This window comes from Argopecten irradians, chromosome 13 (assembly GCF_041381155.1).
Source record: "Argopecten irradians isolate NY chromosome 13, Ai_NY, whole genome shotgun sequence".
Classification (NCBI taxonomy): domain Eukaryota; kingdom Metazoa; phylum Mollusca; class Bivalvia; order Pectinida; family Pectinidae; genus Argopecten; species Argopecten irradians.
In genome coordinates, this window is record NC_091146.1 from 24,941,154 (window position 1) to 25,085,332 (window position 144,179).

Genomic DNA, 144,179 nt, shown 5'->3' on the forward strand with positions numbered 1-144,179 from the left:
TAATACTTTTGTATGTTCTGTCGTCGGTGGAGCACTTTTTAACGGATTTAAATCCAAAATATCGCATCAAATGATTGAATCAAAATTTCAGGTCGCAGCTAACTGTCGCAAATAAAGCGTTCGCTCTACTTCAAGTTCAAGTAAATTTTAATCATTTGTTTTAAGGTAAAAATGATAAATAGCTGATGACTTAAAATTACTATCCTCTAAAATATTTTCATTTTTTTATGTGTTATACTGCATTTTGCAAATTGACAAAGATCAATACAGATTATTCTATACGAAATCAATGAGCCCGTATTAATATTAATAAAAATTAATTGAGGGTTTACATCAATATCACCCACATGATTGGTGCGCATCATTCATTACGTTTTGGCGGTTGTAATGCTGCACGAGATACTCCACACTATACTTTATCACTGGAACACCTTTCTCAGACTTGAAGATCCTCATTCCCGGGTAAGAAACGCCAACCTCACTATCACATATCCATTTATCAACATTTTCATGACTTGAAGTCATATATGTGTTCTTATACCCAATATCAGTATGACTATGACGACTTTTCTCCCCTAAAACTGCATCCTCATTGAGGCGAACTTTCAGTCTTGATCTTTCATTAAAAATGGCGGTTTTCTCACTTACAACTCTACTGATGGGATTTGGCAGTTTAGATCCATATTCCAAATTTACAGTTCTCTCCTCCTTTTCAGGAGATGTTCCTATTAAACATACCTCGTGCGGCTGTTGAGTACACTGACTAGAGATGTCAGTCTGACTTATTCCAGGTGAGGACCGAAGGTCACCTACATCTTCGGCAGATGTTTTAAGATATTGTCTCATGTCTGCTGGATAACTGAAGTTTGTTATCTGATGAACTATTGAAGAAGTTGACAGGAAAGGTGTTTCTTCAAAAACAGTTTGGGTTTCAGAACGTGTTCGGAAATGTTCCTTTAGACTAGAAGAAGGTCTTATTTTTTTCATTAACATCCGATTCGATTGATTGTTTTTGTATGTGTTCTTAGGTGGCAGTTTCGGTGATGTGACCTAGCAAACCTCTTACCACAGACATCACATCGATACGGCTTCTCCCTGTATGTGTCCTAAGGTGTCTATCTCTGCCATGTGACCGAGCAAATCTTTCACCACAAATATCACATTTATACGGCTTCTCTCCTGTATGTGTCCGTCTATCTCTGCCATGTGACCGAGCAAATCTTTCACCACAAACATCACATTTATACGGCTTCTCTCCTGTAACTAAGGTGTCTATCTCTGCCATGTGACCGAGCAAATCTTTCACCACAAAACATCACATTTATACGGCTTCTCTCCTGTATGTGTCCTTAAGTGTGTCTTTAAGTTTTGCGCTTGCCTGAACGTTTTTTCACATACATTACATTTGTAAGGCTTTTCTCCTGTATGTATTCTGCCGTGTGTCTCCAAGTGATAAGAACTACTAAACCCCTTACCACAAATATCACATCTGTAAGGCTTCTCTCCTGTGTGTATCTTGTAGTGTGTATGTAAGGTATTCTTCTCAATAAACCCCTTACCACACACATCACATTTATGCGACTTTGTCGCGTTATGTGTGTTTAAGTGCCTTCGTAGGTCCCCAGAACGGATACATCTCTTACCACATATTTCACATGTGTACGGTTTCTCATCTGTGTGTGTTATGAGGTGGAATTTAAGTGATTGGGTCTTATTAAATCTCTTACCACAGACATCACATTTGTAAGGTTTTTCTTCTGTATGCGTCGTCATGTGTAAATTAAGGCTCGTTTTAACACTAAACCCCTTACCACAATATCACACTTATAAGGTTTCTCTCCTGTATGTTTCCTCTGGTGTCTCTGTAGGTACTGAGTCTGAGCAAAATCTTCACCACAAATATCACATTTATAAGGTTTCTCTCCTGTATGTGTTCTGTGATGTTTATTTAGGTTGCCTATTTCAACAAACCCCTTACCACATACATCACATTTATATGGTTTCTCTCCTGTATGTATCCTGAGATGCTTGTTAAGGTTACCAGTTTGAATAAACCCTTTACCACAGACATCACATTTGTACGGCTTCCCGTCTTTATGTGTCCTGAGATGTATCTTTCGATCGATTGCCTTACTAAACTCCTTACCACATATATGACATCTGTAATGTTTATCTCCGGTGTTTACCGATTCCTGTCCATTCTTTTTATCGTTCTCTTCCATTATGAAATAAATCACAATTCACCAATTGTACCGCTCTGGTCATGGATTACTCTTTTTTGGGTGTCAACATTTTCTGTTCTTTGGAATTCCTTTGGCTTTACAGTAAGCGATACTCAGAGTTCATTTCTCATATCTGGAAAAATGTAATTTGATGAAATCGCACAATTTCCACTAATGACAAGGAGACACAACAATGATATACCGCAGCCTCCCCAAACATCTATCAACGTACTTGTACGTATATTTACATTTCCGTTTTTCACCTTCTCCTATATAACCTTACTAACCGGGCAATCGTTTACACTTGCGTAAACGCAAAGGGGCTGCTGCGCAAGAACACAAAACCGAAACTTCCGCCCTTATGTGAATGCCCATCCAGTAAGGCCAAAATATATGCCATGAATAAGGTTCGATATCAACATCAGTTTGAATGCAATGGAAAAATATGTGTTAATAAAAAAAAAAAGAAAAAAAGAAAACATATGGAATAAATGGATTAAAAACACTAAAGTTATTGTGGAACTAATATTTTATTTACTCCCGGAACTTGACACAATTTCCCGCCAAATTGGAGCCAGCTGTTTCGCGATTCCATCAATTACTCAGCTGTTCCATCAATCGTATAACGTTGAAAAAACAAAGATTTTATTTCACCGGAACACTAAATTCAAATGAAATGGTCGGTCGAAATGTAAATATAAGGAATGTTTTTATTTTTTTTTGTTGTTTACTGGTGTGTAAACTGCATTTTTTGTACAGATATTTCAACATGACGCGCTGACGCGCGTCATTTAAAATATCTGTACAAAAAATTCAGTTTACACACCAGTAAACAACAAAAATAAAAATCATTCCTTAAATATACGTAATATTACGCAATGCGTATTACATATATAATGTTGTAAGACCGTCATTAAAATGACGATTCAGTCTAAAATACATGTACATTAAAATTTACACATACTGTATATCGGAAATAAACTAAGATCTTACGAAAGTTATTTTAGTTTGGTTAACTGTGATCTGTGCTGAGAAATGTCGGTATAGTAAAATTGTCCACATAGTGGTCGACGTCCTTGTATGCCAGAGAACTCCGGACCCTTGACAACGGTGTTTAGCGATCTTTTTCTAGAACTCTGACTTAGTGTGTTTAGGTGCGTGTTCTTGTCTAAAAAAGAGTTTGATCAACTCCACGGTGGTTATATATCGTATTTGTTTAGTTTAAATGACATTGACTCGGGTGTGGGTACAGCGTATATGTTGTACCTACATGTACTTAATCGTATTGCAATACTATTTTAAAATTTCAGTGGTATCAATTGAAATACTTCAAAATGTCGCGGAAATTCTTCAATATGTTTTGCTATATATTTTATAAGGATGTAGAAAAATTACATTGATGCCATAGTTTGCTTCGTGGTTTTTGTTATAGAATTAGCCTGACTGAATTGTCCCTTTAAGGCGGAGGGTACATATCTCACAGGTAAAAATTAACAATTCAAACATATCATGACAATTAGGATGAAGTACAATCTGTATCTATCAGATCAGAGTTAACGTTACTTTTCCTCGTGTGATGTTTGGCAGTACTGCTGACACTTTGAATTGATGTAGAATAACTCTACATAATCAGGAGCGGAAGTCAACATATCATTGATTTAGATACATGTATTTATATATTTTTTTTATTTTTGTTTTAAGCATCAATCATTGAAAGGTTGTTGAAATCTACCGTCCTCGATGACTAATAATTGGTCACCAGAAGTTCGATCGGTAGTATACAGTATATCGACGCGGTGTTTTTTTTTTAATTTCTTATTTTTTATATTAGAAAAAAAAAACCTAGTCAGGAAGATATAAATATTGTTAGAACTGAGCGTTTTTGTTAGAATATGTAACTCTGGGGATGTGGAAGTTGAATACCAGTTTTTTTCAGAGATATTCGCTCAAAACGAATTAAATTATAATATTTGAAAAATTAATCTTTTTAAAAAACAAGCAAATTCGTGGAAATAATACCCCATTTGTCAATTAAAGGCCAATAACTCCGCCAACAAGAGTCCAATGAAATGCGAATCACTTGTCTAATGCCATGAAACGTTTAGAATTTGAACATTCATTTTAATGAATTTCTTTATCCCCACGGTGAGTTCTTCAGGGTGGCGTCCAATGACCATCGTTTTTTTTTTTTTTTTGAATTACCGTGTACACATTGATATCGTATACTTATCAAAGACACTACATTTCTAATATAGAAATTAAGGACCATTCATTTGGTGTTATATTATGTACCATGCACAATGTTAGAATTAAAACAAATATAATGAACGTAGGCTACGCCCTGGGTCATTATCTACATGTAATTCATCAAGGGTGATATTACATTATTAACACATCAACAAAGGTCCATAAATACACCAACACAGTCCCACAATATAATTGATAAATATCGGTACCCGTTTATACTATAAACATGCGATATACAATATATATTGGGATAAAAATATATTCATGATTAGTTTTATGGAGCATAGGAATTTTACGAGGCACTCACCTAAAACCTCCAGTCCAGGCAGCTTGAAACTTACTCACCAGCATACTAAGGTGGTTAAGTGGACAGAATAGAGAACAATGCTTTATCAAACATTTTAGACTGGTATCTCGACTGGCGATCAGGCGGTACATGTATACAAATCACCTGGTCATGGTCAGTCCAGTAAACAAGTGACCACACGGGTTTGACACCGTGAATAAACATTAATTGGCGGCTTACACCTGTCCATCCTCACTCAAAGCTTGACATGGTAATATCTCCTTTGTCATGGTTTGTTTGGATTTGCTTTGGTCACAACCCTTTCAGATAACACTTAATCCCCCGGCATGATTTTAGCCATTCTGGTCTGGTCCCCGGCTGGACACCAGATCTAGACATGGCCGGGCGACACTTTATGTACATTTTATTGTACGAAGTTGTTTTGATACTAGTACATGTAATCAGGTTACGTCAGAGATATGAAGACTGAAGAGTTAGTATTATTTTGACAAAATTATATATGATATCCATGTGATCAAGCTCATGTTAAGATATTGTCTCTAGTTTGAAAGGTTCATGGAAAACACATTTGATTGAAAATTAAATTGAATAAAGGAATTGGGTTGTTACGGCATTGATGCTTCTATCTAAACTATTTTTTTTTATTTCAATACGTTTTTCTCCTGAATTTGAAAATGTATAATTTTTAACTCTGATACTAAAAATCAAAGCTGTTAATTTACTATCTAAACTACTTTTAATTCTTCCCGTTGTCTGTAATCAGCTAGTCTAAGAGTAAAACATATCTATGACATAACATATGTATACGTACTTGTAATGGCATAGATTTATAATAGATAGTTTAGACACATGTAACATCTATATCACGCGTATACAAATGTAATCGACGGGCACGTGATGGCATGCTCCTTCTACAATGTAGGTAATTGACAGACAGAGAATGACGCCATGTTCCTCCTACAATGTATGAAATTGACAGACACGTGATGACATGTTCCTCCTACAATGTATGTAATTGACAGACACGTGATGACATGGTCCCTCTACAATGTATGTAATTGACAGACACGTGATGACATGGTCCCTCTACAATGTATGTAATTGACAGACACGTGATGACATGGTCCCTCTACAATGTATGTAATTGACAGACACGTGATGACATGGTCCCTCTACAATGTATGTAATTGACAGACAGGGGATGACATGTTCCTCCTACAATGTATGTAATTGACAGACAGGGATGACATGTTCCTCCTACAATGTATGTAATTGACAGACAGGGGACGACGCCATGTTCCTCCTACAAGGTATGTAATTAACAGGCACGTGATGACATGGTCCCTCTACGATGTGTGTAATTGACAGACACGTGATGAAATGCTCCTCCTACAATGTATGTTATTGACAAGCACGTGCACGTGATGACATGGTCCCTCTACAATGTATGTGATGTCTAGATCTATCGCTATTGGCTTACACATCACATTGCAGTTGTCCGCTAAACCTGTCTATATTATTATAATTAGCGGACTAGCACTACAGTACATATTAGCGGACTAGCAATATAATATCAGCGGAATAACACTATTTGTACAGTAGTACGCTAATCCCGTCTTTATTATTAGCAGACTAGCACTACAGGTGCGACTTATGTTCAATATAATTCCATGAATCTTAACCTCTCTATATTGACGGCATCACTGTCGATATTCAGTACATCATTATATAGGCTTTTTCTAGTCTATCTGAAATCACTGCAATATATGTGAATTATTTTTTTAACTTACAAATGTACATGCAAACTCATGATACATATATTACTTTGTGTTACATTACACGTATATTGTAAATTATCCAACGATTGTTACTAAATTTACGAGTGATATGATCTCAAACACTCCGTATACGTTCGTATTATACATACCGATGTAACCCGAAATACTCTGGCCCTGACACCAGACTCAGACATTATGACTGATAGATGTATGGTGTAAACCAGACATCTATATGTCATAATATATATTACATGCAGTCTGGTGTCAGGGTCAGAGTATCTCGGGCTAATACAGATATATATATATGTATATTATGAAAAAAGATATAACAAAATAATTTCAATATGATATTGATAACTTCCCGAGATTACCCATCGGTTTATTTAATACTGTATTATTTTTTAATTGTTCTCTCTCTCTTTTTGAATTCACTATACGCGCTTTCACTGTATATCTACTGAAAGTATATACGTAAATGATCGAATCCCAGTTAAAACGGCCCCTCTGTAAAAATGGCTCCAATCAGAACGGCCCCACTGCAATAACGGCCCGAGTCAAAACGGCCCCGTTCCAAAACGAGGGAATTTATGTTTATTTCAACTATATATTCAGTGTTCATTTTGTTTATTTTTTTACTTTTGAAGAGTTTATATATATTCTTGTACATACAATAACGATAGGAATATACGGCACTAATTATTCTGCAACCCTTTTAACACTAAAATCATATGGTTTTATGTTCATTACTCTAATGATTTTATGAGTTCAATAAAATTGTTTGATTTCTTTGATAATTTTTCTGCAAATGCGTAATAATACATGGGCTTTTCATTTTGTGCATTACATGAGTAGCCTGATCTGATCTGCTTATCTGATTAAAATACACATCACCAATATTATAAGCTGATTAGTTATAAACAGTTTCAGGTATAAGTATAGCTAGTGTGCATCGTCTACAATGCATCTAGGTTGTATGCACATGTAGTACTGTGCATTTTGGAATAACATATTATGTATGTGCTTTTATATTGGGCTTGGCTTTTTTTGTAGTCTTCAAAAGAATTATTTTCCGTGCCTGTGATTGGTTCAGAAATTGTTACTCTGAGCTGCATTCAGTTTACTATGAGATACATCTAGTATAAGGGTGTAGAGATCGTATATGATTGGAAACCTTGGAGTATCAAGGATGGACCACCGATGAGTGCCACTTACCTTGGTTTTTTCAACAAATGAATAATTTATCATATCTTGAAAAGACCAAGGTACATTGTGTAAGTTACAGTGACGCCTCCCAGTGGTAATGTTTCTGTAAGTAGTCTGAATCGGAGATGAATTGGCCCGATACCAAACAATGTCAGCGAAAGTTTTGATATAGCAGTGTGCTCTGGCCAAACATTTGTCGAACATGGCCGATGATAAGCCAGACTGGAAGAAGACGATTTCCCATTTCCGAGGTTAAAATTGATGGATGGATGGTACAAAAAACAACAACAACATCATAGCCAAGTCAAAAAGGGAGCTGCATTAATTTCGCTGAAACGAACATACATGAAGCAGAAGACATGTTTTATGTGTCCAAATCTTGGTGACTCAGTCTCAGTTCCGATGACGGTGTTTCTTGTGATTTGGAGTTTTCGAATTTTCTTGGATTATGTTTAATACATAATTCATTTATAGATGATGAACTATACTAGTGTAATTACATCTCAAGTATTATGTGTTTCTATTAAAATGAACAATTGTTGACTAAGTAAAAAGTTTTAAGTGTTGGTTAACTTACTGTATGAAACGGAAGTAAGGTTTTGGGCGTGTCTACATGCGACATGATAAAGTTTGCTTATACAAAGAAATTTTATATAGAGTACATGGATTTTATAATGTTGTAAAAATATATATTTTTTTTAAATTGGATTTTGCTGGACTCCTGTCCTTGTGATGTTTTGTTTTGTTATTAGATATTTTATTTTGTCACTTCAGTTTTTGTTAATTTCTGTAGATACACGATGGCATGATTGTAACCTGAGTGACAAACATGGTCAAAATAAAGATGACAATCATACAACAACTATTATTGTGAACATTAGTGTACATAGCTTGTGTCATTTTCATTCAAAGATGCTCCATCGCTGACGAATGGCATGTTTTCTCTATCAAAAACAGGAGCAGATGAATAAGTATTTTCCTGAAGTGACAAAAGTTACCTACTTTACATTGAAAAGTTTGAACTTCTTATTTTGATTTAGGAAAACAATATTAAAAACGATTAATTGCATCCCTGAAAAAATCCATGGCACTGTGCCCTATTTGTTAATAAGTAATGATTGTGCATGCACCAAAAGCAAAATATTTGTCATTAGCTCACATGGTCCGAAGAACCGAGGTGAGCTTATTTATGGGATACCATTGTCCGTCGTCCGTCGTCCGTCCGTCCGTCCGTCCGTCCGTCCGTCCGTCCGTCAACAATCGATTTCTTCTCCATAACCGCTGGTCGGATTTCAACAAAATTTGACTGATGCATCCTTATGGGCTACTAACTGAAAATTGTACAAATGGTGGGGCTGACCCCAAAGGGGCCTGAAAGGCGGGGTCAAAGGGGGTCAATTTGGCTATTTCTTTATAAATTACTTCTTCTCTGCAACTAAGCATGGGATAGCACCCATAATGTAATGGTAGCATCCTTATAGGGTGGGGATTCAAAATTGTACAAATGATAGGGCTGACATCCCAGGGGCCCGAGGGCCGGGGTCAAAAGTAGTCAATTTGACTATTTCCATATAAACGACTTCTTGTCGGAAACTGAACAGGATTACGCTCATAATGCAATGGTAGCATTCTTACAGAGTGGGGATTCAAAATTATACAAATGATGAGGCTAACGCCCCTCCCCTGGGGGCCTGATAGTCTGGGTCAAAAGGGGTCAATTTGGCTATTTCCATATAAACGACTTCTTGTCGGAAACTGAACAGGATTACGCTCATAATGCAATGGTAGCATTCTTACAGAGTGGGGATTCAAAATTATACAAATGATGGGGCTAACGTCCCTCCCCTGGGGGCCTGAGAGTCTGGGTCAAAAGCGGTCAATTTGGCTATTTCCATATAAACGACTTCTTCTCTGCAACTAAGCATGGGGGAGCACTCATAATGCAATGGTAGCATCCTTATAGGGTGGGGATTCAAAATTGTACCAATGATGGGACTGACCCCTCATGGGACTGAGAGCAGGGTCAAAAGGGATCAATTTGGCTGTTACCATATAAATGACTTCTTCTCTGCAACTAACCTGGAAGAGATCTCATGATGCAATGGTAGTATCCTTATAGAGTGGGGATTTGAAATTTTACAAATGATAGGGCTGACCCAGGGGCCTTATAAACGCGGGGCAAAAATGCCAATTAAGCTTCGATTTTCATATAAATGACTTCCTCTCTGAACCTATGTATTGGCATTATATGATTGTGATTCAAAATTAAACAGTTTTTGAAGTCAATTTCGCTATTTTTTTCTAATTGTGAGAGTCTTTGTGATAATTAAAAAAAAAAAAAAAAAAAAAAAAAAAAAAAAAAAAAAAAAAAAAAGGTGAGTGATACAGGCCCTTTGGGCCTCTTGTATGTATATGTATTTTTGTGTGATTTAGACACATACACGATTAAACTTAATGTATAGTTCAATTGACGGATATTGGTTATGCTCTGTCGGCGGTGGCTTATCTTTAAATAGTTTAGATTCATCAATAACAATTATAACAGGAGAGGAGAAAAATGTGGACCGAGTTCGGACCCAGACTAAGCTACATTGTATCACATCACTGATGATCGACCCTCAATTCGGCTACACAGTTATGAAGTGAGATCACATTCAGTATTGTGCCAGAAGCCACATAATCATTTTTTCCTAATATTTCATTCATTTTGATAGATATAATAAAGTTTTTTTGGTAAATTTCTCGGTGAATTTTTGTTCAATATTATGTGAAAGAAGAAGAATATTGGCATATTCCTTCTATAATATTTGTATAAGTTTATGTAGCTTTTATGTAGCTTCTATGTAGATGTATATTGTTACAATTGTGTCAATTTTAATTTTAAGAAAATCTTGTAAATAACAGAACAGTTAGCCAATGCCGCATGGTTTAGATCGCCAATGATGCATTTCGCAGATAGCCAATGATGTATGGAGTAGATCGCCAATGACACATGGCTTAAATCGGCAATGACGCATGGCGCAGATAGCATATGATGCATGGGACATAAAGTCAATGATGCATAGCGCATATAGCCGATGATTCATGACACAGATCGCCAATGATGCATGAGGCAGATATCCTATGATGCACGGCGCAGATAGCCAGTGATTCATGACACTGATTGCCAATGATGCATTGTGCAGATCGCCAATGATGCATAGCACATATAGCCAATGATGCATGGCAGTTCGCCAATGATGCATGGCGCATATAGCCAATGATTTATGATGCAGATTGCCAATAATGCATATCGCTGATAGTCTATGAACTATTCCACGTAATGCTTCCAAAACATTAATGTCTCGAACATGGTATATGCAAGATGCTGCGCCACAGGCTGGCGACGTAATAACTGCTGAAAAATTAAATTCAAAACGGAAGGGAACAGATAATGTTAAATCTTAATTATACTATCCAATATAACAACCTATCGCATTCACAAGTATTGTCACCAACTGGAATCTACCAATGTACAGATTAAAACGTTATTACAAAAACAATAATGAATATGAAATAACAGACTCAAAAATCCAACCTGTCTCAAAGTTTTGTCCTACCAGCAGAAGAAAAATCCTAACAAACATTATCAACCACCCAAACTTTCCAAGATACCCTCCTTATAAAATGCCAGAGAATCATAATAATCATTCAGTTGTGTTAAAATGGGAGAACAACATGTGTATCAACAGTTACCTTAACAACGCCAGATATTATAGATATAGAAACATTAAGACAATAATAAAAATAATCTATAGCAGAAAAGTGCTCGCAAACACATATTAACATGACCAATGTTTAGAGGTGTTTGCCAAAGAAAATAAACCATAAAGGGTTGAACATGAGCAGGAAGCCACAGAATTTTATTGAAGATTAACGTATAACAATATATACCATGCCGGTCTAATAATATATCATTCCTGTAGTCATTTAGGAACTTCACCAGACAGAAAAGCCATTGATCCATCTGTGGCCCCTATGTATTGACATTATGAAATAAAATGTTCAAACGCAGATTACATTACAGATCTTAATAATTTATTCCCGGTAGATAATACATCCATACAAAATAGTACACATGACCAATGTATGTCAAATACATATTCTTTGTATATGACAGCCAGTGCCTAATTTAATTAAAGTAAAATAGTAAAGTTTACAGTATAAATTAAACTTTTTTAACTTCAAACCACCTTTTAGTCTAGACTGCTGAATTTTTTCTTGACATTATACAACAGAAATGTCTTCTTCACGTCATTATACAACTAGGATATCTTTGTCATGATATTATACAGCTAGAATTCCTTTGTCATGACATTTTACAACTAAAATCTGTTTTTAATGACATCATACCACTAGAATACTTTGGTCGTCGCACTATACCTCTAGACACGTAACTATTTGTCATGACATTATACCTTTAGACATTTGTCTATTTATCATGACATTGTACATCTAGACTCATATATGTTTGTCATGACATTATACCTTTAGACTCATATCTATATGATATGACAGTATACATCTAGACTATTGTCTCTTTGTCATGACATTGTACATCTATGACTATTGTGTTTTCTTTGTCATGACATTATACCTTTAGACTCATATCTATATGATATGACAATATACATCTAGAATATTGTCTCTTTGTCATGACATTGTACAACTAGACTATTGTTTCTTTGTCATGACATTATACATTTAGACTCATATCTATATGATATGACAGTATACATCTAAACTATTGTCTCTTTGTCATGACATTATACATCTAGACTATTGTTTCTTTGTCATGACATTATACGTTTAGACTCATATCTATATGATATGACAGTATACATCTAGAATATTGTCTCTTTGTCATGATATTATACATCTAGACTCATATATGTCTGTCATGCCATTATTCTTCTAGACTCTTTGACTCTTTGTCATTACATGATACCTCAAGACTAATCTATATGACAAGACATTATACAACTTAACTTTTGTCTCGTTGTCGTGGTATTTTCTCCCATACTTCACAGGGATATCTCGTGGTTGCTAGGGAAAAGAAATCTCTATCTTACACAGGGGGGTGTAAGACAGCTCTCACGCGCTAGACAATAACGTGACGTCATCAATACATGCGGCGTAACTGCGGCGCGCATTGTAGATGACGTCATCAATTTTGACGCATAACGACGTTTCTGCGAAATGGCGCGATGAAAAAAGCTGGAAATCAAGTAGAATTTCATCATTTTTTTCTACTACGTATGAGAGAAAAAGAATCAAACATGGGTCTGTGAAGTGGACAGGGATATCTCAACCCTCGTGAAAGATTTTGGTCGTCAACCCTCGGCAAGCCTCGGGTTGACCGGCCATAATCTTTAACTCGGTTGGGGATATCCCTGTCCACTTCACAGACCCATGTAAGATTCTATTAATCTCTAGATTCTTGTCTATTTTTGTCTTTACATATGATGTAAACACATTGGCCGCGCATCTCACAGTGATGCGAAAGTAGATCCAATTAATATTCATTATCTCGTATGAACGAGGTCATAACTAATTAGCAAGTTCCTTATATAGATATAGTGTATATATACCGGACTACCAGTAGACAATATTATACCTCTAAATTCGTATCTCTTTGTCATGACATTATATCACTAGACTTGTAATTATTTGTCATGACATTGTTACACTAGACCCATATCATGTACGTCCCGAGACTGGGTTCACTGGACTCTTGCGGAAGCGCACCACATTTGAGTGTATGATTAGCTTAGAGTTTCCAAACTTTCACAGTAGCTCAAGTTCGAGCCAACCTGTTTATATTGGGTTAAAACTCGTAATCTCAGGGAAGAAGGTCCTGGTAGTTGTGTGTTTTGATCGATTTTGTGAATGTATTATAACAAGTTTAATATTTATTTTTACTTTTTGGGACGTGCTTTTGCGAACTTGATTTGAATTAGTTTAGTTCAGAATATTTTTCCGTCTATTCTATTTTGTGTATTACTTGCACTTCTCCACATTGCCAGCAATTTATTGCATATACTCGCTCCTCGCTAGCGTACACGTGTCTGGAGAGACCTCTGAACAGCCACTGCTTGCATACATTTTACTATAAACCACAATGCATTAATACTGCTTTAAACACACGAAGAATAGGGAGTGATTTGTAAACAAAAAGAAACTCACTGGCCGATACACAAAGTCGCGTGTCTGATTGTAATAACTCATGCTCTGTAATCTGTAACACATTAAACTGACTACATGGTAGCACACGTTTATACATATCTATCGTTTCTAGAGTTTTGTTGTATTGTCCTTGCCCAATTAAAGGGACGGTGGGGTATTATAACAAGCACTCGTGCCCATTTTAGTGCTCTCTACTGATACCAATGAGCGATGGTATCTTGGTATCAATTCAAATTGTGGAACATACTTTTCATGTACATTTTAGTTCAACTATGTAGTTTTAGAAAATTAGGGATATGTATTGATATCTCGCGTTGATAGTAATATTAAACAGTTAAATTACTAATCTCAAAAGTAAAGTATTTGATCAATTTGGTACTTAAGAATCGGTTGTATTCACACTTTAATGGTTAGGCGACCACAATTTTAATTTATGTCGTTTAAAGGATTTGTCTTCGACTTCTGTCTTTAAATGACGTCCATTTTTTCTTTGTAAATCGAATTAACATTTTTTGTTTAATCCTTCCTTCTCACACTGGGTAAATAACTTTCATAGTGAATCAGTGTATTTTTGTTCTTAAATCAGACACAAGATTGCACAATACTTGCGGTTTACTTACTTTCAAATCCACATACAAACCATCCGCGTACTCTGCAACATCTAAACCTGAACTGTCTGACCAAAACTTCCCCCTAACTATCTATACAATAATTTGCATTGATTTTGATAACCTACGTTAATTAGCCGACAACATCTCAGAGACCTAATCTCACCACGGATGTCGTTTAAACTGACCTCGTTTGACCTGCACGCTCTGCTTACTGTTGACAGACCTATACCAGCACTGATAGAGAGCTTGACTACCCGGGGATAATGTGAGATTATAAGACTATTTCATATGAAGATATGAAGGATAGGGATATTCTACCCGAGGGTCACAAAATGTAGTAAAACCCGGGGCTTGCCGAGGGTAGAATATCCCTTTCCTTCATATCTGCTTATGAAACATGATTTTTCTTTCATTCCTCGACGTTTCATTGTAATTTTACAACTAGGCCTTTAATATCCCGCCATTTTGAAATGAATTCGGAGAAATCCACGGCTGAAAGACAATGTTAAAATTACGTGATATTTTAAACAAAATTTCCGTTGTTTGCATCTTTTATAGTAACACCAGTCAAGTTTGTGAAAAAAATGTTAAAATTTTACCGAGGAAATAAATATTTTGTTAACGCCGTGACGTCACGAGGCTTTATTGCATGGGTAGCCATGCAATACAGCCTCAGGCGGCATGAGTGTATTGCCCTTGACCAGCCAGTATTACACCCGTAAGTATGAAATAAAAAAAAAACCAATAAGTCTTAATACTAATTATTCGTTCATACGTACGGGTGTAATACTGGCTGGTCAAGGGCAATACACTCATGCCGCCTGAGGCTGTATTGCATGGCTACCCATCAAATAAAGCCTCGTGACGTCACGGCATCAGCAAAATTTCTATTTCCTCGGTAAAATATCATTTTTTTTCCACAAACTTAACTGGTTTTACAATAAAACATGCAAACAGCGGATTTTTTGTTGAAAATATCACGTTAATTTTTAATCTATGAAAAAATCGACTTTCGGTCGTGGATTTCTTCGAATTTATTTCAAAATGGCGGGATGTTATAGTTATAAAATTGCAATAAAACGTCGAGGTATGAAGGAAAAATGCTCTTTCATAAGTGGATATAAAGGATAGGGATATTCTTCCCTCGGGATCACAAAATGTTGCAAAACCCTCGGCAAGCCTCGGGTTTTACTACATTTTGTGACCCTCGCGTAGAATATCCCTATCCTTCATATCCACATATGAAAGAGTCTTATAATATTCAATCCTATACACTGTCACTCCCCTCACTATGTACTCTTGCAATATCAGGACGTCTTTGATGTAGCATCGTTTTAGTTATATATCTATGCATTTGCAACAGTAAATAATAAAATGATGATTACATTCTAAGCATTTAGAGTAGAGTTAGCTTGACACGTTTAAAACAATAGGCCATATGTAATACAATCACACGCCTCTGATTTAACTTCAGTATCATTTTTTAGTCGTATGCTTTAAAAACGTTCAGTTCCGTAATGGTCGCTGACCTGAGGTACCTAAAGAGTAGTTCATGCTACTATACACATCTGTAACCGGGATTTGTCTACTCTACCACTAACGGTATCGTTAGGTCGAGACTCGTTATGTTGTTCCTTGCTCAATCCAGGACGGGCATATATAAATTTAAACAGCAGTATTATTGGTAATAATTATCATTAAATAATGTAAACAACCACAGTCAGTCAGATACATAATAATGACAACTTAGCTTGTTTTGTGCACGATCAACTTAAAGAAATTCGAGTTAAATTACTCATAAGGTCAAATAAATATATTTCAGAATAACACACTTACATGTGTTTTTATTCAATCTCTAAGTTTGGTACGACTTTTTATGCCCAATTATTTATAATGGAAAGCAAAATGCATCATCATTTCTTTTCGATCAATTTTCTAAATAGTATATCATCGGCTGTTAGACCTGGCTGTCCATCGATATTCGTTCCCATTTATGGGCGACATAACCTTCTTTTGGTTTGTTACCACGCATATATAATTGACTTTCTCCACAATTAGATACTTCCAAATGAAACGAATCTATTGATTTCTTTACGACATTTTTATCATAAATTAATCTGGAAAAAAAAATCATAAAAGACTAAAACAATGGAAATAATATCACTGTTACTGTTTATTCATTTTCACAATTTAAGAAAGCATTTACATTTACATATTCATCTCCACTGATTTAAATTGTAAGTTTATGTTAATCAAACAAATTAACATAAATTATGTAATTACATTCAATTAATGTAATGTAAACATATGGAAGTCAAATACTAATTAACAGTTATTATAAAGTACATTCTACTCCAATAATACTTAAACTGTGAAGTCCAGATATCTTGATCAGATTATGATCGTGTAAATAATCTCGAGAACACACGATATTCGAGTCATTAGCGGTTCACAGTCGGAAATATGATTATAACGTTCACAATTGTCTATAAAACTGTTTAGATTAGTTTTGAAAATCCATTGTAGAGTACATTATAAATACCAAGGAACGAGGAATAGACGGTATTCGACGAATAGGGGTTGTAGTCGCCAAGGTCTTGTTAATATAGACTATATACATGTACCAAACTTAACATAACTTTAACATGTCTATCTATTGTCCAAAATACCCCGTTTGACATTATAACCACAATATACCATACAGCTTATACAATATACTGGTATGAATTTGGATTCTTACCTCAATAAGTAAAAATGCTGTAGATTGCATATTCGACATGTTCACGGAGCTATGTTTGAAATAATCTTAGTAATCAGAGGACCTTTAATTTTCAAAAGTCTTGCAAAGTATGTTTGCGTTCAATAATCAAAATGCAATAAACAACTTATTTTATATAATTCGTTAAAACGATTTGATTGTCCCATTAATTTTTATTGCTTCATTATGTAATTTGCAAATTAATGTACTGTCAATATTGATAAAATGTACAGAATCATTTATTGTCAATATTGACTATATGTACAAAATCATGTACTGTCAATATTGCCAATATTTACAAATTCATGCACTGTTAATATTGATGATATGTACAAATTCATGTCCAGTCCATATTGAAAATATGTACAAATTTATGTACTATATATATTGGTAGTATGTGCAAATTCGTGTACTGTCAATATTGACATTATGTACAAATTCATGTACTATCAATATTGCCAATATGTAAAAAATCATGTACTGTCAAAATTGGTAAAATGTACAAATTCATATACTGTCAATATTGATAATATGTACAAATTCTTTGGAATGTGAATATTGACTATATGTACACAATCATGTACTGTCAATATTGCCAATATGTAAAAAAATCGTGTAGTGTCAATCTGGCAATATGTACAAAGTAATGAACTGTCAATATGATCTATATGTACAATATCATGAAATGTCAATATTGGTAATATATATAAAATCTAAACTGTCAATATTAATAATATATACAAAATCATGTACTGTTAATATTGATAATATGGACAAATTATTGTACTGTCAGTATTGATAAATTGTACAAATTCATGTACTATCAATATTGATTATGTGTACGTCCATATTGATCATAGTTACAATTAGTACATAACGTGACTTTCCTCGCGTTTTCATTGGCTCAGCCCTCGGTCACTATTTAGCCATAGTCTCGGGACTATGGTTTCCCGCCGGACTATGGTTTCCCGCCGGACTATGGTTTCCCGCCGGATTATGGTTTCCCGCCGGACTATGGTTTGGCGCGCTTTTTGTTACGAACGTCATATTGACAAACATGACGTCACTGTCGCTTTTTTCAATTCGTTATGTACTTAAAACATAATTGCCTTCTTCTGAGGGCACTATGGCCTCACAGTGTTGTCTTGTAATGACATAGTATCCTCGCTTCCGGCTCGGGTACTATGCCATCCCTTGACAACACTATGAGACCATAGTGCCCTAAAAAGAAGGCAATAATATATTAATGTATGTACTATAGATATCGATAATATGTACAAAAGCATATATTGTCAATATGTTCACATTTCATGTACTGTTAATATTGGTAATAATGTACAAATTGATGTACTGTCAATATTGCCAATATGTACAACTTCTTGCACTGTCAATATTGATAATATGTACAAACTCATGTACTGTTAATATTGTCAATATTTCAAACTCAACTTGGACCTTGGTTATATACTGTCAATATTGGTAATATGTACAAATTCATATTACTGTTAACATTGATAATATGTACAAAAATATCTACTGTCAATATTGATAATATGTACAAAATCAAAATTGTGCCGTTTTACACTGCCACCTAGTATGATCAGCATAACTTTCATTTCAATTAAATATAACAATGAATAATGAATATAAGAAAACAAATATAAGAACGCCATGAAGTGAATAATGGTATTGTCATTAGAACACATGCATTTGTTAAACATTTGACAGCATATTTATTTAACGTTTTATAAGTTTAACATTAATATTTATCTTCACTTGATTTGTAAAATATTTTTTAACAAAAATGTAGATTTCAAAATAGGTGTAGACTTTCAAATAAGTATAAATTTATTCAATATAATATTTTATGAAGAGTTCAGGAACTTTTAATTTTTGCGATCATTGGCATAATCCGATTAAAATACATCTCAATGTTTCCTAAGGATCTTTTAATATCGATCCCAGGGCCTATTAGGGGTCGGCGTGGTCTGGAAACCTTACAAGTGGCTAATCATACTGAGACGAAATGTCGTTTTTAATTGATGTAAGTAGGTGTTTAAAATGCATTTGTATAAAGCTCATTACAACGTTACCCTTGATGGGATATTTTCAGAGTGATAATATAGATATGTATTTAATTAGATTGTCATTGGATAAAGCTTCGAGATGAGTTTCAAAAATATCAAAGGAACTAAACACATAAATAACTTATTTTTACTACCTAAATAAATCAACTTACATCTTAACGTGAAAATGGAATGCTAAACCCAGTGGAAATAACCATTTATTCGAATTTTTTACGTCATGTCGTCACAGTTAATTCCAGTTTATGAACAGTGGTCTTGGTAAAGAATAGGTTTCATTAGAGACATGTGTGACAAAACTGTACGTGGGCAAAGTCACTGAATATCAGACAACTTTATGTGATCAATGAGAAAAAGAACATTAAAATTGATGTTCCTGAAATATACTATTAATGTGATTGTGTAGTGTCTAGTCAGTTTCTGCAACACATATTCCCATGATGCTACTTTTAAATCACAAGAGTAGTACGTATAAAAACTAGGACAAATATTGTAGACATGAGAGACAAATGATACAAAATATTTTTCATCATATCTTGGGGACGAAAAACTGTCGTGGCTGTGGTAAAGATACAACACAGTTTATACCGATTGTTACGACTATGACTGGTGATATAAGATAGTGAAAAATCAGTGAAAGAAATATGAGAAAAATGTGTAATAATGTTACATAATTACAGTTTTTTACAAAAAAAAACCCCATCAATATATGCTATAAACAAACATTTTTCAAAGCGATCTTTTTTTAAAAAGAATTGTAAAATTTAAAAAAGAATATTTGAAAAGTGACATATAATATTCATAAAAAGACAAAAAAAACTACATTACATATCTGTTCATATTACATATGTGTTCCTATCTGTTTAGTAATCTGAATGTAATCTAATGAAATACTGTTGTATCATCAACATAACAAAAATAGTAAAGTTTTACTTGAAAACACTCACATAATAGTTTTCTCATATTCAATAATAGATGCATTATTTACAAATAAGATTGGTAAAGGCAAAACAATGATGATTTCAAATGGGATAAAAAACAGCAATAATAATACTGACATTCATATAATCATCGAAAGTGTGGAAAGCAAAAATATGGTTTTTTTAAAGTTGCATGTCGTATTCAACACTTTGATACACTTTCTTTTAAAATGAATAAAAATGGGAAAACTTTAATGTTATATATTTATTTCATATATATCGGTATATTGTCTTGAAATACAATAAATATATAGTTTTGTTTGGAATATGTATTTCATGCCGTGGTATCAATGATATTAATGCTTCTAAAGCTATTTACACTCCAATAAAAATACATATTTAAAATATTAAAAAAATATTCCGGAAACATATATTTATATAAGAACATCATCATGATAAACACGTGTTGCATATTGAAACAAAATCGTCTATACACATCATCTCCATGGTTGTGTTTATGCCATTATATACATAATTTCTATCACACAAATGGATCTGACGTAAGACGAAAAACGTGATCTTACCTCGTCAAATTTCAACACGTGACCTAACAAAAAGGGATTTTACTGGATAATACTAACCCTCATTCTTCTTCTTCTGCCGTTTTAATTTGCATTGATATTTTTATCCACTCTGTTAATTTAATAGTTCGTCTCACATAATCTCATATATGGTTACATTGCAAGCAATATATAAAATACATCTGTAAATAAAACAAAATCCAATCAAATTGCATGGTTACTTTAAATTAATGTACCAAAAGTTTTAAGTGCTGCCATAAAGATAGGTATGATAGTAACATATTAGCGCAATCTTTAGTTCACACAACCACTTTACTTTATCTCACTATGTACATGTAATGAAAAATGACATATCGGACATATTTTAGCGCTTTACTTGAATTAGCGCAATGACATGTTCGAACACCGCTAAAATGAGTACATGTTCAGTATCCACATCATCTTCCAAAAACACACAGAGTCATATACGTTATTGGATCCATCATTCTTCAACACAAACATAGTTATAAATTCCTTCAATACAATAATAACATACTTATTGATACCATAAATACCACACTTTTCTTTACCTAAACAATATTAATTACAAAAAATGGAGATGAAAAAATATACAGCTTGGATTAGAGACACTAACAAAAAAAAGACAAAAAAATACCTCATTTGTTTAACAATCATAAAGCTCATATAGGCAAAGTTATCAAACAAAAAATGACTGAATAGAATCAAGGGTAAAGTGAAAAATGGCACAGTTACTTACCTACCAAATTAAAAGAACAATTCAGGGAGGCTAATTATGTTACGTAATCACGAAGCAAAATATGACATAAAACTGTTCATCATTCTCCTATGAAAAGGAAACTTTTGCAATTTTCAAATTGCATGGCTTAACAATTTTAACGATTGCTTTCCAGACATGATTATGCATAAAATAATTATGGTAAACACTGAACTCACTCTGATATAGACGCCTATATTTATATGGAATTGTCTCTTTAAATCATTATAAATGATGAAGATACGTTTTATAACTTTTACAGTTACTGTACTGTACTGTACATATAGCAATAAAAGTCTCTGTGACTATCACAGTCATCTGTTAAAGTCCGCCATTTCATCGGTAGTGTAAACTATGGTTCGCTAGGTCAAGGAATTCACATCACGGTTTAAATGTTTTTCTTCACAATAGGCACATCAACAGCTTGTAAACAATATATCTGGTAATTAAACTCCAGAAACTCTCCGAATGTATAGCTGAAGTAACCATCTCAAATAACAACACAAGTGGTCGACGTTTTTTTTTCTCGGGCCTGATGTTGTCATTTGGTCGGCTGTAAAGTGACATTAAATTTTATTTATTATGGCTAAAGCATTGATATTTCTAGTATTATTTGAATAGCGATTATATTTAAAACGTATCTACTTAAAGGCACACAAGGTTAATACATAGAATAGAAAAAAAAACAATTCTAGGGACTGAGGGTATGAGTTATTTAAAACATCAAAAAAGATAACGGTCATCCTAAAAGTGCAAAGGTAGAAAGGCGGGTTGCAGTGCTTATTTATATATTTTTTACATATAAGCATATCCTGAATATTCCAAGTTAATGTAATGTGACCCGTTCGTTGACCATTATAAAGTAAAATACACGGAATAGGCACATAATTCTATAGTAAACCGCTGGTATTTGGAAGGCGTATTCTTTGTCAGTGCTTTGGACAGCTAAGGTATCAGACAAATGCACGTAATATTACTCATTTTTACACTAAGTAGTAAACGCATATTAAAACTGCAAATAACGCAGAAGATTACTTTAGTAAATTAGCGCTTATTAACGATTCACCACTTCTACTGACTTTGTCATAGTAAGTCTGCTCACCTGTTAATTCTTTGTTATTATGTTTTGCGCCTACATCCTGTTCGTCTTCTTTATCGTTGCTATCTCCTTTGTACATTTCTCCATTTTGGTCATCGTCACTGTCAGAATGGCCTGATGTTGAAAATGTTTGTTTAATAAAATGAGTACCTATGCTTTATATTACATTCTACAATTTCAAACTTTTGACAGAGATATTCATTGAAAGGAAATTAATCATACTGCCATTTCTAATCAATACTGCCATTTCATTAAGTCAGTAATTTGTTCGTTTTTTTCTTTCCATTGTTGTAAGCTACTAACAAAAAAGAACAAGTGTTAGGGGTGTCGTTGATGTAATAGCTCCATCGCTGGGGCAGTAGGTCATACAAACAGATGGATTATGCTGTGAGATACCAAGCGCCTCTAATTTATATATATTATTATGATCAATTTTCAAATAACAAATCTGCTAATTATAATGTTTCGTCAGTTATAAGTGGCAAAATTCAAGGCAAACACAACACACATATAACTCTTTTTAAATACACCGCCATGTTTGTTTTACCGGAAACCGTATGACTAAATGAAACAATCAACCGGTAAAAAGTTTTGAAATTAAAAAAGTCAACAAACTCAGAATAATCATTTTGAAACACAAGTATCATTAGGAAATTTTATCCAAAACATTTTTTTTTTCAAACTTGAGTTTAAAAAAATCGAAAAAAATGTGAAATCATCTTTTGTAGTAAAAATGTGTGCAAGTAAGTTAGGTTATACCAAATACGGTGAAGTAGGCTAATGAAAATCATCATAGCGGCCAAGTGAACTGTGTCGGAGATGCGAGTCGAAATGTGCTTACAAACATACTTTAGACATAAAGGTGGGTAAAAATAATAATCAGTTTATTTTAGAAAATGTTGGATTATTGCTGAATTTTAATTGCAAACTTACATGACACACGTGGATTGTATTATTTTCACCACTGGGTGTTTTGCAACACTACGGTCAATGGGACGGAATCGTAGCTCTGACGACGACCATCTGTCAGAAATCCTCGACCGTCCGTTGTTTAGAGATAGCTTATTGCAGCAGGTGTTACATAAATATCACTATCCGGATTTTAATGTAGCGGAATACATATCTCGACTCATGAGACACGGATTACAGGGAAACCCACGGCTTATGTATAATTTTACTGAATAACGCAGTTACAACTTTACAAATCAAAGATTCATTTCTTCTTAATCATGTTGGGAGATATGTGGATACGTGTGAATTTATTTACTGTAGAAAAGACTGTTGTTACAGACTGATATAGATTTGTATGATAATACCGATTAAAAAAATGTGGCAGTGTTTATGTTGTTGCTATTTTTGCCCTGAATTGAACTCTCGTGATAAAGATTGATTTTTCGTATCGTTGCCATTGCCCACGGAGCTGTCCCAACCAATCACAGCCGAGATTACATAATTCAATTGTTTATTTCTGTATCGGCTCGCTCACCTATCACGTTAGTTTAGTGAGCCGCGACATCAGTTGATAGGTCTTGTCGGATAAAAAACATGTTGTATTTGTCAGTAATATATGTGTACCCCCCCATATAGTCTGTATCGTAAAACAATATCCTATTTCTGTATGTTTTCTGACTAGTAATTCTTTTGAATGTATATAGTAAAAATCTATGTCATTTTAAAACCAATAATTATCGTTTTTCATTCTCATTGCATATTTATATGATACGGTTTCACCGCTCCATATATTAAATAGAAAGGTAGGGTCTGTATAATTTGAAGCAATATTATCAGATTTTGTAAATGCATTACTTCACTTTAAATTGGATTTCGGTTCGCCTTTGAATTTAACTTGATCAGGTACCAGAGTAATTGGTCATACTTAAGTTTTTTCATGTTTTTTATTATTGTATAAGTCGTTTATTAGAGATTCGCTACCCCTGCTCACTTTGTCATTGCTATACCACTCACCATTGCTACTTCTTCATGATCATGTAGGACGCCTGCATGATCTACATCATGTTCGTCTTCCAAATCATCTATTTCTTCGTCGCTGTCTCCTTCGTTTTACATATCCATATGTGTCGTCGTTACCGTCGGGATGCCCATATGTGAAAAAAATGAGCAAAAGACCCTATGATTCCTGCCACAGCCACAAAAATCAAAACATATAATGGAGTGTCCTGTTACATCTTCATATTTCATTTTTATGCGATAACCGGCAGTTATTAAAAGCCAGAATCTAAGTTGTATAATAAAGAGGTCTGGGCTAGCGAAGCAATAAAACGCTTTTGACAGAAGATTGGAAGGATATTATAACTATTATCATTTAATCCCGTAATGTGTTTATAATTAAATAGATATTCAAAAGCATGAACAACGATTATTATTTCTGTATGTTTTATGACTAGTATGTTTTTTAAATGTATATTTGAAATGTCATTTTATTTATAAAACCATTTATCGCTTTTCATTCTTATTTCTCATTTTTATAATAGGATATCTCCTCTCCACAAAAAAATAACAGAAGTCAGGGTCTGTATGATTTAAAGCAATTATCTCACATACTGGATAGGTAGGGATATCATTACTTCAGTTTAAAACGAATTCCGGTCGCCTGTGATTTGTGTTTACCTTCATCAGTTATCAGATTTATTAGCTTACACCAAGATTGTTTTTCTACTTTGGTCCTATTGTAATGTTATCATATCGTTCATTATCGCTTCGCTACCCTGATAACTTTGTTATTGTTATTCTTCTCACCTTTGAGGTATTTATGTCATATGTTGGACGACATTCTGTTCGTCTTCTACATCGTCGATTTCCTGGTCGATGTCACTTTCGCTCACATCTCCATCTGTTTCATCGTCACTGTCGGAATAGTCTGAAATGAGGTCATATTTCTTTGAGCAATATAAAACAGAAATTGTCTGACTATAGACTTTAGATATAGTGAATTAGATTTCTAAAAAAAATATGTAATCTAAACATCAATATCCCTAATAAAATAGAAACTAACCTAATTTCGTCTAAATCTTTGTTTAGACAAACAGCCATATTTTGAAATCCATTTGTATATTGATAGATATTGTGACAAAAATGATGCAGATTATAAAGGGGAAAACTGAGCTTTCCGGCTTCATCCCTGTTCATAACTTTCCAAGTGAGAAGTACTTAATATAGCAGTGACACATGTTCACATGCCATATGGATTTGAAATATATCTATGTTGGTCAAGGAAGCTAAGTGTTTCTCTTATTCTCTTATTTATATATTTTAATTTCCCGCGAACACCCCAACGGAGGGAAACGACCCGGTAACGAAATGGAAAACGTTGCAATATACAAAATGTAAATACCAAAAATGAATGTGCTCGTCTAAACTATACTCGTCACCAGGTAAATATGGACGTTTCGGTTATGTTGATACGGACTACATTTAGTAAAATTTTCACTCACCATGTTTGCTCAGTAATGCTTCAATTACATCGCTAACATTCATTTGACATCCCTTCATTGCTTGTAGAATAACGTAGATGGCAGGAGTCGGCTTAGTCTGTCTTATTAATGGAGCCCATTTTTAACATGGCCTCAACCTTTTCACGAGTTTTACCAGGAGGAAAAGCGTCATCAAAGTCATCAATTTTGTTCTGGTGAACAACCGAGTTCCAGGAAAAGATTGAGAAGTACATTTTTTAATGCCGACATGTTTTGCAATGATTGGAACATCTTTTACAGATGTAGGTGTCTGTAGCGTATGTCGTCTGAAATAAAATTTATTTAGCAGATAATTGATATAATGATTATGATCCAATTGAAAAAATATATATAATTCAACGTAGAGAATATTGTTTTTCTTTTAAAAAAGTCTACCCAAGGAGAACGTATTAATCAAAATTAAAAAAATAATAATAAAATAATTCCCAACAATTTATTGTGTGCTATGGGGCTATCATTATTTTAGGATGAACGGACAATAATATACAACAGATTGATTTCATATGCATTTGCTAGTCTATATATAATTGTTGATTTCTTATTGTAAGACAGACACACACCTTTGAAGTCATTGCTTCTATGGCTATCCAATAGTGATGGCAATTTTGAAGAGTCCATGCCAGTTTTAGACATCGCACAAGCGACACTAGAGAAACAAATAGTTTGTTGGACGTTTTGAAGACAAATCAGGACCTTTGTAATGCGGGCTCTGAAGGCATGGTGACGGTTTTCCTCCATCAATTGTTCGAGTAGTTCCACCGGGCAGTCCCAGTTCAACAAAGAACATATGGTATGATTTACCGATGTATGACGATAGTCGCCCGATTTCTCTCATTGTCAACTTTCTATCACGAATACCCAGGTTGGTGATGGTCACTTCTAAATACGTACATAGAAAGTAGTAATAAATCATCTCGTTTATCTACGAATGACGTTAAAGTAAATATGAAATTAAAACAATGACAAAAGCAGTGTACTTACCATTGCATTTCTTCGCGACTTTCACCATCTTCAAATAAAATAACATAGTGGTTTAAAAAATACTGACGTAAAATATATCATATTTATATTAATAAATTTGATATTGAAAATATAATAAACACCTTCCTGTCTCACTATTTGTTTTTCAAACATTATATTGATAAAAATAAACAAGGTAAGTCTATGCAAGTTACCTCTGATTCTGATTGTGCGAACCAGACACTCAGCTCATCAGGAGTTATCCATGATGATCCATTTGATCCAAAACACTGGAATCTTTCTGTCTGCCGTAGATCATCTACCTTCACCATCTTGTCATTCACATCGAATCGGTAGTCGTTGTGGAGGTAGTATGTGTACCTAAGGTGACTTTGATGATTCAGTTCCAGAATGCGACCCATCAGAAACTCCAGAACTGGCAGTAGTTTAACACCCAGCTCCTTTTGGCGTTGAACGATCTGTATCTCTCTTAAACATCGTCTTATTATTTTAATTGACATTGTTCCTACAGTTCAGGATCATATTCCATAGAAAATTTACTTCTAGACAAGCAAATCCACGCTGGATAAACTTCAAACCGTCATGTCCAGGCTCATTGAGACGTTGAAATCTGTGTAGGCATGAAGCGACCATCTTGTCCCATACTGCCTGTGGGATGAATGGTTTGTTGAACACGAGACAAAGCGTTACTGTGGTGACGATGTTGGGGTCATTTAGTACCCAGCCAATTAGCTCCGGATCGGCAGTTGGAAGCATGCTGGGAACGATGTAGTAATTCACCTTGTCATTGTGATCAATCGGAATTGGTAGCGCTGACAGATTCAGAGTCTCCATGACGATAAGGAGTTCTTCCATATTTTCGCGAAACGTGTCCTCACTCCAAAGTTGGTTGAGGAAATGCTTTTGGCAGAATTTCCGGTTTTTTTTCATATTCATCCCACTCAAGCTTCATTTTTTTCGACAAAGCTTTTTTTTTGAATTTCTGATCAGTTATTATTTGCTTAAACGCGTTGATGATCCACTGGGGCTGGATAACTATGAAGGGAAGCTTCGTATAGAGATTGAAACACAAGAACCTCCCTGCATATTTAAGATACCTGGAAAAACATATATAAATTAGTAATTTAACGTCGTAATAGGAAGGATAAGTATATTAGTAAATGCTTTTTTTTCTAGTTTCGGGGCAAAATACGACAAACGGAAAAAACGTGTAACTGAAGTGTCATGAACAAATATGAAATTCACAACATAATGATTTGCAAGATATCAACATTCATAAAATGGCCTAAATCGTGCAGTTACAGTGTAGTAATAACATGGGGATGACGCTAAAAATATGCGGTGTGTACTGTGTATGTCCTTTTACAGTTTCGTAAGTAAGTGTTTTATACCTTTAGTAATTAAATGTGATTACTAATGTCCATATTTGTATTCAGTAAACTCTGAAAATCTAGGTATAGAACACAAATCAAGATTTATATATCAATTTGTTTTCAAGATATTATAATTTAAACATTTCCATGTTGGCCATTTTGAAAAAAGAAGTTGGCATAGAGCTTTTATCAATTACTAATGTTTATATTTGCATTCAGCGTTACCCTGATAATATAGGTATAGAACAAAAATCTGGATTTATACATCATTTAGTTTTCAAGATTATTTAGGCTTTAGATATTTTCATATAGTAATGGTGTACCAAATTTCATACTTGTATCGCAAATTGCACGATTCGGCCGAAAATGGGGCTAAAGCCTCCGGACTATGACAAACGACTTGTATATGTATTTTGATAATCATTACCAAAGGTACTTTGCATACTCAATTACAAACACTTCAAACAGTGAATATGATATACCGGGTATGCAAAGGTTTGGGATCTTTCATTTTACCGTTATTTGTTACGTCATTTATGCACGACGTCCATATGTGTATAACCCTGCAAAATGCAATACTCGATATTCAGCTGGTACAGATGCTTACATAAAGTCATGCATTGAATTGTACGAATATATCTACATATTTACACCTGGTTCTGGGTTACCTAAAAAATTCATCATAGTGCACTCGCTTCATTGAATTTTCATAAAGCCGATTTGTGTTTTTCTTTAATGCATTTCAATACATTCTTTGTTGGTCTCGTTTTTAATAAGATACAGTATAAATATAATATATATATATTACAACCCATACACTATGTGAAACGTATTATGATGCATATATAATTGATATGTTAAAACGATACCTTAGGAAATCTCTAATCTCCTCTTCCTTTAGTGGAACCGCCTGCTTGCAGTTGACATCAAGTCAAATTTTTCATACTTCAGAAGAATGTTTCCTGCATACTGGAAAGGAAAGATTTCATTCTTTCAGTCCTGATGAGTTCGTGCTCCATCGCTATCCATCGGGAGGGAACTGCTTTTTTCCACTGAGACTGTAAAGGAGCTATCTCAATGATCTTCTGCCACAATGCTTCGTAAACATCTTTGTTGGCTGTGGAGTCATTGAGATTTGCTATAGCGAACATTTCCTGAACATGATCTTCCATGATCTTACGCAGTTGCTTATTGTTTTGTAGTCTTTTCAATACCTTGATAAACTTCTGGTCCTGTGTTTTCTTCTGAATACCCCAATAAAATATACATAAACATTAAATAGACAAGTTTCAAATAACTTCATCATCAACAATAAGTGTTCATTATACATTATATCAAATAGCCACAGCCACTAAACGTCTATTGACTATGGGAGGATAATGATTAGATAAATAGAACTTTTGTTACAATTTCTTCTACACCACCTTACTGAATTTTAAGCCATTTAAATTCGAATAAGGTTATTCTGCTACTCTGATCCACCACATTGGTCGATTGTTTTAAAGTCGAACCATTTGAAGATTTTGAATGACAATGGATAATTACCAAGAATTACCTCTTTTACCAGATCGGGCAGAAAACGGACAGGGATATGGCAGAGATCAGAGTAATGTAATAGTTCATTTATAGGATGTAATATGCAACTGGATTTTTACTGAATGAAAGTTCACAATGTTTTTATTTAAAAGTTTTTATTGTCATGACACAAACAACCTATGAAGTAACATTTTCAGTTTATGAATCCGATTTTCTGCGCAAAGTGACACTATACAAAACAGTTTTATATACCGTCACTTTCATTTAGAATGTTCTGATTGATTAAAACTTGATCACATTGACATTGAATAAGGGTTTTTTTGATGTTTCCCCCGGGTAATTGGAAGTCGTGGGAGAAATAAACCCAGGGAAATAACCCCGAGGGAAATTAACCCCAGGGAATAAACCCCCGAGGGAAATAACCCAGGGTAATAACCGTTGGAAAGCTCCGCACGTGACCCGGAACGTTGGGGGGGGGACGTCGATTGCAACGTTCAACCAACAATGGGCAACTCGGTGTTGTTTATTTTTTTGTTGGCCCAACCGGAATTTAACAACGTTTTTGGTTTGTTGCGGAATTATCTTCATGGGTTCTTTTAATGTTTGTTCGGTATAATCAAATGATTATGTCCCTATGTGTCGGGATACATCTGAGAATTGTCTCCTCGAAAAGAGTTATTTTCTCTCGGGCTTCGCCCTCGAGAAAATAACTTTTCCTGGGAGGATGTATCCCTCCCACTGCAGGGCCTTAATTGTAAATTATTTCACTTTTGAATAGGTGTATTTTTGTGACCGATACAATTGAATACTTAAAAGGATCTTGTACTTCTCCATTGACTTGTTAAATGCATGATAAAACTTGTTTAAAATCATTCACATACGATTGTGGAAGCTATACTTATCTTTGTAAGTGCATAAATGAAGACTGATTGGATATATTCTCATTATGAAAGAATTAAGTAGAAGAAAACACTCTAAAAAACTTGAAAATAATATAGCTTTTTAAATAAACCGTACTCACAAATAAGCCTGTAACTAACTACGGTAAAAACCGCCTTGAAAGTATGCCGGATTCCAAAATAAGCGATTTCTGAAAGTAGTATACATGTAGTCGAATTCCATTTCTTGACCATGTATATCTTTTTTATTTTATAATCATTTAGATAATTTTATAAAAAAGAAACCCATTATATTTGTAAGACTTGTGTCTATATAAGTAAATGCGTGGTCCTTTGGCCCGATAGAATATATAATAATTAGGTGTAATTCTACATATGTTCACGAAAGTACATGACAGTTGTACTCTTATAATTTAATTGATGGATATACATTAACATAAATCCAAATTAGATATGTCCATTTATATATGGTATACGTACAGAATATACATTTTGGTTATGACAAATGTTTATTACAATTTATATAATTTCTGAACACCTCCAAAGTTTCATAATCTGCATAAACTATTAAACAATCCCGTTAAGATGCCGTTTAGTATACTATAAGCAATAGAACAGCCAAGTTTAGATCTCTGTTTATTGTTTTGATGTTGTCAAGGTATATGCTTTCCGCGCATACTCCTACCTCCTTGTTATTCCGCGCGAAGTCAGAAACGTAATTGTATATAAAAATGATACTGGTTAATTTGAAATGAAAAATGAAATATGTTCACTTCAGTGGCTTGCATTATCTTTGTCCTTTTAATTAAAAATATTGATATTTTGATATTACCAAATAGGTATACTGTAAATAATTAATTGACAAAATGGAAAAAAAGTTAGGGAGTTAACTCAACAAAGTATTCGATAAAAAACTCGTTGATAAGCCATGCTATATTTGACGACTGTTTAAATAATCTCGAACTTTAGGCCATTCGAAAATAAGCCTATAATTTCTTACTATCAAAGAAAATAAACCGTATAATAAGTATTTTAGGGTATCATTTCTTATTATTTAAGTGTTATACATTTTAAGACACTTACGTTAGATGCCACCTTGTCCAGGTGAGAACCTATAAGAATTATCGGTGGTATACCGTCACCACGCCGCTCGTCATCCAAGGCATACGTCGCTATAGTCTTAAGCCAATGCTCAGCTATTTCTGTCAACAAAGTATGATATATAAGCAATATTAAACACGTGACAACGATGTCTTTATTACATAGTTTATATGTGATGCACTTTTTAACCAACTATAGACCAACTTTAAGTGATATGTATATGTTTGTATGCAATAAAACGTTAATCATTACTTACGAAACGAATGTTAGATTACTCTAATCATGCATTTCCTCAAATCAATAGCAGAGCAAATAATTACCGTAGCCCGCTGATGATCTGTCCTTATCCAGACACATGTCCACGTCAAACACTAACACGAACACCATGTTGCTGGACATAAAACAGTGATGGGTGTTATAGAACACCCTCTCACCGCCGAAATCATAGATTGTTACAAAACCTTTCACCTCCTCTTCACCTTCCTTTGTTTTTGTTTCCATTATCTGATCAATGACCTCTTTGTTCTCTGGGGGAAATGTCCTGACTGGTTGGTTGAACTTCTTGTTTGACATATGTTTCTTCAATCCAGTGACGCTATAACAAAAACGTTAAGCAAAGTATGTTGTTACGTTTAGTCATTTTTAATTTTATTTCTTGAGTCCATCTATCGGCCCTCGTAAGTTAAGTCGAACATAGAGAATCGTTTATTCTTCTGACATACCATGTTTTATTTTAATATTCTTGTTCGTGACTGGATTTATTTGTTAATATTGGAAATTGCTTGAATCATCAATGATCGATAACTTAACGAAAGTATACTTTAAATACCTTTGTAAACCTTCGTTTGTCGTTTTTGGTGTAAGTAATTGTTTGCTTCTCTCATAAAAACAGAAACGACTCTTTAATATTTTTACCTGTCTTATGTCCCTTTGATGTCGAAGGTTGCGTAGAAGATGTCGGTGATGGCACCTGGGCAGCTTACTGTGTTTTTATCAAATCGAGTTCCTTGTTTCACTTTGATGAGTGGTTCCGTGTTAGTTTGTTTCCGTTTGATGTAGTGGTTCCAGGTCCTGTGTTTTTACCGTTTGATGCGGTGGTTCTCGTTTTTTTGTCAGTTTGATCGGTGGTTCTTGGTTCGTTTGTTTTTCAGTTTGATGTGGTGTTTCTGGTTCCATTTGTTTTGTCAGTTCGATGCGGTGTTTCTGGGTCCGTTGTGTTTTTCAGTTTGATGCGGTTGTTCAGTCGTCCAGTTTGTTTCTTATTTTGATGCGGTGGTTCTGAGGGGTCCGTGTGTTTTTCAGTTTGATGCGGTGTTTCTGGGCCGTTTGTTTTTTCACTTTGATGCGGTGGTTCTGTGTCCGGTTTTTTTTTCAGTTTGATGCGTGGTTCTGGGTTTGTTTGTTTTTTAGTTTGATTCGGTGGTTCTGGTCCCGTTTGTTTTTGCAGCGTAGGTTTCAGTTTGATGTAATGTATTCTCCTCCGATGGTTTCTGATATTCGTTTTGTATTTGTTGATGGTCGACCGTTTCCATTTCTTTGCGTCTGTCAGCCTGCGTTTCCCTCTGTCGTTCTTGCTTAATCGGAATTGATCAATTAACATTTTCAGTCGATGCTGGCGAGTTTCTATTTCACCATTTTTGTCAAGCGTTTTCGGAACCCCGTGTCGAGGATTGTAGGCAATATAGATCTATGTAAAAGTCAGCTGTAGTCTGTTGACCCTCCTGGACCGCCTTTTGTGAATTGTGTTCTTGTTGTTTAGTTGTTTGACAAGTGCACGATTTGCCAACTCCTTTAAATGTCCAACGACTGTAATAGTTATATTACTGGGATGTTCTTGTCGTCTCCGTAGTATCCCCTGTGTAATATTCCTGCTGCCCGTCTTAATCTTGCTAAAATGATGAAAGTATATTTATGTCATAACATCTTTATAACATTTCATAACATTATCCTTTGTACTGAAGATCTTAAAAATTTTAAATCAACGAAGTTTACCATAACATAATCAATTTTCCCAGAATATAAAATGGGACATCCAACTAATCATTTCTTTGTTGCGCTATATCCTTTCGACGGCCGGCAGTGATTCGAACCTCCGTCACCTTAGGTTATAACAAATGCCATTTATGAAAGCAGTTTGTATCCAAATTTCTGTTTGATGCTCTATTCAAGACAATAACAAACAGTACTCCACTGAGGAAAAAAAGCAAACAACATTCATCGGAAGGTCCCCTTCATAGAAACTCTGCGCGTGGGACTTTTTATATGTGTTATCATATTCTCTTCTCTTTCTCTGCTATTAATTCTCTTAACAGTAAAGCTCACAATGATAGGTTGCCGGACCACAGATTAAATTGTGGATGTCAGACCTCATTTTGTTTTGTTTTACTTATTTGAGGCATGTCCAAAGGTGATTTGTGACGTCACTAATACAATGACCGAATCGATATTGACACGTTATATAGTGATGAACTTATACTTAAAAAAAACAATATTGTTATTTTTTTCTTGGGTTTTTTTTCTCAGTGGGGCTTTAGATGGGTGCATGGAATTAGGCAAATGCAAAAATTCGCATTATCCGGTATATGGAGAATCTACAGTTTTTTGCGTCAAAAATCATAATAAAATTTTGTATAGACTACATTTTCTTAAATGAAAATAGGTTTCTAGCCGATTGTTATATTTTTCGGTATATGGTTGTTTTTCGCGTCAAAATCATAATTAATAACATTTTTGTTTGGACATTGGTTTTTTTTTTTCTGAATAAAAAGCTTGCTGGTATCGCGATGTGTGTTACAGCCAAGTGAAGAAGTGTAATTATAAAGATACAAACATTACAAAAAAAAATTAACTCTGGGTGATTGATACAAATATTTGCATGGGTCTTTAATTTGCGAAAGATTTTGATAAATATCTCGTGAGAATAGGTAACAAATAAAGCTCAAAGGGATGACAAACTGTTTTGTGTTTTTAATTGTTGAGCACAAGCAGTATGTATTAAATATTTTTTGGTCATGGAAATTCCTTTTTTTATCCATTTAATATTCAGTCAATTATATATCGCACCAACGATTAAACGATGTTTACCTACGCGTGGAAATGGCTATCCTTTTTATATTTACATTTCCGTTTTCACCTTCGTTATACACTTGCGTAAACGCAGAGGGGACTTGCTAGACACAAGAACACAAACCGCAAACCCTGACTTCCGCCCCTTATGTGACGATGCGCATCCGGGTTAGGTGCCAAAATATATGGCCATGACAAAGGTTTTTATCGTCAACATCAGTTTGAATGCAAGGGAAAGCATTGTGGTTAATATTAAAAACCATAAAAACAATGAAAACATATTTGGATAAAAATGGAATAAAAACGTCTTAAGTTATTGTTGAACTAATATGTTTATTTACTCCCGGAACTTTGACACATTTTTCCCGCCAAATTGAGCCATGATTTTCGCGATTCCATCAATCAGCTCAGCTGTTCCATCAGTCGTATAACTTTGAAAAAAAAAAACAGTTTTATTTCACCGGACACTAAATTTAAAAATGTGAAATGGTCGGTCGAATGTAAATATAAGGAATGTTTTTCATTTTTTGTTTTTGTGTTTCCTGGTGTTAAACTACATTTTTTTTACAGATATTTCATACATGACGCGCTGACGCGCGTCATTTTAAAATATCTGTACAAAAAATGCAGTTTACACACCAGAAAAACAACAAAAAATAAAAATCATTCCTTAAATAAAGATATGTAAATACCACAACGACATCTGGACCGAAAGTTGTTAACAATGAAAAGTTAACCTAAATCCAATCCAGATTTTCAAAGCCATTAAAGACTTTCATTTTTAGAGAGGTATCAAAATACTATGTACTCGAGTCAGTGAACGAACTAAATATCTACATTCAGCAAAAATGTTGAAGAACACACCGTGCAAGCAGTTGGAAACATGTCTGCCTCATACATAAATTATGGTACACCTCACCTTTCTCCGAGTATGTCGCAGTTTGAACATGAACGATCACTCTAATTAGGACATCTCGTTATTGCTAAATTATAATAAAGAGTAATACTTACATATCTGCGTTGGAGTATATGGGACCAGCAAGAATCAAACCAAAAATCAGAATTCCTGATAAATCCCCCTTTTTGGGGCACACGATTTCATAGAGAGGTGGATGTTTCGGAGCCTGCTGATTGGGTATTCAGCGCGCATCTTTTTCAAATGTTTTATGTGTGGGTTGGGCAAAACATGTTGATGTAAAATATGTAAAGACATTTTCAAATTTTGCCAAGTGTGTGTCTGACAGGGGGAGGTAATCAATATTGGAATTTTATGAATATTTTTGTCAATTTTTGGTGCGGAATTCAACATAAGATGGCACCCCCACATAAAAGTTTAGCAGGATGGTAGAATCTTAATTTCTTTTATTCACAGGTATGCGAGATGCCATTCTTCAAAATAAGTGACAGGTGACCAGACTTGAAAACTCCATTATCCTGGACAGTGGCAAACGTTAATATATGGTATATAGCGAGATCATTTGGTTCCGCGGTCTCTATACGTAGGTAACCGACATTCCTACATTATTATACTAACCATGAATGACTGTTATCGCTTATGCACTACATAAAATCATTTATTTATATAGATTTTAAAAAAAAAATGTTTTACTTACATAAAATATAATTTACGCATGATAATATACTTCTCAAAATCATTTGCACGTTTAAAGTGTGATAAAAAACATGATTTTAAATATGCTATTTTTATGTTGATATTTGTTTATTGTGGTGCACTTTATGATTTTCCAACAAAAAATACAGGTAGTATTTGACGTAATTTCAATAAAATGTGCTTGAAGACGAAGTCCACAACGGCCCTTGTCTAGAACGATCGCATCGCTTATCGCCCCTTGATATCACCGCAGGTGGCCGTATATTCGTGACAGTCATCTGAGACCAACAGCTGTGACAAAAGCCGGAAAATTCAATGGGGCAGTGTTGCGGTATTGGCGACTATTAATATTTAAAACGGTCGCGCTACGTGTAGTTGCTAATATATTGATAAGTGGAAATGTATCCGTATATACAATATACAATCTATAACATACCATTGATATAATAAAAACGATCGTTTACGCATTCTAATCGTTATATTTCTGGGCTATAAAATTGTTATGTTCTTTAGGTCAAAAGTCATTTGACATCGTGTAGGTGTGTGTCAACTCAGGTTCGAGGAGGTTGCGGTTGACTTTTGTCTGTAAATTATAACTCTAAACATAGACTTTAAAAGTTTATATCAACAAGAAGAAATACAAGTTTACAAGAAAATGGATCAAAACAATAATGACACTACATGCTACATGTACAGTAGACCCCGCACACTCTTCATACCCTTTCTTAGACCCACTGTCATACCGCGACAAACGTGCCCCTATTCCCGCCTTATGTATGTACTACTACACACCTCTTTTTCCTATTTCCTTCAGAACACCGCACAGAAAGAGTTGGGATTATTTATTTTTTTTTAAAGTTCTGTAATGAGTTTTACGGATTCATTCGACAAAATTTCGGTGGCTTTCCGTGTACGTAAATATAATAACATGTACAGTGGTAATAATGCACGCACGACCGATAAAAAAGACGGGGACAAAACACAGATACTAGATACAGTTACCAAATATGCATGACATGTACTCGTGGACAAGAAATGCATGTTTTATATAGTTAAACTAACACAGGGCCATGAAACAACATATTTCTTATAAAACACAAATCATTTACAAGACCGCTTCATTATATTATCTAACCGTGCGCAGTTTTGGAAATAACAAACCTGTCGACCTTAAGTAAATTCAAAAGTATACGAACAGTCCACAGGGATTTGAGAATTAGTTAGTTTATATCAATATGGACACACTAGATAGCCTATTGACCGTTATGATGCGATTTAGGGGGTCTAGATAAAAAAATCGGAAACATTCGTATTCTACATATACGCAAGTGTTCTATGTAAAATATAACAGGAAATTCATGAGTACGTAAATTGACCAAATTGGTGAGCATTGTGATGTTTTGAGGGTTCGGGGGGGGGGACCCGCGGGAAAAAATATTACGATTTAGAATGGCTGAGATATGAGTTTCACGAGGTATTTTGATGATTTTGCGAGCGGCGAAGGCGCGATATTTTGGTGTTTGGGGGTCCGAAGGTCTCCCCAGAGAAGGCAAAAATATTACTATTTTACAATGGCTATGATGAGTTTAACGATGTATTTTGATGATTTTAAAGCGTTCTTAACATTGTAATTTTTTCGATTTTAAATTACCTGCATTTATATAATGATAATATTGTTAATGTCGTCATTATGCAACCCTGCTCGATCTGAACATACCGGCTTTACACACCATCGGCACATTGTTGTGTAACTCAAAGTACAAAGAAATGTAATAATGAATTAATTGTCTTGCTAAGACTTATATACTTTTTTGAAATATATGTAGTAGAATCCCTAAAAGGAAATATGGAAACTGTGCAGGAGGACCATTTTTTCTTTTAAATGCGCAGAACATTTCAGTCGACGACAATGGGGGGCAAAGACAAAACAGATAAATTATTTTTTTTTCTTTTAATCTGCGTGTATTTTTTATGTCTCCGTATGTATGTAACGAATAATTTTTTTTTTCTATCAAAACGTAGGTCTAAGGAGTTGGACCGTAATAATTGTCCATTTTCACAACGATCTTATTTTGCACATAAAATTACCAGACGTATATCAAAACTCCCTTAATTAATTTAGTTAATTTTATGTGTAAACTATAAATTTACATACATGCACAGTCGTATTACCCCAGGGTGGACTGAATGGGAAAGTACTACTTATTCATTCGTGAAAAAATGACCTTATGTTTTAACCCTTCACATGATACTCCACATGATATATGTACTCGATATTAATGACATCATCATTTACATATAGTGACGTCCATTTTATAGGTTATGACGTCAATATTGTGTCATATGTAGGGGATAAACATGCTACCCAATAAGTCGAAATATAATATTTTTCTCCGTGTGTATTTCCGTAAGTACTAAGACCTGTGGCTAAAATCCACATGCATGTTGACAGTTCCGCGATCGGCACACCGGCTTCCGCTAGTTGATTGTCTCAGATGACGTTACAACTCATCGGAACTCAAGGGAGGTAAGTCATAGAAAAAAATTTTTGTCGTCAAAAAGATGAGAAGATTGATTTCATTAATATTTACTATTCAGAGACAAAATATAAGCAAGTTTTAATAGGACATATGAATGCTTCTAGCGTATTATTCTCATTTTCCATGTCCCTTCTGGTTTTTATCACCTTTAAAGTGAAATAATGATAATGAAATAAGTGCAGAACATTTTCATTAAACCGTTGAACGTTTTACTTTTTTATATATCTGGTCCTTGACTGACATTTGCTATTTTTAGTGATACGGTCAAAACCGCAAGTGATGGTAAATTAATCAGCTGGCTGAACTGAACAACTCCAAACAGGGATAAAAACGTAAAAAATGTAAACATGAAATACAACTAACGAGGGAGAATTTCGCTCACAAAAGAATTTCGTGTAATTAGAATAAATATACACATGTTTATGTACATGTAATGTATTGATAAATAAAACTTTTATTATTTTTCTTATTTTTTTTGCCAATCTCATAACCCTAGGTACAATGTGCCCCCTCCCCCCCCCCCGCTATAATAACAATTGTTCGAAAATGTTGATTGATAATAGTTGATTGAAAGATATGTCTATAAATAGAACTGAAATCCCTGAAGCAGTGCATCGAATCGTCGAGGTCATTTAAACTTTTACATGCGACATGCATTATACGTTGATAATTTAAGCGTTTCTAAAATGCCCGATTTTGTTGGAAACACATTTTCGTCAAACATTGTCGAAAGGTAGGAAACAGCTGCAGGTGTGCCTCTCTACCCGTAAAGGAGAAATGAAACATTTTAAACAATTTCGAGATGTAAAATACAAAATGTGACGATAGGAGAACTGATTGGACATATTATATATATATATATATAATTATATATTTAGAAATAATACAGTGATTTTGTTCACAAGAGGTTGAGAACATTGGAAACTACAGTATGGGTTTGATGGTGCATTATCCATATTCTACATTGTATCTGGGAAGTCAGAACTAATAAGATAACTGTATCTAAATTTTCAGTTTATAGGTAGAATCATTTTGATAAATAAATATATCATATAAATAGATATATAACTGACAGAAAATGAATGAGATGTTCACACTAGACTGTCACATATGCGTTTTTTATGTATTGTGTCAAGGACGTAGGTGATGCATATAAATTCTGTAATGAAAAGTAAAATAATAAAACAAGTGTAGGGCAAAAAATTCACACGATACCTGTTTATTATTGACCAAAGTAAATTATTAACCTCGGACTACGTCCTCGTTCGATATTTTTCTTTGGTCAAACATGCATCAACCTCATAAAAATTATATAATTTGTATAGTATAAGGAATTTATAAAGGAAATGATTATATAGAGGTTACACAACGAGCAGCTATTGGATATTGAATTTATTTCACTCGAGTGAATTATTTTTTAAAAGTTACAAAAGACACGAGCTTTAGCGAGTGTCTTTTGTAACTTTTAAAAAATAATTCACGAGAGGGAAATTAATTCAATATCCAATAGTTGCGAGTGGTGTGACCTGTTTCTACCACAATGTTTTTCGTGACAATAGGCCCACGTTTTTTTACTAGAGTTCCGTATGCAAATTAGGCGTAGTGATATAACCTGTATGATACAGAAACTAATTAATATGCAAAACATTCAATTTCGTAATTATTTTTTTATTACTTTAATAATTGATAATACAACAAATATTTCTATAAAAATAATGATAATTAAATGTATTTGATATCCGAAACCCAGTCATTTCATTCTCTTTAAATCATATTGACCGGGGGGACTATATGCCGCAAATTAACAGTTGTGTGGCCTTGGCATGTGACGTAATTTTCCCGCGCGGATTGTTCAACCCACTCTATCCGTGTCACTGTCGGAGTAAAGCACCCTTGGCCTTTGGCGTTTTCCTACAAGTACACACACGGACTTGTTGGTTGATGTTTTATTGTGAAAGATCCACCATTAATGGGTCCCGAAAACAATGACGGGAGCGGTGTTTTGTAAGGGTGTCTGTTTGATACGTTTTGAAGTTGAACATCACCGTTTGAATGACTGACTAGTGATGATGGCCGGGGGCCGGATGATGGATTGTTTGCTGGCTTACCCGATCTGCTCTGAGTGCGCGTCACGACAATGTTCTCTTGAGATCGTCCTATGTTGGTTTGAGTTTATTGTCGAATAGTTGTTAATACTCTGGATGTTCTTGTGTCCGGGAAATCTGAAAGGATAAAAAAAAATGCAAAAATATGCAAGTGATTCGTAAAAAAGTTACAGTAGCCCTACTGTACCGAAATATTTGTGATGGGATGTATTTTCTTAAATAAAGGTATAAGTCTGCATAAAAAACATACATTTTGTTATTATTTAACGTACAAGAATATATTATTAATACCTGCATAATCTGATTGGGAGGCAACCCGTTATCATTCAACTTCTGTACAAGATACTTTCTTGCGCTATGGTTCGTGAGGCGCTTTCCATTTCCCCCTGTTTTGCTCGTCAAGCCTAAAACATTTTTATTGCAAATATTGAAAAATCCTGTATCACGGTTCATAATTCAGTAATCATTTAGTATTAAAGTGCAAAATAACCAGGACAATCGACCTTGACCTGTTGTGTGAAATTTTGAAATGCAAACATGACATCGTGTACTGTTATCAGTACACACTGTAATACATTGTATAGCCTGTGTACAATCTGAAAGGGCGGGGCTTAGTTTTTGTTACCTTTGTTGACAGCAGCTGTTTATTATAATGGAAGTTTAGGATGAATTCATAAAATATTACCTGCATTTTCTGCCATTGTAGTCATGAATCTTTCCCAGTTTATTTACGCCGAGAGACAGGCTGGCACTTAAACCACCTGCTAGATTTGTCCATGTTTGTATTAGTGGCGATATAATATGGGCGAATCATCATGGCAGTATGTTGGCGGACGGCGAGATTGGTGAAGACCTTATAAGTGGCGACAGTGGCAGCGTTGATGGGGTTTTAGGGGTTAGCCCAGGCGCGCGGGGGGGACGGCCCTTACATTCTTAGGATTTGATCCAGGCCTTGTTTTTAGTTTGCCGTTCACGAAATTCAATGTACTCATTATTCTCTCGAATCTTTACATAGCTTAATATCCCCCCAACACATATCCCTGTGTTCAGTAACACCTCGCATGCCAAAATGCACAGTATTTAGAAACCAAAACTGTTCTTAACAAACTGTCAGGTTGTGTGAACCAAGTTGACCTACGTCATACAATTTATCTATGTCTTTGTCTGAAACAGCATTCAGCCCTCTTTTCTAAATTTCCCTTTCCCTCTCGTTTTAGCTTTTTTTTTGCTTAGATTTGATAACCTCCATTTACCTTAGAAAAAACTCTACACTTGTTGTTAGTTGTTTGCCGTAATCTTTCGATTTCAAATACCGATCAATGCTACATGCCCATGTTTCTAATGGTAGCACGGTTCATATTCCTTTTCCATGATTGTTTCTAAACATTCATAAAAAAGAATACAAAGTAACTTGTTCAGCTGAACTGGCGGAATCGATTCTAATGGCCTGTTTTCCCTTGAGAACACACTGAAAAAAATCTCGTACTTTTTTCATCATATCTAAATCAGTTTTTTTTCTTAGTGTTTTTGTTGACCTCTGAAGCAATGAATCTGTCAACATCAAAATCTTCTAATGAATCTTTGTCTGACAAATATGGATCATGGGGCCTTATCAACTGGGGGTGTTAATGTACTCTGAATGGTTTCCGATATCGTGACAGATCTAACGTTAGTTTGTGATATTGTAAACGTCGCGACCTGGGCATGACGGTATGACGTCGAACCGATACCGAGGCTTCAGTTGCTATTTTGCCTGAATCAAACTGAATTTCAAATCGGTCGAAACCATATTTTAGTGTCTTGCCTTTGAAATAAGACTTGATTACTCCCCTTTCCCCGTCACATAGCTTCACTCTGTCGCCAATTATTGACCAAATCTTCGTCCATCGCAGCCATGATGTTGACGTTGAAAGCAGACGACGTAAACATTGATCACGTGGGGTAGAAAAAGTAGTACCGGTCAAAGGTCAATTTCTCCACCAATCAAAACGCCGGAAGGTTATATTCCACTAGTGGAATATCAATATATATAATCAACGTGTGTACATATAACCAATGGCCTGAGAGTTGAATAAATCGACACATGTAAAGATACAGCTAAAACGGCGATTATATGTATTACTTATTGTATATTACCTTGCCTTTCATGGATAAACTTGGTTACATAGTTTGGCAGTTTTGGCCCAGATTTCTAGAACAAAACAAATACAAAATGATCAGGTTATATGTGCAATACTTTTCATGATTACAGATGAATTAATGTCATTTACCACCAACATTTTGGGAAATAATATATCAACGATGCAAAGTCCTTAATAATACAAACATTATATAATATACTTTATTTGGCAAAAATGTGAAAAATCATAATTTCTGTCTTCAGTGCAGATTTGTGTCTGAGGGTAGTCACTGTAAAACCATGAAGCTTAATGTATTTTTATATTTTACAGTAATGCTATTTATCACAAAATGACACACAAAAACAAAATAACTGTGACATTTTATGTCAATGTCTTCAGGTATACAGGAGATAATTGATGTCTTAATGGTTTGGTCGATTTCTGTTAGTGACGTACCAGAAAACGTTAACAATTCTCTATGACTTAAAATGATATCAACAGTAATGATTGATTCCGCTCAGAAGCCCTATCGATTAAGATATTTCACAATCAGTTTGATATTTTCTATCATATGTTCTTTTCTAATTTGTCCCGCGTAATCCGTGCATTACCTTACGGATGTCATTGTGGCAGACACTTCGCAATAGTTGCAAAGGCTGGCTTTTTATTGTCAGTTTCGAACAAGAAGGTCAATATTCTTAAAAATGAAGCATTTGTTGCACAGGCTCTATATTAGAACGGATATAAAGTTATTGATTATATATTAAAAATAACTACTAATATAACACACTGTTTATTAAATCATTCAATGGATATTCATTCATAAACAATACATTTCTGGCCACCAATCGGTATTTTCTAAGTACCTTATTTTTTGCGAGAGAATTACAAGTACTACTACAGAAGCTATTATTTTTCTGTTAAAAAAACAAGAATATAAAACACACGTTTGTGCTAGTTATCAATTTACATATACACTGTATACATAGCAATTAGAACATTACTTGACCTTGGAGCATATAAAGACAATCCTAGTGGTCCATTCCAGTATATTGGTTTCTCAGGCCACATGACCAACGCTAATATCAATTCTGTCTCAACTGATAACGTTCAAATTCAATATAATACTCATATAACACTTGATATAAAGTTTCAAACATTGAAGATGAACACAATATCTAGATATTTAAGTTTGCACTGACGAAATTTAACGAAATGATAGAATCTGATATAGCATCATTTCCCCTCTCGGAGAATAAATATGACATATGTGTCGATTGATTTTAGAAGCTAACATATTTTAATTGCTGTGGTTTTCTGCATTTGAAATATTTGAAATGTAGAACGCACGGAGGAAATTATACTAATGATGGCGACAATGTACATTGTGTTAAGATATTGGTTCAGGTGGCGACAGTAATTTGTTGGGAGAATTGAAACAATCAGAATGCTTATATTGATTGCTAGGATAATTATACCCTAAAAAACTTGATAATAAGCCGCCGACTTCGAAAATGACCCGTACTCGAAAATAACCCTGTAACTAGCTACGGGGAAAAAACATCCTGAAAATAAGTCTGATTCGAAAAATACGCTTGTTTAAAGTAACTGACGAAAATCGTATACATGTAGTCAAATTCCACAATTGATGCCATCGGTTTCTTGACAATGTATATATTTTTTTCTATAATATTTTAGATAAATTTACAAAATGAAACCCTTAATACTTGTTAGTAATATTTGTGTATACACTTGGTCGATAACGTATAATTAACAATTAAACTCTTGTTAGATTGTATCTATTGTCAATATAAATGCAATCTGGGTGATAGATAAAGGGCGCAATCTATCACCCAGATTGCATTTATATTCAATATAAATGCAATCTGTTGATAGATAAAGGGCGCCATGAATATTTATCTATCACCCAGATTGCATTTATATTGACACTAGATACAATCTAACAAGCGTTTAATTGTTATATTTACATCCTATACAAGTTCCTAATTTAAAGTCATGAATGATTTTTTTTTTTAATTTCAAATTTGCCGCCTAATATTTCAATCACTACGTTGGTGAAGAAATTTGGTGTAGCTAAGTTTGTCTGAAGATTTATGTTCTGTGTAAGAAGAACGTTTCCCTTTGCTACAACGAGCGCCGATTCTGAATCTGTGTTCACGTTGTTCCCGGAGTCATGTTTCGATGGGGATCTGGAAACAGTTTGTTCACAGTTAGGATGTGTAATGCCGACAGTGATGCACTGAGTAACTTTTTCTGACTTGTTGATACAGTACGATTATACGACGTAAGTGAACTTTCGGACTTGTGTGAACTCATGAACATTATATGCCTCGCCTCATATCCTTCGTCATTGAGAAATTGTATGGCAGTAGCTCGCAAACAGTGCGGAGTGTAAGTTTTTGTGACGGACGCTGATTTACATATGTCGGCTAGAAAGTTCGCGAAAGTCCTCTTTGCCAGAGCTTTGTCGGTAAACCAAATTTCGTTGGAGTAAGGAGCGAATTACTGCATTCTTTTTATACTGATTGAAGAGGTTAGTTGCTTTTTTGTCTGTTTTTCCAACGCGTTTTTTTCGGACAACTAGATGTGCCTGTGCGTACGGTATCAGGACATCTCGGCACTTGGAGACCTCGGCACTTGGGAAAAGAGACACGTCGGCATTTTTCGTAAGTCACCTCGGCACTTTACGAAGTCGCCTTGGCACATTTTAGGTATTCGTTGCAAAAATTGAAGACTAATAAAACATTATGTTGTTACAGCTTTGTCGTCATTGTTTAATTTGTTAGCACTACGTAAATAGATTTGCATTTGAAGTCAGAAAGCCGCCAATTCTGTTTACTTTAAAATGCACAAGTGTAAGCATGATTGTGGATACAGACGTTAATTATATACCAGCGCTTTTGTACAAATATATCTTGTAATCACGTAAGCCCACAGGTGGTGCAGATGATTAAAAAAACAATGAAGCCATACGCCAAACGATGTAGTAGTAATACATACTTTTATTCCGTTTGATGATTGTTAAGAAAACAAACAATTTTGGTATTACAACATGTTATGTACAGTTAGTGATGCTTCAAAGAAATTCTGTGGAACCAATCAAAATTGGAGTAAATCTATAAAAGAAAACAACATCTATAAATTAGGATGATTTTTGCCGTGGTACTAGACGTATTCTTAGCTATGGATTACTCTGCTTCGGATTGTGTATCGTGCTCGCGAAAAGTACGACCCGCGACAGGAAGGACTGCAGTGCGACAGCTGCTCAAGATGGCAACACAGAACGTGCAATTCTGGTAAGTACCATATTAAATTGAATAACTATGAACTAAATGTCCAAATGTACTTCGCGATCGTATTTAATTTGATCACCATATATGTCCCGATATACTTAGCGATTGTATGTAATTTGATAATTATATATGCCCCTATGTACTATATAGCGATCGTATTTTGTACTTAGCTTAATAATCGTTATTTTCGTATATCAAAAGACTATATAATGTTTAATAAAAACTAAATGCCGAACTCTCTTCAATAGTGCCGAACACTTCGGAATTCCATCCCTCTCGTCACAAAATGGATCGTGAGCTTGTACCAAACGTGGTGACGAAGGATTATGGGACATGTAAGAGCAGGTAAGTGCTTATCTTAGTTAAATCGTCTTTCTCAATTATCTCCTTGTGTTTTGTTGGTTTAGATTGGCCACTGCGTGTTCTCTGCTTCAATAATCCGTCTAGTACACCGTTCGCGGGTTTGAACTCCTTATCTATCGTGATATCTATATTTCTGTGTAAATCCGCAAGGAATCTATTTATCCCAGAGCGAATACTTATCAAACTGTTTCTATGGTAAAACCAAGTCCTTTCCCTTGTCGTTGGTGGAGTTGTTGGTAGGTTTCGGTCTAGTTTCTACATAAAATGTTTTATAAGGCATTTGCCAGTTGTTCCGATGTTATTGTTTCCATATCCATCTCGTATCCATTAACTTCATTGTTCCACTCTGTAAATTTAGGACAAGTAACTTGTATTTAGACCTATAATTAAATTGTATTATTTTTTAGACTTTATTTAATTTGAAGCAAGTTGACAGCAGAACAGAATTATCAGTCGTGTAAAAATTGGAACGGAATGTAATTGATTGTATCATAAAAAAAATCAATTCATTCGTTTCAATTACAACTTAATTGTTGGTTTACACGGTGTGAATTAATCAATATATTTTGACAACTTATCTACGCACCTTGGAACATTTTAACTGCCCATCTTGTATTGCTTTTAGTAGAAGGTGCCTGTCTTGACTGGAAAAGGTTTTTCAACCTCTTCATCTGTTGAAGTCTTAAACCTCTTTGTCGGTTTAGGTTCAATGTCTTGTTGGCCTACTTCTACCTTTAGGTTTTCTTCATTATGATTTGTATGTCCGACAGGAGTTTCTACTCTTGGTAGTTCCTCTATCGCTGCTTGAGTGAGATCGGGTATATCCTTCAAGAGATTTGCGACTGAACTTGCCGTTGCTTCTGCAAAACTTTCAATTTCTTCTGAGTCCATATTAAGTAAAAATTATTCTAATCGCTAGCAGTGAGGTCTGCTAAGAGATCTGCTGGTAAATTGATGTGAAAATTGCCCACGGGTAGCTGATTTTCTTTCTCGAACTCCAAGTCACTTGAACACATGTCCATTTTGAGCAGGCGACAAATTCCATTTACAAATTTATTAATAATTTTAGCTTATCATTTTATTTTGAAGATTTCATAAATATATTTAAGGTTTTGATAATTATTTTTTTAAAAATATTTTGGAATTGTTAGAGGCCGTTTTTACTTGTTGTCAAGGTCTCTCACAGCCAAGGAGAAGTCTCGAGGACTACGGCGGCCATATTGTTTGTTTACATTTTGTATACAATGTAACATTTAGTCTGTACAATGTATTACTTCGCCAAATCTGGACTGCATTCTATGCATTGATAGATGCAGCCAAGATTAACATGGGGGTAATGGGAAATCGCAGTGCCAAATGTAAATATTATTAACGTATATAATTATTAAGTGCAACTCTATATTATGTTCCAGAAAGAGTGCATATGCTCTTATAATCAATTAATATACATTTACATTAGCAGATCTAGAGATACAAATTGTATATATCCACATACACAGTATATATGGTATAAGTACATATACGTACAGAACTACACATTAAACAAATCTTGTACATTTGTTTTAAATATCACAATTTCAAATTACAATTTAAGATGTCGTTATAGAGTGGCTCTTAATCCTATACACAATACAACAGCTAACTCTAGATTAAAACCTATTGTTTGGTCAATGCATCACACCTAACACGCCTTACCGTACACACTTACAGATTTATACGGAGCGATATGCATGGCTACTTATCTGTAAGTTGACTAACTGGGATTGGATATTCCGTTTTAATACGAAGTCAGATACTTCGTTGTTTATAAAATAATAATTGAAAATAATTCAAAATGAAGCATAGAATATGTCCAGTTGCTTGCATTATCTCTGTCATTGTTATTAAGAATAATGACGTTTTACTGTAACAACTCAATTGAAAAAGGAAAATTAAGGGGTTAACTCAAATAAAGAAATCAATAAAAACATCGTAAACATATTTGACTACCACTAAAATACTCTCGAAAGCCATGTTTTTTTTTCAAGTTTTTAGGGTATGTTTTCTTTCTATCAAATGCTGGTATTTATCTTCAACAATATCCCATACATTAACCTCTTAACTCACAACAAATACGCCAAACTGATCTGAAGTCTCGAGATATATATGGGTTGTTTACAAAAACATGATGATGCAAAAGGGTGGAAAAATCACTTTGAAACAAAAGGTAGGATATTCGGAAACTCTGCTAAGAATTCTTGAGAGATAAGGGGTTTGAGTACGATATCTAATTACATATTTGAGCGTGTATCGAGACCCGTTAATGCATATGCTAAATGGACAATGTATGTGCCATTCTAAAATCAAAACAATTATATGTAAACATTTTACTTGGGTATTAATTAGTATCATAAAAGCGTGTTGAGATACTAACCGTGTTTATGTCTGCTCCTTTTTCTAGAAGTAGATCCACTATTTCAGTGTCTCTTCTTATGGCTGGTGTCTTTAGAGGATTTCCCTTGAAAAAGATAAAATGATTATGTTACTTGTCAGATATGATGTACTGCAACTATGAAGCAGATTAATGAAAAAAAAAATGACTGATTGTTATATTTGCAATGAAAGATATAAACCACATAATTTGATATGTTATACAAATACATTATAACCGTGAATAAACTATTCTAACAATCAATTAATCAATCGAAATAAATCATATTTTATCAATCAAAAGGTTTTCAGTTTTATGTGCACACTTCCATTTACAAACATACACATAGTTTAGACAGTGGTAAATGACATAATTTTCAACATTGACATATTGGTATGACAAAGTACATATATTTTCTATCGTGGTCTCTCAAAAGCTAAATACAATTTTATTTAACTTGAAAACTCTCTAATATTTTATGTCCTATGTATTATCACTTTCAAGATCGATGGTGTTCTACAATAATGATTCATTATTCAGCGCCTGAGTTGAATGTAAAATGGACAATTTTCCAAATAAAATAAAATTCATATTCTTTTCAAAAATTTCAAATTACACTTGTTACAAATTTCGTTTCTTCTTTTGATGTCTCCTTATTGCTTTTTATGTGATTTATGAGCAGATATCCACAACGTTAGTTTACAAATGTTTGTATTGTAGTAATTTTGAGAATATAGATTATTTTCATAAAATGGTTAAATGTTTAGGAAAGATAGACTTTTTTTGTAATTGTTTATTTTTCAAGGCATTTATATAATAAATGTAGTATAAAACAAAAAAGCAATCATTTGTCATCAATCATCATTATCATCATCATTATCATCATCATCATCATTATCATCATTATCATCATCATCATTATCATCATTATCATCATCATCATTATCATAATTATTATCACCATCATATCATCATCATCATTATCAACATCTTATCTTCATCATCATCATAATCATTATCAGGCATATTATCATTATTCTCATGAACATCATTATCATTAATAGTCAGAAATAAAGATAAACCTTTTATTTAGTGTATATAGGAAACGTAGTTATAGTCAAGTCAATCTGTTCTATTCAAGTACGGAGGCCTTTGAGTACAGTAAAGGTCGTGTAATAGTAGCCTGGTATATGGTTTACGCATCGCGCTTTGGTTCGCAGATATCACCTTGCCATTTCAACGCTATAGTTTACTGAGACACTGAAAGTCACTTCTTTACAAGTAGTGGCCATCAAGGTAGAGATGTGAACACGATTTTGGTTAGAGTTTCGTATTGCGGACATCGCCTTGGTCCAACAAAGCACCAACATGTTGAGCACATGCATAAGGTAAAAGTTAGAATTCGTCAATAGAACAATTGGGAGATAATGGATATTAATTATTATTGGAGTTCTTATAATAGAGGTGCGCGCTTTAACACAAAAGAGTTCTTCCAGTAGTTTTTTGAAGTTAGTGGTAGTGCCGTTACTTTGAGAGGATGGACCAGTTGGTGTCTTGTCGTTTTGCAATACATTCAATCATTTCCGGTGATCCATAAAGAGCCACGACATGAAGAATACTAACAACAGGACTGCTCTCCTTCTCTTCAGTCATCAAGCTCTTGGTAAGGACTTCAAACTGATCGATGTTTCCTCTTTTCACCATCTCAACAATGGATTTGATATCTGAAATGAGTATTGGATATTTTTTTTCATAGTTCATTTCGAATGAAGCGTACTGTTTTTTTATTGATATTAATAATTTTTATTTTTGTATACCCCAACAAAAATAGCGGATACAGTTTTTCTGTTTTTATTCAAAACAGGGAATTCGAAGAGTATGTAAGCTATAAACAGGTATGAATGGAGACAGATGCTGGACCGTTGATTAATGAAAATAAATCGGTAAGTAACAACCATGTGTTTTATGATACTTATCACATGCATGTAACTTATACTACTTAAACGTTGTTATATATTGTTATATAATGTTCAACATGACGTTATATCACATTGTTTAAAGGTTCTGTCTCCGGCTTTTGCTTACGTTTTGATTACTTTTCAAATGAATATCTAATTAATTAGGATTCATATTTTATTCTGTTCCTGCATCGTTACTCGCGTCAGGCGTAATTGTCATATTATTTTACCAGTGTTGAATTCACGTTCATTTGCAGACTAAAAATAATCTGAAAGGGTGTCTTGCTAATAATATATTATCAGGGGTGGCTGCTAGGTCATGGAATAAAAAGCACATTAAATAAAAAAAAAACATGTTACAAACTGTGTATGACAATATCTTAAAAAAAACTTGAAAATAAGCCGGCTTCGAAAATAAGCCGTAGTCATTTACTTATTTGTCCTGTAACTACCTACGGCGAAAACTTGAAAATAAGCATAATTCGAAAATAAGCCATATTCGAAGTCAAGCCGGTTACAAGCAACTGACGAAAATGGTATACAATGCACTCGATTTCAATAAATGTCGTTCTTGGTTTCTTGGCAATGTACATCTTTTTTATTTTTTCTATAACCATTTAGATAAATTTGTGAAAAGAAACATATTTGTGTATAAGTAAATACATGGTCACAGGAGTTGTCCCCCTTTTACAGTAGTTTAATATTTTAGAGTTATATCGCTTGGGATGGGATAGCATTGTATAGAATGATATCCCAGCATACTAAGTTAACATCGGTTAACTTCAGGTTTGAGTCCGTCGCTGGCGAGAATCAAACTCCACGTGGTCCACCGCCAGAGGTACCATTAGTAGAGCTAGAGGAGGTCAAAGTGGAGGATGGTATCACAGGTATGGGCATAGAGCACGAACCGCAAATGTTATTTAATGTACATGCTAATGGTAACATTAATAATGCCATTACCCTCGAGATCAAAAGCATCCCCCTAAAGTCCCACTCCATCGGTGACCATGTGCCCCGAGCTATAAAACAAACAAATACGGGGTCGTATATAAATTTGGCTCATCCATTAAAGGGTTACTCATAATTGAACGTTACAACTCCTAGCGTGTCGATGGTTGTCGGGTCCAGTGGGGTGACTGAGACCCGCCCCCAACTTGTAAAGAGAAAATGTAAAATGTGGAGAAATGCTTTCCACATTTGTATGGCCATTTATTTGGAAAGAATTCCCACTAAGGTGCAGGAACTTTTGCAGTATGTAAAGACAGTACGTGGGACAGCTTATCAGGGTGTGCCGAGGGGTTGGCGATTCTATGATGAGCAATTTAGGGCTCGCCTTAGCCAATCTCCTGGTTTACCATGGAACCAATTTTATTCAAATATTTGGCTCATGGTAATGACCTCTCAAGCCAGTAGAATGGGGAAAAACAATGTGGTCAAGGGAGGTAACAAGGAGGGGGTCAGAAAACATTCAGAAGTCATCACCTTGCTTTGGTTTCAATAGCGGTTAATGTGCATATAATAATTGCAGGTACACTCATATTTGGAGTATTTGTTCTGCAGACCATAGCGCCCCATTACTGCAGAAAGGTGCCTAATCAGATTTTTGGCAAAATTGAGTTTTTTATACATAAGTATTGGTAATATGCATCTCCACATTGTGTGAAAAAATCTAAGCAATTGGGTAATTGCAAATGAAGTTATTACCTGATTTATAAAAACATACTTCTCTGAAAGTGACACATCGTTAACTGTAATAAGGTGCCTTCTCATCTCTGTTTACAGTAAGAAGGTGCCTACTCTGATAAGGCACCTTACTGCACAGCTCTTTATAATGAGTTTAGGTATCACATTACATGAACTTAACTGAGAAGGCCCCCATCGCCTATACCCAGATAAAATTAATTACTTTTGATAACAGGTATAGAAACAATGGCTTAGCAGGTATAAGTGAATTCCATTGTAGTAGTAAACATCTACGATGTAGTTCGGTAGATCTGAAGCTGAATGAAGTCAAACACGGGATGGGAAATCTCAGCATATCGACATGAACAATAACATAGACATTGCAAGTATTTTTGAAGATATTTCTGTTAAATAGTTAAACATGTTTTAATAATAAATGCATCTCTAATAAATAATAATAAATCTCTAAAATATAAATCTCCATGAAAAAAGTAAAATCGTTCTACATGTTATGTTTAATCTAAAATATTAAATTCATAATATGTATTGTGATAATTGTTAAAATCATTCATGTAGTCCTAAGATTCATATGTGGATTTTAATCATCTAAATCTGTGATACCTAAAAGAAAACTCTTCAGAGTGGTCAGATGTTGATGAAAATTTTCTCCTGGCAATTTCTGATCAATCATACAAAAACATATTTCCCAATGATGGTTTTGATGTGGTAGATGCTACAAGGAACTGTGAGAATGCTGATGTTGTTAAGGACGGCGTTCCTAATGAAGAGAACGCTACAAGGAACTGTGAGAATACTGATATTGTTAAGGACGGCGTTCCTAATGAAGAGAACGCTACAAGGAACTATGAGAATGCTGATGTTGTTAAGGACGCCGTTCCCAATGAAGAGAACGTTATCAAGGAACTGTGAGAATGCTGGTGCCACTGAAAATTCCAAGGACACACCAGCAGGAAATTATGTCTCTACTTGTAGTGAAGCAACAGACGGAAAGACAACATCACGATGTTAGAGCTCCAGAAGATGCTTCACTGAAAACGACGAAGAGAAGTTAGCCCAGAAACAGATATAAGCTGCGAAAATTTAGACGAAGACTACCAGCCATCGAAAAAAAAGATCTCCATTCTACCGATTCAGAGGATAATATGTCATTTGCAGGACTTAGTCCTGATGAGGAAAGAGAAAAATATTTTCCTGCAATGTCAGCATCACAAAAAGCGTAAAAGACGAAAAGCTGAACCAAGAAAAAACTCAACATTGAAAGAACCAAACACAAAAAAAGGAAAAGTGCTCTTCAAAAAGTGCAAAATTGCTAGAAAAATACCATCATGCCAGACTAGATAATTTGTTGATTAGCAACAATCTACACAGAATTGCAAGAAAAGTAGATGGAAACTGTTTTTGAATGCTGCTCTTCACCAGATTGCCAATGATATCCACACAATTGAGATCAGATATCGCGGATCATCTTATAGATAATTATGAACATACCGTTTTTGGCTGCAAGATCCACTACGGGACTTTCAGATGACAGGCAGAAATATCTATGTGAATTGAAAAGATTCGTGAGTCTGGAACTTGGAATGTGGATCTCGCAGATTGTATGTTATTGGCTTTATCCAATATCATACCGAGGCCAGTCATAATATACACAAGCAGGATGCAGAATCAACTTATAGATGTGGAACCAGATTTAGTTAACCCGTCATGCATAAAAAAATCATCCACATATTGATTGCATGTACAGCTATCAGAGGAAAAGAACACTACGATGCCATCAACAAAACAGATACCATTAGACCGGAAGCAGATGGCATCAATTACCTGAATAAAACACCAAAGACAAAGAACCCTGAACCGATAAAAACACTCCATAAACAGGCAAGATACAGAAGTCCAGTAAAGAGAAAACTGTTTAGAAAAAAAGAACATCAAAGGTAACGGAATGGAACGAAATAAAAAGAGGAATCAAACAAGAAGCCCATGGGTCTTAATGGTCATCGTGAATATTGGGCACAATACAACATAGTCATTTAAAGTGTTTTAGCCATTTTGACCCCTGTGACCTTGACTGAAGATCAAGGTATATATGACAAATATACAAATATGGTATCCTAGCAAGTCACAGGCCTAAAAGCAGGTATCTAGGCTTCTTAGTTACTCACAAAAAAGTAATTTGAAGATTTTAACCTATTTGACCACTTTGACCTTGGATGAAGGGCAAGGTCATTCATTTGAACAAACTTGGTAGCTCTTCATCCCAGCATGTCAAACGCCTAATATTAGGTCTATATGCATCCTAGTTATTATCAAGAAGTCGTTAAAGGATTTTAACCTATTTGACTTCTGTGACCTTTAATGACAGTCAAGGTCAATAATTTGAACTAACGTGGTAGCCCTTCATACTAGCATAAGGCAGCCATATTATAAGAACCCTGAGCCTTTCAGTTCTTGAAAAGAAGTAATTTAAAGATTTTAGCCTATTTGACCCTTGTGACCTAGAATAAAGGTCATGGTCATTAATTTGAACAGACTTGGTAGTCCTTTATCCCAGCAGGCTACATGCCCAATATCAATACCCTGTGCCATCTGGTTCTTGAGAAGAAGTCGTTTAAGATTTTAGCCTATTTGACTCCTTTGACCTTGGATGAAGGTCAAGGTCATTCATTTGAACAAGCGTGATAGCCATTCATCCCAGCATGTTACCTGCCCAATATCAGTACTCTGGGCCTTCTGGTTCTTGAGAAGATGTCGTTTAAAGATTTTAGCCTTTTTTTGACCCCTGTGACCTTAAATGAAGGTTAAGGTCATTCATTTGAACAAACTTGATAGCCCTTCATCCCAGCATGTCAGGGGCACAATATCAGTTCTCTAGGCCTCTTAGTTATTTACAAAACGTTGTTTAAATGGTTTTTAGCCTATTTGTGACATTGAATAAAGGCCAAGGTCATTCATTTCAACAAACTTGGTAGCCCTTCATCCCAGCATGCTACAGGCCCAATATCAGTACCATTGGCCTTCTGGTTCTTGAAAAGAAGTCGTTTGAAGATTTTAGCCTTTTTGACCTCTGTGACTTTGAATGAAGGTCAAGGGAATCCATTTGAACAATTTTGGTAGCCCTTTATCCCAGCATGCTACAGGCCAAATATCAGTACCCTGGGCCTTTCAGTTATTGAAAAGAAGTCGTTTGAATGAATAGTTTACGCACGGCGGACGGCGCACGACGACGGACGGTGCATAATGGCAATAGGTCATCCTGTCAGATGCCCTAAAAAGCAAAAGGTTGTCCTATGTCTCCTGCAACGGGGGACTAGTTTATGCAAAGAAAATGGAACCTGTCAACTGCACCAACTGTAGGTCCAAATGTTCTACAAAAATTTCAGAAGAAGAAAGACAGGCACTTTTCGACACATATTGGAACATGGGAGACATTTCTGTGTCAAAACACCACTCAAAGAGACAAAAATTCTGGCAAGAAGAAACTTAAGTTTCCTTCCTTCCATTTTACACTAAATGACAACACGTTCCGTGTCTGTAGGAATTTCTTCTTGAAAACTCTAGATATTGGTAAAAAAACTGTGGAAGTAGCATTGAGAAAGAAATCTCATGGTACATTTGTTGGAACTGACAGACGAGGAAAGCAAAGTTCTGGGAACAAAATCCCACAATACCTGATGAATTTGATCCACCAGCATATTCAGTCATTTCCAGTCATGGAATCACACTATTCCCGCGCTAAATCAAAGAAGCAATATTTAAGTGGAGAACTCAATATAAAAATCATGTACGAACTATTCAAACAGAAATACTTCGCTGATACAACATATCCAATTAAAGAAAGCAGATGCAGAAAATCATTTTGTGAAAATTACAACCTTTTTTTCCACAAACCTAAATGAGACCAGTGTTCCACATGTACATTGTATTACCATCAGAAAGAAAGTGGAAGTGTTGACGAAGAGACGGAGCGTGATTTTAACCGCCAAAAGAAATGAAGGAGTGGGCAAGAGAAGAACAAATGAAAGATAAAGAGAGGACAAAACATCAAAAGGACTCCCATGTTTCAACATTTGATTTGGAAGCAGTCTTGCCTACTCCATGCCCCTTGTCGGCGAATTATACTACAAGAGAAAGTTAAGTTGTTATAATATATCCTTCTATTCGCTTTCAGACTAGAAAAGGGATATGCTATCTATGGGACAAGACACAAGGAGGAAGATGATGTAATGAGGTTGGATTCTGTGTCTTAAAACAAATAGATAGCATAGTCAAACCACACAGTGTCAAAGAAATAACTTTCTATTCCGATACTTGTGGGGGCCAAAACAGAAACCAATTCATGGCCAGTGGTCTTCTAAATGCTATTAAGGAACATCAGCATTTGAAGAAGATAAATCAGAAATTCTTTGAGTCTGGCCATTCTCAAATGGAGTCTGATTCAATCCACTCAGCAGTCGAGCATGCCAAGAAGAACACACAGATATTCGTCCCAAGTCAGTGGGCATCAGTCATCAGCATGGCTCGACGGAATAAGCAATACATTAACATTCCTATGAGGTTCGAGGACTTTTATGATTTAAAAACTCTGAAATCTGGGATTGTCAATAATATGAAAGTGGGGGCGTCTGGTGGAATAGTAAATTGGCTCAACAGAAAGTGGATCCAAGTTCGTCAAGAAACGCCACACCCATTGTTTGTAAGTTATGTATATGATCCTGAACAGTTTTTAGAGATTCGTGATAGAGGACGTTGCAGGCCCCAAACAGATGTTCTGCTGACCAGCTGCTTCGAGGCAAAAAGACCAATCTCGGTGGCAAAGAAGAATGATTTGTTGTCTCTCTGTCGATCAAAAATCATTCCAGAGAAATTTCATGGGTATTATAATTCCCTGGAAACAAGCAAGGCCTTGAAGGACAAAATAGATGATATTGAGGAGAGTGATTACAACGAAGGCGATAAGTAAACAGAGAGTGGAGTTATAACAATCAAAATATGTGATGAAATAACAGTGTAAATATATTCATTGCCAATGGAATTAAATAGCATAACTTGTGAAACCATCTACAAATATTCATAATGTTTTTGGAATTTAAGTAATAGATTTGAAATAGGTAAGTGCACCTTCTACATACTTTAAATGCTATGCTACTATATTCTAACATAGATTATCATTTACTCATTCTATATATCTTCAAATATTTGATAAAATATCTTTCAAATGATTAATTTAAAAAAATGAAAACCCTTTCATGCAATAAACATTCATAAAAAATTATGTGTTTGTTATGTGCAAGAAGGAGCCTTCACAGCAGAAGTTACCTTTTAGTATCTAAATGTATGTAGCAGCGTTAATTAAGTCATATATCTAATTATAGTTGACCCTTGACCTTCATGTTATACACATATTTATTTTGTAACATGACCCTTAATATATCATTGATATAACTTTATGATTCTAATGGTTCATCCGCAACATTAAAACAAAACATGTTTTCTCAAAACTGTCAAAAATGAAGAAGGCACCTTCCTACAGTAATGGGGCGATAGTGCAGTGCGGTGAACTGAGTCTTTTCAGCCATCAGTCAAGGAAAAATCCCCATGACAGTGTGCAATCTGGGAAAAAAAACCCCAATAAATACTGATAAATTGAAACAGGAATTGCTTGATTTTCTAAAACCATCAAATCACACAGGAGCTTGTTTACGGTTTTCAGAGGGGATTTCCTTGCATTATCAGGGTACTAGGGGGGATATAATTTGTTTAAATTAAAGTTCAGTCAGACAGTCAATATAACCCTTAATATAGTTAAAAAAGAAGTGGATCTTGGAAGGGTTGCCGGTCCATTTAAGGAAAAATCTTTAACGAATTCGAGGGTCTGATTCCAAAAAGTACCTATGGGGAGTTTCGTTTAATTCACGACTTGTTACAGCCAGAAGATAATTAGGTTTATTCTGGTATCGATTCGGCGTTGTGTTCTGTTCAGTATACCAAATTTGATGCGGCGATCGAATCGGTACGAACTTTAGATCAAGGTTCTTTTTTAGCAAAATCCGATTTCAAATCAGTTTTTAGGTCACTGTCAATGTCTCCACATGACTTTGATTTATTGGGATTTAAGATTCAGGGTTATCATTATTTTGATAAATGCTTAACAATGTGATGTTCATTATCATGCAGCTTATTTGAGAAATGTTCAAGTACTTGGAAACGGGTAGTTTAAAATAAATCAGGAAAACAGTCTGTACTATATTATCTAGATGATTTCCGTTTTGGAGATAAAGCTGGTTCCATCCAACGTAAGGATTTATTGGAATGTTTCTTAACTTCTTGTGAAAACCTGGGAGTCTCTATTGCTGAGGAAAAGACGTTAGGCCCTTGCACTGTGTTATGCTTCCTAGGTTAAGAAATTGACACTGCAAATTTTACAATGAAAAATCTTGCTGTTAAAGTAGAAAATCAAGCTATTTATTGAGGCATGGTTCTTGGAGGGTTTTAATGGGGTTTCAGTTTTTATAAACAATTACTTACTAATAAAAATATATTGTTTAGGTCACACAATACGGGAGTTGTTAGCATCATTAATTCTCTACCATCAAAATCAGATCTGGATATGGAACTACTTCGGACATTTGTTTTGAGATGTTTAAAGTTTAACATGTTGTGTCAATGTTCACATTCCTGGTGTTGATAACACTATTGCAGATTGAATTTCAAGTTTGCATTGGTATATATTCTTCTACTTCTCCAGGCACAGAGCATCTATTGAAGATTGAGACTTTAATTTAGGGTAGGTTGTTCACTAATACAAAGCGGGCATACAGTGCAAGCCTGTTATTTTGTAATAAAACAAAATCCGAGAAAGATACAGTAATATGTTTGGGGTTTTGTATATAGTTAACTGATTTGAATTAACAATGTGAGAGATGCAGGCCTCCGAAGTGTCCCAGTTTGATAATTACCTTTACTGTCATCGACATCTTTCATCGTCGTCCATTTATCTCTGTATCTCTCTAGCACTGTATCGTGTTTTACCGCTGATGTGGGTGGACTGTCTTCCATTGTGGTTTGGTTTGTGGTCACGGTTTTCTGTCTGACTGATCTGGCTTCGTTATACGTCTTTTGACCATCTGTAGACAATAAAATAACACGAGTTAATAGGAGTGCAAGGATCTCTAATACCTGATACTATGTGAGAAAGATGTCACTTCTGGCAGGTCCCATGTAATACATTCATGTTGCTTGAAGCTGTACTATTCTCATTATTTTTGACACCCGAGTAAAACGTTATATGATATTGGTATATCTTTATAGTGTCTACCATTCTATTCTCTACCTATCATTGAATGATCTAGTTATGCACCCAAATGCATGACAAGAGAACAAGAATGTTTCACTGAATGCTTATTGTGAGTATTTGTTTCACATTACAATGCAATGGTCTAATAAACGCCAATGAGTTGAAGCTGATATGCTATTTTACTGCCGACGGTGACATAGGTGAGTTTTCGACTTTTGCAGTCTAAATTGCTTCAATAAATTGCAAATATATGAAAAATAGTTTTGTTTCCAGACTTTTGGTGTAATAAAATAAATACTAACTACATTAGAGGGTGACAGTGCCTAGTGCCATCCCTTGGAATATCACTGTCACCTCGGCTTCGTCTCGGGGTGACAGTTATGTCCTTGGGGTTACACTAGGCACTGTCACCCTCTAATGCAGATAGTATTTATATATTACATAGCAACCCATGATACAGGTAGATATATTTTTTTGTAAACAAAGTGATGTGTGACCGTCAATTTAAGTCTCGTCTAGGTATATTATTTCAAAAAAGGGTATTTATTAAATATAGCCATTCTGTTTTATTTTACCCGTCCATGCGACTCTTTTATGTTTTTTTCTTATTTTGAACTGCCAACTAATACTGATAACTCTGAACTTTTTCAATAACATTGTAACGTGTCATAAACCAATTAAATCAATTCCACCCATTCCCTTGTGAAAAGTGTGACACCACAGCAATTTAATCTAGCAGTTTTTTTGCCCCTGACATAGGCGTGAAGCCTTAATAATTCAACCAGCTTAGCCTTTAAAGAAGACAAAAAAAGTAATGTTGTTGCGCTGTGATGCATGTGAAGCTATGTAGTACAGCCGCAAGCAACCTGAGCGTCTTGCATGGTATCAATCAGTGTTACAGCTGTGGGCATGATAAAAGTATTTAGCTTACGGTATCTCTAAATGGTTAAAATTCAAACCTTAATTAAAATTCGGCAGGTCTCTTGAAAGCGAGAGAGAGAGTCAAACGATTTTTTTAATTGACTTCAAGTCATTAATTTAAATTCAGCTTAATTGAATTATCATATTTTTGTGTATATATGTATATATATAATAAATGAATTTATCATGCTCTTGAAATGAATAAAAAAAAAAAAAAAAAAAAAAAACACCAAATATCAAAACAAGTCTGCTTTCCCTAGCGCTTTCGCAGTTAACGCTGGAATAACAATGGGAGCGAAGCAGATCTCAAAAGGGTGCCAGTATGAATATTACCTTTAATGTCATCCACATCTTTCACCGTCGTCACCTTTTCTGTATTTGTGTCTAGCACTGTGTCCCTGTTTGACTGCTGAAGTGTCCGAACTGTCCTCCATTAGTATTTGGTTTGTAGTCACAGTTTCCTGCTTGATTGTTCTGACTTCGTTATTCGTTTCATCTACAAATGTTTAGACAATACAATAACATGAAGTAAGCCAAAGTCCTGTGGAAGTTCAAAGATGTGTAATAAATGATAATAAGTGAGGAAGATATTGTTTTATCACAATTGGAGTTATTTGATAAAGGCTCGCAAAAATTAAAATTTCTTTGACTCGTCTCATTAAATCTCATGTGAAATGAACACTCATGTAAGATCCTATATATATATTATCAGAAGATTAATACCATATGTACTAATTAATTTCATGAACGAGTGAATTGTTACAATGGTAATCGTTATTTCTTCTTACAGTGTTTTCAAACCTATCATTGGAGGATCTAGTGTTGCTACCAAATACATGTACATGTACGTATACATATTCTTTCGTAAGAACAGAAACAATACAAGGACGTCAGAAAAACTGACGTGACATCAGGATTTTGAATACGGCGGGACAAAATGACTTTTGTTATATATATGTGATAAAAAGTATCTTAAATTCGTGTTAATTTTTCGTATTTCATTATGTTCTGTCTTCCCGGATAGATCCACTATTGTATTCTTGAAGTTCCTAAAGTCCTGGGATAAAACGAATTACATGAAATCAAATTTAATTTATTCAGTGAGTTTATAAATAGTTAAAAAATAATTATAATATCGAGTCAAGTATCAAATTAAGATACAGTTAAATATATCAAACAATTTATACATAAACCATAAGCATATGAATCTTTTATCAATTTGCAGAGAATGATTGGTAATACGCTATTGAGATATATATTTACAATTAACATAGCTTGCTCAACGTTTTATCATTATTACCAGGTTCTTTGTAGCTGTTATGCGCCCCGTTAGCAAATTGACCATTTTCTGGAATCCGACACGAATCAGTCAATCCATCGACAGCGACATCGATGCTAGTATTATGATGCAGGTCACAGATAGCCATCTGGACATGTCCACACGGCGACCCTCCGAATGCCGTAGATATATTGATATCGTTGTACTCAAATCCAAGGGTGTTTGCGCTTGAAACGTCGAATAAAACGTGTCCGCATGTCAGAAACCCGATCTTGTCATCAAATCTTACAAATGGGCAAAGTGTCCTACTCATAGGCATCAATCGATTTCCACCAGAGTCGTATTCTCGTGTCGTTCTTCCGATATCACAACCCGTCTTGAGTTGATTACGATAGTGGTTGCCTGGCAACGATTGATATCCACTGAAAATGGCAACTCCTTCGTGGACATCGACTTCCATGTAGTCACCGTCTCCTGTGTCTAACCGCTTGGGGAATTCAGTCTCTCCTAATGGAACTACGCCCTTGGTACTGCAATAGAGTGCAATACACGGCTTTTTGACGATGTCTGCTCCATTGTTCTTGTATCTGACAGGGGTCACATTTATAATGCTTAAATTGCTATGCTCCATCAACAGAGATTGTTGATGACGTGATAAGATCTTTTTCGCCTTTTTTCTATCTTCAATAGACATTTTTATGAAAGTATTGTTGATGTCTTTCCACTCTTTGGTATATACATACGGATTCCGAATGATAACCACACCGAGGCTTTTCAGTGCGTAAGTAGAAGTACGATTCACATGCACTGAATAAACAATGTAAACTGGGGTCTGTCCTCCATCTTTCTCAAGGCGATGCCCTGGAATAACGGTGGTGGGTTTGTAGGTTGGAATGTGCTAATTTCAATTTTTCTGCTTGATTTGACATGAATATTTCTTCCAGTTGTTTATTATTATTAAATGTTTGAAAGCAGACATCAATGTTTTCTTCACTTGAGTGCTTTATCAGTGAGTGCACAATATCTGTTCTGCCTAGAAACGCAGCTATATATAATGCTGTGAATGTGCCTTCTCGGAGCTGCGGTACGTCTATTCCGAATAAATATTCACGAACATTGTATCCAGAGTCCCAGTTTGTGTCTTGTCGTTTTGCAATACATTCAATCATTTCCGGTGATCCATAAAGAGCCACGACATGAAGAATACTAACAACAGGACTGCTCTCCTTCTCTTCAGTCATCAACCTCTTCGAAAGGAGTTCAAACTGATTGATATCTCCCCTTTTCACAATCTCAATAACGGATTTGATATCTGAAATGAATATTGTATAACTTAAATAGTTAATTTCAAATGTGCGGCGTAATAATGTTTATTGGTATTAATATGTTTTTTTATTTTTGTAAACCCCAACAAAAAGAAGCGAATACGGATTATTTTCTATTTGCTTTCAAAACAGGGACTTTGAATAGAACGTAAACTATAAACTGGTATAAAATGCTGGACCGTTGATTAATGACGATCAATCACTAACTAACAAGCATATTTGTTAATGACAGGTTTTGATTAATATTATCATGATTTTAATTCCACTTATCAAACGACTTAAATAAGTGATTGGTGTGATCTTGATGCTGGAAACTATTAGTTATAGGTACTTTATAATTAAGTGATTAGACATGACAGTAGACATTGAGGACAAACGCACTATTTCAGAAACACAACAAAACACTTTCGATCGAATAGTTGTGTAACGTTACGTGTTGGCATTTTTTCTTGCGTTTCATTCTCAACTTCTAATTTTGAAAAATAACTGGAAATCTGATTTTCAAAGTAATCAATCCATTCAAATAAAACGAGATGTAAGCTATAAAAAAATATATGCACGTGTGTGAACTTTGATTAATGTGCATTCGCTATGCCAACACATTCTGTATAATGTTGAGAGTGTAAACACACTTGCTGTTTAACATTACATGCAGAACCGTACCATCTCCAGGACAACAATCCTGACAGATATTCGCAGCGTAAAATATTGACAGTATGCAGTGATCGAAATATACTGACTATGAAAATAGTACATCCTCACTGAAAAAAATTCAACGCATCAAATTCGTCTACATGTAGTTTTACACCAAGATCCATTTCTCAGTTGAAAATTATAAAAAGATTCCGTCGCAAACGCATAAGTATGCCAAGACGACCCCGACGCCCATCATACGGTCTTGTATAGTTTGTAGCATGCTATGTAAGTATAACGTGTTTTAGCCGCTTAAAGTGAAGAAGAGTGTCGTCGGTCACGTTACCTAGTTACCGACCTTGATATAAGTGATATCGATTATAAAATCGTTTTATTAATACAAAACACGTGCGCCTGTGAACAAAACAACCTGTATATATATATAACCGCCACCGCATTTAATTTTATAAATCAATATCTTTAAAAGAATTATAAGAAATTTCCTCTCTGGATTATTGTGCTTGTTTCAATTTGCTGCATGTGAGCATCATATGTTTGTTGGTATCTATGCAACTTTTGTAAGATAGCCATGAAGAGTTCCAATAGGGAGTCAGCAACAATATCGTATGTTCTATAAAACACAATGCTATGCTTTGCCCAAAAATGATAACGATTGTCTATATAATCAACAGGTAATTAAATTGCCACTTAGTGACTCTTTCAATACCACGTAAACTACTCTACACAGATAAGAAACAATCATTATGGCACATCTCTACCTTTATATAGAGATCAATATTATTTTGTCACTTCCTTTAAAACAACACTATTCAGTGAGAGAAACGAAATGTATTTGTATTCTTACAATATTTCAAATAAGCTATCTATGGTAAAAGCCTTTAGAATTAATGGACCTCTTTCAGGAACAAATAAATGCCTAACGACTATCTTTTTTTTTGAATTCAAAAGGCCAAATTACGGTTGCCCAGTAGATTTGTATGTCAGAGTTTATTTTTTATCCAAAAGGTTATCAAAATCGCGTTTTATGTCATCAAGCCATACTGTTTTCTTAGGATTATAAATAACTCCATATCATGATCAAACATGTGCAGGTTAGATGTTCTGCTATGTTTAAAAACAGAGGATATCGAATTTGAGAGATATTTTCGGTCACGTCAAAAGTTTGCAAACATAATCTACCCACTTCTTGTTAGAATACATCAAAAAACGTTTCCTAAAACGTTAGCTCATTATCTGAAGTTAATATTGTAAACAAACAATTGAGGGCGGGTAAATTTGTCGTTTAATGGACATTATCTACCAAGGTTTATTTAAATAACGTTACATAATAATATAAGTATGCTTGTTTTAGTTTATTAATAACATTAATATATAATTCAATACTAATTTATAAAGCTTGGTATGATTGCAAATTGATTTATATAATGATATTTTGTAGAAAGGTTATTACAAAATATGTGGGTATTGCAATACCATTATAAACTGTTCTGCAATTGAATTAGTTTCTCTAACATATCCTGTTTTAATGAATTATTTTGTAATTTTAGAGTTTAATGAGTTTCAAAGAAGTATCAAGTTGATGATGACAATCTAATAGCTTTCCCTCGTATAAGACACAAAAGGAAGGAGTCTGCATAAAAATTTGATCGAGGTATAATCTAGTGGCAACGTATGTGGCGAAGAATCTATTAGATACCATATTGTATACACTAACTTTGCCTTTGAATAATATAAATCTTAATTGTGATTCTGGAAGTAATCATTATGAGCTTGAGTCTCTACAAATGTCAATCAGAGATATCAATTGAACAGAAATAAAGGAGAAACATTTAAAGAGAAAAAGGGACTGTCTAATGAAACTAGAAATGATTTTAAAGTAATGTAATACATCTATGTTACTCTAGCTCTGTGTATTGTATACATGAATTAAACTGGCCATCTCCGATATGTATAATGCATGTTTTCATAACGAAAGTGCTCACGCAATCAAAATTCAATACGTTAAGTGATACACCTCAATCCATATTTATTGATGTTTACGATACACAGATGAGCTAATTCTAAAAAAGTAAAACTGTGACCCTCGACAAACACTGAATAACCATTAAAGCTGCTGTTAGTTTTAACCTTCAAAATTCCAATACTAAAATTCAAACTCCAGTTAAATGATCACAAAATGTTGTGAACAATCTAAAACTGCTAAAATATTGAAAATAAAAATGAGTTTTGACGCCGTGATGTCACGATGCTGTATTGAACTTGTAATTATGCAATGCAGCATCAAGGAACATGAGTGTATTGCATGGGACCAGCCAGTGTTACCCTCGACGGTATGATATAATAATGTATTGTATGCTATGCCTAAATGATTGCACTGGTCTCTGAAAAGGTGAGAGGCGGAGTCAAAATAATTAAGAATTAACAATAATATATTAATTGTAACTCAACTTAATTTAATTATTATATGTTTGAGATTCTGTATATATTTACTGATTGGAATTAACAATGTGAGCGATACAGGTCTTCGGATATGCCTTGTTTGATAATTACCTTTAGTATCATCGACATCTTTCACCGTCGCCTCTTTCTCTCGGTATTGCTCTGGCACTGTGCTATGTTTCGCTGCTGAAGTGTCTGAACTGTCCTTCATTGGTATTTGATTTGTATTTATAGTTTCCTGTCTGACTGGTCTGGTTTCGTTAACCGTCCTTTGGCCATCTATAGACAATACAATTACAACAACATAAATAAATGCAAAATGCAGTAGCGCAATAATATCTAATACATCATAGTATTGAGGAAGATGTCACTTCTGGCTGGTCCCATGCAATACACTCGTGTAGCTTGAAGCTGTACTATTCTCATTCTTGTTTGACACTCGAGTAAAACGTTATATGATACTGTTATTTCTTTAAAGTGTCTACAATTCTATTCCCCATCTATTATTAAAGGATTCAGTCATGTGCCCAAATGCATGTCATATACGTATACATATTAGACTTAAGAAATGTTGATATAGTTACGAGATGAATAAAATCTTAAACTCGTTGCAACGTAATATTACATGTTGACCTTGGTGCCATGTCAAATACTCGTTTCATTTATTGTATCTCATAACAATCTATGTAGATAATATGTGTGTAAAGAAAGCGATTTGTGACCTTAAATACATTTTTTTATTATCTCATCTATATTTTGTTAAAGGATATTTATTTACTATATCCATCCTGTTTTATTTTGCAGTTCCATGCGACTCTTATATATATATATTTTTTAAATTTTTGAGTTGCCAACTCTTACTCTGATAAACCTGAATTTTAGTATTTTCCACTGCCATAGGCTTGAAGCCTTTACAGTAAAATGAAGTTAGTATCTTAAATTAAGACAAATAAGTAATTTTGTGGCGCCATGATACCACGAGGCTGTATTGTATGAGTAGCTATGTAATACAGACTAAAACAACCTGAGTGTAAGAAAGAATAATTCATCTGATGGCATCACTATATAGCTGACATCCAAACCTGTAAAAAAGATTTTGCAGGTCTCTAAAAGGTGAACAAATTTAAAATTAACTTCAGTATAGTATTGTAAATCAGCTTAATTAAATAACCAGACTTGTTGGGCTTTGAATATGTATTAACTGATTATAAACAACAATGTGAGCGATGCAGGTGTCAGGAGTGTCCTGATATGAGTAGTACCTTTTGATAATTTTACATCTTTCATCGTTGCCTCTCTCTTTGTAATGCGTCCTGTTTTACTGCTGCTGTGGATGGACTGTCTTCCATTGTGGTTTGGTTTGTGGTCACAGTTTCCTGTTTGACTGCTCTGGCTTCGTTATCCGTCACTTGGCTATCTATAGACAATGAAATAACATGAATGAATGCACAGCCCCGTAAGAGAATGTGTTCTCCGCCAACTATTGAAGGATCTAGCTCTGCAATGTTACGATGATATTGTAATTTTGTCTAATAGTGTGCTGTTCTCTTTTCGGCGGTAGTCATTGAACGATTTAGTTCTTCACCCAAATACATGTACGTATACATATTCGGCCCGTATAAATTAAAGAATGATGATATGGCTGCCAAAAGCTCATAAAAATGAGTTATACAAGTACCCATGTAATTCGTCTTCATTTACACAACAAGATAGTATCAACTTGCTTTACTAATATATAAAATAGCCTTGTACGTCTGGAATAGAATAATTTCATCAATCAAGTCCCGCTAACAAGCCGACATATGTCTTGGGGGCCACCAAGGGGAAACTGACGATTAACAGGTACTCAATCTAATTTGCATGTATAGTCCAATATCGGCGATATTCAAAAAGACTTTGAAGGTAATAGGCAGATAGGAAATGAAGTCTAGCATTAAATCGGCCCGACCAGCCCCATCTACACACATTGACTAAATGTTCTCGTTGTTCCGAAACGTGTTTAGAAATTACTGGTGTCAATTGACTTTGAAGTTTCATATACTGCTTTACAACAGCTCTTCACTGTGTTGAGTGCACAGATGAACTTTCAGGAGTCTGGGTATGCCTCTCTCGTATTTAGGGACATTTAAATCATAATGCTGAAGAAAAACGTGTCTTCATTCTATGGGGACAGTTTACCGAACCTATAAAACCTGGTGGTGGAATTTCTGCCACACGCTCTTGGGCTAAAGGTAATCAATCATCTTAGAGACAGTCTAACTATTAAATAAGGGGATCGTACTGGAGAGTCCCTCAACGATTATTCTAATTAGCGTTTTCGTGGATGTGGTCCTTCCTCTCCGACATTCGATAAGGATAATTAATAGCAATTACCATGGATTATCCAGAACAGCATTTATCGTCTTGGTCTTATATACAAGCAGTATCAAATTGGATCAGAGATGATGTTGACATTCCCTTCAACAAAGTACCTGAACTTTTTTAATCATACTAATCGTACATTCACTGCGAAGGAGCAACAAAGTGAAATAAAATGCTTAGAGACTGCTGGTGTCATTAAAACGCAATAAAATCACTCAGGCTTATATTTGGTTTTAGACACTTAAAAATCCATGTTAGCAAAAACACGTTTTCAATATCAAGATATCAGTTGTTTTATGGATATTATCCAACCAAATGACAATATTATCACTATGGATATCAAAGATTTTTTTTTTTCACGTACCCATTTTCGGGAACTCTCAAAAGTTTATTGTTTTTTCATTCGAGGGTAAATCATAGAGATGGTACATGTTACCATTTGGGTTGTCTGTGAGTCCGTATTTCTTTTGTTAACCCATCAAACATATTGTGAATACCTTAGAAGCACCAGTGTAAGGGTATATGTCGAAGCCTTTATTTTGTTTGCTGATGAGAATAGTATTTGTGGCCACAGAGATATATGCTTTTGACATTACTTAGAAACCTTTGATTGCTATCAATAATAGTGAAAATAGTAAAACAATCGGGCTATATTTACAGTTAACTACTGATGTCTTGACAATCGTTTTGGGGCAGACACATGTAGAATATAGAAAAACAAGGATTGTAGACACTATTGTTCGTTGCAAAAAACAAACTGCCGATAATTGATGAGAGTATACTTATCAATGGTCTCCTTCCTTCCGTATATTCGAGACAAACATATTCAAGTTTTAACAGATAAAACGTCCACACCAGTCAATATATTTTTGCAGGAAGGTCGTTGTCCGGACCTCGCACGTAAAGCCGCACTTTTCGACTATGGGGTTCTCACAGAGTAGATTACTGTGCTTCGATGTCAAACGTCCAGACACCGACATACAACAGTTGGTTCTACGAATAGATTGTCTGGCACAACAAGACTGGGCGTATCACAACAACTTCATCGCTTTAAAAGAGCCTGATTTGCGAACAAAGCTCTGGATACACGGCCACCAGCAATTACGACTCATCCGCCAATGTAAAAGAACAGCTTGCTGTAGTAATACCTTGAAAATTGCATTTTGCGTTGGAATGATCTCCCATTATATTAGAGCGGCAAATGGCAAAAAAATGGGAACATTGTGCATTTTTTTTGATAAAAGAACGAACTTGACATGCAAGTAGTTATCGCTATTAAAAAGAGAGAATCAGGGCGGTAGCAATCGGAAAAAATGCCTACTTCCGGGTATTTTTCGAATGATCACCATTTTCGTGGCGAAACTAAGAAAACTAATGAAATACCAAGCTGCACCTTTTGATAAAAGCATAAAACTTGTGCAAATTAATTTTGTTAAGTTTTACCCACGGAAATGGCGGCCATCTTGAAAAAAAAATCGGGAATAGGTACATTTTGCAATGACTCCGGGGTGTAGACATCTTTGTGGTAGTCTAGGCTACACGCAGTCAATTTTCATAAAATTTTATGGTTGTATGAAAAAATGTATGATTTTCCCATTTGTCGCTCTACTTTAAGGGAATGGTCGAGGAAACGAGTTCTCCACAATGTTGTGAACTTTAAAACTTTACTGCAGATAATCACAGAGTAAGTTTCATATACTCAAAGTGATTATATATATAAAATTATATATAATTGACAATTGATCTGTCGAGAATTTCACTTTTGCTTGGATTCATACGCAGGCGTCTCATTTCTGTGTGTTAAAAGGCTAAAATTAAAAGGTATCATACCGTTACTGTTGAATGTTTGCAGTAAAGCCGATTGACTTTCGCCTGATCCGTAGTTGTTCTCGGCACGACACAGATAAAAGCCCTCATCACTATGATCCGTGTTGTTTATCACAAGAGAAGGTGAATCCACTGACCCTCCGTAATACTTCGTGTTGTCTATCTGTACTTCACTTGGCGTTTTCTGCTTGTCGATTTTTCTAAACCATTTGACCGAGGTAACTTTAGAGGAAGATACCACTGCACAGGCCAACACGGAAGTTTCACCAACTGCCTTCATATATCCACCCTGTCCAAGGCAAACTATTGGTTTACCAGAACAATCAGGGTCTGAAAAATATCATAAACCGGTATGTTCATATTTCATATCAAATGTAAAAACAAACAATAAGCACACCTAACTATTTGATACTGACAGTTGATGTTAAATACAAAAGATGAATAATCTAAAACATAATTATTTCACTCACCATCCGGTGGTGCTGCTAAGGCGATACTTGTACTATCTCTGCGTATCGACATTTGCTCCCCCGCTTTGTGGGCCATGCGTATAGAGCCGTCGATCAAACCTGACTGGAATCGTTCTGCCAACAGTAACGCTGATGGTTCCCATGGAAACATAGCACCCGCAATATCAAACGATATTGAGGTGTTATCTATAAAAATTAAGAAAAAAAAATGATGATATTAAAATGCTGCAGTCGACAAATTTGTATAAATACACAGCAAAGTTGATAAAGTTCGCTAGTATAGACAATTTTAATTTACTGTTTGGAAATTATTAAGCAACATTCTTAAAACTGGCTACGTGAGACCATGATGTTTATCAATTTATTCAATTTCGCTTATTTGGATGGATCCGCGAATTTAGCGAAATTTACGGTATAACAGTATAAGAGCTGGAATTATAACGGCGCAGTAAAACTATTTTGAATAAAATCACTGTATCTACTTGTAGCATGTTGAAGTATAAAAACATTTTACTTCAATTTTTTAGACTTTTTAATATAAACAACTTAAGAAATGAGAGATTTCGCGCTCATTTTAAAAATGTGTATTTTTCACGCTTTTTATGTAATCGGAACGTTTTTCATTTCACTTAAATTGCCACTGTGACGACATTTGAGACATCGTATGTTGATTGCGACTGTATATATATTACAGGGTCATTGTGATGACAATAATATGCTTATAAATATGCAATAATAATGTACTGGCCTTTTAATATTTCGGTGAAGTTAAAGTATTCTGAATCTTTAACCAGACATGCATGCTGAAACTATTGTAACAAAACGAAAAATCAAGCAACCATGACGGCCTATTTTATCATAGCTTAAGGAAGGGAAAACTGTGTTCTTGTACACTACAAGAGGGTTGAAAAAAGTAAACCATCGCACCGTTTTGTATGGTTTGTTGAATATGTCAAAAAGGAGTATGTTGAACTTTGAGACATGGTGTCAAAAAATTATTTTCTATTAACATTAATTACCAAAATGAAGCACATCATCTTGTATATATATGTCAGATTAATACAATTTTTATCGGATGCAGTAGTTTATTTTGAAACTGTTATTCTGAAGTAGAAATAAGCACACCAACCTTTAAAACGATGGTCATATTTTAAGTTAATAACTTGTGTGACTGAAAAATAATGAAACAATACTAATTCGTCTTTACGTGTTTTGATAGATACAAATTACCATTCCCAGGTGTGTAAGACCCTTAAACTATTGTTTATACCTTCCATGCCGTTTAAGTTCCTTGGCGTTGCACCTGTTCTGTCTAACGGCTTATCCAGATTTGAATCTTGTCGATGGTGTACCACGAGTTCCTGGTTTATTGACATTATTTCCGAATTTATTGGAATTGTTTGGCCATTGGTTGATGTAATGTCTTGCTTATACGCTAGGTGTTCAATCCTCGCTCTACTGGATTCCATTGCAACTGTAAGTATTTAAACAATATAGCGTGTACTAGTAATACTGTTGTCATGGAACTATTCCATATAAAACACACATTCTGAATACATTAGTCTATTGTTATTAATGGTAACGTTTGTAACTGATCACTTTAACCCAACGTAAACCAAAGCTTCACAAAAATGCAGTTAAATACGTCAACAGGGCACGATGCCAATATATTTGGAAGAATCGCATGGATGTAAATGTTATATACTAGGCATACAATTATGAAAACTGTCTCATATTGTTGAATGCTACATACATTTTTTTAAATTTTACCATAAAACTAATCAACCAAAAACATTTATTTTTCAAATATCAGGAAGGTAGAGGATATCATGCAAACGTAAACTGCGGTTATCGTTTCCTTAGGTAGTCAACTGGCGTCATAAACATAGTACATTAACACCATTCGAAAATAATCTCCGCGCCTATTTTGCCGTATATTACACTTCAGACATTTTTGCTGTGCTAACGTTCGTTCAGCAGGTAACCGAACTACAGCACATCACCACCAGATAGACATATTAACAACTCTTCCCATATCCCATTATTCATGCTATTGACAATGGAGTATATATGCGTTAATGATTTGATTCCTTTTATCCTAGGAAAGGGGGCGTCGACCCTGTTTACGGGAATGGAGTTCATACCGTCCACATTTTTGTAACTATCCTGTGCTGTACATTGCATCATATCAACAGTAACTATTGGAAGCTAAAGTAAAACAAGAAGAGAAATGTATATTGTGACGTGAACTTCACCTATTTAATCCATTGCCTTATATTGTTGAATGATCCTTTTTAAAACTAATTGGCAGAAAAAATAACATATATCAATAAACGTTATAAAAAATATAAGGAAAAAATATCGTGTGAACTGGTGCAAATACAACGCAATGTATGTAAAACACTGTGACGTCATCAGTCGCCATCATGATATTCTTTTTGCTTCAATGTTATAGTATATTTGTCATTTGTATATTTTAAGCATTTCCTCTAATGTTTCAGTATAATGACACAATTCTAGTTCTTTTATGTTTAAAAAGTATCTGTAAACTGGATTTGCCCAATGAATTTGACCAGTTATCTACTCAAATCATATAATAGCTAATTCATCTGTCAAGTAGAGGTTATTTAATAGAGTTGATTAGGGGATTACTGTCAATACCTGACTTAGCCTTTTTGGTCCAGACTTGTCTGACCAGATTAGTAAATAAGATTTTTGTTTAATGAGATAATTGTGTATACCTCCATCCATGTTGAGATTGTTAGGCCCCACCCATTAATGCATTAGAATATGAAGTTTTGTAATATTAGAAATGTTTGATTAAATGACAAAGAGGTATAATTCAAATGAATAAGTTGGCAGTTGAAAAGTATGTGAGAAAGACAGATATAGTCAGTATCAGTGTCGGAGAGCGCGAGCTAGGACCAAAAAGGTGTAAGAGGTGTGCTGATCTTTACAAAGGACTAATGCCTCAGATATGCCCAATATTATAGTATGGGCCAGCATACCCGACATAGAATGTAAAGTTATGAGCAATGGAAAAGAACTACTAGAAAAGGACAGCTCCTGTGTTTGGTTACCAACAATTAACAGTTCACCAAGTGTGCAATCATATAGGGGGGTTTCGGAAGGGTGTGACTAATGCGCTACCACGCTAGCTCCCCAAACTAAATAGTCATATCATGATGGATCTCCCAAATATAGAAATCGAGAAAATACCTGAAACTCCAGCAAACAATTGGTGACACATAATGTCACTGAATGATGGACAGTATTAATTCCTATGCGATGTGTGATTTAAAATGCAATAAATTATCGAGTAATCAAAAATACCTTTACTGAATACAAGTAGGAAAGTTGGCGGACTTTTACTTGATCCGTACTTGTTCCTAGCATGGCACACATACTGCCCAACATCTTCCGGGCATGTGTTGTCTATCACGAGAGACGGTGTCTCAATCGATCCTCCATAATATTTCTTATTGTCAATTTCTATCGCAGTTTTTATTCCCTCCTCCTTGTTGATTCGAAACCATTTGACCGATGTAACTGGTGAGGACGATAACGTTGTACAGGTCAATATTGTAACCTCCCCAGCTGTCATTATATAACCGCCTTGTCCAATGGCAACTACCGGTGTACCTAAACAGTCAGAATTTGCAACATAAGTCATCAGCATTAGTGTTAAGTTTGAGAACTCATAAAAAACAAACCTCATTAATGTTACATGTATCTCATGTCAACAAAGTGGTGAAGAATATGATTATATGTGTCAGTACCGTAACAATATAATTAAGGCATGTCGATGAGATTAGTATAGCCAAGTGAATAGAACATAATGAATTTGGCGTGATATAGTCAGGGATATCCTGTTATGCTGTGTGTTGGGTGTATGGCGTTTTATGATGCTTCTTTTGAGACACAGCAGTATACGGGAGGCTGTGGTTGTAAACAGATCCCGGAAACAGTTAAAGAAACTCAGTTTATATGATTGGAACATATTAAAAATGTTTTCTATTGTATTTTGTCATGAATAATTTGTGATAGGGTCAGTTTAAATACTTGTTTATTTAACTTCCATTTCCGAATTCTGGTTAAGAAAAACGGGACTCGGAAAAAGTTTCTAGTGCCGTATAAGGAAAATTTCATTTTCGATAAAATCAGTCGATGTGCATTAGACATCTGAGAAATGTTGCCTGATGTCTTTTTCCATGGGCTACTATTGATATTGCTCCACGAAAATGAAAGTAAATTGAAAACGTATTTAAACTGATTTCATCACAAATTATAAATGGCAAAACACAACAGAAAACATTTGTAATATGTTCCAATCATATAAACTAAATTTTCATTTTAAAACAAAATCCTTAAATGTTTCCGAGTTCCATTCTACTCTTACAGAACTCGGAACATGGAAAACAACTACAGCCTCCCTCAGTAGATTATAAGACTCTTTCATGTGTGGGATATTCTACCCGAGGGTCGCAAAATGTTGCCAAGGGTTTTGCAACCCTCTGTGATACTGAGGGTAGAATATCCCTATCCTTCATATCCACGTATGAAAGAGTATTTTTCTCTCGAAAGAAATCGGCCGTGAGTCAATTCTCCAAACATGATATTTTCAGCTCAATTCAGGTTTTTTGTAAATCCAGCCTAGTTTCTGCAAACAATTGTTAAATTTTACCCATAGATACTAATTTTATTAACTCTGTAACGTCACTAAGCCTTATTGCATGTGTAGCCATGCAATACAGCCTCAGCCGACATGAGTGTATTGCACAGGACTAGCCAGTATTACACGAGTCGATATGAGAGAATTAGAGAATCTTATCATGAGTAGCTATGTGATAATGAAATTTATCAAACGATACGAGTGGCATTTTAACTTATTAAACGAGTTTGATAATTTTTATATCACATAGTCACGAGTATAAGATTCGTTTATCATATAACTTTAATTGTCAGTGATATAAGTGAAACTTTTACATTCATCTTTATATAGAAAAGGTAGATATCAGGCCCGCATTTGTTTTTTTTTGTCTGATGAGACAATCCTGCGACGTCATATACAGATTATGACGTCAAAACTACCTTTGATGTCTTAATAGTGTTATAGCACATGCGTCTTGCAATAAAGATGACGTGGCCGCAGGCCTTGGCTGCACGGGGAAGTAATGTGATAAAGTAAATGTTTACGTGTTGCCCGGAGCCTATAGAATTTTACATAAAAGGATATATAATGCGGGTTATTTGCCGATGCTGGCTACATTTGAAAACCATTACAAATGTGAAAACTGTTCGATGCATTATTTTTAATCTATTTAAAAACCAAATCAGAAAATAGCTCAAGTAACCCTCTTACTATGCAAAGGATATTTCTTGTATTTATAACTTATTTTCAAACAAAGATGTAAACCTATATCCCCTTCAAAATGAAATCACTATATTAATATCAAATATGTACCATATTCTAAGGATTACATCGAAGTATACCCACGCGCGAAATGTGGCGCCGATGCGTGTTATCTGGAATTTATTTTACAAAATCATAGGATTGCCTGATTTGGCTTCCCGCGGGCTATACCGGTGCATGTAATACGCAGGATATTGGGGTATTTGTGTAGTGATTTTTTGTCGGTATCGCCCAAAACAATATTTACAGTGAAGTATAAATGTATGCAATCCGACTCGTGTTGTTAAACCAGAAACAGCTATCAGTTCAGTGAAAGATATTTTGCGACAAAGTCTGTTTCTTTCAAAATAGCATTTCAAGTACAAATTTGATAAACTCATTATAATCATCATCTTATTAGATATATCATTATTCAACGAATACTGATATGAAATATTGAAGTACTGCTATTAAATTTTGTGAAATCTCCCTTGTAACACTAAATTTAGGAAAATGGAAATACAAAATTATAATGTAAATAACTACTTACGCTCTGATGTTGTTTTCATGTTTATAATCGTGGTTTCTGTGCATACAGCTAATGTTTCTCCCTTATCATCTGTAAGACGAATTGAGCCATCGGTCAAACCGGTCCGGAAACGTTCCGCCAATATCAATGAAGATGTTTCCCATGGAAACGAAGCACCGTCAACATCAAAGAATACTAAGATGCAATCTGAAAGTGATCATTAAAATTCATTCAATCCAACCTTTTGCTCATTTATATGTACCTTGAATACATTAATTTCATTAAGTAATACTGAAAAAACAATGCATGAACATCTAAAGCATTATCTTGAATTAGCATAATCCTGCCACAGCAACTGTCCATATTTACCTCCAATGGTGTTTTAGAAGTAACATTATATTTTAGAATGTATGTATAAGAATTTGATCGACCAATTTGTTTTGAGGCAATATTGACGTTGCTTAAAATCCTTAGAATCAATATATGTGATAGAAAAAAAACTACTTCTTAATGCTTTTTTGTATAAACAATTATGTTTGCATGTTCTTTTTGTTAATTTGTTAATATTCCGTACATTTTTATTTTTTTTATTAAATTGCACTTACGTCTGATTAGTTCAATGTTGATTATTCTTTCATTTGACACATTTATTGCATCTGCAATCTGCTTTTGAAGTACCTCCTTAAAGTCGGGAGAGAGTTCCTTGTCATAATCAACCTTGAAACTTACTGTGACATTTCTGACATCAGTTCCACTTTGAATGAAAAATTCTTAAACGAAAAAAAAGAGAAAAAAGATGCAGCCAACATGTAACGTTCTTTTGGATTTGTCAGTGTACAGTATAATAGTTATTAAGCAGTGACCTGTATTCAGTATGCAATTATGGGAGTACGAATGCTAACTAGATAGCAGCAAGCGCTATACGTTGAATTGAAAACAATTATAAAACAATTTTATGATGAGATCTCAAGAGATTTTGAATATATAATGAATAAAGAATTCATTATCGTTAAAGACGGTACAACCGTTTGACTGATTTAAGGTTTTGCATGACTATCCATATATATGTCAAATGCAAAGATATTGATTTCTTATAGTTATAATATTTTCTTTCTTCACGTTTTGCCGGATTAACTTGTATATGGCTTTATTTAGAGATAAACTAAAGTAAACATATTGTGTTTGAGTTGACATACAGTCCTTTCAGGGGCATGGAAAAAGAGAAACTACTTTGTCCCTGTAAATTTGGTTTTTTCATGCTGAAAAATGAGTATGATTTGAATAGGACTTTCTCGGCAATATATGACAATAAAATATTTAAGCTATATTATTATCATTACTACGAAGCAGCTGTGACAAACCTACATATGGCATTTAAAATAGATTCATTCAGATATATAGCGTTCAATTATCAACATCAAAAATCTTGTCGGTGGATTTGTATTGTAAGGAATGAAATGATTACCAAAAATAAAACAATGACAAACGTTTATGTGCCGAGATGTCGCCTCGATATCAAATTACGAATAACGATTATATACAATGTGAATGCCAAATATCTATGGTATCGTTTCAAAGCTAACATTATTAAAGTAATTATGTATTGCCAAATTTAATAAGAAAGCTTTATGACTGGTATTCATATATCATTCAATATCATTTACATTTTTCATTTCAATCTACATGTATATTTGTAATGATTTATCGTTTAAATTCTACGCAAACACATTTTGACAACTGTATGTTCAAATTATTTGATATTTTGCACATATTATTAAATATGGAAGCTTGCGTCTTTTTTCGTAAAAAAATACCCACTTGTATGAATTAAATCTCTTTACAACCATTAATCCTTATAAAATCTATATTTATTGACCTGTATGCTTACACTTTTCTTATATAAATACAATTGATACAATTTATTCTTCTTCGGATCAACTTTACCAATACTCAAAATCAGGAAATCCATCTGAATACAAACCTTGTATTTTACCATACATCGCAACACATTTTTCTGCTTCATCTTTTGCAGCACGTGAGCTTTCCACTATTTTTTCTATCAATCTTTTGGGATCAAAGTCAAGTGCACCTATCCACAAAAACGAAATAAAATTGAATTATTTATTTTATAGACTTCCAGTAACCTATCAATTGGAAAATCCGTTCCCATGTACTCCTCTGGCAGTTTTTTAAACATGTTTTAAGGACCGGTATGATGTCTAGATTCATTTTAAACTTGTTGTCACTGACAACTAATCGGTGGCTATCTAGGAATTCAGTTATCATAAATGGTAAAAATCACACATGCGCATAAACGCGTATAGATAGAGAACCAGACAACACTCAGAGGCAAGCTAATACATTTTGATATAATTGAAACATGCTGAAGATGAAAAAATTATAACAATGACATTCTTCTCAGTTTTATGAAATACATGTTTTTTTCTATGATTCCGACAGTTCCCAATTAGACCTAGAAAGATACCATAATAATCAATTTCCTTTTACTGAGGATAACTGGAAAACATAGTATATTTCATAAATTATTGTTTCGTGCCAAAACGAAAAGTACCACCGAGTTTGAATAATTCTTGACTTTTTGGATATACATCCCCGTGAAAGAAGGTGTACCATTATGATGCCTGCTCGCATACAGTTGTAAACTGCAAATTAATATAATGTCTACCGATGAGGAACAGTCATAGACTGAGCCATTACAACCGAAGACAAGGTAAACAGTCCTATCAGGAATGAGAGGACAGGGACGGGAGGTATAAGTAAGCTGAACAAGCCAACAAAAGGACAGCGGGACATGATGTTCCTAGAACGAGGATCCTATTAATGAGAGTCAATGAAGGCTCCCCGCAAGGGTTGCGTAAACGTCATAAGCCCCCTCACCTTCCATTTCGCCCCGAGGATTGATCATTAGAATACTTATCAGCCAATACTGAATTCACTTTTACTGACATATCACATCTGGTGATAGTCTGGAGAGGAGAAAAATCCCTCGGTGACCCTGTTTAATGGTTTAAGAATAGAGGTGATCGAGTACCTCGTCCCCTTAGTGTTTACACATAAAACCTTAGCAACCGACGCATGGAAACAAATGCAACTGATTATTCACCTCAGAATAAGTAGAGACTGTCAAAAATCCCTTAAGGGGTCGTAGGGCGATAAATCCCAGGAACCTGATTTCTTTGCCAAAAGACAAGGATCATTGAGTAGTGTAAGCGGCAGAGCTATGAGTAGGGTAGGACAGGGCTATTCTCTCACCCAACAAAAGCAGGATGAGTGTGAACAGATGGATATCACTCCGCCCACGGACCAGATATAAGGTACATGTAGTGTTTTGGCGATATCTTGGAATACAATAATGGCGGTCGTTCTACATGAAGTTTAAAACTATCTGAATGATCCTAAGTGACGGAAAACTATTAATATAAAAATAAAACATCAATAATATGGGTAGGGACGTTTTTTTTTTATTTATTTTTTTTCAGAATGTTAACTTGAATTTTGGTTCAAGCACTCACAGAGTGACATACCGTAACAACTTTTATTTGAACGGTCATTTGGGATTTCAAAATGACGATCATTTTTTGAAATTAAAGTAAGAATCAAAATATTCATGTATCAAACACTACAAAAAGTATTAAATATTCACTCTCATTATATTTGCAGGTGTTTTATTTGCAAGCTATATTGGCGGCCATCTTTGAATTCAAAATGGCGGTCCCTATACATGAGGTTTAACACTTCCAAAATGTTTGGAAGTATCAATCATATGGGTGTAAACGTTTAAAGTTTGGGTGTTAGCAGGTATAGAACTGGAGTTATGGGTCGCAAAATGCGGTTTTTGGCGGCCATTTTGAAACACACCAATATGGCGCCTTCCTCAGAGGGTCGTGGTTTTCTGGAGTCCATTTTTTTTCTTGAAAAAAACTATGGCCATACAGAAGCCAAATAGGCAAAAGATTCTCATGCTTTCTTCCAATTTGAACGAATTTTCATGCTTTTGCGTTTGCATTTACCACATGTAATTAATGTCTTAGATGGAAAAGTAATTTTTTAAAAAATTTTATTGGTTTTATTATTTGATACGTTGTCTAGAAAGTGACGTAAATGTGTCGACTATACTACACCGTCAATTGAAAAAAGACTCCATCTTTAGTTTTGCCCAACACTTGCGCAATATAGTCAACCACAGGGATTGACGTAACAAAAAGTGGGGACAGGGGCGGTACGAGGCCGTATAACAGAAAACTTCAAGACGGTCCGTGGTGAAACGGGCAGCAAGCACGTTCCGAGAATCTCACGGTGATTTCAAGTTTTGTGACGTTCTGTTGCGTTTTTTCCACGTTTGATCATGGTTGATGCAGATTGGCTGCACGTTTTGTGCCGTTTTGTCCAGGTTTGTCAAGGTTTTTACGGCAAGCCAAGGTGGATGAAAAACCGTTTTGATGCGTTCTGTCAAGGCATTCTTACGGCTTGTAGTGGTTGAAAGTCAGACGTTATACGTCTTGTTACGTCTTATTATGGTCTTACGTTGCAAGCAAAATATGATAAGGGTATCATTGCATGGCCTGGTGCATATTTGCTACTTCATTGAATCATTTGTATTAATAAAATAAATAAAAATAGCCATTATCAAACACATTTAAACCCTCAAATTATACCAAAGCTATTATGGCAAAAGGCAGATTAAATGAGTACAGAAAAAAATATTTGCGTAGAAACACTTGGCTATAATAATTATATATTTATACCAAATATGCTTTTAACAAATTTTGTAATTAAAAGTGTTTGAAATGACATTTTCGGCAATAAATATTGTTTCAGTTGCTCCAAAAAGCCTGGCATCAGACTTTTATGTTAGTAAGCCTTGGCGGACCGTGAAAAACGTATTGGAGTTCGATCAAAATGTGTAAAACGTAGCAGACCTCATCAGATCGTAACAGGCCAGGAGAGAACGGAGTGGTATCCTTGATAGACCGTGCTAAAGCCGTAGTGTTCCTTTAACCTCCGGGAACAGCACTTTCCTCTATATCCACGGTCCACCACGTAATCCGTAAAATACCGTGGCAAAACTTCACAAGACCTAGCTCAACTTGAATACAGTTGCAAAAATAGCCAAAATTCTACGGCGCACCACGTTTCGGGCAAACGTGGCTACCGTGGTCGCCGGGAACATAGTGTAAACCTAGCATTAGACGCTTCAGGGTCTGTAACTGTCTGTCCACACTGAACCCTGTAATCAAGGCAGAAGAGGTGGAAGACCCTACTTCCGGTCTACAATGAAAAGACAGTTCTCTGGCAATTGCAGCGCGCTAGCCTGCAATAGTACCAGATGCAAGATCGCGTTCCATAAGCAAAATAAAGAATGAGATCTGCACTCAGCTGGACAGAGAGCTGACCAGGTCAATCTTCATATATATATATATATATATACCGATACATCAATCACAAATCACAGATCTTCCATAGTGACTGATAGACGGCAGAAGAGGAAGATCTATGTGATCGGCGATGCAATCTGACACGTTTTAAGAAAAGCCTTCATGGGCGAGGCCTCCTTCCATACGTGCAGATCGTGGATCTTGGGACGTGAATACATCCTAAAGGACCGCGGCAGGCACAGGAGATTGGTTCTGGGTAGGAGAACCAGAAACGACAAGAGTTATATATAAAGATGTTTCAATAGCAAACTGAGTTCGACTCACCTTGGTTGACAACGAGTCCATTTTCACCTATGATACAATTCTTAACCTTGTTAGCAACTGTAAGATGGATGTGTGTATTTGTTCTGCTTGCCATTTCCAACAACTGTATGACCTGGTTGAACCCTGACTGCATAGGTATTACTCCTGCTGAAGAAATTAAATAATATAGCAATACAGAACATTGAGTAATTCTTCTTTTGTAAGCAATATTGATATATCGCTTGATATCTTATTTTTTGCATCTAGTAACTTCCAGATGAGGCTCCAATGACATAAAACATTAAACCACATACCGTGTGAAACAACATAATACGAATACGAACAATATTGCGGTCACAATGATGTCCAGTATTATGAATGGTATTGCAATTAGATTTAAAGGAAGTTTGCAACATAACAAAGGGTATCAATCATATTCATTATAATTAACTGTTGGTTACAATTGGTCTACAATTTATTTTATAGGCCCCTAAAGGAAAACTTTGCGTGGCCATTTGCTGCATTGTTTCTGATTGACTGAGATAAAGGCGTATTGATATCATAGACAAAATAATCCCTAAATGAATTTGAAATATTGAAGATATATTATATTTAGATAATTGAATTATAAGGATTTATTTGAATAGATTGTTTATTGCTATGGATATATAACAAAAATCTCAGATTTAGTAGATTGGTAATTAATTAAATTTTAGATCAAAACAGGTAATTTAAGATGTCTACATTCAGTAAACAGATTCAAAAATATGCAAGTCATGTTTTTAAAGTTATTCATATTTACCAATCTACTGAGACTATTGTTGAGAGGGAAGGAAAAGATTCAAAGTTAATAGGTTTGTTAAAACCAAGGATAAATAGTCCAGTGTTTGATAATGGGCGACAATGCACGATGACTTCTAATATGTGTATTTTTATGATGTCATAACGTATTGTTAACTATGACATCATTAATCCGTGTTGTTAGTGTTGTTCCTTTATCAGCGTCATCAATAAACATCCCCCGAAGAGCAGCAGTAGCTGCGAAAGCGGTAGTGAAGATAGATTTATTTTTGAATATTTGTTTTACAATGACAATGAATTATTCCTTGAAATTAATTTTGACATACATACCATTGTTTTCACTAGCATCTTTGACTGAAAATTTCAATCTCCCCGCTCTCTCCTTCTCCTGCGTTGTTTTGTAGCTCGACAGATATATAAACCAACGTCCTCCTCCCCAACTGATACTATCACAAGGGAAGGGGAAGCAACAGACCCGCCAATATACTTCTTATTATCAATTTTTATGTTTGTAAAAAGTGTCCTCTGTAGTTTTTCGTTTTTTCCAAAAAAAACTCCTTCGATTTCTTCTTCTATATTACTTTGTAATATAACTGTGGTTCCGCTTACAAAGCAGTATCGATCCTCTGACCTTACAATCGGTTTCCTTGCATGTATTCTGCCAGCTGATCAAAAATATATATGTATGTATTTATCGATTGCATCACTTAACATATAATAGTTGAAGTTCAATCTTTGCAAGTATTTTTAAATTAAGAAATACGCTTAAATTTAGGCATATCTGCAGTCACTTCGTTTAACATCATAGGTATCGTGTGACCATTGGTTGGAAAACTTGTCATTCACGCGGAAGAGATTCACACAGTCTGTAAAATTTAAACGTACCCCTTGCAATTAATTCTTCATTGGACATGCTTCTTTCATAAATATTTCATTAGGTCCCTTTAATAGTTTAACCATATACAATAATTTGGATTGAAATTAGGTGAAAATCTAATATGTTGTAACCTAATTAGATATCATAAGCAAAATGAATAGATGATAATATTCCAATGTAGCTTTAAAGTTCTTTCATATACAAAAGAGTTCTAAGACATAAGATAGACTTAAATATTTTTTTATATACTATATCATAACTACCCCGTTAAGTCATGGCTTATGCCCATTTAATAGATATAGGATAATACTAACATATTTTTAAACTGAATTTCAGGTCAAGAAATCTTAACCTGGAATTGTGTTGACCTGAAATTTATCTGCAGTTATGAATATTAATCAGTATCTATAAAACACATTTTAATACAAATTGACATAAAAAAGGTTTTTACCTCTGTCTCTCTTATAGTGCAGTTTGTACAGTAAGAGACAGGTGGCAGACACACCTAAGCTCAAGATGACCTTACTCCGTATGGAGATGTCAAAGTTCATCATTAATGGTCATGGAAAGTCATCACGTACACAACATCACACCTGGTTATGCATGAAAAACAGAAGAAAACAATCAAGATACTTTATGACATATCTCTGATGTTTTAAAGCGGTTAATTGGAGTTAGCACATTTCAAAAAAAAAAGAATTTAGTGCTTATACTGGGATACCATTTTTTAAACCCCTTAATATCCCAAAACTGTAAGTGGCGTTCGAGAGAAACCACTATGTAACGATCACGTCAAAGTTAAAATTTGTATCAGTTAAGGATCAATTATTTTTTACTAACTAGAGGGGCAACATGTTAAGGGGTGTTGCGGATGAAATGAGAGACGTAAAGGACCATAACTCGTCGTAATTCTCCAAAAGAAGATCGAGTATGTACATATGCATGAATACAAGTATATGAAGAATAACGCATAAAGGACCATATTAAATACATTCGATCTATTTTGTCGACTACTACAGTGGGCGACACTTGTATGAAGGAGTGTCCCGAATTCGAACGGGATATAAATCTTGCTGTTACTCTTAAAACAGAGCGGTTTCATTACCTTAGGAAACAATATCCCACGATTGAAAGCTATTTTACGATTTCAGTCTATTTGACCATTGTGACTATGAAATTGAATGAAGATCAAGATCATTCATTTGATAAAACTTATAATTAGTAGCCCTTCATCCCAGCGTGCTACAAACTTAATACATGTACCATGCATATGGCTACAGGCCAGTCACTTATTGACAGAGGAGTTATTTGAATGTTTTAGCCCATTTGATCATGTGACCTAACATTAATGTCAAGTCCATTTATTTGAAGAAACTCGTAACTCAGTAGCCTTCCATTTCAGCATGTTACAGACTCAACATCAGGTATGTAAGACTATTGACAAAAATCTTATTGCAGGTGGAATAAGACTAGCACTCCCAATTCAAAACTGGTATCTCATTCTTTTACGACTTATCCTCATCTTCGGAAGATAGCCGATTCTTTTACAGCTTATTCTAATCTTCGGAAGATAGTCCTATTTAAAGGCTATTTTAAAATAAAAATGTATAGTAATTAAGCTTCTCTAATGGTACAAGCATTTTTAAAGTTCAGTTATCAAAACTTTAAAATGTTTTCCTCATATAAGTAAGAAATTGGTAATAATAGACAATATCGTCCTTGTCGAACACTCAATACATTGCAAATACTTACATTTTATAGAACAATAATCACTTGAATTTCAAGTTAATGATTTATTTTGTTTTCTGTCCCTAAACCGAATTTATAACATATATGTATAATTCATTTATCACAAAAAATATAACGGGTAGCCACTTGAAACGTCATGATATACATGATGTATAATTCATTTATCACAAAAAATATTACGGGTAGCCACTTGAAACGTCATGATATACACGTGCATATCAAAAGGTCTCCAATACTTTTAAATGACATACGTATCAAATTACTAGTAAATGTTTCTGTCACAATTTGCGTGCCCCAGTGTTTTTTGCTGAGGTGACCAAGATTGCATTTTACGGTCTCGGAATAGCAGTTATAAAAAATTAACTGTCGATAACAGATATATCTAGATTTAATATCCCATGAAAAGTTACATGATATAAGACCACGATCAAGAGTATCGTGGGTAGCGATAAACCAAGGATGTCTCCTTGCAGGCGGTGTATGGGATTTGCAAACTATTTAGTCTAGATGAAATAAATGATTATTCTAATTACTATTTTATGTAAATAATGAATGTACTTGCAATATTTCCAACATTGGGCATTTTTTTATTTTGCTTAAATTAATGAGATGGGGAGGTTTTGCCGAGTCGCCTCGGTTTTCCCTGTGACACCAAAATAAAACTTGTATTATAGTATTTAGTAGTAGTATTTAGTATTTTATAGTATTTTATACTAGAGGACTCGGCAAAACTAAAGTATCTTGGTTTTATTATGTATATTTCTTAAAACGCATTGGTATATTAATTTAAAAGTGTCAAATATTAACAATATAACGGAGATGAACAGAAAATCTAATCACTTGATTGTTATGAAATCTCTTTTATTCAGTACGAGAGGGTATCGACATATCAGTCCGTTTGTATGAGTTATACATGTATATATACATATGCCCCTATATAGTCAATGGGAGGGGAGTTGCGTTCAAAATAGCGTAATCGCAATGACGTATGAATTCAAACGCAGTGCAGGTTCGGACTACTTCTAGTTCACGCTTCGATAAGATGTTGCGTCATAAGTTGATGGATTTCAAGATTACAATAAAGAGTTTTTTATTAGATCCAATTAAATATGTATTTGACATCAAAACAAAAGATGTGTTCAAGCATTGTTACGGTAATAAACAACAAAATGAATCGTTGGTCGAGGCTGCAACCGGAGGGCTTTCCTCAGGAATATTAAGGAAATCCCCTAGGCCTAGTTACGTCAGTTATAGATGTGTGCACGGTCACTCATCTCACCTAAATATACAGAAACAAATCTGACTGTTGATGAAAAATTCTGGGAACGTCTAAGCTAACAGGTCATGTACAGGTTTCCAAAAAAAAAAAAAAAAAAAAAAAAAAAAAAAAAAAACATTCCAGGTAGCCTATAAGAACCAGTATCATATGCTTTACTCCCGTCTTTGCATTCATAATAGGCCTACACACACGCAAACGCTTGTCTATCCACCGTACAATGAAATACAAGCCGTGAAAATGAAAAAAAATAGTCTATATCGCGTTCGTACACAGATACATACGTGACATACATTCGCAGCTCAACGGTCATACCATCAATATGGCGGCTCGCTCCACTTCGGACCGCATCATTACCCTGGCAACGATACACACCGGTAGTCGTTCCGCCTCGGTTACCTCAATTTTTATTTGAAATGGACATTATTGATATATGATCAAACCGTAGTTACACAGCATTGCAACCAATATCGTTTTAAATTTTGATCACGGACATGTAAAAATATACTTATTTATGTAACGCGCTACATTGAATATGGCTGTATCAAATCGCGTGCATACCACCTTTAAAGCAATCAAACCACTGTTCAATCTCTATATAATTTGCCTCGTAAAAGATACTTGTGACTTAAGGTTGTTATTAGTCTGACCATATTCAAAGATTCGACATCATTTTTTTCCAGTTTGTCGAAGCTACAGTTACTGTGCAAACTTTGATTTTAACCCGGTATGAAGCTTTCGGCAAACTGAACTTAGTACAATCTCGGCAAAATACGCCGTTTATCGACTATTCAGTCCTGATTTTAATATTAAAAGGTAAAATATCGTTAGGCGAATAATATATAGTTCGCTATGGGTATAAATAAAAAAATGTCATGTTTGAAATGAGTTTTAGATATCTTTAATGATAAACAGTATGGTAATAAACTTTATTTATTTTACATTGATTTAGAAACAAATTATATAACTTATACAGATCAGTGAATGACCCGGATGTATGCGGGAGAGGGATCTAAGTGGGAGGAAATCAGATGTCCTCAGAAAAAAAACAATATTGAGCAGATGACCCCCTGGAATTTCCATGTGCAATGGGAGTTAACATTAAACTCGGCCAGAGTACTTGATTATATTTACAGCAAGGGCCATTTAAGGACGGATCAGATTAATTTGATGGATGGAAGCCAGAGTACTCATGAACACACCACCGATTAGTGGTCAGTACCTGGCATAGCATATGAACCCAGAGGTGGAAGGCTTGTTGTAATATATCGGGACTACTTAAAAACGAAAGTAATAAATATATACATTAAAAAAGAAGAAGTGGTAAAATAAAAACAGAACTTTGTTGAAATGTTGTTTTTATCAGATATATCAAGTGCTCATTGTATAAATATATAATCTCTTCAGTAGGCTTTATTAAAGGCAGCTATATCGGGTACCGAAATTATTATCATAATACCTTTTCTACCAGGAAGTGGGAAAACCGGTTTTGTAAAAACCAATACTGTGTGGCTTTGTCCAAAGATATTTGATAATGACATCACGTGAGGTTTTCAATCATATAAAAGAGGACAGCCAATCTATATAGGTTGCGTTCTCCTAAATAAACTGGCGTTACCACAATGTCAAACTAATTTAAATGAGAATAACACAGCAATATACACCATTACCTTACAGGTTTTAAAACTGCGTTATCGGGTTAATTATATTATGCACACCACGTTGGGGTATCTAGACAGACTACATATATGGATACAATTTGGGTGAAAGATAAATATAATGTCTGTCACCCACATTGTATCTATATCGACTATATACTACAATTTGGTAACAGTTTATTACTTTAAAAAAAACTCTATGTAGGGGTATCTACATTTGATTTGATGGGATTTGATTTAGAAGCAAGTGTGGATTTAAGGTGGTAGTCTCACATTCCCCAAAATTTTCCTGTCGTTCAATATTTTTCATATTTGATTTATGAAGTAAATACGTTGTTATGCATCTTCTGTCAAAGTTCGAAGAAATTGAACCATCTATTTTTTCTAAATAAATATTCAAATTTGCCATTTTTGAGTAGATTCTGCACATGAAAAACAGCATTAGTCTGTACTAAATCCGCCCTGTAAATGAAAATAATTAAAAAAATGTTCTACGATATATATATTGTTTTAATTGACGTGATATATATCAATCATTTAAGAAAAAAAATGCTTTACTTCTCGTCATAATTAATTTCTAGTGATCATTTTTAGGGGAAATTAGGTAAAAAAGACGCAAGTAAATTACCTAAAACATTCTCACCAAAATGAAAATAAACAAAAATTGTGAAGTTCAATTTTTATAGAAAAATAACAGACTAAAAAGTGACAAAGTTGCTTTTGATCAGTCAATTTTCAAGAAAATTGAACCACAATTTGTCAAGATAGAGCATTTCTAGCACCAAAAAACCTTCATTTTTCATTAAAAAAGACGGGATTCACAATAGAGTTATCTCCCCTATTACACATATTTTTTATACATTCACTGCAGAATTTTCTGTTACAATATAGCCTAGATGTCAATAGTTTTAGCTTTAAAATGATTAACAATGTTTAATCAATATATAATCACCATAAAATAGCAATTTAAGATTGATAGGATTATTTGTGTTGTTATTTTTAAAACTAATAAAATAATTTATTCATAAATTCAAACTTCAGAAAAGGGGGTATTAATCAAATCGCGGTCATTCAAATGCTTGAACAGCTTGGGGCACTGTCATAACTCAAGCGTCTGTATGAAAAAATCATGATCTGTCTCCCTTACCATGAGACTACATTCTTAAAGAAACAATTCTACCCTGAAACATTTTCCCATTCCATGGCTATTCGCTGAATCTGTAATAACGGCACTTAATAACAATGCTGATAGTATCAATAAAACATATAGGTTTATGATGTGGAAACTCAATTACAGGTAGTATTATTATATATCTAGTTACCATCATCATATATGTATCCTAATCGGGTTAAATGAAAGAGGGTGTTTACAACATTTTACATAGTATAAATAGACACCTTGTGAACGTTCGTCCAATCATCATCCCATTCTATCTAACACTACTATGTAATAATCGATATAATAGGTGCTTGTTGGAAGAATAATAATTAAATAATCATCTTACATATAACGGCTGATTTTATCATAGTATTTTCTGTCTGAAATATAGCGCTTCATCGGTGAACTGCCATCGCCCATGGCTATTGCCAAACACCATGGTCTTATAAACAAATATACAAACTTGTCGACAAATTGGAGTGATAATTTAAGAGAAATAAACCAATCAAACTGTATGAGAATCACAATCCACATTTTATTATAAGTAGTAATACGACACGAACATTGAAACATGTCTTATAGCAATTGTCCAACTATTACTATACTCCATGAGGTTTTAAGAATTTGGTGTGCTAATTAAGAAGTATATGAACTTGTGTGGATCTAAAAGTCGAACGACACACTGGCAACAAATTTGAACACATACTGTTAATAAATAAATGAACATATCCTGGGATCACATTGGCTGGGTCACGTGCATCAATTAGGTCACAGTTAACGAATTGTTTCATCTGTTTACTTAAGCATGCTTTGTTTTACTATGTTGAAAGCAGTTTTTTTTTTAAATCTAAGCTGGTTTTATGAGCTAATTTCAAGGAACACCTTCACTGAAGGTAGTATGTAAGAATTGCGTCTGCTGCCCCACTGCATGATAGTAGAGGGTGATTCAATTTTAAATCTTAATTTCATGGCTGCCTAGATCAAAATTCTTTATTTTTCAAACCCTTTCAAATCGTTAGAGTTATGTTAAGCTCTTTATTTGGAGTTTGTTATGATCTACTTAAGCTGAGTACATTCTGGGGTCACATTTGCCGAGTCAGTTGCAGAAATTATGTCATATTTATTGAATGATATCCTCTGCAAATTAAGCATCTCATGGATTGTCCATGCTTACAGTAAGTTTTTAAGCTATACAAGCTTGTTTTTATGGGAAAATCCTTAAGCACCGCCTAAATTGAAGGTATGATGTTAGAATTGTGCCAGCTGCCATTGCATGATCGTAAAAGGCGACTATATCCGTGATCTCAATCTTCGTGGGTACCTACCTAGGTACCTAGATAAATACATGTATATTGGATTTCTGTATCTAATACCATAGAGGAGTTTTTTTCTCCCTCAGTAGGACCTCCTGTCATTACAAACCAGTTATTTCATAGTGAATTCTCGCTCACAGTCAACACTAGATGTTAAATACATGATGTTTTTCTAGAGCCACGATATTCCATAAAGGTTCCATTTTAAGTTACCTTAACTATACAATTTCAGCATTGTGTTAGGGGATTTTCGCCATTATTTAATTTTGATAATGACGTATTTCACTTACCAGCTGCATAATTTTATCTATGTCAATTTTGCACCGAACGCGTATCACTCAATACCAATAAAGTGCACAATGAAATAACGTGTCTTAATGTTACGTTAATAAATAAAATCAACAACATATCAATACACTAACAAAAATAGATAAACGGAATATGGCAATCAATAGGTTAGTATCAATATCACATAAAACGGAATTTGTTAAATGTATACCTGAACTGAAACTGCTTCAAATGGTTTAATTATGAATGCAGAACACGTGCAATCATTTAGTAGAGTCGAAAAACACACTACTTTTCTGATAATGATACACTTACCATCACATCTTGATCAAGGTCGGGATAGTTCACATGGATCACATAATTACATAGACAAGGAGACAATCAAATAATCCATTTCAACCATGCTTCATTCGAAGACGATCAGTTTAAAAATGGCGTGTATAACTATATCGTCCTCTACATATACGTTCACACAAAGGACAAAGGTAGCTCTGAACATGTCTCTACGTGTATTTGTCAGTTTACATCAATTGTGAAACAAGTTATATATAACGTATACAGACCAGTTTGGATGGCCCGGATATAAGAGCGTGAGGGATTTTAATGTTGGAACATCCAGAATGTCTAGAGACACCACACTTGATCGAGGATATGACCCCTGACCTTTTCATGTCAAATGGAAGTTGCAACTTAGTTTGGTCTGAGTGGTTACTATTTTATTGATCACTCTGAATATAAAGTTGTTCGTCAGGCACCGGGGTTTCTCGTTAGCTGGGTATGGCACGTTATAAATACATTAGAATAGTGGCATGGCCCGAATTATACACGCATCTATACAGAAATTAATCAAATTCGAAATTCTAAAATGATCGAAAACACTTCTAAAACATCCCATGTTCATAGATAAATTGACCATCATACACAACATTATAGGTTTTCTGTTTTATGCAATCGCACTCTCATTCACCAAAAAATCAATTCTGCAATTTAGATTAGATTACAGAAAGTATTTGGACTGCATGAAAAATTTCGATAACATTCAAAAGTAAATTTCAAATCGACAATGTCTGCTCCCCCAAGTGGTCTACCTCATGTGCTGATTAATTCAGCTTAATTTCGTATTTTGACAGTTTTGTGGACGCAATCTCTGCGTTACCTCAACCGCGCAAGCACCAAAGTACGGTTGGACATAGTAATTTTAGCCAATTTTGATAACTGAAATGCACGATGGCCGCCATATGACTCTCAAGAACATTGGTTGACATTGGCAACAAACATAAAATGAAACTAGACATAATTTCGGTTCTAAAAACTTTTCAAAAAAAAAACCCTGCCAGAGTGGTCCATTGGAACCTATTTCCTTCCCCCACTATGTGTGTCTATAACACAGAACTATGTTAACAGAGAGTGAATGTTTACTGATGTCTATGTTTAAATCCGACTCACCAACCAGGAAGTACCAGATAAATATAAGATCTGGCGTTAAGGATTTGCAGCAGAACAATGCCCTTCTAACACTGGACCGGATAAAAAAAATATAAAATCTATTTTCATGACGCAGCACAAGTTTTCAACATTTTTCCCACGACAAAAATCCAACAGGTTGTTGTCGTCTAAGCTATTGTTCTTGGTGTATAGTACGCCTTTTTTGAGATGTAAAATACGATACGGTTTACGTCATTTTTTTTACTCCTTATAAAATTTGATATTTTGTGGTTGTGCTTGTCTCCTTAATTTACATAAGTTACGTTTGTCATTAAAAGTAATCCGCAGATCGTATAACAACAAACATTTACTCTATATCACGGTAATATTACATAGGGGATATCCTTGTAGGTGTGTCAGGCTACAATTTTATGACTATGATTTAACAAAGCAACAAATACATATGCTATAGTTGCCTATACCTAAAACATACCAATATTAACACGGATGAGAATAAGAATTTCGTGTGTAAAAACATTTAGTGCATCTTTACAACTACGGCAATCGCTTATTTATTTTACTGGAAAATGGTTTTCCTCGCATCACAATTTTAGAATTGAGATTCACAATCTAGATCAGGCTGGAATTTAAGTTGTGTGTCCGGTTTACGTTGAGTCAGTATCCATAATGTATTTGGAAAATTCTAACATTGAATATTACTACTGTCAAGCGGTGCCATTAAAAGCGCATGCTATTTCGACCGATAAAGGAATAAAAGCACGTTGTATATACCTCGTTATCACTTAAATGTCATCCTAAACAATATATTGCATAATACATTGCAGCCGAAACATATAATATATATATATCGCTTTACCCACACATCCATCCACACATCAATGACCGCACTTTAGTCAAAACAGCATTGATTATAGAGCTTGTTTGTTACTCTGTTATGAAGTAAACATGGACGGCTTAGAGCGGACATAAAATAAATAAAATCATTGCATTGGGACGGAATATTTTTGCGTAAGAACGAAATACTATTGCGTTCGAACAAACCATTAATACGTTCGAACGAAATATCATTGCGTTCCAACGAAAAATCATTGCGTTCGAATAAAATATTATTGCGTAAGAACGAAATATTAAATAAATGATGAATTTTGACCGCTGACCTTGACCCAACCTCATGGTAAAAAATTACACCATTTTTTTCGAAACAGTGTGACTTACTGAACATTTTTGTATACAATGTATAATGCCAAGCTTCATTAAGAAAATTCCACATAATTATCAAAGCCACCGTTGTGTATTTTACTTAAGTACCTAAAACAGCCTTTAACTTAATTAATTATTCAAAGGAGATTGGTAACAGTACGGGTGGAACCATCTTGACATTAGGAAGCGATGAAGTGAGTCTTTAATTTGTCTGATGACACGAACATGTTCCTGATATGATATCGTCTTCCAAACCTTGGTACCGGTAAGGTGATATACCGACAAAAAAATACTGATTTGGGCCTACGTAAAACGCAGTGTCTACAGAGCTATAAGCAGCCACTGACTATACAAAGTATACTATAGATAGCTATACATAATCATCCATATGGCCATTGATTGATTCCGGAAGCGTTTTGTGGGTCCACAGAAAATACACACGTTCGCGTGTATGATGTCAACACAACATTTTATGTCATCTAAGCTGTGACCTAAGATGACTACTTTGTAGAAAAATTTTGAAAATAATAAAAAAAGTTTAATTACTCCTGTTATGCATTTTCATTAATTAAATATATATTTATTGGGGTGAGCAGTACCGGAGCAACGCACAACCTCCCCATATGTATGACAAAATGGCGGCCGCAAACTGAAGCTGTCAGTGTGTAGGATTGCATTTGAAGATTGTGTTTTTGTCTTATATTTTCGTGTATCTGTTACCTTAGAAGTGCTTCGCCCTAATAGTTAATGTTACGATTTTATTCAACTATGTAGTTTTGTGACTATGTTTATACTGATTACAACAAACTTGTTACTTTATAAAAAGTTCCAAATAAGTCACCAGCATTATACTGCATATTTGTTTTATTTGCAGCTTAGTGTTTTTCTTTTGCAGTCTTCATTCCGTACATTTGCCATCAGTTATCCCTAGTTCGTCATTGAAGGTCTTTCAAAGCTAGTTCAAACCAGCCTTAGTTTGTGTACTATTTGCAGTTGGCATACGTAGCAAGGAACATCAAAACGGAAGCTTCTAATAGACCTACACTAACCGATAATATCATCGGCTACAGAGTAAAGGTCAAACGGGGTCAGTTTAGGCCACCTTTGTGGAATGAGGAGATGTCAGCTATTTCAGTTAATTGCAATTTGTGTGTTGTGTTGTCTAAATAATTAGAGAGACGTATTATTTAGGTAGTTGTGGTTTGGATATCATGCAACAGATAGCATGTAACGCGATTGATGCTTTGATGTCTCTGTATGCATCATTTATAGGCAGTTGTTGTTTGGATTTGCTATAAAACATATCATTTTTAGCGCGATTGTTTAAATTTGTAGTAATGATATATGCTATAATATTATTTCCGTATGTGAATGTTTTTTTTATATTGAATGTAAGTAGACTCTAAATAGTATATACATTTTAATCTACATTTTGTACGATTAAAGGTTTTACATTATAATGTGTAGAGGTGTTACATAGACCTTGATTCTTGACCAAATATGGTTGAAACGAAGCACAAACATAAACATCGTTTGACATTTCTAAGCTTAAACCAGCTTATCGCATTGTCGCATTACAGTTGCGCAAAAGCTAATTTAACAAGTTATGAGTATTACTGCGTTTTTTTTTTAAATTTGTAATTGGCATGTAAAATAATATAGCGCAAGATGTGTAGCACGAAATGTGATTATCACTAAGGATGTCCAATGCAATTATGGCAGGATACCGACATGAATATGGTTTGTATACAGACTTAAGGTGAAAATATATGGTTTGTGTACAGAACTGGGGAGAAACTATATGATTTGTAAACAGAATTGGGGAGAAAATACATGGTTTGTATACCGACTTAAGGTGAAACTATATGATTTGTATACAGAATTGTGGAGGAACTGTATGGTTTGTATACAGACCTATGGAGACCTGGGTGTTATTAAAGACATCCGAGATGTTTGGCAGAGGCCTCAGAGGTGTTGGCGGAGACTACCGAGGTGTTGGCAGATACTTCCAAGATGATGTCAGAGACCTCCGAATTGTTGCTAGAGGCCTTCGGGTTGTTGTCAGAGACATATGTTGGTTGACGAAATGTTGCCTAAATATCTTGTGGTTGTTGTCTTTAGGGCACGAATCATTAGTGGAATTGTTCATACAATCATCTGGGGATATAATTCAGATAATTCAGATTTATCTGGTGGCTTTAAAATAAATACAATAAGGGAGTTGTTTTTCTATTATTAAGGACATTCCATGTAGCAATATTTTTGACGTCAACAGATGAATCCTGCTCTGTTATTATGTATATCCTGTGATGCGATCAGGGTTATCGGGTGGTGTCATCAGTAGCATATTGTGTCATGCGAAGATGATACAGGATACAGCTCGCTGGTGTGTTATCAGATATTTTTAGAGAGGTTATTGTTTATATATCGTGTGTCATATGAGGATGATGTTATAGGCATGTCATAGGGGGGACCGAATGTTGTTACTATCAGGAATCATATTGTACTGTGGTAATCCAACTTTTTTTAGGGAAGCGATTCACTTTCAGCAATTTTGCGATTTAAGCAAAAATTCGCGAACATTTGTATCCTCGCAAATTGCCATGTTATTTTTTTTAATAGGAATTTCCAATATTTTTTTTCAATCAGCGCGAACTTAAAATTTTTTGCAAAACTTGCGGATTCTATAAATCACGAATTTTAATAAGCGCAAAGGGGGAGGAAAGAAGGTTGGTGTTGACAGTTAGTTGACAGGGGAATTCCGGATTCCACAAAGAATTATCAAAAATCAAAAACACATGAATTAAACGATCTTTTTTTTATTTTTATGTTGTGATTTCAAATATTTACATTACATCACACGTACAGCATAATATACTGTTGACAGTGCATATAGATAAAAATGACATTTTTGTTAATACACAGTGGCATTGGTGGTACTTAGGTCAATTGGTAGGCATGTGAAAAAATGACCAGTAGACAGTACCCGGCAAATTGACAGTTTTGACGGTTAAAACCAGAATATCCGACCGCATAATATCATTCTCATGAATCATAATTCACACTCACGTGCAATAAACATACTTATTAACAGCGCACACAACGGATTAAAACACTTTAAATATTCCTATAACTCAGTAGGAAGATAAACAATATAAAGAATACAATCCTGATTGCATCTGACGCTGGACGAATATTACGACCAATGGTTTGCAGAAATACATACAACCTGTATAAGCTTGTATCGTTGAGGTCAGAGTGAATTGCTGAATATATGGCAACCGTATTTTACATGAAAACTACCATGCCAGCTTAAGGATGTACACCTCTCAGAAGTCAATTTTTTCTTGTATTTTTTTTTTTTTTTTTTGGAAATAGGAGTTAATACCATATATTTTAAGCTATTGCCACTCAAATATACTTAATTGACGATAGTGGATTTTTTTTGGAAATTTGGCCGTTTTGATCATATACTCGAGAGATTTAAGGCAACCATATTTTCCTGATGAGGTGTTTGATATGTATGGATATTTGTAGAATCTATTTTCCAGTTGTTTTCTTTAATATATCAGTTATGATTAAAAATATACCTATCCCCCCCCCCCCCCCCCCCCCCCCCCGAATTATGACATATGCTACCCCTACCCCTTACATTTGCACTACAAGATGCAGCATTCTCATTTTTGCCATACTTAACCCTTTATAGAAAAAAAATATGGCATTAAACGTTTGGATATATTTTGCATATCAATATGGAATAGGTTGCTCTTTCTAAATCAGGCAGAAACAATAGGGGATCTTTTTTTTTGCCCCATTTAAATATTTGTTATTTTTCAATATTTGTGATCAAAAAATAAAAGTGCTCAAATTGCCATTAGATGAAAAAATAAAGTGACAAAAATTTTTATCATTTTACATAATATTTTAATAACCATGAACCTAGTTAAGATTTAAAGCAAACAACTAGCTCGATAAAGCTAAAAATACTGGCGCAGTGATCATTTAAAACGATTTAAGCAAAAAATGGTAAAACTTTGGCTATCATGAAAGCGAAAAAAAGGCGCATTTTCAAAAACATATATTGATAAATTTTATTTGAAAATCTCATAACTTCTTTGATCTATATCGAAACGAGACTTCAACGAGACTGAAACCCCAGAAGAATGCATCTTTAATAAGGACATAATATTAGGGTCTGACTCTTTATGATTTTTAATTGGATTTTATCAAGCATATTGAGCTTTCTTTTCATTTGAGTTTGGAAAAAGCCTTATAACAATAAAACAACAACGTTAGCCCTGATATCTTTAGTATATGTAATTTAGTAAGACGATAATGGCATTTCTTTTTTTATCAAGTGCTGTGACCTTTAATATATATTTAATATATAAGCACCATTCATCTGCATTAAAATACCAGTTACCTCCCATGTTTTTGTCACCGATGGCCATCAAATACAATAGTAACCAGGTTTTACAATTAATCTTTTTGACATGCATCTTAAATCATTTTATATATCTACAACAATAGAAACACAAACAAAATACAAATTAAAAAATTCTTCTTTAAAACATTTACATATAACTGGAACATACCGTAAACCAACTGTATTGAGTGTCCCAATCCGAGTAAAATTGGCTCCCAATCCGAGTAATATTGTATCCCTATCCGAGTAAAATTTTCTCCCAATCCGAGTAAAATTGTGTCTCCCAATCCGAGTAAAATTGTCTCCCAATCCGAGTAAAATTGTCTCCCAACCCGAATAAAATTGTGAATGTTTCTATGAAGGGTTATTGATGGGAACACCACCTATACGATTTCGCGAAGGCTATTGATCGTGAACTTCTTTTGGAACGAATATTGAAATATTTAGCAGACACAGAAGACAGTTGGTTTGCAGTACTCATGTTTCAATTCAGTTTTACATTTCGATTGGGATCCATCCTTTCACACAATTAAGTTTATAACATCAAATAACGAAATGTCCAACCTTCAGTTGGTTTGCAGTATTTGAGCTACAATTTAGTTTTATAGCGATTCGGTTTGTTTGTTTGTTTGTTTAATGAACGTCATAATAACAACCAGGGTCATGTAAGGACGGCCTCTTATGTATGCAGTGTGTAGCGTGTGGGAAGTGCTTGTTTTGGGATACTGCGGTTGTATAGTGGAACTATTGCCCATTTTATAGTGCTATATCACTGAAGCATGCCGCCAAAGACACCAAGCAACACACCCCAACCGGATCATGCAATAGGGGCAGCAGGTACAATTCTAACACCCTACCTGCATTCGGATTCATCCTTTCACACAGTAAAGGTTATAACATCATATACTGAAACTTCCCATCATCACGAGATTTTAACAGCTACAGTACGTATTTAATGCTTTGTATTACTCTGAGAGTAAGTCATAATTTCTAGATTACAAACAATATATCGTTAATCTACGAAATTTCCGCCCAACGTTTGGAACTAAATTAGTAAGCGGGAAATAATTAAAAAAACATAGGTAACGCGGTGAATTTAAATACTAACGAGGAGCCGCAAAGCGTGGCATTATCCATTGCGAATTGGTATAAAAACCCAAATACATCAAGGTCAAAGTAACAATTATTCAGGTATAACTTAAATTGTATGTGAATATTGCAAAACTGAAAAAAACCAGCAAAAAAGAAACAGTAACTTGGTAGTTTTGACTGAGTTTCCATGGTAAGAGAAAAGAATCCAAAAATGGAAGGTATGCAATAGCAAAAGGTACACCTAGGACACTTGTCTTATTCATACTGAAAGTTTTTGAATCAAAGTTAGGAAAATAATATCGGACGGACGGAACCCAATTTGATATCCCCTGCAAACACGGGATAATTGCATGTACTAGTATCGGTAGGCCTACTGTAGACCCATGCAGAAATGAAAATAGATGTAAACATAGAATATTCCTCGTTTCGTGGTAAGTAACAGTTATATTCTTACATTTTGAGAGAAATAAGGAAAATCCTTCTGTAATGATAATGGAAATAAGTAATAATTGCGAAGATATTTGCTGATAAAACAACATTTCTATTGCATAGTAACGAGACATGACGGTGCATATAACAAAGTAACAATTGTACTCTTCACTCGCAAAACGTATATACATATACACCAATGTCATTATGAAACAGCATTCCATTAATATAATAAATGCAAAATGTTGAATCTTGAAAATAACAACAACAAAAATAAAATAAAGTAAAAATACAGAAATATCCATACGATCTAACAGTTAAACATAATATGATCGTCATCTGATGTACCTCAACATGTTTTATAGACAAAACCAATACATTGATATCCTCTTACACCGTCATATAAAGTATATAATATATGACTCTTTCATATGTGGATATGAAGGATAGGGATATTCTACCCGAGGGTCACAAAATGTAGTAAAACCCTAGGCTTGCCGAGTAATGGAATCAACCTAAACTTTTATAACAACGGGTATATGATGAAAATAACCATTGTTTTGTAATAAAATACCAAACTCATTAAAACATATAATGCCTACAGCTCTGGCAAATCGTGTCTTCTCGTTTAACTAGAATGTGTCCTTGTTACAGCACTTGTCGTTAGCCTACTTCTCCGCAGGTTTGTGACGTTAGAAACGTAGGTCTATGGGAAATCACTGTGTTTACAACATAACATCGCCTAGCCACTGCTACTCCATAGTAACACGTTATGTATCTTTCCGTGTTAAAAGTTTATAAAGTTTCCTGATCCGAGATAATAATGGTTTATGGACGTGATTTTCCCAATAAATCGTACTCAATTGCAATGCATGCAGAGATGACACGTTTAATGTATCCGTAATGAGAAACACAACATCTGTCTTCCACATCGAATGTCACATTCGTGGTTGATATCACCATACTCATATTATTGTCGCTCTCAGCTGGTGCCCTACAGAAGACAGAAGAACGCATTGTCAGTAGCTGATTGTGATAGTGAAAACTTTGTTTAAACAATACATCGAATCGTTAACACAGTTTTACTTTTTTCTACTGAACGAAATATGCGAGGATTACAAAACCATATTTTTAAAGTTCTAACTACATGTGAACAAACAACAAATCTTCTTTTTTAAACTTTTGGATAAAACTAATAAATAGTACTAAAATAAACGTGATATGACACCTTTGTGGCGAGAAATGCTGTTATTTGAGACTTTGTATCCATATTACTTCCCTTTATGATGTTTGTTTTTATCATTATTGGTTATTGTATTAAAGTTTAAGAGATATATACTGATGGGAGAAATACTCACCGAACTAGGGGTGGCTCCATTGTTCAACAAAAGTTTCATAAGTTTTCTAGGACGATACCCAGCTGCCTGTGGCCTACAACATAACATATCTGAGTTTAAAATGATATACAACTGTAGAAACTATACTGAACGTGTTGATGCCATTCAAAGTAAATATCTCGCTCGAAAGCCTTTAATTACAAGTAAAGCCAGAAAATTCTAGAAAGTGTTGTTACTTGCATTGACTAATGAACAGAGATAATATCGTGCAAATGAAGACAACTGCGAAGGAGTTCATGTACCATTTGCACGATATTAACTGTCTTCATCACCCAATGCAAGTACAAACATTGATAATCAATTCTAATATTTACGTTAGCCAATTTCAAATCCCGGTCATTGAAAAAGTCTAACGCTATGTATTCGGTTTAAAATTGTTATACATTTGGAGTAGAGTCATGATTGGTAAAAAACGGCCCTATTCAATATTTTAATTAAATTGTGAGATAAGGATCAATTATTATTCAGCTTTATTAATCCGAAGGATTTTGTTATTTATTTGAACGGTTTTGATTTTAGAACGACCCAAATATACCTATACAATTTGAACAAAACAGAAAAACCACGACGTTTTAGTGACGTCATGATTTGACGTGGCGTGGTGTAGCACATTGGCGTCAATGAATACTAATTGTACATACGTGTATGTGTTTAACACATTTTGACAACACAACTTTTAATATTCACATAACCATACACTGTCAGAATGCACCAAATACATTCACAAATACAAGTAACTTGTTGCAAATATAGATCAAGGGAATCCGCCCTATACATGTAATGCATATTTAAAAGTTTTTGAAATTAAACGATTGTGAACTACGACCAGTCCGTGGACACTTTCAATGGAATATTGATAAGGATATGTATTGATATGTTAACTATGCACGTTTAGTATATATATACATGTATATATGCGTAAACATGTACAGTAATGTACATGCAAATATATATTCATATAACCCAAAATGATATGCATGTAACAGTATGCGTTTGATGATACCAAATCAGTGATAATACGATTACTAATTTGGGTTAAAGGTAAAATATATGTCCGGCAAAACCACAATTCCGACCGATGCCTTATTACAAACCGCTTCGTTACATGTACAGCAGACCCTAACTTCAGTGATCACTTGTACAAGTATTCATTTGGACCGAATCTCCTGTAAGTATTTTTGCAGTCAAAATAATATTTTCAGTTTATGCTGAGTATGGTTTTAATAGCACATGTATAATAATGGTTTTATTAGCACGTGTAGGTATGGGACGACAAGACACTTTTAAAACATTACGTCAGCACAGTCAACGAAATCATCTGATAATGAAAATATGAGAATAATGATAAAATGAATATACGTTAAATAAAATACATGAATACATTTGTAATACATGGAAACGAATTATACCTATCTTCTAAATCAACTCATTTATAAACAAAACAGATCATTTTGATTGACCACCTCCCCATGTAATCCATTTCAAAAGCGAAACTTAATTTTAGACAAACATGTTTTACCTAGTATGACACTATTATTTCTAGACATGTCTAACTGAATGTCAACAATTTGCACGATTCTTGCATCAGAGTAGAAACATATTACTTTTGTACGGTTGATTTCTTTTTTATATAATCCATTGTTTAATCACAGAAATTGTTGAAGATTCAAAGTAATCTAAAGTATAATTCTTCTAGACTAAGTTAATGTAGGTTTCAGAAAACGTAGCTAAGTTGTTAGTTATGTAACAACGTATGCGTACCTAGGCTACAAATAATTAGTCATCGAACGTCTTTCATTTTGGGATTCATAGTCAATATGAATGTCAACTGGACAGAGGCAAATTCAATGAAGCGCGCTAATGCCTATATTTACATTTGGTTACAATTTTATGATGAAATCCTAGGGGATTTTGCATCTACATTATGTATAATGATTTAATCATTCTTTTTCGTCATGGATGGAACAGTGATTTCAAGAGTCATTTTCCTTAATCGCTGGAACGACAATTGTGACGTCACAATGATAATGACGTAATACTAAGCGCTTGAAGTTCATGGGCTGTATGAATGCAAACTGTGCTTGGTAAGGTTACATAATTGTACTGCAGTTAAATTGTAAATATATACAGGTAACCGCCAATAATTACATTTGTACCACCACGTGTTATCACAGGGATCTGAGAATTAGTTACAGATTATATAATTATGGACCCACAAGAGTGCCCTAAAACCATTTTTAGACGTTTTAGCGGTCTAGATAAAAAACGGTAAAACTCATACTCTACATGGTATTACATACGAGAAGGATGGCAAAATCACAGCGTCAAAATTTCTAACACGCCTAGCTTTAGCGGTTATAAAAAACATATTTCTAATACATCGTCATAAAAACGATTACTACCGTTGAAAAGAGCGATAACTCACACATACCCCACCTGTAACACCAATAATATCCGATCGTTTTGTGACCATGAACGACAAAACTGTCAAATAATTCATTGATGTAAAAGTCATAGCTAACTGCCATATCAAGCTATTTTTTACATTAAGGAAATTATTTTAAACGAACTGAACAAACATTAGCCGATTAATTCAACACAATCATGTCAAAGTAGTTACTAAGTGTACTTCAGAGAAACGATGTTCGGTTCATTCGAACGGCGCTTGGAACGTCATCGTCATCGAAAATAAATCTTATTATCGAATTTCCAGTTTCCATGTGTCCTAGAAACCTTAAATTGCAAACAAAAGGATTTAAAAAGAAACGAAAGGGACATATATCCATGACGTCTGATATAATTATAGATTCAGAAATAAATAAATTGTACGACTGTAAACAATTGGGGACAGTAATACGCGAAGACCTACAATGTACTACATACTGTTTGGTTTACTAACACGCTTCACTTTGAGGGAAGTGAAGGAACACAGAAAGTACTGTCTGCTTTGGTAATACACGTATATCAAATTTACACATGGATAAATTAATTGCATGTATTATTCATTTAAATTCCATATCATGAATAATACATTTACTCTAATATGTTAATTTCTAATGTTTGCATCATGAAAGTAAAGAACTTAAAGTATTTTAGTAAAATAGTCAATTACCACTATGTTTTGAAGACAAGGATATCTCAACAATTAGGATAAGTTTTTCACATGTATAGCACTCGGGATGCAACGTGCTATAAACTAGTAACATTTTATCATCGAGTCAAGATATCCTTGTCTACTAAACACAGGGTAGAACAATTTTATGAGTTGTTTACCGTGGTAATTATGAAAGCTCACAGGCGCTAGACCGTGATTTGACAGTCAGTAGTCGCCAATACAAGCGGAATTTATTTCGATGCATTGAACTTTCACTATTAAAATTATCAAGCATGGTACTCTATGTATTGCTACAATTGTTAGAGATTTTCTGCCAAACATTTCAATCAATTTTAATATCTTTGTCCACTTAGGAAACCCATTTAATATGCTATTAGTCAGAAGAGGTAAACGCTGAAGAAAAGGCCGCGGTGGTTAAACAGTAGAAAACGAGCGATATTCATAAGTGATTTACTTAATATACGTTCAGGACACTATCAGCTGGGTCTCGGGGTCGGGGGTCTTTTACACGATCAAGCAGGAGCAACATCAGCCTAAAATTAAATCACTAATGCTGTAATATCTACTGACACACTACCATCTTACACAACGTCATTTGATGCCAGACAAAGTTGCGTGTGAAAATTTCCCCAAAATTGATCATACAATTATGTTAAAGAAGTTTTTGGGGCCTCTCAACGTTATCCATTTCCAATTGAAAAGTGAACAGGAGTTTATCTTGGGAATGGAGTTGGTTAAGGGCGGGCAAATATTTCAAATGATCATGGTGTACACATTGCGCCTTTGCAAATGCATGTTCGTTTATCTACTAGTAACACATTTTAAGGACGGCTGATATCCTATAGTTGTAGTCGGACGTTGATTTATTGTCGAATCTACACCACAGACTTATTCCATCTTCAACTCTACGGTAGCCATCTGGGCAAGGGAATACTGAAATGTGGTCGTTTACTGCATTCCCGACCATTTTATATGCTAGATCACTGCATATCTGGCCCACGTTATCAGCAACATCGGCAGCAACAATAATGTAATCCATGTAAGAATTCAATAGCAGACGACGGTGTTATATGAAACCGATTGTTGCCGAATGTATTGCTATCAGACATTGCGGTTGATATGCGGTACAGTCAATAAAACATTACTTTACATTATTAATCCCGTAGGACAAGCAATCAAATAATTCCATCATACATAAATGTTTATCGGTGCTTCCGTTCGTTTTGCTGTTTTAATTTCCGTCCGATGCAGTGATATTACCGCTAAATTAACGCATAATAATTAGTACGACGGCGGGACACGGTAAATGTCCCGCGATATATTAAAACGACATTTAATTTAATTAAGAAAAAAATGATGATATAGCCAATATTAATCTTAGGAAACTAACTTTTGTGAATTTATATATTTATCAATAAATTTTGATATTTAAAATCAAAAGCGATTTCCGATAGGAAGGGGACATTTAAGCCTTTTCATATTCATGCGCACTAAAACTAGTAATCTATTCATCCAAAGAAGATCAGTATATACAGGAAAAGAGATGGTGGTAAAACTGATTTGGTCTCATTTAATCAATAATTCTAGAAAAAAAAGTCCGATCCGCTGTATTCTATTAATTTCAATATGTTGTTTTTAGAATACTTGGTAACGCAGATTGGCAGTAATGTTTATGGACTGTTTACTTCATGAACATAATACTGTTTGTCTACTTTGCACAAATATTTGGTTTTAACAACAATATTAGACATGGCTTATAACTTGGCAGCATGTTTATGACATGTAGTAAAACAATAAATATTTACTATATTGCTCCTAATTACACAAACTCAAATACATCTCACTAAAGATCTGATGGAGACCGATATATCAGGTATATTCTACTTTTTCAGGCCTGACCCGTTGCGCAACAACAGTTTATCGATGTATGTATGGCCTCTACGCGTTGCAAAGCGTTACTCTAAAACAAATCGAGATATTCTAGTTATATCAGCCTACATGATACAATACTAAACTGAAAACAAAAAATATGATAGAAAATATTGCTTAAGTATCAAAATATTGAGGACCTGGAAGTGGCAATTTATCTGACCCGACATTATCAAGTGAAAAAGCAAAGTGAAAGTATGTACTTGCTGATCAATGAATTCTCAGAAATGATCGAAGTCATGATCGTATGAAATGAAGAGATAGAACGACAACTCTGTTACAACAGAGTTTTCGTTCTAAAACGAGAAATGTAAACACGGCTAAATAAACATATCAATCCGATTATTTTCGCGATCTGAGCAATAAGGAAACTATGCTATACATCTTGTTGAAAGGAGAGGTATTACTTTTGGCCGTTTTACGGCCACTCAGTGATAAGCAAAATTTTGCGTTAGCGCCCCATATTCTTAGAGGTATTAGTATTACTCGACTTTTTTGTAGGTTTCCAATTATTTTATGCATATACATGCATTTACATATTTTTGTCCAAAACAAACATAACTACCATTCTTATTACCCACCGTACCGCTCACAAGACGTCAAATTCACAATTTGTGGACTTACCGTATAAATTCCCTTCAGAAAGACCTTCATATGTATTATGTAAAAAGTATTGCCTCGATGAGAATTTGATATTTTATGTGGTTCATTTTTATTGCCTAGTAGGTAAGCGATATCAAACAAGTACGATAAAAAACAAACAAACGTTTTATAATGGTTTGCATAATCATTACTTTGCTCTATTAGCAGTAATAGGCACCGATTGAAGCTCTAAAGACGACACCATGTTCTGTCAAAAAGTCTTTTGAGCTACAATATTGCAGCTAATACTAGTTATGTGATAAATGTAATCTTACACATCATTTGAGATGTATTAAACTTGTTAAATAATGTGATACACCACGGACATTTAAAGATGCTCCACCACCGACAGAGCATAAATGGTATTCATCATTTGAACAATAATTAGTGTTTCATCGTGTATATATACGTATAATTAACATAAAAAAATAATATGAAATAATTTTCTTTGCCTTTGGTACATGCGCAATCAGTACATCATTCCATATAGGATATAGTGGCACGGAATTTTTTCGGGATGCAATTAATTATTTTTTATATTTTTAACTTGAAGTAAAATTAGAATCTCAAACTTTTCAATGGTGGTAATCGTCTTAAGTAAGTAACTTTTGTAATTGAAGAAAAACACTAAATCGTCTGCTCCTGCTTTTAATAGTGAAAAATACCTTTTGTCAGCGGTGGAGCATCTTTAAAGAATTTTTCACATTTTATTTCCAAAATAACACGTTTTTCTTTTTTTTTCCCAATATGATATCTAGGCAAAGGAAACCTAGCTATAATCTTCACTATACAGTAGTGAATATCAAACTAGTTACAGCCTCATCAGTTTCTAGCATTTTAGAGACCAGCTAAATTTTGAAGCTGATAAATGTTTTCCATTTTTTATCTAGATTAAAGGTAAAATTTGAAAAAAAATGAAATTATTAAATTGAAAGCCGTTTCGGTTAGGTACATACTTTTAAATATATGATTTGCCCTTGACACATATTTCATCTGTAATGAATAACACTTGGAAACACTAACTATTTTGAATACTGATAATCTTCTTCAGTATATAATTCCGTGTGTTTACTATTCAAATGAATGATTAATAAAATAAAAGAGAAGTATCCAAGTATAATTCATTTCTGCTCATGTATAAATTAATTTCTTGATTAAAACATTATATTGTTAATATCCACTGTGAGTGTGATCAGACAATGTATACCATCAAGTGTTGAAAAATTACAACAGACTTTAAAGGGTACGTGTGTTTTCAATTAAAAGATATGTTCACATGAACAGTATTGATTGGGATTGGAAACAGGGAGGACATTGACTCATTCCTTTATTTTGTTAAGGTATATTTTCTAGCAAAATTCTCAATATTACTAAAATAATTGCGAAAACAGAGAAATGTATGTTTTTTATGGATTGAGTGTTCGGCGAGACTTATATTGTCTATGTTTTTGCATTTTTCTTTATCTTCATGAGGAAAAAAGATTATCTTTGATAAATGGGGGTAGCAGGGACTTTAACATGATTATTCCGACTTTATTCGTGATATACATGATATCTTCAAATCTTTGATGATGTGTCACTGTTTTTGGAAACTTATAGCAGTAGTGGTATTTTGTTAATTTCTCTATATTATATAATTAACTACCAAGGTTGTTTAAGTAAATGATCTTGACCTTGATTCAAGGTCACATGAGTCAAATAGTTAGCATAACCCAACGAAGTTTACCCCTTTAAGAGTAACACTAAGAGTTATCTCCCCTTTCTCTTCTCTTTATTTCATCTGCGGCATTTCGTAAGGTGTCGCCAAACTAGTAGAATGAAACACACTCTAAAAGCTACTAAACTATCACTGTGGGCAAACTTCGTTAATGAGTTACATGTGTGTAGATTATAACAGACGTTATTAAAGGTACGATGGGAAACCTCTAGTCACTAATAAAAACAATCGCTGTAGGAATTATGCTTATGATATAAGTGACCTTGCAGATAAGAATCTATTCAATGTAGACGGCGATTGAGTGTACATCGTACAGTAACATATGAACGCCATACTGAAGACTTATTTTAGTTAATCAACGTATCGTAGAAGGTGTTTTTTTTTCTATACGTACATGAAGAATACAGCAATAAAGACTATTATTTAAAATTACTTCTTTATCACAACGACACCCACCATGACAAAAATATTATTGTTTTTTTTTCTTTTTAACACAAGTTATGAAGATGGTAATAAACTCGAGGCAATGATACTTTGGTGTTGGATCATTCTTAATGATGTAATACCATATCGCGTTAATAATTCTACGACAGGTGGTGGAATATAGGTGTTATTCTAGGTATGCAGCATTACATTCCTATATACCATTAACAGAGGTTTTGACAGAAATGTACTCACATGTCATCATAAGTTGTGATTTGAACAACGGATCATCAGAAACAGATATTATTACATAATCTTGCATATTGGAATACAACAAGCGTGAAGTTTACATACATGTAAATAACAGAAATTGTGATACAGTTCTGTAAACTTCATCCTCCATAGTAATAGTTTGCCGAGAAAGTACAGTGACTCATCTCCACCCTATGTAGTCAAGATAAGGAGCCATAACTATTCAAAGCATAGAAATTTACCCTGTAGGTTGTCGAGTTTGTGATCATAGATAACTATCATAGATAACAGTGAGCAGAAAATGCATGCTCATTATTTTCTGGTTATATATTAAAGCTGAGACAACCTACAACAGAACGTTTTTGTGAAACGGCTTGATGCGGATTGGATGCAACAAGAATTGTAGAAAGTACCATGAAAGAAATATGTTCCAGGGAATTATGAACCACCACATATACAACTAAATTATTATATGTGACTATTCTCATGAAATGATTTACTTCAGGAATTGTTTTATTTTTTGTTGTTTACTGGCGTGTAAACTGCATTTGTTGCTATTTTTCCACTCCATTGATGCAATATTTCTCAGATGTTTTATTTTCTGAAATATATTTTAAGATCTTCACTACGTTCAAATTATTTAATTGAGAAGTTAAACATACAGAAACAATAAACGCCAAATATGATGCGCATTATCATTACATGCAGATTTAAGTTTTCCGATGTATTCTTGCGCGGCAACTGACTGCGTTTACACAAGACTTAGTCTCAACGATATCCTAGTTAATAAGATTATATAGCAAGGTAGTATATAGTATATATCTAGTAAACAGATATGACATAACCATATAACTAATGTCAAACATTAAACGTATACATCGCAAATTCGAGGAAATATGAAGAATACAACAAGTGTAGGGTAGGTAAAACACAGCAAAAACAATTTACCTCCATAGTTGGGGAAGGGATGGTATGTTGGTTAGATGATGATCTACCGCTAGTAAGAGAAAATCTTTTGAATGACCCTCAAGATAAATACGGACTTACTTCCCATCTCAATGATATATATCTTCACACATTCAAATGGTATCGACTTTATTATTTTAAATGCGTTTTGCTGTATTTAGTTTTATCAGGTATTTAACATTTCTTAAAATAAGTTTACCGGATCACTGACAGCAACAGTAATGTAATCCCGAAAATAATTAGATGAACGACTATCGGAGACGAATTGCGGCACATTAATGTCAGCTATGGATAAAAAGACATCCTCAGTTAACCAAGACCAAATTAAGAAAATACGACAATTGGTAAAATTGAGTTAAAACTGTTTCATGTATCACATATACCAATAAAGAAATAATTTGGAAAAAAAACATCATTTAACATATCAAAATAAAGAAGTGTACTCATTGAACCTGTAAGCAAGTGGCAATATATTTAACTAGAGTCATCCTGAGGTTATAGGAAGGAAGCTACTAAACATATAAAAGCTGCACTTGTGTATCAACAACTTCAATATACTACAAAAATGACAGCAACAACCATTTAAAACTTCCTATTAATCACCGATATGTTCGTATTTTTAGCTCTATGCAGACTAGCCACAGAATGGTCAAAGTCAATATCATTCTTCAAACAAATGACACCAATCAAAAGTTACCTCCCGAATTCCATGCTCTATTATTCTTCATTTAGCTGTTCTGTGTAGATTTCTTTGCACATGTTTTACGTAAAAAATGCTCACAGGATTTTTTTTTTTTATTAAACTTCAATTTTAATTTCAATTGGTCAGAAATCACTTTCATAATACAAGGATGACAAAGTACTTTGCAAAACTCCAAACACAATGATTTTGGTAGGCAAATACATAATGTTGTGTACACATGTGTAAGAGGAGAAGACATAGCGTAGTTCAAACATATATGGGATTGGTACCGACGCGTCGCAAGATACTGGTGATACTTAACGTTACACTAGCGTGACGTCGAACGGCGTTGAATACGGAGAACGGCATGGATTAAAAATGGCATATAAAGAAATTTCGAATATAGAAATACAAAAGTTATATATGTATCGAATCCTTTTGATATGACCTATAAGACCATGTATATAAGATGTATGTATATACATCTGTATATTGTGTCTGTATCTGACTTTTCTTTGATTTTTATCGAATTAAAGATTCCTGTAATGTTTCTCTTGTGCTTGAATGGAGTTTCCAATATTCATGTTGAGGACTTAAATCATATTTCATCTTAATTTTTCTTCCAAAATGTACATATGTATAATAACGGTATAAAATGCCAATCTTGTACACAAAGGTGCAGTTAAGACGTTCTCGGTTTAGAAGTCAAATACGGCGATTGTATTTTCATAAGGCAACGTTAACGTAAGGTTTTAATGAAAAAAGATAGTATTACGATATTTATTATGTGGCATCAGTGCAGTAGTATTTCCTGTAAATAAAATAGAGTACCATGATAAATACAGATCGATAAAGACTAAGTTGAACTCACTACATGAATATTTTAACAAAAAAATGCTTGACTCAAATTTTTGATCATAATGTTCTCTAATTCTACGACCCCGGCAAAAGGACACTAAAGATAACATCGTAAACGGTCAAAGGTTTTACTGAACAATATAATACATACATGTATCAACAAAAAGGATAGGTGATTTAGATATACTTAATTCGTGAAACGCTCAATTTTGTAGCCACATACTTCCAGACAATGACAACATAATATGAGACCTTCGATTACTAGTATACATGTATCAACCTTTTTAAACTTATTCTGATTGGGGAGTGATTGGCGGTAGCGCAATGATAGAGTGATGAAGATGACCCGGCGTAGTATCACTAACAGTTCATCTCTGGGTCATGAGTTGGAAACCAATGTGGGACAATTACATATAACATGTAGTGACCACAGGTCGATGTTTTTTACTTTTCCACCTTATATGCTTTGTGCGCAGCCAATTGATATGTTATAATAAGGATGTTAATAGAATGAAATAGCAACACCCTGACAGTTTCAAGGTACGTGTACATGTATTGTGTCGCTGACGATCAACTGTTTCTTTTACTCAACATAACAATGCAAGTTTGGAATTATATGGATTTTCTTATAGACTAAAAGTTAGAAACCTATTGTTAAATACGCCATATTAAACCCAGTTTATATCCAAAAAATGTTCAAAAGTTCAGAAATTGATGAAAGTGTCCAGTACATGATGCTTATGCTTTAATTTTGGTCACCGGTATCCGGGGTTAGAGTGTAATCGGAAGTACACACGGTACCGGTGGTTTTGCCATTTTTCCGACATCGGACAATACGGTCAAAAATTTGTCACACATCATTTACATAAAATGGAGGCCGTGCGTACGGTAATCGTATGGCGTTTGTTTCGAAAGATTTTTTTTAGGGGACCGGTGAGACATTGAATAACAACCGAACATATAATGCTGATCGGTCGATTATCATATGATGTCCGGGCGATAACCGGTCTGTTCACCGGACATCGTACGAATATCGCCCGAGTATCTTACGGACAACGAACGATAGTTGTACCAGGCCCGGCCGAATGTCGGGCAGTGTAATTGCCACTCGATTCCCGGAAGAATATCGGACGATATTAAACTAGGGGGAAGAATATGTTGCCGGTTATGAAAATCTACGGGACACCGGAGAGATTTTAACTTCGAGCAAAAATCTACGGGTACATGTACCTCACCGATTATGCCTGAAAGCCTCGGCCATCGGCCGGACATGTTTGGTGTTCGGCCGGGATCAAGACCAAAATGACTAAAACCAAAAAGTCAATGCACAATTAATATTGCATAATTTTAATACTGGGCTACATGTATTGCATGTACAGTATTATGTTCAGGTATAAGCTTACACACATAAATTATATACCAGTACCAGTATTCATTTGAAGAGGTCATCGTGAAAGGTCACAGACTTATCGTAGTTCCCATTTGTTGAGACTTCTCTAATGACATCTCGCGAGCTTCTCAATGTATAGTAATCTTGTCGCCTATGAATTCATTAAATGGAAATACATTTACACATGCGCATAAGTTAGATACGGAAGCCTATGCGTGTAATCTAATTTTTCGGTGTTTATAGCTTGAAATTTTAACCAAAATGATCCCGTCAGATACCGTCACGGCTTGTATTAAAAATTTATTTCGCAGATGTCTGGAACATTTCAATATTCTGGGGACATTAATTTGCAGATAAAAATATGTTTACAAGAAAATAAACAATAGCATAAATAGGATAAGTAATATCATGACCACAACACTGAAATCGAAATGCCCACAACACTGATAATATGGAAGGTGGTAGGGAGAAGTTGGGGTTCGCACCTTTAGTGCAAGCCTTTAGCTTTTTTCATTAATTACCGTAAAACATGGTAGCTGTCTAACGTCAATGACTTTTGCAAATAAAGTTTTGCTTGATAGTAGTATCGGTATCGGGTATCAGTTGCGGAGGGAGAGGGGGGTTAGAAGTTTTATTGTTATAATTACTGTTCGACTAGTCTTTAGAAGGACTTATTTTAATTAAACTTAGTGTATTATCATACGGAAACATTTTCAATATATGGTTGTATGAGTGAATGTTGTTTTATGGTTGGATAAACGGCGACGTCATGATGAAACAAGTTTTTACGTATGACGTAAAAGTGAACATGGGACATTTCTATGTAACATGCGGCAATGGATATATCTTTTATAATTTGAAAATTTCTTGGGTCATGTTATATATGAAAATGAACAACACAAAATGTACTTTTATATGCTTATAGAGCCAACAACACAAAACAAAGCGATTTTGGTATGAGTACATCATAAACGTAATGTCGTTGATTAAGGTCGGGCATATTCGCATTTGGGACATTTGCTTTGGACACGGCAAAATCAATGTAATTAAGATACCGTTTTATTTCTGCATATGATTTCTACCTCAGATAGTTCTATTAAACCTGTACTTTGTAATGATTGTTTATTGTCCACTTATATCGTCTTATTAAAACATTTCAGCGAAGCTAAACAACGCGGTTTTACTTCTTGATACTACTCGGACACTTTTGCTCTTTTTATATTCTACTCTTTTACTACTGAAAAAAGACTCAAATTCCAAAATGCCGTTATCTACAAAATAAGTATATATCGTATCTAAGATGGACGAATTTTAACAGTTTTGAGTGAAAAATTACGAGAGTACCGTGACTTTCTTAAGTATTTGTGCAACCGCAATGTAACATGGGACAACGAGAAAATGACGTTATGTTGACAAATTTCTACGAATTTTTCCTAAATATTTTCTTCATATCTGTTAAATAGTTACATATTTGAAATTTGTGAATCCTTCCGGATCGTTTGCTATATAATACTTCATATTTAGAAACTTGATTAAATGCATCACGTTTAATACTAAACTGCGAAGTACGGATTACGCGAAGTATCACCAGTATCTTGCAACGCGTCTACCCAGTGTCGAGAATTTATGATTTTCATTTAACAAAATACAGATGTTGATGAAAAAATACTTTGCAAAAATCCAAACAAAAGGATTTTGGTAGGCAAATACATCATGTTGTGTACACATGTGTAAGAGGAGAAGACATAGCGTAGTTCAAACATATATGGGAATTGGTACCCAGTGTCGAGAATTTATGATTTAACAAAATACAGATGTTGGAGATTAAAGTGAGAAAATATGTGATACACCTGATATAATTCATCTCATTCAGGAGTCAGGTGATACCAGGAACGATGTTCAGTTCTCTTCTGAGCCAAAACCCACATATGTTTTGACCGAAAATAACCAGCCCAAAACACGAGAACATAATAAAAAGGGCTGAATCCAATAATATGAAAACAAGCAACTGGGGAACGATACCTTCACAGAACGGCTATTCATTATGATGTAAACAAGTCAGGATAGCGTAGTGAAGGTTTTACGACTCAGTAGAAAACCAAATAATGACCACCATGTTGAGACAAATAAAGATATTTTTCGACAATATGGAGGCTAAAACCAGTTTTGTAATATCAGTGTCACGCACGGCATGCCTCAAGAATAAAGTGTACGTTAATATACAGGCATTCAACGAAAGCATCTTTGATCGCTGTCAAGTCGTATATCGGACCAGCAATCCATTTAATGCGGGAGAGGCATTATCGGAAACACTTGTGATTAATGTTATGCAATTCCAACTACGTTTAGATGGGGAAACGGGTATCAACCTGAAACCAGACACTGACATCTATATCATAGGGAACAAATCAATAACACATTTAAGACTCAGTGTTCAGTAACATATATAGCAATACGTGGGAGCAGTTGTCTCAATAGCGGAGTCTTATTTTCAGCTGGTGAATAGTTATATACCATAGTGGGTTAACTTGCTGCACAATTTCTTTCATTACCTTCAGTAACTGGTCTATTGCAATTTGAACTGCTCTCACATGCACTAAAGAGTTACGGGAAAAGGGTATGCCGGGAAACTTTTAAATGTCTTACTGCAGCACATTCATAAAGTTACGTGGCTGCCCGATGGAATGATACTATTTACATTTTTAGGTCATTTTCCATCTCTTCGTGTATTTAGAAAATAAATGGTTTGGGTTTGCTTGTTTATGATTAAATCGACAAAATGTGTCATTCACTGAGAAAAACACATGTTCTGCATTTATATACTACAACATCAACTAGAATTCTACCATGTGTCCATCTTTCTATGTATGTCATCATTGGAACGGAAGTCGAAGATGGATGTTCCAATATAATGCTTTCATATAGTAGTATATACTCAGCATTGCCGAAATCGGAAACACCGTTCTTCAAATCCGTTTATGTGTCTATTGAAAGTGACAGTTGACATATCATATTAAACATCGACACTTCATAAATAAACTTTCCACTTGTGTGACAATACCATTACACAAACTTGTCCATGGCGTTTATAAACTTGACCATTATGTCTTTGGTGTACATCTATACCACAACTAATTAGAACCAGAGTTATACGTTGATGACAAAAACAACTTACCAGATTTTGATCTGCTCCATGGCTCATCAACAGTTCCACAATTTCTGTATGTATATATTTACAATTTAACTGCAGTACAATTATGTAACCTTACCAAGCACAGTTTGCATTCATACAGCCCATGAACTTCAAGCGCTTAGTATTACGTCATTATCATTGTGACGTCACAATTGTCGTTCCAGCGATTAAGGAAAATGACTCTTGAAATCACTGTTCCATCCATGACGAAAAAGAATGGAAGGTGGGCAATCAAAATGATCTGTTTTGTTTATAAATGAGTTGATTTAGAAGATAGGTATAATTCGTTTCCATGTATTACAAATGTATTCATGTATTTTATTTAACGTATATTCATTTTATCATTATTCTCATATTTTCATTATCAGATGATTTCGTTGACTGTGCTGACGTAATGTTTTAAAAGTGTCTTGTCGTCCCATACCTACACGTGCTAATAAAACCATTATTATACATGTGCTATTAAAACCATACTCAGCATAAACTGAAAATATTATTTTGACTGCAAAAATACTTACAGGAGATTCGGTCCAAATGAATACTTGTACAAGTGATCACTGAAGTTAGGGTCTGCTGTACATGTAACGAAGCGGTTTGTAATAAGGCATCGGTCGGAATTGTGGTTTTGCCGGACATATATTTTACCTTTAACCCAAATTAGTAATCGTATTATCACTGATTTGGTATCATCAAACGCATACTGTTACATGCATATCATTTTGGGTTATATGAATATATATTTGCATGTACATTACTGTACATGTTTACGCATATATACATGTATATATATACTAAACGTGCATAGTTAACATATCAATACATATCCTTATCAATATTCCATTGAAAGTGTCCACGGACTGGTCGTAGTTCACAATCGTTTAATTTCAAAAACTTTTAAATATGCATTACATGTATAGGGCGGATTCCCTTGATCTATATTTGCAACAAGTTACTTATATCTGTGAATGTATTTGGTGCAATTCTTCTGAACATGTGTATAGGTTATTGTGAATATTTAAAAAGGCTGTGTTGTACTAAATTGTGGTTTTAAACACATACACGTATGTACAATTTTTTAAGGTATTCATATGACGCCAACACATGTGCTACATGCAACGGCCACTGTCAAAGATCATGGGACGTCCACTAAAACGTCGTGTGTATTTGTTCTGTTTATGGGTTCAAATTTAATAGGTATATTTGGGTCGCTTCCTAAAATCATATCCAAAACCGTTCAAATAAATAACAAAAATTCTTCGGATTAATAATGCTGAATAATAATAGGGAATCCTTATCTCCTCACTTTTTAATTTTAATAAATATTGAATAGGCCGTTGTTTATTATTTTTACCCATCATGACATCTACTGACCGCAATGTATAACAAATTTTAAAACCGAATACACTAGCGTTAGAGCTTTTTTTTTTGTCAACAATTGAGACCGGGATTTGAAATTGGCTAACGTAAATATTAGAATTGATTATCAATGTTTGTACTTGCATTGGGTGATGAAGACAGTTAATATCGTGCAAATGGTACATGAACTCCTTCGCAGTTGTCTTCATTTGCACGATATTATCTCTGTTCATTAGTCAATGCAAGTAACAACACTTTCTAGAATTTTCTGGCTTTACTTGTAATTAAAGGCTTTCGAGCGAGATATTTACTTTGAATGGCATCAACACGTTCAGTATAGTTTCTACAGTTGTATACCATTTTAAACTCAGATATGTTATGTTGTAGGCCACAGGCAGCTGGGTATCGTCCTAGAAAACTTATGAAACTTTTGTTGAACAATGGAGCCACCCCTAGTTCGGTGAGTATTTCTCCCATCAGTATATATCTCTTAAACTTTAATACAATAACCAATAATGATAAAAACAAACATCATAAAGGGAAGTAATATGGATACAAAGTCTCAAATAACAGCATTTCTCGCCACAAAGGTGTCATATCACGTTTATTTTAGTACTATTTATTAGTTTTATCCAAAGTTTAAAAAAGAAGATTTGTTGTTTGTTCACATGTAGTTAGAACTTTAAAAATATGGTTTTGTAATCCTCGCATATTTCGTTCAGTAGAAAAAAGTAAAACTGTGTTAACGATTCGATGTATTGTTTAAACAAAGTTTTCACTATCACAATCAGCTACTGACAATGCGTTCTTCTGTCTTCTGTAGGGCACCAGCTGAGAGCGACAATAATATGAGTATGGTGATATCAACCACGAATGTGACATTCGATGTGGAAGACAGATGTTGTGTTTCTCATTACGGATACATTAAACGTGTCATCTCTGCATGCATTGCAATTGAGTACGATTTATTGGGAAAATCACGTCCATAAACCATTATTATCTCGAATCATGAAACTTTTAAAAACTTTTAACACGGAAAGATACATAACGTGTTACTATGGAGTAGAGTAGCTAGGCGATGTTATGTTGTAAACACAGTGATTTCCCATAGACTTACGTTTCTAACGTCACAAACCTGCGGAGCAGTAGGCTAACGACAATTGTGCTGTAACAAGGACACATTCTAGTTAAACGAGAAGACACAATTTACCAGAGCTGTAGGCATTATATGTTTTAATGAGTTTGGTATTTTATTACAAAACAATGGTTATTTTCATCATATACCCGTTGTTATAAAAGTTTAGGTTGATTCTATTACTGGCATTTTTTCAAAAGTATTTTAATTTTTTTATCTAAAATCGAGTTAAACATCTGTTAAGGGTGCATTGATGAACAGAGTCAAAACTTAATTTGTTCTGTAGTAACAGAGAAACATAACAATAGATATACGTTTAATTAATTCGCTTCCTTATTGTTTTGTGAAAAAAGTAATCTTGATTGTTCTGTCTGTCAAAACGACAAATTGGATACGTTAACTTGAAGGAGGGAATATTTAACAGACTTCGTCTGTTATAAACTGTAATAACGTATGCGATTTACTCATCGCTGTAGGACCAGCGGTCAGGTTGTCGCATTTTAAATACTTCGATCAGGTGGTCGCATTTTAAATACTTCATAATGTCGAATATTGTATCATTTACTATCTGTGTGAGATAAGATAAGGATCATTAGACAAGTTTCTGACAAGTGAAAGAGACATTCCAATCCTACAGAAATGTTTTACAATGTTTGCACTCCTTATATTTCACGATAACCACTCAGATGTTGTCAAAATGAGTAGATCTATTATAATATACTTTACATGACGAGGATATCAATGTATTGGTTTTGTTTCCAATAAAACAAAACTGTCGAATTACATCAGATGACGATCATATTACATTTAACTGTTAGATCGGATGGATATTATTGTATTTTTATTTAATTTCTGTTGTTGTTATTTACAAGTATCATCTGGTTGCCGTTATTTTGGTAATGGAATGTTGTTTCTAAAATTTAGTTTAATATTGACATTTGTATACATTATACAATAGGAAGTTTGTTACTTATTTTCATGATCAATACAGGGAGGATATTCCTTATTTCTCAAAATGTAAGAATTTTTTACTGTTACTTACCACGAAACAACGACTATTATATGTTTTTTTTTACATTTTTTTCATCTTATAGGTCTACTTTAGGCCCACAGATACTAGTACTAGTACATGTATTACGTATATCATTTTGCCGGGATACCTTTGTACTCTCTTTTTAGTTATTCTCCGCTTACTAATTTAGCTCCAGACATGGGGAGCAAATTTCGAAGATTAACAATACATTGTTTGTTTTAAATCGAAAAACAGTAACTTACTCTACTTACCATAAAATAAGTACTGCTGTGAAAACCACGTGGTGGTTGGATGTTTCAGTACGTGATGTTATAAACTTATCTGTGTGAAAGGATGGGTCCATATCGAAATGTAAAACTGAATTGGAGCATGGGTATACTGCAAACCAACTGTCTTCTGTGTCTGCTAAATATTTAAATATTCGTTCCAAAGTTAGTTCACTAAGAATAATATTCGCGGAATGAGACATATAATGAATATCCCTATTGATATAGGTGGTGCTGCTATCAATAATCGTTCATATAAACATTCACAATTTTAATAGGATCACGTGACCACCGACAGTTGGTTTACAGTATGTTCAAGTTATATGTAATATGTTCAAGTTATATGTAATATGTTTTAAAGAACTATATTATCATTATTGTGTGTGTTTATTGTTGTAAACAATAATTTATGATGCATGCCAATAGCATTAATTATAAAACCTGCTTACCATTTGCTTACCATTTGCATTTGATGGCCATGGGCGACAAAACATGTGAGATAACTGGTATTTTGATGCAGATAGATGATGCATATAAACTAAATATATATTGAAGGTCGTAGCAGTTGATTAATAGAAAAAGAACTGTCATGATCGTTAAACTCACATATTTAAACAGTTTCTCCAATAAATCAACGAAATAGTCTAAAATATATGGAGGATTTCGTCCTTAAGGTACAAACTGTTTAGATGCAAAGCCGTCATTTACGCATATGTTAGCATCATCGTTTTGTTGTTATACGCCTTTTTTCCAAACTCAAATAAAGAAATTGTTTATATACAGCTTGAATGCTTGATAAATTCGAATGCAAGCTTGAACTCGTTGATCTTCCTCTTTGAATGGACATTTATGCAACGTTATTCGAATTCAGATTATAGTAAAGGTGGCAATTTTCGCGTGTCTTCATATCAAGGGATCTTCAGCAAACTATATGGGTTGGGGATATCTTTACGATCTAATGACATTCTCGTTAATAATACAAATATTGTTGATTGCCTCCTTTTATTCCTGTTTGATCTTAGATTGTATGGATGTAACATTTGAGTACATATTATTATATTACATTTCAGGCTACCATCAATTAACGTAAATTGTCCGTTAAGTTTGACAGAATTTACGCGTGTTTTTATACATACTTGTCATGCAGCAAACCATGAAATACTGTCGGGTTTTTGTTTTCTAATTACATGTATAAGATAGATGTTTGACGGGGAAGGAGAGTTTAATCATCAGTTTCTTGTTTACCATTCAAGATATTATCCGTATATGTCGGTTGCTTGTTTGCTAACATGAAATTATGTATTTCGGCCGAGATAAAGTCTATATTACAAAAATAGTGTATTTTGTAAATTATACACTTACACACCAAATGGATAATCACTGATACTCAAAGTTAAAACTCGTTCCTACATACTATTAATTAATTCGCAGTCATGATTTAATTTCATTGTGAAATTAACAAGATATCAAATTTTCACGACCAAGCGAACTTTGCGTAATTAGCGTGAATTTTCCATCGCGGAAATGTCCACGCTTACAGCTAGCAGCTAACGGGTTTTAAATTTGTCAAATTATCTGTGTATTTTGTGCATAATGCTACACCATTAATAGTTAATGTAAATATTAAATAAAAATGTATCAATGTAAATCATTTGTTTATTTTTCATCACTGCTTTTGTAAAACTAGAATCGGGTGCCAAGTACATCCGATGACCATAGTAAACAACTTTCGGTCTCCATAACCACCCTGACATCATGAGTGATGCATGCTAACATCAGCGAGTTGTATCCTATAACACCAACCTCTTATGATACTGATAACACCACATAACTGATATCATCATTCGTATCCATAATAAAACAACGAGATAAAAAAAATGTTATTACAATGTATATAGAATGTCAATATATATATTTCCTATACTTCACGAAATGACGTTTATAATAGAAAATACCAATTAAAACATTAAATATCTTTAACGCCACAATATTAATCTGATTAATTCATCTCTCTTCCGAGAAACAGGATTGTATCAATAATTCCACAAATGCCCTAAGCACATGCAGCAATCACAATATAGCCAAGAATTTCTTAACATCAGAAAGGTCACTGGCAACATCACAGAACTCGTTGACAACACCACTGAGGTCACTGACAACACAAGAGAGGTCACTGACAACACAGAGGTCACTGACAACACCACAGAGGTCACTGACAAGATCACATAGGTCACTGACAACACCACAGCGGTCAATGACAACACCTCAAAGGTCACTGACAACATCACAGAACTCGTTGACAACACCACTGAGGTCACTGACAACACAAGAGAGGTCACTGATAACACCACAGAGGTCACTGACAACACCACAGAGGTCACTGACAACACATCGGAGGTCACTGACAACACATTGGATGTCTTTGACAACACATCTAAGGTATCCGACAACACTTCTGACAATACCACTTATACTGCTTATTTGTTAACTTGTGTCATTACTATGGTAGGAAATACAATCTATCCAAAATACCTCAGATACATAACACTTACAAATCATTTTGGAGATTTACGTTGATGGTAGGTAAGAACTAATTACAACATTTATGTAAACACAAGCATTGTCATAGTTATGGATTAAAATCGGGACATATGCCTTAGTAGTCTAACGATTCAGCTAAAGGGAAGTATGAAGGAAGTCACCGAAAACACTTCGGAAGTGTCTGGCAAAATCTCGAAGGTTCTCAACCAATAGGGCTGGAAAGTCTCGTAATGGCGTCACTTCCGGGTCACGCACTGGATACAAACAAACAAAACACGTGACTTATCTGCTTTACTATACAGTAGGCCTAGACAAGTTGAGTGTACGACGTTTATTATATGTCATGCTGTGTTTTGTTTTCGATTGCAATCACCAAAGCCTGAAAGAAACATGCAGTTTTTTTCGATTTTCAACAAAATTAACAAAACAATGGGAGAAATTATGCAGGCTAGTTAATTTTATCAGTTGACCTACATAGTACATGAAGCTATACGTGTAAACAGACTTTGTTAGTTTGTCTCAAGCTAACGTACGTAGTGTTACTCCGCCGGCACGACACTATTTCCGATCGATTCAGACGATCTTAGTAACCTCTTGTGGCTAATTTAATCAAATTATATACAGAATGATTCTATTTAGCGTGGTTTCGTACAGTTGACAAGTGTTTGTCCCTGCATGCATGTAAAAGATAGTGGTGTAAGACATTAGAGTAGCATTACGATACATCGGGTCGTATCTATATAAATATAGTTTTTAGTAGGCAGTTGTTGCTAAAATCAAACTTACGCTCCAACTGGCATATTTGAAATTAAAAAAAACTAGTATTTAAACCATGATGAATGTTAAAACTCTTTCAGAAGGAAAGATAGAAACGTGACAGCAGCAGACAGAATATGTAGTTGTCACTTCAAAGACGGCAAGAAGGAAAATGGGCCTACAATATTCCCTTGGAATCAATGAGAATATTTCGACTTTGGTGATCCTAACACTATTTCAAGGTATCAAAACATGGTTTTATACATAAGCTTCATGTAAATAAAAAAATACAAACAGAAATTAAAATATAAATGTTATTAGATTTTATGCAAGTAGATTATACTGGTAATCTACAAACGTACGTACAAGGGATCATTAACATAAGTATTGCCTTAAAAACAGACAAAAATGAATGAAAAGTCTCAAAAGTTTTGATATAAGGATAAATTAGAAGAAAATTATTTGATTTCAAGTAAATAAAAAAACATGTATTAAATTAATATTATGTGTCTGTCATATAGGAAATCACGAAAAAGAGATGCAATCTCCACACAATCTAGATCTGCTTGCACTGCTCCTGCCGAGACTCAAAGTGACTTAGGCAGCTTGTGTCCATTCAGCTCAAATAATACTGAGCTTGAAGGGTGTGTTTCTTAGAATCATGGGTACCACAGATCTTATTCATCCCTCATCAAAGACATCAATGTAAACAGTTTGACAAATTGTTTGTTTATCAAACTTTTTTCCTTTGCTATAATATCATGTCGATCAATATATCTTTTTAGTTTTCAGTTCAGAAGCAGGTTCATAATGAAAACTTAGTGACAATTTGTTCATGATAATATTATAGTAATGTTAGCGACGAAATATAAACAACGAAAAAAACCTCAAGCAGGGAACCTTGAAAAACTTTATTCTTCAATCTATCAGCTTTGCAAGCATTAGATATAACTATGTATAGTAAAAAAAATCTAAGGTATGTACAAATATCACAAGATAATAACTACCGTCTCAGATAATCTATTTGTAAAAACCTTGTAAATTATTATATCACATTATTTATTTGAAATTTTGATGTGGCTTTGATTCAGGAACTCAAACTTCATATTGGAAATTTGGAGAGTGAAATTACAGAGTTGAAAGCCAAGAAACACCCTTTAACTATTAACCAGATCATTGAATTTGAAAGCAAGGTAATTAAAAAAACAATTAACTTCCTTGAACTGAATTAATTTTGGAAGTGAAATATTGAAAAAAATGAATTTTATATAAAAAAATCAAGTCGAAATTCTTAGAAGGTTTTTGCATGTTATCTATAGATGCTGATGTATACATCCCTCAAAGCAGAGAAGTTCCTTATTATTGACGCCACCCTCAAAAGTTCCCCCTGAACTATGTCGATGGATGGACACCAACTTTGATTTTAAGGGAAGACCAGCTACTCATGTGCCTCATGAAGCTAAATATGAACAGCCCCCTTCTTGACCTAGCTGAGCGCTTTTGCACAAGCAAAGCTACTGTACACAACATTGTAATTACTCACATATTTGCACTACATGAAGTTTTTTTTGAGGGAATGATGGAAGGTAATATTCCATCTTTGATTAACTGTAAAGCCTCTATGCCTGCTAGCTTTGGGGACTTCAGTTCCTGTCGACTGGTCATCGATGCTACAGAAGTGTCGCAAGATGTACCAGGACAGGACATGAAGGCCCAAGCACAGACATACAGTGCATATAAGAATAGGCACACAGTGAAGTCTGTTACAGGTGTTGCCCCAAATGGTGCTGTTGTTTATGTCAGTAAACTATACCCTGGAAGTACATCAGATGTTGCCATTGTCGAGCATAGCAATATGCTATCTGAGTTATCTCCAGGTGATATGATACTGGCAGATAAGGGCTTTACAATCTACTCCCTGCTCCCTCAAGGTGTGCATCTAAATATACCACCTTTTTTGAAAGACAAAGACCAGTACACCCCTGCAGAGGTTCAAATGTGCAGGAAAATAGCAAGATCTAGGATACATGTTGAGAGAATGAATGAGAGGATTAAGAATTTTGAAATCCTCTCACACATCCCCCAACAATTTCGCCATATCAGTACTAAGGTCTTTCAGGTTTGCTCAATGCTGGTCAATTTCCAAGAACCAATGATAGCTGAAATTGCAGAAAACTGCACTTTCACACACCAGTAATTATATATAAGCTACAACTTTCTATGTGATTTCCACTATGCAATGTGATAACTAATAATATGATCAAAATATGACAATTGTTTCGGTAGATAGAAACATCAAATCTGAGTGTGATTTCATCATGCTTATCTAGAAACGAAATTGAGAGTTTTGTCTACATTTCCATAAAAAACAAGTTATGTGATAAATAGAGGAATTTGTTTGATAATACATTTGTTTGATTTGTTACATAATCACGAGTGTAAGACTGTATCACATAACTTTTAACAATAGAAATATCAGATTTGATGTTTGCATCTACTGAGACAATCATGTGACATCATACATGTATATACGGTAGACTATGACGTCAAAACTACATGCGACATCATTACAATTGTCTGAAGATATATTATTTCATGGCAGTATAACACGCTGGACAGGCCAATGAGTTATGTGATAAATATAGAATCTTGCACTCGCGGCTACTTTATGAAATTTATCAAACTGGTTAAGTAATTTGATATTCCACTCGCCAAAAGGTTTGTGGCATATCAAATTATTGAACTTCTTTAATAAATTTAATTCACATTACATCGCCACTCATGTAAGATCCTCTATGTATGTTTCTGTACTTATTTTTGAATAAATGGAATGATGACTCCGAAGTAAAATTCCAAAAGTTTCTCCATGTTTGGAGACCAGGAGTCATCCTGCATAACCCTAATGATTGCGATGTCTTTTAATGTCCACACCACGAAGTCACAGGCAGACTTTCTCAATATATGGAGTTGTCCTTGAATCTGATCGTAGTATGGGTGGTCTTCTTTTAGTTTATACCGCGATCGTCCATCATATTCTTGGATTTCTTTAAAAGAAAAAAAACTTAATTACTAATGCATAACTACACAACAACTTTTTAAGGATCATATATACAATATATTCCAATATAAATGATAAACATAATAAATATGTGTGGAAATTAATTGTTCTCGAGAATTCAATGATTACTTTTTATTTTAAAAATAGAAATTATCTTTTAAACTACATGTGTTCCTTTTATCAGAAATATTCTTAAGTGAGTATCGACCTTGGACCACACCTGCCTAGCAAAGGAAAGACACGTTATTATGTGACTTCCCAAGATACAAATTTATGTTGGTTACATCAGGTTATTTTTAGCAAAATCATTATTTGGCTACAGGCAGAATGAAAAATAACTTAAGGCAAATCCTATCATTATTTCTCCAAATTGTTTTTGTAGACTTATGATTTATACCTAAACAAAATCCTTTGACAGATGATATTGCCTCAGAAATTGTCATATTGCGTGCACTGAAAGCTGATGTGTAAAGCCTCCACAGCACTGCCCAGTTCAGCAACCTGGTGATGGTAATTATGGGATACTGGACGGCAGATGATACCATCAGGGCTTGCTCCAAGAACACCACTGTCATCTAGCCAAATACCTAAAATATACAAATGTAGAATGTATGTTAAGAATAAATCAGAGAGATAGATTGAATAAACCTAGAAGGCATGCAGTTTCTACAACAATATGAAATATAAATAATTTCTGCTAAGTACTGTATATGGTATATACATGTATAGTGTCCTTCAGGAGCTTTTGCTACAAGCAAAAGAATTGTCAAAAAGGAAAATGTGATTTTATTATAGATCCATTTTAATAAAAAATGTGACAAATATTTTTTTATATATGTATTTCATAATTCTGCAGTGGCCCACCAAAGTCAATGCAACAAACCAAAGTTTTTTTTTAAATCCCTATGGCTGGAATTCATGAAAATATTGTATTACAAGTCCAATTAAATCTGATAATTCTTTTTACTTACACTTCAATTTGATAACATTTTTTTACTTACCTGTGTCCTTAACAACTGCATCTCCAAAGGAACAGTACCTTTCCTTGGCAACTTTTTCATTAGTTGTGCCCCAAATAATAGCGTCCTTGGTAGTAAGGTTATATGAAGACAACAGTTTTTTTAACAGTGATGGTGGAAATCTGAAAAAAAGAAGAAAAGATAAAAAAAAAGAGGAATAAAAAATCTTTCTCAGTCTGTCTTTTATATTACAGTATCATATCATATTTATATAGGCATTTTGTATAGGTATGACAAAGCTATTCATTTCAGTGCATTTCCTTCTAATTATAATCATTCTGCATAAACGTTTGACCAAAATTATCACACCAACCTATTTCTCCAGGAAGCCAGTGCTACTCCAAAGTTAGAAGCAGTCAGTCGATGTTTTCTGGCAAGAGACCAAAGATGGTTATTCCTTTGGCCTTCTGTAACTGCTGCTACCTGTAATTTAAAGAAAATGTAAACTTGGTTTTATCTTTGCCTTAAATCTTTGTTAAGAAAGCAAGTTTATGGCCTGACGAAACTTTCCTCTGTCTTTGATGAGATTTTTACATGTACAAAACAAATGCTTTATTGGAAATGTCTACATTTGTATAATTAAACTGGAAGCATCTTTTATCTTCTAATTACATAATTATCCTATGATATTTTTAGTTTTTGAAAATACTTCGTCATACATTCATTACATTGTGTATATTCAATTCTTAATTCATCAGATGTTTAAAATGCTAATCATAAATTTGTTTTGTTATATACCACAGTTATATTTCAATCCTATCTATTAGGTAATTAGGTAACTATAAGTGTTTGTTATCCTATATTGTTTCAAACCTGCTTTATCTGGTCCTGGGAAACAACAAGCTTTGATTTCAACCAGCCGATCTTATCAATTGCACTGGCATAGTCCTGGGTCAGCAAAAGATCCTCAATACAGGGAATAGACAGTTTGGGGGCAGGTGGCTCATCAGAGATAATCCAGTGCATTGCTGAATTTTTTTTATAATAATCTATAATTACTTACTATGAAATGCATCAATTAAAACTTTCTGTCTTCATTATCTCTATATGAATGAGAAAAACTTCAAATATTACATTAAAATTTAATGTAATATTTAAATACTTTCAAATATTTTATAATTATGACATGTCTTAAAAGTAGTGATAAAAAGATACGTACCATATTTAGCGTAATAAGTGCCTAGGGTGCTTAAAAACTGGTAACAAAGGGGCGCTTACAGTATTAATATATAGATATATAATGAACCAAAAGATAAACACGTCAGCCATATTTAAACTCTGTCTGTACTCATGACACATATTGCATTAATCTGTTACAGTACTTATGCATATGCCTTTTATTATTTGAGATGCATTATGATGTTGTGATTCCAATGTGAAACACTTAAGTTCAAATGGAATACAATGTGCTGATGTCAGAAGCATCACACATTATAAAAAATATATATTGTTTATACAACCTCAACTTCGGAAAAAGGGAGTGTCACTTATTGGGAGAGGGGCACTAATTATGGCGAATATGGTACTTTATTAAATTGATAACCTTTTGTCTTTTCATTACTATGTTTCCTGTTTCTTGTAAAGTTTGGCAGAAAATAAACTTTCAAGCATCTTTTATATTGTATGCTCGAGCTCTTTTCTGACTCTTCAAATGAAATTAAACAACCATATACCAGGAACATAAATTTGTTGATAAAACTGGAAAAAATTAACAGAACAGTGAAACGGGAACTGTACAAGTCATTCTCCCTCAATTGAGAAGTGTGTGTGTATATGTTGTATGATAAATATCATATTATACATGCATGTATGCAGTAATGGGAAATATTAAATCAATATTACCCCATACACTTTAACAATAATACACCAACTGCATTACACAACAACATATAAAATTTAATTTAAAATAACAAAAAAAAAAAAAAAAAAAAAAAAAAAAAAAATGAAAGAAAAATATAATGAATGAACATGTTTAACCACTTAATAAAGTGACCTGAAAATTGACCCAGTTCTCTCAATTTTCCACATAGAAATGCAACGTCTTCCTTTTCAACTGTTCTTGAGATAGCCCTGATAGAAGAATTATGCAATGCACACAATAACTGTAATGTTTCATTTATATCTATATAGTGTGATGTAATGTTATATTGATTTTAATTTCCTATTGAGTGATACAAACCAGAAAGTTGCAGTAAGACATACTCATGCCTTAATTCCTGTATGTATGTATCGAGATACAGATATTTCCTTTTTAATGACTGCATGAGCATGCATATAATAGGATGAGTGTAAAAATGTGTACTAAAATTAGGTTAATGTTATCCATCAATCTACCTACATGTACATATTAACTTATGTATACCTGTAATTGGCTAGTTTGGCCGGAGTTGGGAAAAGTTCCTCCATTGTCAGAGTTTTCCTGGGTGGGGCACTCTTAGGATGCTGTATCCAGGACGCCCTGACATCCGTTTTACTAACATTCTTATACCTGCAATAAATATACATGCATGTATGTATTTTTTATCAATTCTGTAAGTTTTTAAATTATCTGCATGAATTACAACTGTTCTATAACGCTTATATAAAATTATCTTACTGAAGCTGTAAAATTTCCACTCTACATATGTATATAAAAGCATATCCTTGTATTTAGTATACATGTATATATTTTTTTTACAATACATACAAAGTAATCAACCCAAATTTATCTCGACCAGTGACACCAGAGTTCGAAAATGATCAATAGCTTATAATGACATGTACACGTTTTGATTATACATGACAGTTACACAAAACAGTACATCGTGTGAATATTTGTATATCCATAACACACAAGCACACTAACAATTTATGAAGTTGCATGTCTTCAATATTGCAATAATAATCTAAATTTTTCATTACCCATATAACAGAAGGGAAGCTTTGTGGTGACACTTGTCTTTGCCATTCACACAATCGCACATGCTGTCAGCAACAGTGTGATTATCTCCAAGTGTAACCTAGAATAAAGTGTTTGTGACCGATTATAGTTTATGCATGGTTAGCATACGTATAACATTAATACTGTATAGCCTACAGTACATGCATATGCACATGTATATTTCATATGTTTATCAGGACGTAGACCTATTTATTAAGTTCTACTGTTCTTTATATTTATATATTGAGGAGCATATCCCCATTTTCTTGCAACATATTGAAAATATTTTGGCCAATTCATATCACCAGCTTTATCTTTGACGTGTAAGCCTACATTACACCCAGCTTCTGTAAGATCATGTAACTACTATGAAATCCAGCTATTAACATCCGAAAATACCAGCAATGATTAAAGTTCAATATAATAAAAACTGTGATAGTATTATTGGGTGATCTAATAGGTAACATTGACTTACGTTAACGTGATAACTCCTGTCTCTCATGCTCGCTTGCACCCGACCCTGTACGTAGAAATTTTCCCGGTCATACGAGAATTTAAGCACATGATCGGATTGAACGGCTATCTCGGACTTCTGATGAAGTTTTTTGGTACCCGACACAAAATTCAGCCAATATAGAATGGAGAAAGCCATTGATAAGAGGATACATAAAGTTCCTGCCAACCGCACTGCCAACTGTCAAGTTGTGATGTCACGTGTCTGGTTTGTTTGTATCCAGAACTCGAAGTCACGTAAGATCTCGGATAATCTCGCGATTGACCTTTCCAGCCTTATAGCTAGAAGGTTCCAAAAAAGGTCACCAATATGTCCTTGACAGCACGACATGTATGTCCTTGGTAACACACATGTAACTGACATCACCAGTGCGAAGTCCTTTTTACCACTACGTAGGTTCCTGGCAGCACCTTAATAGGTCCATGGTAAAACATCTTTGATTCATCACAAGATGACCCTAAAAAAATCGTTAGGTCCCTGTCAGCATAATCAGAATGCACTAGCGCTAACTCATTCTTTTAAGTCCGTATACAAAAACAAACTATATGTTTCCTCAATAAGTCTGTATACAAACCGTACAGGCCATGGGCTAGGAGGGTCCCACATGCACCCCCTCCCAAAAAAAACTCTTTTTCTTAACACTGATAACCCGCTGATCACAAATCAAAATGTTAACATTACATAAGTTGGGATGAACTTCCGGTTATGACGTCATCAAGATGGGCGCCATCTAGAATTTCACTAAACAATGAATATAAATCACTACATATATTTGATTATTTGGTCCTGATATGTATTTGTTGCGCTATTGTCGTGATTTTGATACCTCATTTGTCTGCTTTGGTTGAAAAATGTCAATATTATGACCATCTTGATGACACCATGACCGGAAGTTCATCCCAACTTACGCAATGTTAACCTTTTAATTTGTAATCAGTGGGTCATAAGGCTTAAGAGAAAAATATTGGTTCGGAGAATGGTGGGGGAGGGTAGGAGGGTGCATGTGGGACCCTCCTAATCCATGGCCTAATATATCTTATCCCTAAGTCAGTAGAAGAAACCATATATGTTCTCCATAGGTTGTTTGTGTAAAGGCCATATATGTTGTAAACAAACTATATAGTATATCTCTTAGACTGTATACAAACTATATAATTTCTTCCTAGTATGTATGTATACAAACAAACCATTAAGTTTCTCCCTAATATCTATAAAAGCAATTTTCTGTTCTATAAGTATATATCCAAACCGTTTTCTCGTTATACATGCCATGCATTGTACACCCTTAGTACTAATTATGTTTCGTGCAGTATATCATGCGCTTAATCATGGATTCCGCGCGCAAATTCCCTGTTCTACAAGTATACAAAATCAACAATATATATCAATCGACTAATTTATCATTGCCCTCACTTGTTAAAAATCGATTTGGTGCTGCTAAAATGTGATTATGCCCATGTATAATACGATATTTTTTCTCTTTAAGAATTATATTAATGACATAACGTTTAAACTATTTCATGCATAGCAATTGTTTATGCTCGTGATTCATTGCAACTTTATTTGGTCAGAGATCAGGTATGAGTAAGTTGCAATGTACACCCCCATACATTATGATGTGAAACATTTATAAATAAATAAAGCGTCTCTCTAACTATTTGAAAACGCAATATACAAATCTAAATTAAGAATTGATTAGCTGGCAACTCCTCTTCTCATAAAGGTGGTCTAAACAAATTCCGTTTGACCTTTGCCTTCCCCTAACTGTTGGTAGACAGATATTTGATAATGGAGCTTGGCTAGCCGATGATATTATCAGCTAGTGTAGGTCAATTAGAAATTTCCGTTTTGTTGCTCATTACCAAGTATGTCAACTATAAATATTGTACAAGCTGGAGTCTGATTTGAACTCCGTAGCAACGAGCTTTCTTAGTCCTTCAATAAAGAATGGTAAACAACAAAGGCTACACGGAATAAAATTGCAAACGTGGTTGCCTAAACTCTAAGCTGCAAATAAAAACAGAAATGCAGCATTTTTTTGGTTAGTTAATTTATTTGGAACATTTCATAAAGTAATCAGTATAAAGTGATCAGTATATAGTGATCAGTATGAAGTAATCAGTATATAGTAATATTTATAGTTTGCACTGACATGGACTCAATAACCATGCTTTCTAGTATTATCATTATCAGTGTATGATGTTAGCACAACACGCGCGGCGATTCTATTGTTGCGTGAATAGTCGATGGCGTAGCAACGTGTGGTCACTTTTGGCGGGAACATATGAATAACTCGATTCCAATTAGGTGTTCAATCGAATTCGTTGACGATGACGGGAGAGAAAAAAATATGGGTATTTTAATGAAAAATATGCAACTGCTGCGAGAAAAGATAATAATCATTTACTTAAAAAAAACTGTAAATATAAGGAATAGATGTTTATTTTGATGAGGTTATGAGGGTATAATGATAATGGAGCCCGTGTAAATTTCATGTACCCCGGTTTGCCGGGGTTACATACTTTACACGTGCTCCATTACCATAATACCCTCATAACATCAACAAAATAAACATATATTCCTTAAATCAGTATAAAGTAATCAGTATAAATTAATCAGTAAAAAGCAATAAAGATAAAGTTAATCAGTATATAGTAATCAGTAAAAAAGTAATCAGTATACAGTAATCAGTATAAAGTAAACAATATATAATAATCAGTATATATAATAATCAGTATAAAGTGATCAGTATATAGTAAACAGAATAACGTAATCAGTATAAAGTAATCAGTATAAAGTTATCAGTATATAGTAAACAGTATATGATAATCAGTATAAAGCAATCAGTATATAGTAATCAGTATATAGTAATCAGTATATACTAATCAATATATAATAATCGGTATATAGTAGTCAGTATATAGTAACCAGTATAAAGTTAACAGTATAAAGTAATAAGTATATAGTATTCAGTATAAACTAAACATTATATAATAATCAGTGTAAAGTAATCAGTATAAAGTAATCAGTATAAAGTAATCAGTATATTGAAATCAGTATAAAGTGATCAGTATATAGTAAACAGAATAAAGTAATCAGTATAAAGTAATCAGTATAAAGTAATCAGTATAAAGTAATCAGTATAAAGTTATCAGTATATAGTAAACAGTATATGATAATCAGTATAAAGTAATCAGTATATGGTAATCAGTATATAATAATCAGTATATACTAATCAATATATAATAATCAGTATATATAGTAGTCAGTTTATAGTGATCAATATATAATAATCAATATATAGTTATCAGTATATACTAATCATTATATAGTAATCAGTATAAAGTAATCAGTATATATTAAACAGTATAAAGTAATCAGTATAAAATGATCAGTATAAATTAAACAGTATATATTAATCAGTATATAGTAATCAGTATATATAAATAAGTATATAGTAATCAGTATAAAGTAAACAGTATATAATAATCAGTATATAGTATTCAGTATAATGTGATTAATATATAGTAATCAGTATATAGTTGTCAATATATATAGTAATCAGTATAAAGTAAACAGTATATATTATCCAGTAGAATGTAATCAATATAAAAGTAAACAGTATATAGTAAACAGTATATAGTAAATAGTATATATTAAACAGTATAAAGTAATCAGTATAAATTAAACAGTATATAATAATCAGTATAAAGTAATCAGTATAAAGTAAACAGTATATAGTAATCAGTATATAGTAATCAGTATAAAGTAATCAGTATAAAGTAATCAGTATAAATTAAACAGTATATAATAATCAGTTATAAAGTAATAAGTATATAGTAATCCGTATAAAGTTATCAGCATAAAGTAATCAGTATAAAGTAAACAGTATGTAGTAATCAGTATAAAGTAATCATTATATAGTATTCAGTATAAAGTAAACAGTATATATTAATCGGTATATAGTAAACAGTATATAGTAATCAGTATAGTATAAAGTAAACAGTATATATAGTAAACAGTATAAAGTAATCAGTATAAAGTAAACAGTATAAAGTAATCAGTATATAATAATCAGTATAAAGTAATCAGTATGTAGTAATCGGTATGTAGTAATCGGTATAAAGCAATCGGTATATAATAATCAGTATATAGTAATCAGTATGTAGTAATCAGTATAAAGTAATCAGTATATATTAATTAGTAAATAATAATTAGTATAAAGTAATCAGTATATAGTAATCAGTATATTGTAAACAATATGAAGTAATCAGTATGAAGTAAACAGTATAATGTGATTAATATATAGTAAGCATTATATTGTAGTCAGTATACAGTAATCAGTATAAAGTAATCAGCATGTAGTAAACAGTATAAAGTAATCAGTATATAGTAATCAGTATAAAATAAACAGTATATATAGTAATCAGTATATAGTAATCAGTATAAAGTAAAAAGTATAAAGTAATCAGTATAAAGTAACCAGTATAAAGTAAACAGTATAAAGTAACCAGTATAAAGTAAACAGTATATATAGTAATCAGTATAAAGTTGAACAAAAACTTACCTTTAACATATATATACAGATGCGTTTAAACAATCGAAATTGACACATGAGATACCGTCGTATTTCGTTGAAACATTTTCCTTATGATTAGGCCTAAGTGGCAGCAGTGTAAATGTACGTGAGTGTATATCGTTACATTTCCCCGTCCCTTTAAAAGGACGTGTGCGATACAACCATTATATGAAAACAAACGGTGTCGTGTGCGATAGAGTAGCCAGGCTAGATTACAGGTAGATTGATAGCTTTAACACATTAGTGAAGTACATGGAACTTTAAATGGCGTCGATTGTTTATCACTACACCAATCCGTCCCTTTACTTTGGTAGGTTTAGTATATAACCATCATGTGGAGTCGGAAACGACAGGTAACGTGTGTTATATTACCAAGTAGTCAGTTTGGGTTACAGGTTAGATAACATGAACTACTGTGGCGACATCATACAGGAGAACGTATGCATTTTACTGGGGCTCAACAACACGCTTCTGGAACTAATCAGTAGCCATATAAAAATATTGTATTTTTATTTACAATACAATGTTTATAATCAGTGACTGTTTAAAGCTCTGTAAACACTTTTGTGTAAAGCCCAAATCAGTAAAATTTGTCCGTATAATCGTATCTGGGTAATCAGACAAATTGAAGACTCACTTCGATGCTTTCCAATGTCACGATGTTTCTACCCCCGTTATTTCCAATCTCCCTTAAATGACATGGTTTCCTACCGGAGTCATGTGTAACTAATTGCGGGAGGGGCGATGGCTGTATATCACGTGCCACTAGCAGATTGGTGGGGTATTTGAGGTCAATACTGAACGTATATATACAAGTAGAAAGAAAGTAATCTTTGTTATCATTTGATTACAAGTAATTTAATACAAGAGTGATTTGAATCTTTGGAATTACATGAATAATATATATACATGTGTGTTTGCATATATATACATGTATGCAATACTGTTTTGTATACAATACATGTACTTTGTAAATTATACTCAAAATAAAATATATGCATTTATGTACACATTAGATAAATATTGTTCGAGAATTAAATCCTGAATAATAGCAGCTATACAGCCATGATAACTATGAAAATATACACGTATTATTACGTATAATTTTTAAGCGATTAATAAACCAGTCGAGCCGAGCCAGTTTTCAAAAACTCGTTTTTTTTCATCTCATATTGCATTGGTAATACAAGAAATATAAACATAACTATAAAATAAATCATAAAATAATAAAGTATTAACAATTGGATTGGACAACAGGCAACGTGTAGTTTTTATCAATATATCATGGTCCCATTCATTGGACAGACACATTATGACTAAGAAACTTAAATAAGCAATAGTGTATGTGATTATAACGAAATCGGACATCCGGGCAGGTTTTATGGGGTATACCATGATTCACTCAATCACGCAATCTATATACTATGATATACGATTTACATAAACATGGCTGTTAAAGGTCTATTGATACGTGCATGCATTCAACATAATATACTAAACATTTAAAATGGAAATATTCGTGTGTAACCACAATACAAATGATTTCAGTCGTTATGTGTATTTGGGTAGTAGGGATTTGTAGGTAATATATAATGTAAAAAAGGGCGCATTTGTTTTCCTTTAAAATGCCATCAAACAACATTCCAGATAATATGTAACATTCAGCAGAAATGAAAATGTAATTAAACACTTGTTTACGGTGTCACTGCCGTCTTTATCAACGATCTTTCTCCATTATATGTTATAAAAAATACAGGAACTTGTATTTTTTTGTTCAAATTCAAGGATAATATTATGTTTATCCATTAAAAAAATATATATTTTTAAAGTGTTTCATATATGTAGTCTATCATTAGGATTTTGTTTTAGATAATTGTATACCCACCATTTGCATTTAATAAAAGTTCATCACTGATGTAGCAAATTCTAGCGTAGGCGAGATATAAAAAATGGCGATTATCAAAAATGCTAGATAATAAGACTATGTGAATATGAAAGATAGTGATATTCTACTCGAGGATCATAAATGTTGCCCTAGACCAGCCAGTATTACACGTATAGGTATGAGAGAAAATAAGATATTCTAAAACTTAATGATGATCAGTATAGAGCATTTTAAATGTCGACGAGTGCTTATCGTTTTACCTGTCCGTCCCTTTAATTTAATATCGTAACCAGCCGATATAGCACGCGCTAGTAAGTAGTCAGTCTGTGTTGCAGGTGGGATAACATGAAGTATTGTAGGGAAATCAGACACGCGACATTGTGTATTTTATGGGGAACAAAATAAAACGTTCAGCATAAGGCCAGTTCTACTCTCCATTAGTTTTATGATGAGGCAGAAATCGTCCTACTCTCAACGATAGTCATTTATATAACGGTGTATGTGTAAGGTACCTGTAATTAGTGACGGTCTAAAGGTTTGTTGATACGTTTATTGTTTAGTTGTCTGTAATCTTTACAATAGACGTAGCCTTTTAACATTTGGCTGTGCATTTACGTAATTTTTAAAATGGTTATGAGATGGCACAGTGCGTGGAGGGTATATCGGCAGATATTGTATTTCAGACTAGCCCGAAGGCGATATATGTTATCTACAAATTAAGTTTGATTGTTAACGTTTTACTCCACAATCAACCATAATAGAAGATGCATGCAGGTCTCTTAAGGAATAATTGCTATTTTGTGTTGTTTACTGGACAGGTGTATATACATCTTTGTACAAATATTTTAGAGGACACTCGTTAATTCCTTATATTTATATTTTTGAAAGACCATTTCTGTTAATTAAGTGTTACAATAACATACATTTTTCTTCAACAATATGCAATTGATGTTATAGCTGGTCAATTGATGGAATCCCAAAACAGCTGACATCAGTTTGGCGGAAAATGTTGTCAAGATCAGAGAGTAAACAAAATATAGTTCAACCATAGCTTTTCTTATGCCATTTATTCAATATTTCTAAAACATTTTACTTCTCGATAGACACTTTAAGATTTCCATTTATACTATTTCCGGTAGACAGTGTTCCGTTGTTTGTTTTCATGCGCGACAACTTCTGCATTTTCTCATGCGTAATCGATTTTCCGACTGGCTATATTGTATAGCAAAGATATTAAAAATTAATCAGAACTGAAGTAGTAAAAATACTGACATTAAAACCTTTTCAATATGTTTATATTGCATTAAGAGTGTTGGTGGTATGGCCGAAATGAAACCCCTTCGAATAGGTCTGTGAAAGATGAAAGGGAGTTATATTTATATAAGAAAAAAATTGCTGAAAAAGGTCCTTTAACTGAGTCTAAAACTTGCCTTTTGTATGCGATCCACTTTTTCCTGACAAGGTTTACACCTGTATATTACCAAAATATTTGACTATTCCACGGGAAAAGGTAACTATTCCACTGTTGAAGGTAAATACAGAGACCGGTGAACATAGCATAGCATGTAGTCAGAAATACATCCTTATTCACTAAATCCACGGAGAGATGCATTAAAGATTAACCCATGTACTTGTCAAGGTTGTTGTGATGTCTTTTCATAATACCGATATTTATAAAATTTTCATCGCTTCATTCAAAAGTAAATTTCATCATTTCTTTCACAGACTCTGTATTCACAATCAAGAAAAGAATTCACTATAACAAATCCAAAGGGGAGAAGATTAAGATTAAATTCCATGAGACAAATGCTGAATTATCTGCCAAAATGAAATGAAGATGCAATGCTTGACATGATTTTTCCATATGTCGTTATCCAAATCACTTCATATTCCATAAAAATGGCATCTATTTACATCCCAACACCTTTCATGAAGATAATAATCAAAAAGGAATATTTTCAAAAACACACACTTTTGCAACACGATGTCACTTGTTTTTGCTATATGTACCAGTAGTATTATGTTAAAAAAAATGGGCATATTTTTTGTTGTTTTTTTTGTTTTTTTGATTAGATCCCTCTGAGGGTTGTGCTTCATGGGAAAAGATTTTTGCCCATATCACTTAAAATGTATATCCAGAAATCATCACTGCTTTGTTCAAAATCTGCATACAGAGCCATATATGTATGGTCCTCCATGTTGAATTGTGAAAACTAAACTAAGTAAATGTTTCAGTGTGAGTACCATATAGTACCTGTGAATGGTTCTTTAAGAAAAAATACATTCATATCATGATTCTTGTTTTCCGAGTGAGGTAATGAAATGAATCATGAATAGGTCTCAAGGGTTAAATAGGTAGTAGGGGTTTACCTGCGAGCTGTTGAATTGTTAAACGATACCCAGTGTACAATGTAATAGTGGAAAGTACCGGTAACTTTCGGTGCCATGTTTTAAGTATGAGCAACACCTCAAATTGTAGAATAGTCAAGATAATGAATAGTTCTCGGCTTTACGGGTCTCGAACAATTAATTATTTTGACTATTCCACAGTTTCTGCTTCGGTGTTTCTCCTATACATATTTTTTATGCGTTTCCAGACGAAAATCATTATACCGGTATGCTACGGTTCACCTATTGAAACTGAAAACTCGAATGCTTGCATTCAAAACATTACAAACTTCCTTTAGCATCGATATACAGTGCTAATAAGTTCAATGCTGCAAAGAGATAGTATTGCGGACATAGTTATAAATGATAACGGCCATTCTGTTGTTAAAGTTGTATGGTCTGTGACTTGGTGTATCTTTGGCATAGGAAATTATTTAAATCGTTCTACATATCCGCCTCTCTAAATCATAAACGTTCGGTATTTACCGACTTTTGTAAAGTTCGTATTCGCAAAGTTGCTAAACAATTAAATTTCCTTTTTTTTTTTGTTTAAAATAGCTCGGAAGTATCCGAACAATTCCGATATGTACGGGCCAGTGAGCTTATGTCATGGCGCGGCGTCCGTCGTCCGTCGGCGTCCGTCGTCCGTCTGTCCGTCAACATTTCCTTTAAATCGCTACTTGTCAAAGAGTTCTGCATGGATTGTAACCAAATTTGGCCACAAACATCCTTGGGGGAAGGGGAACAGAACTTGTATAAATTTTGGCTCTGACCCCCCGGGGGCAGGAGGGGCGGGGCCCAATAGGGGAAATAGAGGTAAATCCTATAAATCGCTACTTGTCCTAGAGTTCTGCATGGATTGTAACCAAGTTTGGCCAGAAACATCCTTGGGGGAAGGGGAACAGAACTTGTATAAATTTTGGCTCTGACCCCCCGGGGGCAGGAGGGGCGGGGCCCAATAGGGGAAATAGAGGTAAATCCTATAAATCGCTACTAGTCCTAGAGTTCTGCATGGATTGTAACCAAATTTGGCCAGAAACATCCTTGGGAAAAGGGGAACAGAACTTGTATAAATTTTGGCTCTGACCCCCCGGAGGCAGGAGGAAGGGCTCAATAGGGGTAATAGAGGTAAATCATATAAATCGCTACTTGTCCTAGAGTTCTGCATGGATTGTAACCAAATTTGGCCAGAAACATCCTTGGGGGAAGGGGAACAGAACTTGTATAAATTTTGGCTCTGACCCCCCGGGGGAAGGAGGGGCGGGGCCCAATATGGAAAATAGAGGTAAATCATATAAATCGCTACTAGTTATGGAGTTTTGCATGGATTGTAACCAAATTTGGCCAGAAACATCCTTGAGGGAAGGGGAACAGAACTTGTATAAATTTTGGCTCTGACCCCCCAGGGGCAGGAGGGGCGGGGCCCAATAGGGGTAATAGAGATAAATCCTATAAATCGCTACTTGTCCTAGAGTTCTGGATGGATTGTAACCAAATTTAGCCAGAAACATCCTTGGGGGAAGGGGAACAGAACTTGTATAAATTTTGGCTCTGACCCCCCCCCCCCCCCCCCCGGGGGGGGGGGCAGGAGGGGCGGGGCCCAATAGGGGTAATAGAGGTAAATCCTATAAATCGCTACTTGTCCTAGAGTTCTGCATGGATTGTAACCAAATTTCACCAGAAACATCCTTGGGGGAAAGGGGAACAGAACTTGTATAAATTTTGGCTCTGACCCCCCGGAGGCAGGAGGAAGGGGCTCAATAGGGGTAATAGAGGTAAATCATATAAATCGCTACTTGTCCTAGAGTTTTGCATGGATTGTAACCAAAATTCGCCAGAAAAATCTTTGAGGGAAGGGAAACAGAACTTGTATAAATTTTGGCTCTGACCCCCCCCCCCCCCGGGGGCAGGAGGGGCGGGGCCCAATAGGGGTAATAGAGGTAAATCCTATAAATCGCTACTTGTCCTAGAGTTTTGGACGGATTGTAACCAAATTTGGCCAGAAACATCCTTGGGGGAAGAGAAACAGAACTTCTATAAATTTTGGCTCTGACCCCCCCGGGGCAGGAGGGGCGGGGCCCAATAGGGGTAATAGAGGTAAATCCTATAAATCGCTACTTGTCCTAGAGTTCTGCATGGATTGTAACCAAATTTGGCCAGAAACATCCTTGGGGGAAGGGGAATAGACCTTGTATAAATTTTGGCTCTGACCCGCCGGGGGCAGGAAGGGCGGGGCCCAATAGGGGAAATAGAGGTAAATCCTAAAAATTGCTACTTGTCCTAGAGTTCTGCATGGATTGTAACCAAATTTGGCCATAAACATCCTTGGGGTTAACATAATTCGTATAAATTTTGGCTTTGACCCCCTTGAGGAGAAATAGTGGGTCCCAATAGGGGATCCCCGGAATTAGAGGTAAATACCCAAATTAATTCAGAAAAGAAACAATGAACTTATATTCAGAATATTACTTGACATTACAAACCAGGTGAGCGATAAAGGCCCTCTGGGCCTCTTGTTTTCGCTTTGTTAGCGTACAGATAGACAAAAAAATATTTACTACATTAGCATTTATGTAAATTAGACTATGAGTCTTTTGCTGAAAACCATAAATGGTAAACAATCCATTTATTGTAACAGTTGCTTGTGTGATAATTTTATTTTATTTGTACTGAACGTTTTTAGATCAACAATTATGTCTGGTCTTAATAGCTGTAACAGTGATAATTCTGCCATTACAAACAAATGATCCTTTGGGAGATTAGATATGCTGAACAGGAAATAAAGATTATTATTATTGTTATATACGTATGTGTGTTATCGTCTGTAAGCTGTGCTTTAAAATGTTTGTGGTGTAAGTGTCGAGTTACATGTAATGTA

General features: G+C 34.4%; 1 protein-coding gene and 6 pseudogenes across 2 annotated transcripts; 3 read left to right on the forward strand and 4 right to left on the reverse strand.

The window, feature by feature from the left end:
* Window positions 1-1,269: 1,269 nt before the first annotated feature.
* LOC138305743 (zinc finger protein 235-like) lies at window positions 1,270-2,351 on the reverse strand (annotated as a pseudogene).
* A 25,046-nt stretch (window positions 2,352-27,397) lies between these two features.
* LOC138306733 (probable serine/threonine-protein kinase pats1) lies at window positions 27,398-32,721 on the reverse strand (annotated as a pseudogene).
* An 18,548-nt stretch (window positions 32,722-51,269) lies between these two features.
* LOC138306705 (contactin-5-like) lies at window positions 51,270-93,258 on the reverse strand. 2 transcript variants are annotated; one of them, XM_069247167.1, is made up of 17 exons: window positions 93,010-93,258; window positions 85,703-85,844; window positions 84,705-85,039; window positions 83,595-83,738; window positions 79,856-79,963; window positions 78,480-78,644; window positions 77,896-78,081; window positions 75,287-75,595; window positions 73,224-73,427; window positions 71,954-72,139; window positions 71,487-71,813; window positions 68,558-68,712; window positions 67,407-67,574; window positions 62,899-64,189; window positions 61,932-62,094; window positions 60,340-60,507; window positions 51,270-51,445 (listed from the first exon to the last, which is right to left on the reverse strand). In XM_069247167.1, the coding sequence occupies exons 4-12, from the start codon at window positions 83,725-83,727 to the stop codon at window positions 68,579-68,581; spliced, it is 1,752 nt and encodes a 583-aa protein (XP_069103268.1). In that variant the 5' UTR covers window positions 83,728-83,738; window positions 84,705-85,039; window positions 85,703-85,844; window positions 93,010-93,258; the 3' UTR covers window positions 51,270-51,445; window positions 60,340-60,507; window positions 61,932-62,094; window positions 62,899-64,189; window positions 67,407-67,574; window positions 68,558-68,578. The 2 variants fall into 2 exon arrangements, with proteins under 2 accessions (XP_069103268.1, XP_069103267.1); XM_069247166.1 differs by having other exon boundaries at window positions 83,595-83,741.
* Window positions 52,425-54,292, forward strand: LOC138305744 (uncharacterized; annotated as a pseudogene).
* LOC138305745 (uncharacterized) lies at window positions 56,709-57,279 on the forward strand (annotated as a pseudogene).
* Window positions 93,259-126,257: 32,999 nt separating the features above from the next.
* Window positions 126,258-127,165, forward strand: LOC138306721 (uncharacterized; annotated as a pseudogene).
* A 584-nt stretch (window positions 127,166-127,749) lies between these two features.
* Window positions 127,750-131,501, reverse strand: LOC138305746 (uncharacterized; annotated as a pseudogene).
* Window positions 131,502-144,179: the final 12,678 nt, after the last annotated feature.

Excerpts from the sequence above, each read along its gene's own strand:
- LOC138306705 (XM_069247167.1), bottom strand. The coding sequence starts at position 83,727 with ATGCAGTCAGGGTTCAACCAGGTCATACAGTTGTTGGAAATGGCAAGC. Across the intron at positions 71,814-71,953 it reads CTTAGCAGCACCACCGGATG|ACCCTGATTGTTCTGGTAAA; the intron begins GTGAGTGAAATA and ends GATATTTTTCAG. Across the intron at positions 68,713-71,486 it reads GCAAACATTCAACAGTAACG|ATAGCCAAGTGACGGATAAC; the intron begins GTATGATACCTT and ends CATTGTCTATAG.